At 39.4% G+C, this 134,687-nt stretch overlaps 1 protein-coding gene and 1 non-coding gene across 2 annotated transcripts; both read left to right on the top strand.

Annotated features, from left to right (window-relative positions):
- Positions 1 to 14,866: 14,866 nt before the first annotated feature.
- On the top strand, positions 14,867 to 124,843 carry HIBADH (3-hydroxyisobutyrate dehydrogenase). Its single transcript, XM_060632783.3, has 8 exons — positions 14,867 to 15,143; positions 27,214 to 27,374; positions 36,602 to 36,711; positions 39,419 to 39,540; positions 109,412 to 109,545; positions 111,839 to 111,915; positions 119,284 to 119,440; positions 123,878 to 124,843. The coding sequence occupies exons 1-8, from the start codon at positions 15,053 to 15,055 to the stop codon at positions 124,034 to 124,036; spliced, it is 1,011 nt and encodes a 336-aa protein (XP_060488766.1). The 5' UTR covers positions 14,867 to 15,052; the 3' UTR covers positions 124,037 to 124,843.
- On the top strand, positions 31,018 to 31,090 carry TRNAK-CUU (transfer RNA lysine (anticodon CUU)). Its single transcript has one exon. It is a non-coding gene; the product is annotated as a tRNA-Lys (tRNA).
- Positions 124,844 to 134,687: the final 9,844 nt, after the last annotated feature.

Genomic DNA, 134,687 nt, shown 5'->3' with positions numbered 1-134,687 from the left:
TATCCTCACATGTGTACTCACATCTTTTTCAAATATGTCAATTTAAGGATGTTCATTTCACCATTATTCACAGTGGCAAAAAATTAGAATTAGTTAAATGAATTGTGGTGCATCCATACAATAGAATATCATGCAGCCTTTAAAAAGAATGAGATAGGGGCACCTGGGTGGCTCAGTCGGTTGGGCGTCCAACTTTGGCTCAGGTCGTGATCTCACAGCTTGAGGGTTGGAGCCCTACTTTGGGCTCTGTGCTGACGGCTCAGAGCCTGGAGCCTGCTTCAGATTCTGTGTGTATGTCTCTCTCTGCCACTCCCCTGCTCACATTCTGTCTGTCTCTCTCTCAAAATAAATAAACATTTAAAAAAATTTTTAAAGAATGAGATAAATCTGTACATGTGATTTGAAATGATCTCCGTGAAATGTACCCAAAGTACAAAAAGCAAGATGTTAGAACAATGTGTATATTCAGCTTGTGTTTGAATAGAAACAAGAACATATACATATACATGTGTGAAATGAGTCCATGGTTGACTCTAGAGAGGTGGACGATACCTGAAATGAGATGGACATTCGCTTTGATTGTCCTTTCATGCTGCTTGAATTTTACCATATGCTTGTAAAAATTTTTGTAAAGCTTCAAAATACTTTTTTTTTTCAATATTTTTTTTTAATTTTTTTTATTTTTGGGACAGAGAGAGACAGAGCATGAACGGGGGAGGGGCAGAGAGAGAGGGAGAGGGAGACACAGAATCGGAAACAGGCTCCAGGCTCCGAGCCGTCAGCCCAGAGCCTGACGCGGGGCTCGAACTCATGGACCGTGAGATCGTGACCTGGCTGAAGTCGGACGCTTAACCGACTGCGCCACCCAGGCGCCCCTCAAAATACTTTTAAAGTGAGTGGCGCCACCTCTATTAAGAAGATGGCCTATTTTTTTAAATTCTTTTTTTCTTTTTATTAATTTTTTTAAACGTTTATTTGTTTTTGAGAGAGAGAGAGAGAGAGAGACAGAGTGTGAGCGGGGGGAGGGACAGAGAGAGGGGGAGACACAGAATCTGAAGGAGGCTCCAGGCTCTTGAGCTGTCAGCACAGAGCCCGACGCAGGGCTCAAAGTCATGAAACGAGAGATCGTGACCTGAGCCAAAGTCAGACGCTTAACCGACTGAGCCATCCAGGCGCCCCAAGAAGATGGCCTATTAAAAAAAAAAAGAAGATGGCCGAAATCTGAAATATTCTAGCACTTGGTTCATGGATCCTTGGTCATCGGTGTAGGGTAGGGGGAAATCGACTTGGACCTGGATTTAAAATGCCTTACAAGTATGAGCTACAAGTATAAGGGCTCTGTAGGAAAGGAAACCATTTGGTGGTCTATGCTATTTCACCATATTTTGCAGGTACATGGTTCAGGTGCATCTTGCAGGTGCATGGTTGAGTGTTGAGTGCCAAGCATGAGCGGGAACAGGTGATGGATAAATTATCTTTATCAGCAGCCCCATCACGCCTGAGATAGGCCCACAGAAAAAAAGTTGGTTTATGATTAAATTGTATGACACTATCCCTAGCAGGCTTAGGGGACAGGAAAAGGAATAAGAGCTCCCTGGGAATCACTGACTTATCTTTTGGTCAAGAGTATCCTTTATTTGTCTGACTAATGAAAGAAGTTATGTTGCATATGGGACTATTAGATTCCCTAATGAGTCAAATTAGTTCTCTTGAAAGGGTCCCAGTGGCCCTCTCAGTTTGCATCCTGGCACAGCAGAAAGGCCTGGATCCAAGCTTTGTCTGCTGGGACATATAACTGGCTAGAGTTGTATGGGAGGACTTCCTTTCTCCCAGATCACACTGCTGTCAGAGTTTTTCCACAGCTTTGCCAAGCACGGACAGATGTAGGAACAGTTGGCTATATGTTATGGGAATACTGTCCACGGAAGTCAGCCTCTGTGATACTCAGAACGGTTGCTTAGATATGTGTCAAACACTGTAGAGACTTTAGACTCTGCCTGGTACCAAAGAAGTTGGAACAGTGGAAAGGGCGAGGTCCCCAAAACTGGCATGATCCTGGCTTTCTAAGACAATACTCACCTCAGTGACCAGCCTCAGGCTTTCTTCCCTGATGTGTCTTTGCCATGGTGTGGGGCATCTGGAGAGCATTTGTCAGACTTGACTCTGTAGTTTTAAGCAGTTGATTCAGCTGTGCACCAGGAGGGGTACCGTGGGCACACAGCGGCATTTGGGACCAATCGCCTCTGATCAAAACCATCAGTGGGCTTTAATTCAATCAGGTTCCTGCTTGCTTTCCCATCTTTGGTTTTCTTTCTCATTCACTGTCTGGCTGCAGAACCTTTGGACTTGACAATATATCTGGGGGCTGCAGATTCAGACTCTTGGCTCTCCCTCAAGGACTTTGCCTTAAACGTGTTCTACCAGATCTCCTTTATTTGTGCTTCCTTAGGTATTCAAAAAAGAGTTAATTCCGCAGACCAAATGCTATCCTTTGAAAAGTATCCTTACAAGGTTAGTCCTTGGTGAGTGCCTGAGATCTTGGATTTGGGAAGGGTTCCCACCATCCTAACTAATAAGAATGGCTCACTGAACCTAAAGTGCTTGTACTGATGATGTGGTTAATGCTGAACACCTGCTTTCCTTCTGGAGTCTAGAATTTTGTCCTAGGTAGTGGATGCCTATGTGACCAGCCTCCAGTAAAAACTTTGGGGACTGAATCTCTAATGAGCTTCCCTGGTAGACAACATTTTACATATGTAATCAGAACTCATTGTTGGGGAATTAAGTGTATCCCGTGTGACTCTGTTGGGGGATGATTCTTAGAAACTTGCATGTGGTTTCCCCTGGATTTTGCCCATGTACCTTTTACCTTCACTGCTTTTGCTTTGTATCTTTTTGCTGTAATGGATGTCTTAAGAAATACCATTTTTTGAAGTTTATTTATTTGAGAGAGATAGAGACAGCATGAGTGGGGGAGGGCCAAAGAGAGAGGGAAAGAGATAATCGTAAGCAAGCTCTGAGCTGCCAGCGCAAAGCCTGATGAGGGGCTCAAAGTCACAGAACTGCAAGATAATGACTTGAGCCGAAACCAAGAATTGGACGTTTAACTGACGGGTTTAATTTGTTAATGGGAAGGTGACCTGATTTTTTTGAGACAGAAAATGAGCATGGACTTTAAAATCAGATTGCTTGGTTTTGAGTCCAGTGTGACCTTAGACAAATTAATGACCTCTTTATGCTCTGATCATCTCATCTTAAAATGTAAATAATAATTATAATTACTTCCTAGGGTTGTTGAAAGGAAAACCTGAATTAATCCATGTAAAGAACTTACAGTGCCTGGCATATGGTACACATTCAAAAAATTACAGATGTTATTATTACTGTTATAAGATATAATTACTGTTTTCTTAGAAAGTGAATTCACGGGATGTTCTACATACTTCAGGGCTATCATGATATGCCCTGATAACTAGTAAAGGAGATAAAATAAAAAAATCCAGGAGTTTAGCTATAAAACAAACAAACCTGAAGGATAGCTTGAAGGCTCACAAAACTGCGGTGTAACCAGTTTGAAGTTATTATCACATCTTAAGAATGTGTCAGTCAATGGGGCGCTTGGGGGGCTCGGTCGGTTACCGACGATCTCATGGTCTGTGACTTTAAGCCCTGCATCGGGCTCTGTGACGACAGCTCAGGGCCTGGAGCCTGGAGCCTGCTTCAGATTCTGTGTCTCCCTCTCTCTCTGCCCCTTCCCCACTTGCATACTGTCTCTCTTTCTCTAAAAAAAAAAAGAAAGAAAGAAAGAAAGAAAGAAAGAAAGAAAGAAAGAAAGAAAGAAAGAAAGAAAAGGAAAGGAAAAAAAACGTAAAAAATTAAAAGAAAAAAAGAATGTGTCAGTTGTTCATCTGTGGGAGGATATAGGGTTAGGGTCAGGAAAAGGAAGCCTTACCTTCTGCCTTTGACCTATTTTTGCTCCCAGCTGCAACGTCATTTCAGATGTGAAGATAAAGATAAGAGATTTGGGGGTTTTATTTTACTCCTGTCACTCCAGTTTCCAAGGTAAAGGGATCATCGCTATACATTTACCTCACCTGTTTCCTCTTGTTTTGATTTTAGGCTCATGAAGCCATCTTCTAGATTCCCGTCAGGTCTCCCTCGGGGGGGAGAACGAGTTTACCACATGAACTTTACAATTTTCTGGCAAGTCACTGAAACAACTTCTGATGAATTAGCTTTCCGTGTAGCTTGGTTGTAAGGGGAAGGAATGTGCTGATTATGCCTGCATGGGTGTTGCTGTTTTAATTTACCTAGTAAATTAATCAATTTGCATTCTGGTGTCAGCTTTGGTCTCTTGTGGTTTTTAGCCAACTTGTCCCAGGGTGTCAGGGCCTGGAACTCCTAGGAAGTGAGAAAGTGACATTTCTAAGGCGTGGAAGCAGCTGCTCTTTTCCATGATGATACCACACGTGCACTGTTCCGTTTTCAGAGTCATGCCTTATTTACAGATGTTTCCAAGGAACATATAAAGAAGGACAATGGCTTTATTAATCAAGGGACAACTTCCTGCTGCAAAAAAAGATTTCAGGGTATAGGGACTTAAATGTATAGTCTAGGTAAGGGGTTCAGGGCTATCCATGTAATCCTGGTCCATAAGAACAGAGGCCCAGTTTCCATTAGAGACGCAGGTTTTTTTCCATCACTCCCTGAGTATTATCTTCAACCACATGGTTCAAACTCAATACATGGGGGAATTAGAAAGAAAATGTCCAGGGCAAGGAGGTCCAACTTAATGAAAGATTTAGAAGTGGCACACAGCACTTCAGCTCATAGCCTGTTACCCCAAATTTAGTCACATAGCCATATTTAGTTGCAAACGAGACTGGGAAGTTCTGTTCATCGTCATGCTCTGTGACCAAGAATATATAAAACACCTTGATTTCTTTGAATAATTTGTCTGAACCTGTAAATGATCCCCATGAAGTGTGTCCTAACCTTAACAAATGTACATTCTCAGGCACACTAGGGATATGTGCTTAGTTTTTAAAAATTAGCTCCAATGGGGCACCTGGGTGGCTCAGTTGGTTGAGCATCTGACTCTTGGTTTCGGCTCAGGTCATGATCTCACGGCTTCGTGGGTTCGAGCCCCGTGTCGGGCTCTGTGCTGGCAGCAGAGTCTGCTTGGGATTCTTTCCCTCTCCCTCTGCCCCTTTCCCACTCTCACTGTCTTTATCTCCCTCAAAATAAAAGAATAAATTAAAAAAAAAAATTAGCTCCAAGTTGTTCCTTTTATAGAACTCTTTTAAATTATAAAATATGCCCACAAGAATGTATGATATATACATGTTTAATAATGACATTATTATTATTATTATTATTTTTAATAATAATAGTTAACATTTATTATTCAAATTAACTTTTAAAAATCGTACAAACTGAAAATTATCCATATGTCCTCCTCTCTCCCAATTCCCATAGAAAACCAATCATAATATTTTTCTGAATATTCCAGTAGATACCATCTTTTTTGAGTGGACATGGTTAGAACATTTAATATTTACACATAACATTTGTGCCTGGCTGTATTTGAATATTATTATTATTTTTAATGTTTATTTATTTTTTTTGAGAGAGAGATACAGAGTGTGCGTGGGGGAGGGGCAGAGAGAGAGAGGGAGACAGAGAATCTGAAGTAGGCTTCAGGCTCTTGAGCTGTCAGCACAGAGCCCAATGCGGGGCTTGAATTCACAAGCTGTGAGATCATGACCTGAGCCGAAGTCAGATGCTTAACTGACTGAGCCACCCAGGTGCCCCAATGACATTATTATTTAAAGAAGAATAAAACGATTGCACGTATCTATCACAAGCTTAAGAAACCGAACTTCACTGAGGCACCTGGGTGGTTCAGTCGACGAAGCGTCCAGCTTTGGCTCAGGTCATGATCTCGCGGTTGCTGCGTTCAAGTCCAAGTCAGGCTATGTGTTGACAGTGGACAGCTCCTGACTTGTTCTTTCTCTCTCTCTCAAAATAAATAAATAAACTTAAAAAAAAGAGACAGAATTTTGCTAATAGCTTTGTAGGTTCCCATGTGCCTCTTCCCAATCATCCTGCCTCCCCTTCCTCCTGTTCAGAGGTAACCTCTACACCAAAATTGGTGTTAATCAGTCTCTTACTTTAACATTGTTTTACTACATGTGTATATATTCATACAAAGAAATACTTTTTGTTCTGCCTGTTCTGAGCTCTATTTTTTCTATTGGGGTGCCTGGGTGCCTCAGTCGGTTAAGTGTTGGACTCTTGATCTCAGCTCAGGTCTTGATCTCAGGGTCATGAGTTCAAGCCCTGCATTGGGATTCACACTGGGCATGAAGCCTACCTAGAAAAAAAAAAAAAGGTATTTTTTCTTTTGCGACTCACTCAACATTGTTTTTGAGGGTCATGCATGTTAGAACAGTGATTTGCATTCATTCTCACTGCTAAAATGACATTCCTTTTTATGCATATACCACTATGTATTTCCCTGTTCTGTTGGATATTTGGATTGTTTCCAGTTTTTTGCCACTGGAACAATAATATTATGATTTTTCCTGCACAGGACTCCTGATGAACATATAGATACATTTCACTAAACTGAATATTTAAGAGAGGAATTACTGAGTTTAGGCAACTTTACTGGGTAATGCCAAAGAATTTTCCAATGTTGTTGACCTAATTTACACTCCTTCTACCCGTGGTAAGAAAGTTCCAGTTCCTCCACCTCTTCATTGTGATTTTAATATACATCTCATGATTATTAATAAGATGCCTGTTTTTATCTTTTACTTCTTTTTCTATTGGTTGTTTATGTGTTTCATGTTGATTTGTAGGATTTAAAAAATTTATTGTGGTGGGGTACCTGGCTTGGCTCAGTTGGTGTCGCATGTGACTCTTGATCTTGGGTCTGTGAGTTTGAGCCCCACATTGGGTGTGGAGATTACTTAAAAAATAAAAACTTTTAAAAATATATTTATATTTTGGATACTGATCCCTTGATCGTTTTATGTGTTGCAAACATCTTTTCCCAGTGGCTTGTTTCTTTATTTTTTGCTATATTTTGATGAGCAGATGTTCTTAATTATAATGCTATTGAATGTATTAATACATTTTTTATTGTTTGTGTTTTTGTGACTTGTTAAAAAAATTCCTCGTGTGGTGCTTGGGTGGTTCAGTTGGTTGAACATCGGACTTTGGCTAGGTCATGATCTCGTGGTTCATGAGCTTGAGCCCTGCGTCAGGCTTGCTGCTGTCAGTGCAGAGCCTGTTTTGGATCCTCTGCCCCCACCCCCCACCCCGCCGCCCCTTCCCTGTTCGTGCTCTCCCTCTCTTTAAAAAATAAGTAAACATTCGAAAAAAGAGAAAAAAATTTTTCCTTATTCCAAAGATACTCTTCCATATTTTCTTCAAATAGCTTTAAAGTTTTTCTTTCCATACATAACTCTTTTATTCATCTGGAATTGATTTTTGTGGCTGGTGAGGTTGGGAAGGTAAAGAAAATCAGAGAGAAGAAAAAAACATCCTTAATCCTACTTTTTTCCTATGCATATATGTATATACTTAATATAATACAAAATTGCAAAACATTGCAAGAACAGTTTTGAATCTTGATTTTTTTTCACTTAACATTATATAAGGGGAATTTTCCTGTACTACTAAACATTTTTAGGAAACAATATTTTAAATGTTTTCATAGGGGTGCCTCGGTGTTTCAGTCAGTTAAATGTCCAGGTCGTGATCTCGCGGTTTGTGGGTTTGAGCCTCATGTCAGGCTCTGTGCTGACAGTGGGGAGCCTGCTTGGAATTCTCTGTCACCCTCTCTCTCTGCCCCTCCCCTGCTTGCACTCTCTCAAAAATAAATAAGCATTTAAAGAAATAAATACATAAATACATAAGTAAATGTTTTCATAAACGTGTATGTATCTATAAGTTAGCAATCGATTTGTCTGTGAGTGACCCAAACCACAAAATAACAATGAGTTAACAAGACAGAAGTTAAATTCTCTTGGTTTCTACTATGCTTATGTCCCAATGGCCAGAACTTAGTTATATTGCCAAACGTACCTGCAACAGACGCTGGGAAATTCAGTTTTTATGCTAGTTAGCCACGTCTCCAGCTAGAAATTCTATTATCCTGCAGGAAAGGAAGAACAGATATTAGGGGAGAGGGCTCTACAGTCTATAGGTAACAGAATATGTTTAGTCTAGTCCTTCCTTTTGGTATACTTTTATTGTCCCTCCTTTTATAAATAACACTTCTATGAACATATCCTTCTATGATTATTTCTTTCTGGTAGATTTCTAGCGTTACAACCTATGGATCAGAAAGCATGCTTTTTTTAAGTGCTTCTTAAAAAAAATTGGAACAAGAGATAAATATAGTCTCAATATATGCTTGACCAAAAGTTATACTTTTGATCTGAATGGGCACCCAGAATGTTACCTATGTCAAGATTCATTTCCCTAAGGTATGAGTACTTAAGGCAGAAAGTCATTGAGTAGACTGGGGCTTCTGCTCAACCCATGGTCATTTTCGTATCATCGGGTAATAGAAAACAGGACCCATAAGCGAACAAGAATTGGCAACTAGTTTGTCCCTCTGATTAGAACTGTAATCAATTCTTTTTTTATATAAAATTTTTTTAAATTTAATGTTTATTGATTTTGAGAGAGAGAGAGAGACAGACAGACAGACAGAGTGTGAGCAGGGGAGGGACAGAAAGGGAGGGAGACACAGAATCGGAAGCAGGCTCCAGGCTCTGAGCTGTCAGCACAGAGCCCGACGCGGGGCTCGAACCCACCAACCGTGAGATCGTGACCCGAGCTGAAGCTGGACACTCAACCGACTGAGCCACCCAGGCACCCCTTGATCTATATTTTTAAAAGTTATTAGGGCACCTGGATGGCTCAGTCAGTTAAGTGTCTGACGTTGGCTTAGGTCATGATACTGTAGTCTGTGAGTTCGAGCCCCGCTCGTGCTCTGTCTCTCTCTCTCTCAAAAATAAATAAACATTAAAAAAAAAAGTTATGATACTCACTATACTGTGTTTGTAGGATTTTTCTGGAAAGAAAATCCACAGCTTTATTAACTGAGGCTTTCTACATGCTTTCTTTTGACTACAGGTCTCACATAGAAACTAAACGAGAAAGAATTTTTTTTTTTTAATTGAAGAGGAAGAATCCTGGGGATTATTCAGTGATAACCCCCAAACTATTATCTACCGGCATCCCCTCCTTCAACTCAGTCTCCTTACTTCTTCCTCTTAGCATTTAAACATGCTCAGATGTCTTTCCCCTTTCAAATGAAAACACATAAATAAAAGCCTCTGTTTGAATTTACTTCCCTCTCATTTCTTCCTTCCTTCACGGGCCAAGTTTCTTGAAAAAGTGGACAGTAATCACTGCCTTGATTTCTCCATTTTGCCATGTGTCATTCTCTTCTTGACATACTATGATCTGGCTCCATGGTTTCACTATATCTGCTCTCCCTTACTAAAGCCAACACTAACTCTTGGTTGCAAAAGCCTACAAAGACTTATCTTTGCACTTATCTTACCACTTATTTGATAGTAACTGCCCCCTGTGAAATACTCCCCCCTTGAACTTTTTTCCTGCCTTGGACTTTTCTCTGATGCTGCTCCCTGTTTTTCTCCTCCTCTGGCCCCTCCCTCTGTTTTCACAAACTCTAATTCTTCCTTAGGGTGTTCTCTGGAGTTTTATCATCAACCGGGTTCCTTTATTGTTTTTTTTTTTAATATTAAAAAAAAATTTTTTTTAAGTTAACTCTACCCATAACATGGGGCTCGAATTCATGACCCAGAGATCAAGAGTTGCTTGCTCTAATGACTGAGCCAGGCAGACGCCCCAACCATGTTCCTTTAAAACTCTCATAATGAAAATATAAAAAATAAAATGTTCATAATGATGCCATCTATACTCATGACCTACATTACCATCTATTAGCCCGTAATTTCCTTTTTTTTTAATATATGAAATTTATTGTCAAATTGGTTTCCATATAACACCCAGTGCTCATCCCAAAAGGTGCCCTCCTCAATACCCATCACCCACCTTCCCTGCCCTCCCACCCCCCATCAACCCTCAGTTTGTTCTCAGTTTTTAACAGTCTCTTATGCTTTGGCTCTCTCCCACTCTAACCTCTTTTTTTTTTTTTTTCCTTCCCCTCCCCCATGGGTTTCTGTTAAGTTTCTCAGGATCCACATAAGAGTGAAACCATATGGTATCTGTCTTTCTCTGTATGGCTTATTTCACTTAGCATCACACTCTCCAGTTCCATCCACGTTGCTACAAAGGGCCATATTTCGTTCTTTCTCATTGCCATGTAGTACTCCATTGTATATATAAACCACCATTTCTTTATCCATTCATCAGCTGATGGACATTTAGGCTCTTTCCATAATTTGGCCATTGTTGAGAGTGCTGCTATAAACATTGGGGTACAAGTGCCCGTATGCCCCTATGCATCCCTTGGGTAAATTCCTAGCAGTGCTATTGCTGGGTCATAGGGTAGGTCTATTTTTAATTTTTTGAGGAACCTCCACACTGTTTTCCTGAGTGGCTGCACCAATTTGCATTCCCACCAACAGTGCAAGAGGGTTCCCGTTTCTCCACATCCTCTCCAGCATCTATAGTCTCCTGATTTGTTCATTTTTAGCCCGTAATTTCCAAATATGTATTTCTAACTTGGATTCTTCAACTGGCCAATTGCCCCTGGACATATCTATCTCAAACTCAACATGACCCAGTTCCCTACATGGGGCAATGACACTTTCATTTATTCAGTCACCCAAGCCAAAAACCTAGGGCTCTACCTAGAATATTTTTCTTTCAAGCGTGCTTCAACTTCCGGAAGTAATTGGCAATAACGGTTTGCCTCCCAGGTATATTTCATACTTGTCTTTTTTTCCTCTATGCCCACTGTCACTGCCAGCATGATTAGTTCCTAAGCATCTTTTATGGCTTTCATTTTACTATGGCTATGGCTCTCAGTATTCACTGTGCAGCAGAATCATTTGAAGAAATTAAAAACAAATTCAAATGCTCTATGACTTACTCCAGAAAATACTTGTGGACAAGAACTGAGCTTTGGTATTCTGAAGACAGTTTAACATGCATTTGGGATTGCAAACCACTGATTTATACTCTTTACAGATGTAGAAATCATCTGAACGGGAAATATCAGAGTGATTGAAGGCTACCAAAATTATGTCATGGGCCTCTCTGGTAATTATATCTTTAAACAGAAACCAAACAAACAAAGCAGAGCCAAAAATCTCTATTATGATTTTTGTTATAACTGGTATATGGCATAATGACATCTTTCTTTTTTTAATTCAGTTTGAGGTATTCCTAGTTCTTGGTATGATGAATGAATTTCAGCTGAAATATGGATATTTGGTATTATTATACTTTGGATCTTATTTAAACCACCTGTTTTAGCTGGCTTCCCCTGACACTTCCCTGGCAAAGGAATAGAGGGTGCATGGTCTTTGTCAATGCCAGGGAAGGGCAGAAGTGTAGGTTCCCTCTTCTGCCCATGTAGACATTGAGGGAGTAGGGGTGGGGGTCCTCCTTATTGGTGGGCTAGGCTCCCACTAGGAGCTACAACTCCCCACTAGGCTTCCACTGATACTTCCTTAGCTGGGAGGGGTAAGAGGGCCTCATTACTGCTCCCTATGTGGCCTCCACTGGTGTTATAGCGGGGATGCTTGGCCTCCTTACAGGAGACAGTGGCGAAAGTCCTGACTCTTGACTCTCAGTTAGGTTTCTCCTCTGACTGCATCTCAACAGGGAGGAGGAGGGGTGTCTCATTACTGTCAGGTAGGGGTGGAAATCCAGGTTCCCCATGTAGTCTCCAATGGCACTGTGAGCAACGGGATGGGGACACGTGTGTGGAGGGGTACTTGTTATAATTCAGCAGTGGGGACAGAAGTCCTGGCTCTCGACTTGGCCATCTCCGACACCACACCAGTGGGATTGAGGTACAGGGGTACTGGGGTATTAGGATGTTGGGGTGTTTCATTATAGCCTATAGAGTGTGCAAGTCTAGGCTCCTTGCTTGGCCTTTGTAGGAATGGGGGGGGGGGGTCATAGGTTTTGACTGTTGGTGTTTATCTACAGCAGAGTACTTATTTTCTAATGTCTTGGTAGGCTGTCCTTTTCTCATCCTCTGCCTAAAGGGGGTAGCCTTTTACTGGGGCAGTTCCGTCTGCGTCTCTTGGCATTTTTGGGTTTCTAGGTTTTTGTTCGTTCGTTTGTTTGTTTTTTAAGTAGACTCCACACAAAGCGTAGAGCCTAATACAGGGCTTGAACTTACAACCCTGAGACCAGCACCTGAGCTGAGATCAAGAGTTGGGACGCTTCACCAACTGAGCCACCCAGGTGCCCCAGGGTTCTAGTTTTTGGCTTCTCTAGTACACAATATGGGAGTATAAGGCTAAACAAACACCCAGGAACTTACCTCTGTGTTCCTCTTTGGGTCCTGAGGTCCCTAGCTGGTATGCTGTTTTTCCTCTACTTTTCAGAGTTTCTTAAATTTGTTTTATATATAATATCCAGAGTTTTTAGTTGTACTTTTCCGGAGGGATAGAGAAAAGTAGACTTACTCCATCTTCCCAGAAGCAGAAGCGAAGAGCCTGTAATGTATTGAAACACAACTTCAAACAAAACTACTTGGCAGAGATCTAGGGAGAAGTTGCAATGCCCTTCAAACAAAGATATCAGGCAGGCAATCAAATAAAGCCAGCCAAAGGCAGTAACAGCCTTTGCAAACACAGTAATATCTGCAAGCACCTCCAGATAGTAATTACTTAAAAATCATAACGCTTATCATAAACATCTATGAAAATCTTAGAGCCTTAATTTGTGAATCAGTATCGGGCTTCTGGGAGGAGATATTGCACTACATGATGTAGGGATATGGAGAAACTGTGACTTATCTCCTGGTTCCGGTTAAGGAAAAAAGAGTCAAATATTTTTAATGCACTCATTCCGTTTTCAAAGCCATCACATTAGTGTTTTCTTTTTTTTAAAGAAAGCACAAATTAAAAAGACCTCATGCCCAGCTTTAGTTCTGCCTGCTCTTTTTTTCTGAGCCCCTTCCCCCTTTCTCCCTTTTGAGTCCTAGTAAAATGTTGTTCATAGGAGGCAACCTTGTGTAAAGAAATACTCATTTTCAAGAAAAGATCCCTATAAACAACCTAGAGAAACAAAAACAGTAGCTCACAATAAAAATGACAAAAACAATCTGCTTGGATATAAAATCTCAAGGGGACTGGGATATAAACTTTAGGAGCTAGAGATGAATTGATAGGTTGTCCTGTGTTGCAAATAGCTCTGCTATGTAGGCTGACATAGTTGAAAGGCAGAACACATTTCAGCAGTTAATTATAGAAATCCGTAGGGCTATGTTTATTGGTTGCAGGAGGTTTATCCCAGCTAAAACCTAAATAAACTGCAAAGAGAGGATCTGGTAGGACATGCTCCAGAAACCAATAAATAGATTTGGGTGAGAACCCAAATCTAGGAGACTGTCCCAGTAGCTGGAATGATTTTTCCCCCTTGCTTCCTCCCTTCTTCCTTTTGGTTGGTGTAGGGTAGAGGGTTGGGGTGGAGAGACAGCCAAAGAAGGGAAATTGTTTTCATACCAGTTACAAATCTGAACCTTGCACTCTGTGCCAGGTTCTGGAAACATTGCTAGCATGCCCAGAAACATGACTGAATCTGCTTGGAAATTATTCAGTTCCTTTCCTTTCTGTAGGCACTTCCAACTCTTTGCTTTGACGTGAAGCAAAAATGAAGGTCAAAGTCAAATCTGTTGATTCTGCTACTTAGATTAAAAGGTTGGGTGAGCACAATCTAGGCAAATGATTAAGTAGAAAGAATTTAGGGAGGGGGTGGACACCCTGGGATTTCTATTCTCCTAGCCACTCCTCACTGTTTTTCTTCCTGTACTAACCTGTCCAGCAAAGGTTGCGAGTCTTCCTTTGCATGTCTCACAACCCTTCGCTGGGGTCAGTGGAGATGGAAAGCCCTGCAATTATTGCCAAAGGGTCCCAAGATTCAAATATGTACACCAAACAGGGGCAGAAGAGTGAAGAAATATCTTTGACCCAAACACATTTAGACAACTTTCTGGATTTTCATTTATCCTTAGATTTTGCTTATGAAACGCAGAATTTTCAAACATTAGAGAAATACATATCAGAGAGTACAAGTTGCTAGTAATCCTACCCTTCAAAGAGAACAAGGTTCCCAACTTGTTTTCCTACTCTTTTTCAAATTTGTGGAGAAACTGTTGTGTTAAATAAAATCAAATTAATTTAAAAGTTACTACATTTATGGTAGATTTCTGTTGTTCCTCAACGAACAGATGCTCAAAATACAAATACTAACATCAGGAGATCCGCAAATTACTGAAGTTAAACATGGGTCCCTATACTTTAAGAAAAGCTAGGAATTTCTGCTCTTGCCTAAAAATTGCAGCAGCTGCGAACTAAAATTTCGTCTCCGTCTCAGTGGAAGCAACACACGCCGTTACACCCTCCGAGGGGCGGTTCTGCGAGGTCAAGAGCTCGTTGGAGGCTGCAGCGAGCAGCAGCCACCGCCTCTCACACACCCGCTGCGTTTTGATAAACAAGGAGACTCGCGCCCGCTGTCTGTAGAGGAAGGAGGAGCTAGGGGGCGGGGCCAGGCCCTTGATGTGGGTGGGGCTCGAAAAGCCTTCCTATTGGTGGTTAGCGAAGTGAGGGGACCTGAGAATCTGATTGGTCTGGCCCCCTGTTCATAAGCGGATTGACGACCCCTGGCTCGCCGGGCCGCGCCTCTCGGCGTCGCGCTCCTCCCCTCGCGGGTGGGTGTCGACCCCGAACTGCAGAGCGCGTGCGCGCGCGGCCCCACGCCGCGGCGGATCCCGCCCGCTCCGCCGCGCACACTCGCAATCAGTGGGCGAGCCGGGAGCTGCGGAGGTCACCGCGGGGAGGCGGGGGGGCCGGGCAGCATGGCAGCCTCCTTACGGCTCCGTGGAGCCGCCTCCGGCCTCCGGTTTTGGAGCCGCCGGCAGCGTCCGGCAGTGGCCAACCTTGCAGTGGGTAAGGACCTCGCGCCTTCTCCCCCAGTCCCTCCTCTGGCTGCCCGCTTCTCGCTCCCTGACGGCAGAAGAGGTGTTTTCACGGGAGGCGCTGCGGTTGGATCCGGGCTTAAAACCCCCAATTTTGGCAGGTCCCAAGGCCTGGCCTCTTCTGCGGCTACCTCTCGCACAGCTAGTGCTTCGTCCCCACTCCCCCCGCCCGGGATCCAGATGAATGGCGTTCAGCGTCTTTTTTTCGAGACTTAAGGGGTGGGAAGAGGTGGGGGTAAGGGAGGAGAATTTGGCTCCGGGGCGTGCTTTTTGGAGTTAGGAATCCGAGGACAATTGGAGGGCCCAACCCCAAGGGCGACCGGCCATCTACCCCTGCGACTCCTGGGCTTACAGCTCCCGTTGACCTTTCAACTCCCCCCCAGGGTGCACCCTGGCAGGCGAACCTTTGGCATCGGGGCTTGATTTTTGTTTAACCACCTTAATCGCGTAGGATGGTCTTACACAAGTGGTTGTGTTTACAAACCAGGTGACAAGTCCAGTAAAGTTTTAAGTCACTTTTGATTAGCAAGGCGGGCCGCCCCTGCCGCCCTTTCTTTGCACTGCTGTCAAATTATTAACCAAGACACTTTCAGCGTCCTCAAAATTGTGGCCTGAAGCTATTCTGTTCCTTCCCCCGCATACCATTTTAAGTTATGACAGCTAATCATCGGCTTAGGAAGAGGCAGGTTTTAGATCCTCAGAGATCTAATCTTTTGTCAGTTTTCTGGTGAAGAGCTGGAATGAATTAGGGCATCGCAGCAGGATTTAGAAAGTAGTTCTTGATTCTTCTTCATTCTTCCTCATTCCTGCATTTCTACTACACAGTTCTACTAATTGAAAAATTGGTTGATTTGTGGGGATACTGCCATTGTAATAGTGGCAGTAATAGTTCTTTCAATTCCTGCTTTCGGTAAGAGTTTGAGAGTTTTAACAATGCATTGTTGAGCAGTTTCATACCCAGGATTTTTTTTTTTTAAAGCCTTGGTATTAATTTTTTCTGATCACTTAAAACTGTAGCAGGCTGGGAACTTAGTTCTTAATAGCTCCCCTTCCTCCCGCTGGGTAAAACCCAAGAACAGTGAATTTCCTATCTGGCTTGAGACAGGCAGGCTCCATGTGATTCAAGAGAACAGATGTCTGATACAGAATCACCGTAACAAGATACAAACTCACAGAATCTGCTAAACTTGAGTGGAACCACTGTTTGAGCTAACATGTATGTATTGAGCTACAAAAAATATGCCTCCCACTTTGGAGATACTTAAAAAGTATATGTATTAGTCACTTCTCCACAGTACTAAATGTAGCACCAGTTTTCACATGAATGTGTTATTCTTTCAGTTTTGATTAGCCAGGGAAGACATATGTGCTGTTTAGTGGTTTTACAAGGTGTTCTAATGATATTTTAATGAACCTTTGATGTACCCTTTAGAGTTATGAAAGTTCTTTCAAAAGCGCCGGAGGCCTAAAACTGTCATACTTGCCTCTAAACTAGATGGGTCTACTTCACAATGCTGGCTAGGCATATAATCTTGTTCTTTAGGTTCTTTGACCCAAAGGTGTATGAATATAGATTTATGATAAATTTTAAATATTTCATTTTTTCGTGATGACTTAAAACTTCAACAATTGTTTTTACTCAGTGGAATTGTTTCAAATGTTTCTGTTAACTTTCCTAAATTTACTTTTATGTTAATTTTTTTTTGAAATTGAAGTCTTAAATTCTTTTTTTAAAGTTTTACGTGCAAATTTAGAGTCTAGGGACATAAAGAAAAAGAACATGTTCAAATAGTAACATTATTTAGTGTTCTGAATTATGTGGGATATTTGTTTCCATATTATGTTTAGGATGGTTATATCATGGATGATACCATTGGAAAGATCCATACAATTTATTTACTAAAAAAAAGAAAAAAAAAAAAGACCTAAATGTTCCTGATTAATAGCATATCTTAATTTTAAAATGTTTAAAGCATCAAAAAGGAAAAATAAAAGAAATATTAGGCCGTACATATATTACTATTTTATCACCATTTATTAAAAAGTTTTGTTTTGGGGGGCACCTGGGTGGCTTAGTTAAGCGTCTGACTTGTGCTCAGGTCATGATCTCGCGGTTTGTTAGTTCGAGCCCCACGTTGGGCTCTGTGCTGACGGCTCAGAGCCTGGAGGCTGCTTCGGATTCTGTGTCTCCCTCTCTCTGCCCCTCCCCTGCTCAAGATCTGTCTCTCTCTGTCTCTCAATAATAAATAAACGTTAAAAAAAAAATTTAAAAAACCCCTCCCAATTATAGGCCCTTTGTATTTATTGTGACTCATCAGCATGTACATGGAAAAATAATTTCTATCAGGTCATCTTAAAATGACCACCTAACCAAAGGTGGAATGGGAAAATTAACCAGCATCATGTGCAGAAATGGGAATAAGTTTTTAAAATTACTGGCTCTTTTTTGTATGTATGAAATCTGTTTTCGGTTTTCAATTTCAAAATATTCTCTATTTTCAAAGGAACACATACTATAAATGAAATATGTGGCATTTTTCCCTTAAACCTCTAGGGTTGTACACGACACTCTGAAAAGCTCCGTGTTGTCCTTGGACCGAAAGTTGACCTTAGGCTGGTGAGATTACTTAGGGAGGATATGTATTTCTAAAATGTCTTGACTGAAATGATAAAGGTCTTTGTAGAGTAAGTCACCACCCTTAGTTTGGTAATGGTATTAAAGCAAATAATATAGTTCTGACATAATGTCATGTGATAAAGTAGGATACAAAGTCGTGTATACCATATAATCTCACAATATAATGAGGAATTGCACTTAAAAGACTGGAAGGGCTGCGCAAAATGCTAATAGTGGTTATTTTTGTGTAGTCAGGTAAGCTCTTCCCCTTACCATGATACTTTTCATATTTTCCAGTTTTCTTCAATTTTTGCATTTTGAAATTTAGAGTAGCCTGGTTTTTGGTAGTACTGAATGTTACCAAGACATGGATAGCTTTGCCCCTGTCTCACTGGAGAAAAAGAACATAACCTATAAATTTATATCTGTGGATTTAGAAACTAATGTTGCCAAATTTTGTAGCTGGTTTCTTTATCATTCAACCAGTGTCACCTGTGTATTGTGTTGACTGATTTTCTGCCAGCCCGATTATAGCTTTGGTCTAATTCTGCTGTTTCTACACGTTGATGTGTGTGGCTTATTTAAAGGAAGATATATTATTTAAGTTTGAAAGCTTTTAGGGTAATAATTCTATTATACTTATTTGAATTTCTACCTTTTTGGGAGCATATTCTTTTTTTAACAAAAATGTTTATTTCTTTTGAGAGAGAGAGAGAGAGCACACACACATACACACACACACACGTGTGAGCGGGCATGGATCAGAAAGTGAGGGAGAGAGAGAATCCCAAACAGGCTCTGTGCTGTCAGCGTAGAGCCCGATATAAGGCTTGATCCCATGAACCGTGAGATCATGACCTGAGTTGAAATTAAGAATCAGGTGCTTAACCAACTGAGCTAGCCAAGCACCCCGGAAGCATATATAAATATTGTCTGAGCACTCCTGATGCTTCATCTTAACTAAGAGCTTCTTTCTTTAGATAGAGAGCATCCCCTAAAATACTCTCTATCCCTTTTTCTAACACTCTGGCCCTCCTTACCTGCTAGGCAAAATGGGAATTTGGCCTAGGACTTGTACCCCAGTGCTGCTGCTTGACTACTGGATAGTGAAAGTAACAAATACTTACTGACTCTCATGTGCCAGTCACCATTTGACGCTTTACATGTATTATCTCAAGCAGTCCTTAAGTATCTTCAGGTAACCTGAACTAGTTACTCTTGTTGATAAAACTTAACGGTTAGAGAAGTTAAGTAACTTGTCAGTTCAAGGGCATACATCTAAGAAGTGACCTTGCCTAGATAGGAACCTAGGTCTTCTAAATTCAGAGTTCTTAAATAGGATCAGTAAATACTCTCTTCTCTTTTGACATTAAATCATATAATTATACTCTCCTTTTCTGTCTTTGCTCCAAGCAAAGGTGAAATGAAGAGAACAACTGAGGCCACAGCTGGGCCTCGACTTGAACAACTTACATCAACACTCTACTTCAGCTCATCCAAAATATCTAGTATATCTAGTATATCTAGTATCTGTCTAGTATAGCTAGACATTGCTATACTGTCAATATTTCAAAAGTTGAACTAGTCTTCTGGTTAATATCTGCGCCCCCCCCCCCCCATTCTGTTAACCAACATGCTGTATATCATCATCCTTACACTTGGTCCTGTGACCCCCTTTTCTTCCCCCAAATACATAGACACTTTTCTGCTCCCTCGTTTCGTTAAGTTCCTCTCTAGGTTTGTCTCTATCCAGCTGACACTTCAGACTTATTTATAATCAGGGATTTCAGCAATGCCTTTAACAGCATTCTGGGTATTATTTTTTCTCCACCTCCTGCTCTTATTCTGGGTAACTTCTGTTGTCTGTGACCTGTGTTCTTCTTGGCTGCCACTTAAGTAGTGTTACTGATAGTCACAGAAATTTGCTGACTAGATACAATCCTTTTGCTAATTTCCAGTTCATTCTCTCTTCCATATTCAGATTACTCACAGCATTTCCAAATATTTTATTCAGGGCTGTCAGTCTGTGGAACCAGTCAGATGTAGAGAGATGGCATCACAATGATTGGTTTAGTTATTTTTTTTTTTAAGCTTATTTATTTATTTTGAGAGAGAGAGAACCCAAAGCAGGCTCCACACCGCCAGTGTGAGCCTGATGCAGGGCTTGAACTCACACACCACAAGATCATGACCTGAGTTGAAGCTGGGATTCTTACCTGATTGAGCCACCTAGATATCCCATGATTGGCTTCGGTTATTTGGAACTTGACCCTGGGTCTGGGAGGAAAGGATGTTAGAGAGTCAACCTGCAATGTTTAATGGTTGCTGCAACACATTATCTTTCCTGGATCTACTTTATCACCATCTTTATGTTGTAATTGCTTCAGAACTGACTTTTATCCCCATATGCCCATTTGATGAAACCTCTCTCTAGTCATTCACTAATATAACATTATTAAGCACTCATTATATGCCAATTCATCTATTTTACTTTATTATAAAAGTAGTTACAAAAGTTATATGCACATGGTAAAAACTCAAAAGATTGTAAAAAATAGTCTTTTCTCTAACTCTGACCCATCATTCTACCTCTCTAGATGTAACTGTCTCTTACATATTCTTACAGAAATTTAGTAAAAGTTAATGCATATGTATTCTTTTCTCTCCTTGTACATGGTATGTTATTATGTATAATGCTCTTTATCTTTTTTTTGGCTAAATGACCTATCCTGGAGAATTTTTCATTATACTTTTAGATAACACATTCTTTTGAACATCTGTATAATCTGTCATTGTATCGATTTTCTGTGGATTAGCAAGCGTCCTCTTAATGTATATTTGGTTTTTATGAATTAAGTGTCCTGTTAATGTGTTTTTAGTTTACAGTTTTTCTGCTGTTACAAATAATACTATGATAAAATACATTTTTGTGTTCAGAGTTTATATGTAGTATGAGTCAGCAAATTATGGCGTATAGCTGGGCCCCTGTTTTTGTAAATAAAATTGTATTGGAATACAAGCACAATCATTTGTTTATAGCTTGTCTCTGGCTGCTTTAAAACTAGAGTGGATGAGTTGAATAGCTGTGACATAGGCCTCTTGGCCCAGAAAGCTGAATTTTTACCTGATCCTTTAAGAAAAACTGTGCTGAGCCCTCAGTATAGCATAAATTCCTAGACATGGAATTACTGCGTCGGAGTATGTGCATTTTGTTTTTTTTCTTTTTAAAAAAATTTTTTTAATGTTTATTTATTTTTGAGAGAGAGAGAGAGACAGAGCATGAGCAGGGGAAGGGCAGAGAGAGAGGGAGACACAGAATCTGAAGCAGACTCCAGGCTCTGAGCTGTCAGCACAGAGCCCGACAGAGTACATGCATTTTAAATTTAAATTTCATAATAAAATTCAGTTGTAGATCATTTTTTTCAAATTGCCATCCAGCAAGCTAACCTCATATGTAATTCTGCAGTGTGTGTGCATGTTTTCTTCAGTCCTTCCTTGCTAGTAGTCTTACCAGAGAAATTTGTTCATCTGATAAGTGAAAAACAGTATTACATTGCTTTGTTTTATACGCTTCCAATTATGACAGAATTGAGTGTACTTTTAAAATTTTGTCATCTACATATTTTCTGTTGTTATTTTGTGATTTTTGTCTACTTCAAAAATGGATTATTCATAATTTTCTTCTAGATTTTAAAGAGCTGCTTGCATATAAACTAAAGTAATGCTATTTCTATTTTGTGTTGCAAGTGTTTTTCCTAGTTATTTCTATTTTGTCATGTTTGTGGTATTTTTTCCATGTAGATATGCTAAGTTTTTTTCCCCTTTGTTTTATTATGAAAAGTTTCAAGTAAAAGTATTCAAAGAATAATACCATGTATATCTATGTACTCTTTGGTTAGAGTCAACAATTGCTACCATTTTGCCATATTTGCTTTATTTTTTTCCAAATATATTCATATCCTGCCTGTATCATTTAAAAGTAAAATGCAGATATCATGACACTTCAACCTAAATAACGCAGGGTGAATCTCTGTAGAATAAGGACGGTCTTCTCCATAACGAAACTATCACTGAAGATAATTAGCATTTCCATGACATGCTTTTATATCCAGTTCGTATTTAAAATTCCATAATTTTCTTAAGAAGAATACTTTTATAGCTTTTCTTTTCTTTTTTTTCCAAATCATGATCCGTTCAAACTTCACCCATTGCATTTGGTTGATGTATCATTTTAATATCTTTTATTTGAGAATTGTCTTGTTTGTTCTGTAAACATGTTGATTTTTTAAAAACAGCTTTATTGCAGGGCACTTGGGTGGCTCAGTCAGTTAAGTGTCTGCCTCTTGATATTGGCACTGGTCATGATCTCATGGTCGTGGGATCAAGCTGTGGCAGGCTCTGTGCTGAGCATGGAGTGTGCTTTGGATTCTGTCCTCCCTCTCTTTCTGCCCCTCTCCTTCTCATGCTTTCTCTCTCAGTCTCAAAATAAATAAAAACAAACTTAAAAAAACAGCTTTATTGTAATATAGTTGACTTATAATAAACTGTACATATTTAAAGTCCACAATTTGATGAGTTTTGACATATGTATTTACCTGTGAAATCATCACCTCAATCAAGATAGTGAACATAGTCGACACTCTTCCAAATTTCCTCCTGTCCCTTTACATACGCAAATACTTGTAGTTACGTATTTTCACTGGATATAGATTCCTACCTTGACAGTTGTTTCAGTACTTTAAAGATGATGCTGTACTGTGTTCTCACTTGCTTTGTTTCTGACAAGAAATCTGCCTTACCTTTGTTCCTCTGTATATAATATCTTTTCCTCCGGCTGCTTTTGAACATTTAGATTATGATGTATCTTGGTATAGTTGTGTTTAAGTTTCTTCTGTTGGGGTTCATTGAACCTGTTGAATTTTGTGGTGAAGATTTATAGTTTTCATAAAATTTGGACATTTAAAAATTTAAAAAAAATTTTTAAATATTTATTTTTGAGTGAGAGGAATAGAGTGCGAGTCGGGGAGGGGCAGACAGAGAGGGAGACACAGAATCTGAAGCAGGCTCCAGGCTCTGAGCTGTCAGCACAGAGCCCGTTGTGGAGCTTGAAATCCTGAACCGTGAGATCATGACCTGAGCTGAAGTTGGACGCTTAATTGACTGAGCCACCCAGGCGCCCCAATCATTTTCATCTTACACATGGTCATTTTCATCTTGCAAAATTCAATTTTGGGTCTTTTTGTATCTTCCTATCTCTACTTTTAGAATATATGAACTACAGTTCTTACAACTTTTAATATTCTTGTCCTCTAATTTTAATATCTTTGTCAGTTCAGGGTTGGTTTCTTTTTGACTTCTAAATGTTGACATTCATTTATATATATATATATATATATATATATATATATATATATATATATATGTATGTACACACACATACACACACACATACATACATATACACACGTATATATACACATCCCAGGCAGGCTCCACACTGTGAGCTCAGAGCCCTGACATGGGGCTCGATCTCATGACCATGAGATCATGACCTGAGCTGAAACCAAGAGTCACACGCTTAACCAACTGAGCCATGCAGGCTCCCCTGTTCTTCAGTCTCTTTAACTCTACTCTCATTTGGCAGTTTTATCAACTGCCATGATTTCAGTTCTCACCTTAAAGCAGATTGTTACCAAATATGTCTCTTTCTCATTCTATCTCTGAGATGATTATAATTAGTTATAATATTTCTAAGTCTGTGGGACATCTTTCAGCTCATTGACAGTTCACAGTTACTTTAATTAAAATGGAGATGGTCCTTTTTCGATTTCTCCACTTAGGTTATTGATAGCATTATTTTCTTGCTGTCACCTTTGATCTTTTCCTTATTTTAGTCCATAATCCAATCTACTGCTGTGTCCTTTTACTTCTTTGAAACATCTTGAAATATTTCTCATTTCTGTCTTTTCTATGGCCACCATCTTTTATTAACTCTGACCTTATTTATGAACTCAATGTTTGCCCCCCCCCCCCCCCCCCCCTTATATGTTGAAATCCTAATCCCCCATGTGATGGTATTAGGATTTGGGACCTTTGGGAAGTAATTCGGTTCTAAGGGTGGAGACCTAACGAATGGGATTAGTATCCTTAGAGGCAATAGAGCTCATCCTCTCACTCTATGCTCTGTACCATTTGAGGATATAAGAAGATGGCCATATACAAGCCAGGAAGTGGGCTCTCTCCAGACACTGGATCTGTTGCCACATTGATCTTGGATGTTCTGGCTTCCAGAACTGTGAGAAGTAAATGTTAGTTGTTTAAGCCATTCAGTCTATGGTATATTTGTTATAGCAGCTCAAACGGACAAAGACAGACCTATAGTAGTATTACTATTATATTTATGGTAGTCTTTGTATTAGTCCCAATAGTTTATTTTTGCTATTGTTACCCTTGAGGAGACATATCTAGAAAAATGTTGCTAAGGCCGACAGTGTCAAAGAGATTGCTGCCTGTGGCACTGCTTCTTGCTTACAAAATATAGTCAGATTGTTTAGCATGCTTCCCAGCCTTCCACATGACGGTTGCATTGTTTGTTTCAATCTTAATTTTTGTTGTTTTGTTTCTTTGTGCATCCTCTAGGAAGAATGGAGGGCAGTGTCATACAGTGGTTAAAAGTGAAGAACTTAGAGTGAGACTTGACTGGATTTGAGTCTTGGCATTGCAGTTTAGTAAGGTCTTGGGCATTTTATTTAAATTCACTAGGTGTCACGGCTTTCAACTGAAAGGCATAATGATAAGATATGATGACAGTGCTATTTATAAAGTGCTTAGTATCTGGAAAGGAATCAAATTGCCAAGAATATTCATGTTTACTGTTACTAATTTTTTTTCTTGGCTTTCCTATTTCCTTGCATATACTCATGTTCCTTTTTTATATGGAGTTCCCTTCCTTCCTACTCTCCTTTCCATTTGAAATCCTAAAATACTCAGGTCAACTGCTGTCTTTAAGTGCCAACCAGATGAATTCTCCATTATGTCAGCACTGTTTTTTATACTTCATCCTTGACTTTCTTGTATTAGTGTTCATGTACGTAGTTTATTTCCTTTTGGATTTTAAGCTTGTTGAAAGCAAGGACTGTATGTCATTGTGTCTCCTGTGGCATCTGGCATGGTTCATCGGAGAGTTGCTTCATATTTGTTGAGTGTGTGAATGAATTGTGGTTCTGCCATACTTATTGTTTGACCTAGAGTGAGGTGCCTGTTAAATGGACTGTCTACAAATCACAGTCTTCCTAATTTCTAATGTTTTTAGTTAAATTACACCTTTCTAAGCTTAATACCATTGTCTGGCACAATAGTTATTAGCATTATTAGTTATCAGTGTTAGAGTTCTCATACAAAGTATACTTCTCATCTATTTAATATCAAAATAAAATTTCAATTAGGTGTCATTTCTCTGTCATTGAACCCCTGGTGAACCAGAAAGTCAGACACAGGACCCCTATTATACCCACAGTGTTAAACTTAGCACTGCTAAGGTGATGTTGCACAAGAATAATGCCCATATTTAATGGAAATGTTAGAGTCAATCATCAAGTGTAGGAATTAAATAAGCTTCTAACCCAAGAAGACCTCTATTTCTTTTTCTTTTCTTTTTGTTAAAGATTTTATTTTTAAAATAAGTAATCTCTACAATGTGGGGCTTGAACTCACAAGATCCAGATCCAGAGTCACACTCTCCACCAGCTGACCCAGCTAGGTGCCCTGGAAGACCTCTATTTCTTAAGCTTTAGGGCTTCAAATAATTTGCTTTCAGTCAGGCTAATTGCATTTAGATTAAATTGAAGGAAGAGCAGGGATTCATCAGTTGAGAGGACCTGGAACTGAAAGGGTGACAGTGATTAGTTGGTACGCTACACAGTTTTATCATGGGAGTCTTTGGGAGACAGCAGAAATAAAGCTGGGAATGACCAGGGAAAGGGCGAGTGGAGTTATTTCTTCTCTCAGTAGTCTGGGAGTTTTTTGAGGGCAAGGACTGTATGTGTCTCGCTTCTATCTTTGAACTCTATCATAGTATTTCATGCGGTAAATATTTGTTGAGTGGAGTCCTAAATCTAGAAATGAAGAAAGAGTGTCTAAGGTTATTTTCATGGCAATGCAAAGTCCCTTTGCTCTCTCTTTGAAAAGGCATTACTTTGAATTGTGTGCCCCAGTATGGTTTCAAAAGGCCTTTTGTGAAAAAAAAATCAACTGAAACAAAACTTGCATACAGCTCTTTAAAAACAATTTTTTTTTCCTATAAATGGAAATGCCACTCCTCTGAAAGTGCATGGAGTTGTTAACCCCAGCCACTGAAACTGTTACCCTTGCCATTTAAGGCCCATGGAAGCATCCCTGTCTTCTTTCCTGGAACCCAATTCATAAACTGGTGACTTAGTTGAAATACATTCTCCTGGGTTTAACATTTTACTAAGATTCTTAAAATACCATTGGAGGGGGTGGTTTCCATCAATGTGGGTGTAGGAAGGTAAAAAACTTTTCCATTCTTGGACCTTGTCCAAGATAGATGTTTTATTGAATATCTTCAGTGTTTCATACACATTTAAAGGAGATAATATAGATATGGGGAATCTAGAATACTTCATGTAATAGTTAAAGTACTTAACATTTTAGAAATGGTAACCTTTTAAAATTTATTGTTAAAAATGATAAAGGGATGTTATAGAGGTAGAAAGCAGGAGAGAGTGCTTGAAACTATGTAGTTGTTTCCTGCAGAACTAAATAAGAAGTGTGTCCGTACATGGTTGATATCTTTATTTTTTAAAGTTTATTTATTTATTTTGAGAGAGAGAGGAAGCAGGGGAGGGGCAGAGAGAGAAGGAGAGAGAGAGAGAATCCCAAGCAAGCTCCACATTATCAGTGCAGAGCCCCTTGTGGGGCTCAAACTCTCAAACCATGAGATCACGACCTGAACGGAGATCAAGAGTCAGATACTTAACTGACTGAGCCACCCAGGCGGCCCCCATGGTTGATGTCTTTAAATGTGATTAGATCATTAGTTTAAAACTAGCATTTAACAAAAAAAATTTTTTTAATAGAAAACATATAGGGGCGGTTGGCTCAGTCGGTTAAGCATCTGACTTCGGCTCAGGTGATGATCTCACAGTTCGTGAGTTCAAGCCCTGTGTCAGGCTCTGTGCTAACAGCTCAGAGCCTGGAGCCTGCTTTGGTTCTATGTCTCTCCCTCTGCCCATCTCCAGCTCTCACTCTGCCCCCCTCTCTCTCTTTCAAAAATAAATAAACCTTAAAAAAATAAAAAAACATTAAAACAAAATAAAAACAACAATTGACTTTCTGATATGGAATGAATGTTTACAATAAAAAAATGTCACTGCCTCTGTTGAAAGTAATTTATTGAAATCAGTGTGTTCTAGGTCAATGGCATCTAAGACTCCAGTTGGATTCATTGGACTGGGCAACATGGGGAATCCAATGGCAAAAAATCTCATGAAACATGGCTATCCACTCATTATTTATGATGTGTTCCCTGATGCATGCAAAGAGTTTCAAGATGCAGGTGAACAGGTAAGGCCTTTTCTTTATATTTGTTCTAGATTTTAATGTTTAAAAATAGGGGTGCCTGGATAGCTTGGTTGGGCGTCCACCTTTGGCTCAGGTCATGGTCTCATGGTTCGTGGGTTTGAGCCCCACGTCAGGCTCTGTGCTGACAGCTCAGAGCCTGGAGCCTGCTTGGGATTCTGTGTCTCCCGCTCTCTCTGCCCCTCCCCCACTTGTACTCTGTCTCTCTCAAAAATAAATAAACATTAAAAAAATAAATAAAAATTAAAAATAAATGTATGTTTCAATAAGTGACAACTTAGGAGTATACCCAATGGAATTGTAAACCTATTTCACTGTTGATTTTATACGTATTATGTATTTGTTGTTATATATATATATATATATATATATATATATATGTATATGTATATGTATATTGTTGTTAACTTTGATCCAACATCGAAGTGTGCAACAAAGATTGAGGGGGGTCTATTCTTGGGCAGGTGACTTGGAGTGGTTCCCAGGTTAGGTCAAAGGGGCTTGCTTTGGCTATGTGTTAGTTTTCTTTCAGTAGCATTATGGACTGTGCTGTGAAACCAGATAGTTTGGTGGAAATAGCTTCCTATGTTATTGAGGGCACAATTTGTCTTAGGACAAGAATAGGCTTAGGTGTTATCATCAATAGCCACATTATGGAAAAAGCCCAAATGTCCATCAACTGATGAATGGATAAAGAAGATGTGGTGTATATACATATACATACACAATGGAAATACTTGTCATTGATTTAAAAGAATGAGATCTTGTCATTTACGACAACGTGGATGGAACTGGATGGTATTAGGCAAAGCTAAATGAGTCAGAGAAAGATATCATATGATTTCACTTATATGTGGAATTTGAGAAACTTAACAGATGACCATACAGGAAGGGAAGGAAAAATGAGAGAAAAACAGAGGGGGAGGCAAAACATGAGACACTCATAAATACAGAGAACAAACTGAGGGTTGATGGGGGTGGGGCTTGGGGGGGAGGGGGAAATGGGGGATGGGCATTGAGGAGGGCACTTGGGATGAACACTGGTGTTGTATGCAAGTGACGAATCATGGGAATCTACTCCTGAAGCCAGGATAATACTGTATGTTAGGTAACTTGAGACTAAACTTAAACAAAATAAATAACTTCGCAATAAAGAAAAAATAGGCTTAGGGATAGGAAACCTAGTTTGAATCCCAGCTTAGATACTTCCCTGCTGTCTTAGTGGGGGCAAGTTAGTTCACCTCCGCTGATTTCCTCATCTGTAAAATGGGAATGTGGACAACTTATGTCATTAGAGTATGAGGCTTAAAGGAGAGAATATATGTGAATGTACTTCATAAATATTTTATGGCAGGACTTTATGAATAAATATGTTATTGGCCATAAGCCAGGAGACAACCTAGAAACACTGTGTGCCCTAATGGATTACAGAGCTGAGTTAGGACAGACCTCTAGTGTTTTGTTTTTAGGCTATCGTTTCAAGAATATTTGGACTAGAATATATCCTGTTAGATGATAGCATCCACTGGTCAGGTCTTATTTGGATTTGTTAAAGTTTATCAATAACTCACGTGACGGGAGATCATGTATTAGTAACATGAATTTGGAGTTTTGTTTTTTGAGATATGAAGGAAATTCTTGTACAAGTTGTAGAGTGGTAACTAAGGGCTGAGTGTAATCCCAGAATTGGGAGAATACTAAAAATTTCCTGAGAGATACAGAAAACAGTGAGAGGAAAAATAAAATTAAACAGCTCACTTCTGGATGATAGACTTGATGGAAATGCTAAGAAATGTAATGCTTATGCACAGAGCAATTTTAGGTTTCCAGAGATTTCTACCTTAGGGCAGCACATGCAGGTCGAATACCTACTCTAGCCGTGCACATAGTGCTGTGGAGAATGAAACAGGTTGAGTTGGATGTGGCAGGGTATTAGGTGCGTCTCAGGTGGCAAGACTAAATAATATGACAAGGGAGTTTCTTTAAAATTGTGTTTGGACTTTAATAAAGTACTGAAGCAGGTTTTGATGAGGAACGAATAATTAACTGTTAAGAGTCCTTTCATTTCACACAGGAACTATAAAAATATTGTAGATAATCTTTGCTTACCTCCAAACAGAAATGGCATAGACTGAAATGAAAGTCACAGAGACAGGATCTCTCAGATCCCTAAATAGAAACGAGAAGATTCTAGGACAGAGACTAGTCATTGGATTTTCCTTTCCCCCACCCTCTTCCTTGAGATATATAAGTGGGTGTGAGGAAGGAAAGAAGATGGATTCTGGGCAGCTACTCCTCCCAGATTAGTGAAGAGTGAAGACTTGCCTCAGCCTCTTGTCTGTAGCTCCCATCCCTGCCCCCGGCACACGGTGGGAAAAGTTCTGTGGATGGTTCACACTGAGGAAACAGCCCGAAAGAGAGAATGCTCTGTTCCCGCATCTTCTCTCCCTCACATCTCAGGTTCCCCTAAGACCTTGGCTCTGTGAGGTCCTCTGAGTGTTGATTGTAAGAGCAGTGGACGGTAGGAGAATGTGAAACTTCGGTGAATGAAAGGAGAAAGATAAAGGCTAAGAAAGCTTTGGGCCTGAGAGGAAAATACCATGCCATAATAAAATGAAGACATTTGTTGGTAAGTGATTTGTGCCGCCAGCCTAAACAACATTTTGAATGGTGGCAGTGTCCTTTGAACAAGTGTGATTTCCTAAGAGCACTACTTTGAAAGGTAATGTTAATATCAACGAATAAGTTCTGGTATATTGAAGTGTCAGTGTTATTATTTCATAGCTATATTTAAATTTGTAAAATGTTGGGCAAAAGAAAAAACGGGTTTCATTCTGCTGCTAAAAAAGCAAAGGCCAGATTTGGAACGGGATGGAAAAATGTAGGTGAAAATCTTGAAACTTCTTGCCGCCATGCACAACAGTGTAACGGAAGGTTTAATGGTTCAACGGTTCAGAGCCTATTTGTGTTGACGCTTCCATTTTGAGAACACGTGTCCCCTGCCTTTCTCCCAATATTGCTGTGTCAGGTGAAGCTGATAAAATGGCAGCCAAAGAAAACAAGTCCTCCCCACGCCCCCCCCCCTCCGTCCCACCCCCCACAAAGATTGCACAGACTGGCTAATTGGTTTCTAATGTTGACTGTGCTTTCAGTGGGAAATTTGCAGGGAGAGAAAGTCCCAAAATAGAGATATCTGGATCAAAAAGCAACCAGCTGGTTCTAACGATCTTTGGACATTTCCTCGAAGAAGTGCTTTTTCTTTTTTAAAAAGCAAAAAGTGGGGATTTGGCATTTGATGTAACCTAGAGTTGGGCGAGTGGTCCGAGGCACAGTCGAATTTGGGCACAGGTGTAATCAGATTCCTTTCTGTCTGCCTCTTGTCTCTGCTTTGCTCAGCGGCTCACCCCTCTCCTCAAGGTGCAAGATGGACACCTGCTGTATCAGCTGAAGAAATGCTTTAGAATGTTCTGATCCTGCTTCAAGCCTTAGCTAGTGGTAGAAGGGTTATGAAGGAACCCTAGATGGGTTATGAAGGAAATAAAGACTTGACATGATAAAAATCTTTGACATGTTTGATGGTATTTAATCAATGTATTTGTGCCTTTAAATGTTAACCTATTCTAGGGGTGCCTGGCTGGCTCAGTCGGTAGAGCATGAGACTCTTGATCTTGGGGTCATGAGTTCAAGCCCCACGTTGGGCACAGAGTTCATTAAAATAAAAAAAGTTTGGGGCGCCTGGGTGGCTCAGTCGGTAGAGCGTCCGACTTTGGCTCAGGTCATGATCTCACGGTTCATGAGTTTGAGCCCCACGTCGGGCTCTGTGCTGTCAGTTCAGAGCCTGGAGCCTGCTTCGGATTCTGTGTCTCCCTCTCTCTCTGCCCCTTCCCCGCTCACGCTCTGTCTCTCTCTCTCTCTCAAAAATGAATAAACATTAAAAAAAAAATTATAAAATAAAAAAAGGTTGACCTATTTTGAAAGGGCATTTATAATTGGTTAAATATGTTATTTGTGGTCATTTCCATAAAAATGTGGGTATTCCTCTTTCAATATCCTTTTATCATATCCCTATTTCTGTTGGAAACTCAGGTTTAACCTACAATGATGCATCATTTCAGCTTTTAGAGTCTTTTATGAGAATGTAACCCATGGTAGTTATCAAGCTTTTGTATGTTAGAAATCATGAATTGATAAATTGTGAATTCAGTGATATAAAAATATAAACCCTGGAGGGTTTAAGCTTTGCCTGGGCTTAAATCTCGGCTCTACTATATGCTGGCTGTGTGACTTTGGACAGATTATTTATTTAACCTCTCTCTGCTTAAATTTCCTCATATTATAAAATGGGGATAATAACACTACCTTTTTAGTCCTGGAGAACCTAACACATAGAAAGTGCTGTCTTTGCTGTCGTTATGGTGGTTGTTATATCTCTACCATTTTGGTGTCATCACTGAGTCCAGAGTGCTTTGGAAGAGAGCTAGAGACATATTTTTAAATGAAAGAATGATGGAAAAAATTCAAACCGAACTAGGAGATAAAGTGAGTTGACAGCATCCCAGGTTAAGGATATATTCTGGTCTGTTCCTTCCATCCCACTTTTATTTTGCAAAAGATACTGATTTCTCTTTTTAAGCAGTAGCATCAAGGGCATACGACTTGTGCTTCATTTTCATTTTTGTTGTCTAGGAATTTCCTTGGAGATGCTGCTGATCTATGCCAAAAGGCTTGGGACTTATATCATTTCTGTGTGCGTTTTCTGCTGGATGAACGAGGCTTAATTAGATGGTCTCTTCTTTTGTTTTCTCTTTAAAAACTTGGACACTTCATCTTGTTATTCCTGGGTTGTAAGGCCGAGCATGTTTGGTTAAGTAATTCTCTTGGGATGTAAGCTGGCATCCACTCGGTTCTTGTTAAATGAGAACTTTAAAAGCCTCTTGCTGAGTGGGCTCCATCATGGTTGACCAAATGTTTCAAGATGTAGGCACAAACTGTTTTTGTCAGTTTTTCAAATGTAGTGTAATTTTGAAGTAACAGTATGCTTTTCTATTTGGAAAGATTAAAAAACGCGGAGTGAATGGTTGTCTGCTTCCGATGGTTATGTGAAAAGGAGGTGCTGTTCCTTTAGATTACTCTGGGCCTACATGCTTTCATCCTCCCTCCTTCCCCCAACCCAGCAAAGCAGATTTTGTCTTTAATTCATCCCTTCTTCTATGCATTACATACCATTACATGCCATTGATGGGTCCTGGCGTACAGATGAATCTAAATCCAGAGAAATAGGCGACAAAAATTCTTTTTTAAAAAACATTTTTAAAAATTTAATTAATTGATTTATTTTTTAAATTTACACCCAAATTAGTTAGCATATAGTGCAACAATGATTTCAGGAGTAGATTCCTTAATGCCCCTTACCCATTTAACCCATCCCCTCTCCCACAACCCCTCCAGTAACCCTCTGTTTGTTCTCCATATTTAAGAGTCTCTTCTGTTTTGTCCCCCTCCGTGTTTTTATATTATTTTTGTTTGCCTTCCCTTATGTTCATCTGTTTTGTCTCTTAAAGTCCTCATGTGAGTGAAGTCATATGACATTTGTCTTTCTCTGACTAATTTCACTTAGCATAATACCTTCCGGTTCCATCCATGTAGTTGCAAATGGCAAATTTCATTCTTTTTGATTGCCAAGCAATACTCCATTGAATATATATATACCATGTTATCTTTATCCATTCATCCATCAGTGGATATTTGGGCTCTTTCCATACTTTGGCTATTGTCGAAAGTGCTGCTATAAGCACTGGGGTGCATGTGTCCCTTCGAAACAGCACCCCTGTATCCCTTGGATAAATACCTAGTAGTGTAATTGCTGGGTTGTAGGGTATTTCCATACTGTTTTCCAGAGTGGCTGCACCAGCTTGCATTCCCAGGCGACAAAAATTCTTAAAGACTAAAGATATTGTGATACACATGGGAACAACTCTCCTATACTTAAAATTGAGATAATGGAAAAATAGAGACATCCTAATTCATAATAATTTAAGAGTGAGGCAGTTGGAATTAGCAAGAGATCTGTCTACATGGTTATGGCAGGGCAGAGCCATGGTCCAGAGTCAGACAGGGAGGTGTAGAAACATCTTGCTAATAATGCTGGACCTTTGTACTGACCACTGTAGATGCAGCCTATCCAACCTCTCCCACAGAGGCTATACCTTCCAAGAACCTAAGGTTACTAAATGTGAAAATTTCTTTGCCTAAGTTTCCTTTCTACTCTGGGATAGAAACCCTTAAAGAGAACCCAAATCACTATTCTTGTAGATTCAGAAACTGAAGCCAGAGAGGTTAAGTTATCTGCACAAAGTCACACATTGGCTTAGTGGCTGAGCTGCAACTAAACCTGGGTCTCTTGGGGTGCCTGGGTGGCTCAGTCGGTTAAGCATCCAACATCGGCTCAGGTCATGGTCTCACGGGTGGTGGGTTCAAGCCCCTTGTCAGGCTCTGTGCTGACAGCTCAGGGCCTAGAGTCTGCCTTGGATTCTGTGTCTCCCTTTTTCTCTGCCTCTCTGTCGCCCTCTCTCTCTCTCTCTCTCTCTCTCTCAAATAAATAATAAACATTAAAAAAAATTTAAACTTGGGTCTCTAGCTTCCCAAATTAGTGTTCCTTTCAGTGATCCATGCTGTCTTTGCGTATCCATTCAATTAGTAAATGTAATTGAAGGGACTCTAATTAGTTTGGCTCCTAAAGACTTCTGTGGTTAGTGTCAGACTGGCAACAAGGTTTGTCGTCCCCCCTGCCCGCCCCCCAGCTTTTGAGTCATGGCCAAATTTTGTCAATTATTTCAGAGGCTTGAAGACATCACGTGGAAGTCAAGATGATTTGAATAGCTGGACACACGTGTCTGTCTATCTGTCTGATAAACACGCCTTCTGTAGTGCAAATTAGAGACTGTTATAATGTACCAAATGTAGATAGTCATTAGATACGGAGCAGTTGTGGCCAGTGCAGTGGTGACATTCCAGCTATCAGTATCATTGTGTGTTTTTTCCGGACCTGTGAGCTTTGACACCACTTTCCTATATAATTGAGGGGTTAGCAGTACTCTGGCAACCCAGGCATCCCAAGAAGCAGATGCTAGGGATGCAGGGGGCTGATTGGGCACCCCATGCACTTGGCAGTTGCATGAATAGGCACTGCCAGTTCATGGGTATGAGAAGCTTGGAGGTGTGAAGTACATTTAGATCTGTGAACTAATTGTTGGTGTCCCTGAGGGCACCTCTCAAGGAGTTGTCTAGGTGAAATCGACTTTCCTTCAATGGAAGAGACTCACCGAATTCCTAAGGGAGAGTCTGAAATTGACTCTTAGACCTCAGGGCTTACCGCAGTCCCTGAAAGATCAAGAGAGTTGGAGCTGATCATGGAAGGAAAGGCCACTGAAAGGTATGCCATCGTCTTGCACTGTTTGTATTACTTCATTTAAGGAGGGATGAACAGAGGAGGCTGTCTGTGGAACCCGTCTTTTTGATGCAGTCCAGGAGTAGAGAAATAGGACTCCTATAGCTTTTCCTTTTTTTATACTCATCTTCCTGAGCTGTTTTTCTTGAGTACACTTGAACCGTTTGCCAGCAAAGAGTCTCCTTCTTTTGAATCTCAGCATTTGGGCGTAGGAAAGGTTTTTACGTAACTGGAGTATTTCTTCGTAATTGCGTGGAAAAAAATTTTTCTTTCAGAACTTTTAGGGCAAATCCTGATGAGGTATCAAAATGTACATGTTGAATGTGCTGCACTGTAGACTCTAAAATGCCATATTGCCTTTAGAATGAAACACTGGAAGAGAGAGAATATCTGTTTTTTTGTCTTGGGGTGTGAGATATTTTATGTTATCATTTGATATTAATATACAGAATGCTAGGATACTTGACCGCCTGCAATTTTAAAATAGGACTTAGGAAATTATGTTAAAACTGCATCTAGAATTTGATTTAGGAGCTAATAGTCTTCTAGGGAAAATTGGATTGTGGTCACTTCTATCTCACAATATTGAAATCACACACTGCCTTCCCATTCTTTCCCTCTCATCAACTGCACATCAAAGATGAAAAGAAAGCATTAGGTATAATTCTGCCATACGCAAAACAGAGGCATTCCCATTTCCAGGATGCTTACGTTTCCTTCACGTTTCCTAGCAGAAAATATGTCCATTTTTAATACATATGTACACCATTCTACAGAGAAATCTGCAGTTATCCCCCTGGTAGCCGTTTGTCTTTTTTTAAAGAGAGAAAAACCTTTAGAGGAGCTTTTGTCACAATTGGGGTGGTGGATTCTTCCTGTTAAAGGAGAGTTTGACTCAAGAAGTGAACTCCCAGTCTCTTCTGACCTCTTCGGTTGCCAGCTGGCTGGCGAGGCGTATCAGGGTGCACATGGGAGAGAGCGCAAGGGTTTGGGGGAACGTGGGTGAGGGCGTGTACATCTGTGCGTGCATGCACACGTACAGAGGATGGGCGGTTACCTTCCTTTACGGTATGTTTGTAGTCATCATAAGGCAGAAATGAGGGCGGGAGTGAGAGAGCGGACCTTGATGCCCGTTTGTATGTCTTGTGTCTGTAGTTTCCACATGTGTCCTGGTAGCTTGGACGCTCAGCCTTTATGATGTTACTTACAGCTGGTACAGTTAAGTGCTCGTGTCCTTGTCCTGACCTTTTCTTTTCTGTACAGGCTTCATTTTTTTCCCCCCCCTTGAAAATGGAGACTAGAGAATGGTGGTAAACGGGACTTGAAATTTTACTGGGGGATTTTGCTGCCTATGAAATCACCGGTGAAGCCTATACTTTAGCTACCATCCCCGTTGCACTAGGATGTTTTTCGTAGTCAAAGCATCTACCAAAAAGTATGCTGTTTGAGAATCCAAGTTGGAGGAATCCATGAGAAGTACGTCTGTTCCCAGGACTGTTGGGTTTTGCCCTTTCCCCCTCAACTCACTTCACACTTTTTAAAATAAACAGTAGATTTGATTCCATAGAAACTGCATCTATATGTGTGTAACGAATAGCTTCTCTATTTTAGGCAGTAAGCTTTTTTTTTTTTTTGTCATTTGGAAATAAATTAGTTTTATTCACTGTCACTGTTGTCAGCATGCATAAAAAGTGAATCCTACTTGGGCTCTTGAAACTGCCTCCGTTTTAAGTTAAATAATGTGCCTTTGTAATTTTTTTTAAAGGTAGTGTCTTGCCCAGCAGATGTAGCTGAAAAAGCTGACAGAATTATTACGATGTTGCCCACCAGTATCAATGCAATAGAAGCTTATTCGGGAGCAAATGGAATTCTCAAGTATGTATCTCTCAACTGTGGAAATTTTCTTGTTATCGTAGTTCATGAATTTCATATTTGTTAACACTTTAGGAAATTACAATGATGTCTGTTAAAACTTTCTATACTGTTTTCTTGTTTCTGAAAAGTGAATGGTGTGGTTTCTCTCTCATTGTAAAGGGTTTCTTTTTTCACTGAAAGCAAGAATGTGACTTTTGGGAATAATTTTTTTTTTGCTTCTGTTTCTTTCCTTAACTCTTGGATTAAACATATGCTTTCATTGCTAACATGTTTAAGAGACTTTTAAAGCTTGCATTTTAAACTGTACAAATGTTACAAGCATAATTTTCTTATGGTTTATAGAAATTCAGGAAAAGGTTTCTATGAAAAATAAAACCAAACATTGGAAAGAACACTATTATTTAACATTTTATTATATTATAAAAAGTTATTGTATGTCCTCTGGGTTAGTACATCTGTAGTAAGAACTTTGAGAAGTTGGAATTAAAGGTTAGCAGTAGCTCTTTAAATAAAATATAATTTGGGTCAGAGTTTTCTAGCCAGTGCTTAGCTTCTCTGGCTTTGAGAACCTTTTGGTTAATTTCTGCCTATTGCCAAATCCTTGTGGTTGTGTTAGAATGACAGTGGTTGAATTTCCTATTTAATTTGCTGGTCTCTATGGTTCCTGTTTCTAACTTGTTTTGATGTTGAATTTCAGCAAGGAGAGAACAAACTGGTAGGTCCTGTAGACATACATAGGGCTAAAAGAAAGTGTTTAATTTCATGAAACTGTAATATGTGAAATTTGAGGTTATTGGAAATTGAATTGTAACTTGCAAGCAAAAGACACTTGGCTATTAGACAGAAAACTGATAAGATAAATGTTTAGATTTCAGGGAAGGTTGAAAGATGCTCATTTTGGACAGAGCCTTGAGGCCCATGGTGTGTGTGGTCCTGAGGTGACTTAGTGGTCTCATTATCTAGTCTGTTCCAGTTATGGCCCTGCTTAATTGCCTGCTTATTTGCCTCTTCAGGAAAAGTTACTAAACTTTTGTGTGGTGACCGTTTATTAATATTCTTTGCTAAGGAATATGGTGGCCAGCTAGCAGAGCAGTTTTGTCTGGGGAATGCTTTCATATATTGCAGCTTTACATTGGACTATAATTTGCTTTTTATGGGTGGTTCTTTATTTTCCTCTGGGTCAGGGTCATTTCCCCACACTCAGTGCATATGTAATTTTTGAGACACTTTCCCATTTGCTTCAAGATTTAAGACCCTTGGGGCACCTGGGTGGCTCAGTCAGTTGAGCATCCGACTCTTGATTTCAGCTCAAGTCATGATCTCAGGGTCCTGGAATCAAGCCTTGCATCAGGCTCTGTGCTGAGTGTGAAACCTACTTGGGGCTCTCACTCTCTCTTCCTCTGTCCCTCTGCCCTGCTTGCATTCTCTCTCTCTCTCTCTCTCTGTCAAATTAAAGAAAATATATTTAAGATCTAAGGAATGTTAATATCACATAATTGAAATTAATTATTGGTAAACATAATTCTTATGTTTTAGGTTATATCAAGTGAAGCTCCACATACTTATAGTGACCTGTAATAGAGCATGCTATTTCTTTTCTATGGAATATACCATTGCATTTGGACCAGATCAATTCATATGTTTAAAATGGTTGTTCATCACATTTTGTATGCTATTTTTTCTATAAAAAGATTTTTCTTTCTTTTAATAGTTTTTTAGCAATGATTTTCTATTTTCTTCTTGAGTATTTATATTTATTCATTTCTAATTTTCTAATCATAATTATGATTATGTGTCATCTGGATTAGTTGATCTGTAGTAAGGACTTTGGGAAGCTTGAATTAAAGGTAAGCCATAGCTCTTTAAATAAATTACAATTAAAAAAAATTTACAATTTAGGTCAGTTTCCTAGCCAGTGAAGATAGACATAGATTATAAGGGAACCATGTAGATAGATACAATCTGTACTTACAGTACAAACAAAATTGTCTTATTATAAGAATGCCATTTAGTATTGATGTAAAATATGATAGAGGAAAAGACTGTTTCCCCGCTTTGCCAATGTATATATATAAATTTACCATAAAAAGCAAAAAAACTGTATTTGTGAGATTTCTAGGTTCATTCCTATATTTTCCTTTCTGCCTCTTTGATGTTTTATTTTATCTTTTAAAAGCTGTAATTATTAACGAATATGCCACCCTCGAGCAAATGGCTGAATTTCAATGTTGTGTTTAGTCTACCTAGTGGAAAGGACATGGATATGTGAAATTGGCAACATGGCTTATTAAAGACAAATAAAATACTTTTTAAAGAGCCCAGCTATTTTACAAACAAAAATTTAAATCTTACCAAATAGACCTTTTAAAGTTAACAGGTGTTTTAAATTGCTTACCTATATTATTATGGTATTGTGTATTTCACCTAAAACCAGAATTTATAACATGTAGTTTATTAGATTATTTGGGTTTGTTTGAAAGAGTTTGGGTTTACTTTGAACTTTAATTGATCTGAAAATGAATTTGAGATTTTTAACCAGTTCTAATAATGTTTTTAATATTAAACCAAAGACCTCCTTGATATCTGGCAACTTTTAGTAGATTCTAATTCTGTAGGTAGTTGCATGAAATGTTTATGCAGAATTGCAAGCTATATTTTTAAAACTATAAACCTATAATTAAACTATTACTTTTATCTATTTACTTAGAAAAGTGAAGAAGGGCTCACTATTAATAGACTCCAGTACTATTGATCCTGCAGTTTCAAAAGAATTGGCCAAAGAAGTTGAGAAAATGGGAGCAGTTTTCATGGATGCCCCTGTTTCTGGTGGTAAGTGGCAGCTAAAATCTATGCACACCTATTTCTGTTTGTCAGAAGAAGCAATTACAATTTTCTGGTACCCAAGACATATCCACATATTTTTAGACCTGTTATAGGAGTCTCCATTTCCTCACTGAAAACAAAAACAAAACAAAATCACTTTTGTTATTCCGTATGCTCAAAAAACATTGCTTGTTCTAAGTTCAGACAAAAGGATGTCACAACCTTGAAGAGTTGTGAATTTTTGGTCCAAACTGCTATGGGTTGGGCTAGAGCTGTTCCTAGAAAATATAACTTTTCAGAACAGATTCAAGAAGTAACTAGCTTGAATCTTCTTTTAACTGTTAAAGAAGTTGAGGAAATGGTAAAAAAGAAAAAATCATTTTGCAAGGGGAACTTTAGGCCCAGATGATTTTTTACAGGTGAATGTTACCAGAATTTCAAGGGGCAGATCATCTCCGTTTTTCTATGAACTTTTCCAGACAATAGAAAAAGAGGAAACACTGCTCAACTCATTCTGGAGACCCGTGTAACTCTGATACTTCAACCAGAAAGAGAGAGAAATGAGAGAGAAAAATTTTAGGTCTATATCAGTCATGAATACAGAAGTAAACATTTTTAAAAAGTATATTAGCAAACTAAATCCAACCATGCATAAAAGAGATTAAACACTACAACCAGGTTTGTTTTATCTCATATGTACACAAATGACTTAATGTTAGAAAATCTATAAATATATTTCACCACATTAACATACTTAAAAATCATATGATCATCTCAGAGGACAAGGATTCTCAGTAGTAAGATTCTAAAAGCATATTATTATATCAAATATTAATAGTGGGGATCTGGGTATTTTGGAATGGTAGGATTATAGGTGTTATGATTTTCCATAATTTCCAAATTTTCCAAAATTACTGTGTAATCAGATACCATACACATACATGCATGCACACACACATACATATGTGTGCATAAATATACACGTATATATGTAATTAGTTGAAGACTTGTTTCTAGCTTGAGACTTTCTAGAAAGGCTGGACTGAAGAAACCAGTCATTTGCTTAAGACCAAGACTAGATTTTTTTTTATTATTATTTTCTGTAAAATTCTAACGTAATCTGAGGAGGAAAATAAAGATTGCTAAATGGAAAGTTGTCCTTTATAAAATCATCATCTCCTTACAGTGTTAAAAAATAGCTAACAGCTAGTGTGGTATGTTGTTACAGTAATGACCTTTAATGACTCACATCTCTGAATCCACTCCGTGTATCCATTCACTCATTGACTCTGAGTTGAGCTATCTGACTTGCTTTGGCCAGTGGTATGTTAGCAAATGTTACACAAGGATAGACTTGAAAAGCACTTGGCCCTGTCTTGCTCATGGGGACTTCTCTGCTGTCACATAGAGAAGCCTGGATTAGCCTCCTAGAGACAGGCACTAACCACCAAGCGTACGAGTGAGGCCATCTTGACCAGCCAGCCAGAGTCACCTTCCCAGATGACTGCAGCTGTATTACTGAGCTCAGGCAAATGAACTGCCCAGCTACAGTTGTCCAAATTGCTCATCTACAGAATTGTGAGCAAATAAACCCACTAAGTTTGGAGTGTTATGTAGCAGTAAATAACTGATGGAGCCAATATAGTTGATATTTCCATTCTTATGTAGAAGTGTTTGTTGCCTAATGGATCGATCAGTGTGCCACCTGTGCTTACATAGTCTTAAGTGTCATAAACCCTTTCTGAAGGAGAATGATAGTACCACAGTTAAAATAAAGGCCAACTTTAATGCTAAAGCTAAGACGCTAAAATGAAGTTTATTATTAAGCCAGTCCAGAAAAGAGTTTTGTTTGCTGCAAACTGGTCCGACTTGTATCTCTGTATTCCTGAGTACAAAGGAGAATGTTTGCCTAAATGCTACTGAAGTAGCCACCCTGGTGGGCTGATATGAGATACCTATATTTCATAAGATCTGGAAAAGTAAGTTGGTAAAACTTCAGTAAATCTTACGGTGTTTTCATGGACTTGCTGGAGTTCAATATTAAATAGTATGTATAGCTTTTAAGTGTCTTTTGTGCTCTTAGAATTTTGATTAGTAGAAGGGACTTCAGTAATAACTTAATTTGACTTTGTTATTTTACAGATGGGAAATTGAGATCGCAATGAGGTTAAGTGGTTTGCCCAGAGTTCTCTAGCTTGATAGTCAATCTAGACTAGAATCTTCTCTCCCAGCTCAATCTGAGGATCTTCCCACACACTGTTAGACCTTTTCTTCCTTTAGTCCCACCCTGTGGTGGCCTTCTCTTTTTCAAAGCAGTGGCCTACTGTTAACACCATTTCTAACAATTTTACCTAGTGGCTGGTCCTCTCTCTTCTGTCTTGCTAACTAACTAGCACTGCCGTGTAGTTAAACCTTTGGTGGGGAGGTGAAGGGAGAATTGCCTTCTTTTCTGACTCACAGAGATTGGCTTCTAACCTGGAAGAGGCCTAACAATTCTGTTCCTGTCGTTTGAGAAGCAGTGGTTGAGAGGACATTATTCTCAAATCTGGGGACCTCTGCAGAGATCAGAACAGTCCTATTGTATTCACCCCATCCCGAAATGTTTATTAACTGGCTTCTCAGGAGTCTTTTGTTCTGCTGATGAGTTGGGATAGAACCAGGGTTTTTTGGGTCTTTCATGTCTTTCATGTGGATCCAATGTTTTGTTTAATCAAATAAATGTCCAGAAAAAGAGAAAGTAGAGTAATATTTTGACACATCCCTAACATGTTTGAATGTGACTAGGCTAGGATCTGTTCAGAGGTTTAAGGAGATGGAGTTGACAGGATTATAACCGAAGGCAGTGAAGCTATTTTCCATGCCCTTCTTCTGTGTCCCCATAGTATAGTATCTTTGCCGCTCCAAGGACCATGGTGTGATTCTTGTTTGTGCCTGTTTCTTCCACTGCTAGACTCTGAAGAGGGCAGATGTCTTTCTCCACTTTCTATCTCCAGTGTATATCTCCTGGCGAGCATGTAATAAAATAAAGTATGATGGATTGCATTAAAGATCTTCTGGTTTCTAGTTTTTTAATTTCAAGATTAATGTCAAATATTTTGAGCTTTCCTGCAGTTGTTTCCTCACTCCCAGGCTGTACTCCAGCTTATTTATCTCCAGATCATTGACCTCTCTCTGAAGTTCAAGTATCTGCCTTGCATTGTAACATCAGTAAGATATTAAGTAATTACTGTGTTCAAAATGTTATATTGTAATACTAGATGCCATTGGGAAGTGTGATTATGATCACAGGGCTGAGGGTAGGATAAAAGAAGTAGAATAGTAATTCAGAACAACTTAAAGAGGAAGTTCTTGCATTAGAAGTTTAGGATTTAGGAAAATATACTAATAAAAATGATGTATAAATAGTTACACAGTGCAAAATAATGTAGCACAGCAGTCTTCTCAGTACTTAGCAACCAGAAAGGGAACTCTTCACTAACAGTTTGATCATAGCAACATGTCGGGCATTGTAAAGAAATACTGTCTTTGTCCTTTCTGGGGTGGCTATTAATACTTTGACTTTTACCTGTATGGATATATAGAGAAAGAATAATACCAGATTCGATTTAGACAGTTGATTCTGGGGCAACAGAAGAAGTTTTAGTTCTGGAAATGGAAAGTTTATGTTAAAGGTTAACTACAAACCTTATAGGTGATTGATTCTCAGTTTCATCCACGGGAACGAACTAGTGGAATTTGGAATTAGATTTTACAGTTCGTTAGTGACTATTCTTTAAGCAAAGAAAAAAGGAAATCTGTTAGTTCATACAATTCTCTTATCACCTTTAGTTTCAGTTTTTGTTATACTGTTAACAAATCCAAAGTTCACTTGATATTAGGCTCAGTTGGTTAAGCGTCTAACTTCAGCTCAGGTCATGATCTCGTGGTTCACAAGTTCGAGCCCCACATCGGGCTCTGTGCTGTCGGCTTGGAGCCTGGAGCCTTCTTCAGATTCTGTATCTCCCTCTCTCTCTGCCCCTCCCCTGCTCGCACTCTGTCTCTCTCTCTCCCTCAAAATAAATAAAAATTAAAAAAAAAGTTCACTTGATATTAGGGGTAGCCTAGAACTTTTAGGGAAAGAAAGGAACTCTAAAAATGAAGGTTTAAAAAAACTGAAGGTCTTGTGTTTTTTTTTCAGTGAAATGTACTTAAAATTATTATACAATTCCTGAAAGATTATATACTGTTTTCTGATTATACACTCTTTTTGTTATGCTGACAGTACCTTGATTGCAAGGGACATGCTTCACTCTTCATTTCATGCAACAAACATTTATTGAGTACTTTTATGTGGTGGGTATGGTCTAGGTGCTGGAGTTAGTGCTTTGAAAATATGAAAAGTCTTTTGTCACATGGAGCTTATGAGTTAGTAGGACTAGAGAGAGTAAACGAACAAAAATAATTTTAATGATAAGTCCTATGAAGAAAAAAAAAAGGCAGAGTAAACAGTTAATGACACAGACTTAAGGGGAAGGTCTTTTTACATAGAGTGGACAGGATGCCTTCGCTGGGGAAGTGGCAGTTAGGCAGAGACGTGAAGGCACAAGTCTGGGGGAAGGGTATTTCAGCGGAGGAAGCTGCTCGAAGGGCTCTGAGGTATGAACAAGCTTGGTAGGTTTGTGGAACATTTATCTTTGTATCACCAGGACTTGGCAGGTAATTGTATTCAGCGTTCATTGAACTGACTCACCTATAAATTGACTCCCCGTATGTCTAACGCCATGCCTTCGTTTATCTGTGGTTATCAAAGTAAAGCTAACTAGGCTGTTACGGAAGTTAGCCCATGACACTGGCCTCAGATATGATGCCTTAATCTATTTCTCTATCTTGTGTAAATCACATCTGTATGAAAGTTGTAATCCTTTAATAGTCAAATGTTGTTTCGTCACACCATTTTGGATACATGCTCTTTTTGTTTGTTTTTGGAGAGGGTCTGCTACTGTAAGGTGAGTTCCAATTTGATCAGCTCTCGTGTATAATGAATGCTAGACATAAAGCAAATTAAAAACTATTGTTTGTGACTAATGACCAAATACTGTTCAGTGTGTTCCAAGGGCGTAATTAACAGCACTTAACTGTGCTTGAATAATTGAAGAAGAAACTCACTGATTGCCTAATCTGTCTGTAGAGTTGCCCAGAGACCTTGAGTTGAAGTGACTCTGAGGTGGCACTTGTGCTTAGCCCAAGGCTGTCTGAGCCGGCAAGCCTCATTGATTTGCTACACCGGATTGCTCCAGTTAGGGATTAATGTCAAAATTAAATAATTGAACTGGTGTGTATGTGTTTCCCTACCGGGAACCCAAATTTTATACTCTATTTGGCTGGGTTAAGTTTTAGTAATTTGTTTGAGGTGTTCTTAGAACACGGAGTAGTGAGCACAAAACCTATTAAGGGATTTCTGTTAGAGTCCTGGACTTGCTTGCTCAATTCCTCAATGAAAGTCTCACACACACACACCATTCTTGTTTTTAAAACAGTGAACTGGGCATCTACTGTTTTTCCACCAGATCTGTATCTAATTTAGGGTAAAGGGACCACAAAAACAAAACTTATTTCTATTTTGGCACCTAACACCATCATAGTTAAGGATTTGTTGGCATTTCATTAAAACATTTTCTTAGAGAGGTTTATAACTTGGCAGATTTACTTGCCTTTGGGCTGCAGCATTGCTATTTCTGTCCAAAAGTAAATGCTTTCACCAAATTTCATACAACTGAATTTGCGTGGGTATATGATGTGTGGAGAGGGAAGGGCTATCCCAAGAGGTCTTTTTTTCAAGTTGTCACAAGCTGTTCGATTAAACAGTAGTATTGTGTGCGGCATTTACTCTTACATTTTAGTCTTACCTCAGGAAGATTTTATTTTCTTAATGTTTGGAAATAGGTTGATTTAACATGGTTGAGATAATTCATTTTCATGAGTCCTTCCCTTTAAAGAATGGTACTACTATGATTTTTAGTTCTTTTTACATGACTGGCTTCTGTTATAAAATGTGAAAGCATTTTGTGGCGGGGGTGCCTGGCTGGCCCAGTTGATAGAGCATTTGACTCTTGATGGCCCCACGTCGGGCGTAGAAATTACTTAAAAAAAAAAAAAAGAATTTAGTGGCACCTGGGTGGCTCTGTCAGTTAAGCATCTGACTTCAGCTCAAGCCATGAGCTTGCAGTTCATGGGTTCCAGCTCTGCCCTGGGCTCTATGTACAGAGGGCCTTCTTCAGATCCTGTCTCCCTTTCTCTGCCCCTCCCCCGCTTACTCTCTCACCCTCTCTCTTTTTCTGTCTCTCTCAAAAATAAATAAAAATTAAAAAAAAGTTTAAAAAGTGTTTTATGGCATTGACTTTTGTAGGAGAGACTTGAATTACTTGGTCTTGAAAAATATTAGCTAAAATAAGCCTTTCCTTGGCCTGTTTTCGTGGTATTTAAAGCTTTAGTAACTCAAATAATTAAAAATTTTCCTTAACTTTGTTTGATGGACAGATGCATTTCCTTGAAAGTGACCTAAAATTCATCAATGCCAGCACACTAGAAATGGGTTAATTATGTCAGCCGTTTACATTTACCCACAATTTTACTTATTGCCTTATATTCATTAAGTATCCTTTTTGCCTCTGGAGGATACCTTTTTTTTTTTTTTTTTTGCCTAGGATTTTCTCCAGTTTGCACAAGTAGTTCAGAAATGTTTGGTAAATAAATTCCAAGGATTTCTTTGAAATTAGTCCCTAAGAAGAGGTGCCCATAAAAACCTCTTTTTACATTCTCTGGCAGGCTTAAGACTCCCTACAACATGTCACGGACAGGAGTCCCTATATAAGGTGTTAATGAGTTCTTAACACGTTTAGAGAAGACTGCTGACTCCCTGCCCAAGGTAGCATAGTTGAGGCAGCTTTAATAATCTGTCTCCTAAGAAAATAGTAGAAGAATGGCTTAGAGAAGGCCAGGTGATCAGTTCACTCAGTGCTCGTGTTACTGTTATCATTTATTGTGAGTAATAATTACTATTGCTAATAACAACCTAGTTTATTTCTCAGAATTTACGCTCTTGCAGTTTGCAGTTCCCCATCTCCAAATCTGCAGGCCAGGTTTTAATTGCCGCGCATTTAATTGCATTGACATTTCCAGTCAGGTAACCATTACCAGGGTCGATCCTGCCAGGCTCTGTCCTGTGGTGGAGGGACACTGTGTTCTCTTCACATGGTTATGTTGGAAAGTGCATGGATAAGGCAGGGGTCCTGTCTGAAGTAATCCTAGGGTATTTTTAATGTCCTTTAATTGCCATTCAGGATGTAAGTCAGACCAGACACAACTGGGTCTGGTCACAGTTCAGAACTGCCGTGTGGTGTTTATATAAAGGTAAAGTATATTTAGCAAATAAATCCCCTGAAGCTATTCCTTATATAATTTATTTTTTATTAACATCTGTTGATTGCTAAGCAGTGTGAAATTAGTTCCAGTATACGTTGTGTATTATGTCTTTATTTTGTTTGACTTGTGATCCCTGGATAGCACTGGCGGTAAAGCGGGAGGAGGAAACGGAATTACGAATTTGACAAGGGCCTTGTCATTGCCATCAGACCATTATCAGACTTATTTGTGGTTTTCTAGACGTCTGATTTTCTTTTCTTTTTTAGATGTCTGATTTTCTTAAAGATAGCTTGATAATGTTAGCAAATGAAAAGTATAGTAAGTTGAATTTAAATCCTTCCCTCTCTATATTTGCTGTATGGTTCCATTTTGTTTTACATTGCTTTGGGTGTTTCAGTTGTGAGAATTTTAAATTTAGAGGCCCATTTCATAGTAAGGACCCTTCCATTAGGGCCAGTGAAGGGATGGCAGCAGATTTACCTTCTCGTCTTCCTTCCTAGTGATTTAAACTTGACCTGAAGGTAGAAGGTTTTTGTTGTTGTTTCGTATATAGGTCAGATTACTTGTATCACTGTGAGAGATGTGGACTTTTTTAGAGGAGTATTAAGAGTTTTAAGATTTGTCCCTGACATCTTTTTTATTGAGTTATTGACTGTTAGTTATGGTCATCAGAATGTTTATCCCTCGTGGTCTCTGGGACGGCATTGTTCTTAGGGAGGTCTTTAAAAACGAAACATAATATGAGGCTGGGCATACAAAGAGTTTTATCATTAATTACATTTCATTTCCCTTAATTCTTACGTGTTAGGGTAATACTTGTTCTCAAGTGACCAACATTTTTAATGTACTGTGTACGTATATTAAACGAGTAGAAAAACAGTCTTGGCAGACACTGAAATGGTTAATTGGCTTTTCCAGCCAAGATAGGTTTGTAAAACTTTCTGAAAATTAAGAAATGGGAGGGAAAGAATTTTTCTCTTCATTAATGCCATATTTTTATTAACCCTTTACCTATAAAGTGTAGTTTTAGGCCATAAACATCTTCTTGCAGCACTTTTTCATTAGACAAGCAGCTAGAGGAAGAAGAATAGTTGATTTACTGTGATTGTCAGATATCTGCAAACATTACAGTAGTTAAAAGAGTTATTTTGACATGACATCCTAAGTAGGGATGAGATTTTTTTCTAAAAGCGAATGATAATTTTGAGAAAGGAATCCAAGCAACAGCGTAATAATGACTTTGAGATGTGTTATCTTTAGTAGCAAACCTTTAAAAACAGCATTAAGAAATATTTGATGATTTCTCATGATCTTTAATTGGGCTGTATTTTTATATTCTTATTAGTACTTGTATAAAATCAACAGCTTTTCGTGATAAGCCATTTACATGTTAAATTTTGCATACGGCTCTATTAGAAATAGATGGAACAACACTGGATATTTTAAAATTAATAGGAATAGCCTAAATTTGATTCAGAAAAGTTACTTTATATGACATTCAAGGGCGAGTGGACAAGGGCAAGAGAGAGGAGAGAGAGGCAGGCAAGGCAGGAGCACGTGGGGACGAGAGCGCAATTACATTGTCCTTTTCCATTTTAGCTGGTAGTTTGGAGTAAAATTGTAAAGTTAAACTTTTTGGAATTGTTACTACCCCGAGTGGGAATATAAACTATATTGAACAAAATTTATTTAGCCTGTTAAACAGTCCACCTAAAACTATAGTTAATTAGTTTACGTTATTACATCACTTCTAGTAGAGGCTCAAACTGGTACAGAGTAAGAGGAGCTCCATCAGGTGAGCTGACTGCTACCCATATGGGGCTTTAAGATAATGATGAGTTTAAATTTCCTCTTAGAGCTAAGTGAGAATAAAACTGGAGGCAATAAATACTCTTGGCCAAAGCCATTAAATGAAAAAGCTGGGAATTCTCCAGCTCTTGACTTAAATTGTTTGTTTATCAGCTGGCGCCTAGTCTGGAGTCGAGAGCTGGAGATTTCTATCTGTGACAGAACTTTGAAACTCTTGCAGGACACTTTCATTTCAACTTAAGGTAACTTGAGTTTATAGCTTTGGCTTTAAAGATTACTAATGATTTACTCATTTCCTTACCATTTAACCAGAGTGGACTTTTTCCCAGGAAGGGATCTGTGTTTATTTAGGGCCTTTGTCTGCGGAGGGATTAAAAGGCAGCCCACCAGCATTGTGAACTTGATGGTAATAAAAGGTCACCAAAACACACCATAAAAACATTCTTACCATGGAATTAATTATACAGTGTAATTTTACAAAGCAGCTCGGTTACTCCATCCTTGCCGTCCCCCTACCCCCGTTGTTAAACATTTCATCTTTTAAAAATTGAAGTTTTGGTATAATTTAGGCTTTTGAAGCAATATTTTGCTGCTGTTATGGTATTTAAACATTGAAGCAATTGTCACCTGCGTTTAATTCCTTAACAATTTTAAGGTTTTTTAAATAAAAACGATCGTTGTTGTTAAACTGTGGAATGAATAACTTGTTTGGGAGAGGGTAGAGTACTCTAAGGGATGGTTGGAGTTTCAACAGCTCAGTTTCTAAAAACCTGACTAGTTAAGAGTTTTTTTTGTGCCACCAGGTGGCATTGCATCCAAACCTGCTTGTGATAAAGGGAGGTTTTCAAAATAAATTCCTTTTTGTTCAAGAGAGGTCGTAATCGTTTTGCTAGATTTTGCCTTTGAAGTTGGCTTAAAAATACATCTGATACCAAGGTTGATTAAATGTCTCCAAAGACCTGAAGAGATTTCTCAATGCTGCAAATGTTTGCTTTTAGGTGGTGAATATTGAAAGTAAAATGTTGATACATGAGCAGAGGATTGCTAGTTTTTTTTTTTTTTTTAGGTAAAGCGAACATTTAACAGTTGGTTATTTTTGTTTTGCTTTTCTAAACACCCGAGAGAGGATCCTGCCTATAAAAACCCTCACAAATGTTGCAGAGACTCCCCAATTCGGCAAATCACCCCTTCCCCCAACGCACACACACTCAAACCCACCCCAGCCCTTATAAAAAAAAAAAAAAAAAAAAAAAGTGTCAGCAGGTTTCCCTGTATGGGAATTTTTAAAAAGAGGGAAAGACCTCTGAAAGGTGCAAGTGGGTCCTTCTCACAAGCCTAACTATGAGATTCATTAGGCAGTCCATGCTCATGTGTTAAAAGCTGCTTTTGGGAAAGTAAATTCTTGCAGTTTCCTGTACTGGTTTTGAGGGAGTCTTTATAGTCTTTCGAAAACAGCTCATTTTAAGAAAGTGATAATGTAAAAGCAAGAAAAAAAACCCCTCATTATAAATTTTATAAAAGTATAATTTTTAAATTAAAATATACGTTGTTCTTTTTTTATGAACCTGCATATATTAATAAACTGTACAGAAACAAGTTATTTAATACAACCTATCTAGGTGCTATGATATGTTGAATAAATAAAGTTCAGTGTGCACTCTGTTGATTTTTACCCTTTTAAAAAGTGTATTCACCATGCAGAGATGTTTAATGCTTAGCTTTGATCATTTATCAAAAAGCTTTATGAAATTTTACTCATTTTATATTCCTGCCTCTTCTGTCGAGGCTTCTTAGAAGTGTGCACAACCTGTTTAAGAAATGTATATGTTTTCAAAGTAAATGTTTGACCTCCCACCTTGATGTTCCTGCTTTTAAACACACACACCCATACCCCCCCTTCTCTATATTTTGAATAACTTGATTGAAATGTGTGTTGTACTAAAACTAAATATATACAAATTTCAGTATTACAAAAAGAGAATTGTGTTTTAACAATTATAAAAATTTAAAAGTGGCACATTTGAAAATAGTCTAGACAAAGGTACTCAAGACATTTGACCCTGAATATTTTACTTTTAAACTTGATACAACAGTCTGTTTCTTAGCTTTGTTGTATGCTGATATTCCTACTTATTTAACATCAAAAAGCTGTAGTGGTTTCTCTTTATAGATTGTGCCTGTGTTCTGGAATTGCCTCCTGCTGCCCATGAATTGCTTCTTGGCTTGTTTTGTTAGAATTTCTCACCAGGGTTTTTGTGAGCTATGTAGCCAACATTAAAAAAAAAAAAAAAAAAAAAAAAAAAAAAGAATTTGATACAGTAGACTGGATTAGTAAAAATTATACTTACTATTCATAATGGTAACTGAGTAAACCTCTTGGATCAGCATATCAGTTTTATGTAATGAAAGCCCATGCAAATCTCATGTAATAATATGCATATATAAAATTGCCTACAATGTCTCTGTTTTTCTAGTTATTTCTGTAATATTAAATGACTTTTTTTGCAGAAATTCCAGAAACCTACTTTTTCATTAAAAAATAATAGGAAAAAAATCCTTACTCGTTTCAGGGTGTGTGTAATTTGGTAATGGAGCATTTAGATTTTGGCTTCTTTCATTTCAGTTGGAAATAGTATTGGTGTAAGTGAGTGTTGCCATGGGAACCTCCACATAGATATAAAAGGCAAGACTGTCTAAGTGGAGGAGGAGGGGCGATGTACTAAAATACCACCGGCCTAAATGATCTATTTTATATGTATGTTGGGGGGTGTAGGGGGAGCTAGTTTGAGAAGAGAAGAAAAAGTGGTGCAGAAAGTAAATGTTAAAAGTTAAAATCATGTACTCATACTTATGGAATCGCACAGTTGGAAGTGTTGTAAATTTGAAATGTGATTCTTAATGATTTGTGTCATTTGCGTGTGCCGGGAGTCTTTGCATACCTTATTTTTAAACTGTTGACTAAATGTGTTTAACTTACGTGATTTTAGATAAAATATTTAATAAAGTGAAATTTGGTTGGAAGGTTAGGATTTGGGTCTCTGAGATGGTTTTAATTGTAACTTTATTAAAGATAATTATCATACTTTATTCTTTTTCAGATATCTGAACAATTTCTTAAATCTACAATTTTTGGAGACTTTTGGCTTTCAAAGGAAAGCTGGCTTTAGAATATTTTTAATACTAGATTTCAACATTTAAATACTTTTAAATATTACTCAAGGAAACAATGACTTACTGTATTTGCATGTATAATGTATGGTTTTCTGGAAAAAAAAAAAAAAAGCATGGAACCAGCAAAAGCAAGCATCAAATCCTGTCCTATCCTTTTAGCAGCGCATGTGTTGCTATTAATCAAGATGGTTAGAGAACGGCCAATTTAACTGCATATAAAATAACATTTTTGGTTTTTGTATATTTAGGTTACAAAGAACAGTGAAATTGTGCCCAACATGAGTTAGCGTGGTAAAAATGCACCATCATCATTGTACTTTTAACACTATAGATTCTGGTTGTCAGATGCACGTGTAAAAAAAGAAAAGACATTAACCTGGGGAAAACTGTTTAAACTTACCTTTTTAGTCAGTCCAGAGAAAAAGTGAAGCTGCCAAGGTAATAAAACATCCAGAAGTTTTTAAAATAAAAAGGGTAATTTAAATTAAAAAAGGGAGGCGGGAGCCGGAGAAGAAAGAGGCTAAAAAAGACAGCACTCCGCTCCCCAGGCCAGGCAGCATCTGATGTAAATTAACCCCAGTGGAAGTGTATTGTTTCCAACTCCGCAAACAATGCCGGGCATCTCTTCCAGAGGCGTGGGTGTTGGCGTGGACAAGAGGGTGTTGAGAAGTTGAGAGTAAGAGGTGGCGAGTTTAGTCATCAGGGGATTCTGTGGCATAGAAAACAACAGGGTTGAGCGCAAAGAATGAAAAAGTATGTTTGCATATAAAGTTAACCAAGTTTAACCTTCAAGAGGTATGAACTAATTCATAACTGTGAGAGAATGCTTAGTTGTCAATAATCTTTTAAAGAGACTGAGACCTTAATCTGCAAAGTGTTCAGCAACCAAGATACCCACTCCGAGGTGTGCTTTGGCGTAGGGTATCTGCTTAGTTTTAGACTTCTTAAAACAAAACAAAACAAAACAAAACAAAACAAGAAAAATACATTTCTTGGAAAAATAGATAATAAAAGTGATAAAAAGTCAAGCTTATCAACAAAATAAGAGAATGAAAGTAACAGCAAAAACATCTGTGTTGTTTTTCAGTTTTTGTCTCCTGCCCCCCCAGCCCCGCTCCCATCCTCCAGCTTCCTTGAGAAAAAAATATGACCGTTTTAGAGTGGAAAGCATAAAATTGTACATGGCCTTATCAATAAATGGATTCAAAATAGCATTACTTTAATTTAACACCTTAAAAAAGTTTCATAATATAGAATTTTCTAGGAGACAGCAACTGATATTTATTATTAAGTACCTTTGGTGTTTCAGGCTATGATGCTGGGTAGTTTATGTATTTTAAACCATTTAATCCTTATAGCAGCCTCATGAAATGCAGATTACCCTTATTTTTTAGTGAGGAAGTTGAGGCTTTTTTAGGAAGGGACCACATGACAACATGTACTTACTGTAAGAATTAGCCTGATGTAGCAAAAAGAAGGCATTTTAGGTAGAAGATTTTAGAATATTGTGATAGGACTAATAACTTCAAGTGTGGCACTTGTTTAGGTAGCTAGGCTTTGATTTGTTTATTTAAAAATGGAATCAGTAGAAATGCTTTTTCATGCTCCATTGATAGCACCATTGAGTGGCATACTCCGCCTCAAATCAAAATATAGAAGGAATTAGTAGTCGACTAAAAAAGTCCATGCAAGTAATTGAAAGCAGTTTTGTTTTTGGTCTCATATGCTTGAATCTAGTCAACCACAGGAATAAGAGACAAGAAAATGTGGAACCGGAAGTAAAAGCCATTAAGTTTTAAACCTAAAATAACTTCCTTGGAAGGTCTTTTAGAAGTTGGGTGTTAAAAAGAGCCAAAGGGTATCTTATACAGGACAGTTTCACATATGCTTTCTCTTTTAACTTGTGTTTTAAATTTGTTATTTTCCAAAATAAATTATTTAGTCACAACTTTTTAAATACCAGAAATTGGCCTTTGTAAAATATCCATTTTCAGTGTGCATGTAGCCTTTTTTGGTATATTTATAGTATTCAACATTAAGACTTAAGACTGATAGTGTATAAAGCTTATTGTGCAATAATAATAATAATGAAGTATACTGTTTAGTCTTATTTGACATTACACCTACCATTTGGTGTTTTACTGAATTATAATGTGTTGGGAATTGATGATTTTTATCTTCTCAATATTTTTTACCTTTCTCAATATGCACAGTTCTTTAGTCATATTACTAAAGAAATCCCTCTCAACAGCTTTTAACAAAAAACCTTTAACAATAGTGCAGGTGTGTGTGTGTGTGTGTGTGTGTGTGTGTGTGTGTGTGTGTGTGTGTTGTGTGTGTTTTAACAGTTTTATCCTGAAGGTAACTCTGAAAGATACTTTCTGCACCTAGTTCAGATTATGTTAAAAACAGTGAACAAACAAACCCATACTCATCATAGTCTAACTATACGACACAGGTTTCACTGAAGGCTGTAAGGAGATCTGAGGTTTATGACATTTTGCTTTGCCACTTTTTCTCTGAATTTTAAAAAGAAATCAAGTTTGCCGAAGTTTGAAATGCTAGTGCATATTTGGAGAATAAACGGAACCCTGAGAATTTTAGGTGTTTAAATGGTCTGATACGTCTGGTTTCATCCTTACAGATTTCTGGCTCCAAACATGATTGGCGGTAGTTAGGAAAGACGAATGAAGAGGAGGAGCCCTTTCCCTCATAGTGGCATGTTCAACAGGGAAAAACAAACCACTACTCTTGTTATATAGCTTACATACAGCTTACAGCAGTGAAGAAGAGCCTCATACCAATTCTCAGGGGTTTTTTTTTGGTAGTCCTGTGTGAAGCTTCTTTTATTTCACTTTGCTCTCTTTCTTCTTCTTTTTTTTTAATTTGTTTTTAATGTTTTTATTTATTTTTGAAGGAGAGAGAGAGACAGAGCATGAGCAGGGGAGGAGCAGAGAAAGAGGGAGACACAGAATTCGAAGCAGGCTCCAGGCTCTGCGCTGTCAGTGACCTGAGCCAAAGCCGGACGCTCAACCTACTGAGCCACCCAGGCGCCCCTTGCTGTCTTTATTCTTATTTCCCACTTGTTATATCCAAATTGTTTCTAGAAATGCTTACTAGATAGATTGTTGTGAAAGGAAAGGGTAGAAAAGGCAGAGCAGAGAATAGTGGCAAGAAATTTCTGGCAAGAAAAAAAGCGCTATTCTGACTCTGGCCCTTACTGGGGTAAAGTTCCAAGAGAGTAAGGATTATTACTGGTCAGCAAATCATCCAACTGGATAGTGATGAAAACTGGAGTTTAGCCAAATGTATTTTTGTGTGGTTTTCCTTTTTTCCTGCTTTTGGTTGTGGGTCATCTGATTATGACAGGATGAAGTTCAAATTTAGTTTTGCTTAACCTCAGTGATGTTATTTTTCTAACCAAAGTGGCCAATGATAATGAGATTCTTCATCAGAAAAAAAAAAAAAGAGCAATTCTTGCTCTTTATCTGTATATCAGTTTTATTTTTATTTATTTTTTTTATTAAAAAAAATTTTTTTTTAACATTTATTTATTTTTGAGATAGAGCATGAACAGGGGAGGGGCAGAGAGAGAGGGAGACACAGAATCCGAAACAGGCTCCAGGCTCTGAGCTGTCAGCACAGAGCCGGATGCGGGGCTCGAACCCACGGACCGTGAGATCATGACCTGAGCCGAAGTCGGACGCCCAACCGGCCAAGCCACCCAGGCGCCCCTCTGTATATCAGTTTTAAATGGTGATGTGGTTTTTGAAGATTGAGGTTGTGATTTTTAAAAGGGTGAACTGTGATATTTCAGGAAGTATGCTAATGTGAGCATACAGCAGTGCTCTTGTGTTCTTCCGATGTTAATGGGGAAACTATAGTAATGAGGGTGAAGAAAAGTAAGGACCCCAAAAGAAAAATACCCATTTTGTTTTTGTTGTTTAAGGGAGAGAACTAGAGAATTTATAAGTACTCTCAATTATATGTGGATGTAAAGTTTAAAAAAATGGGGAAAGAAAGCGCTTTAGAATGCTAATTTTGATGTCCATGCTGAACATCCTTATGAAGTCTATTTACAAAACAGTTGAACCCCAAAATCAACTCGAAATAAATTCCCAAGTAAGGAGTTGCTGGTTTTTATTTTACTTTGCAGTATGTGTCCTGTGGATATGAGGCTCACAACTGGGGAATGAGTTTTGGGAGAAGGTGCTGTGGAAATGAGCTGTTTGTGGTTTCACGCTCTAACCATTTAGTATTTCCCACTTATTTTCCATTGAGAATCATAGACGTGCATCTGTGTGGGTGTGAATCTTCACCTGGCACTTCTCCTCTACCCTGCCAGACAAAATGTTAGCATATAAGAAATAGGAGGTTATTTTTCTGGTATTTTCCTTCACATCCCATAGTAACTTAAGTTGAATTTTTTTCCAATCGATAACAAAAATGAAGGTTGATAGACTTACCTTTTACTTATGTCTGATTTTAAATGTTCTTGAATTTTTTATATGATACCACAGTATGCACAATTACAAAGAGAGGACCAACAGATATCTACTTACAATTTTTCAGGCAAATCTTTTGTTTTTCATGCAAACATTTTTTTTGAAGGGAGAAAAAAACCTTTCTGAATCCACTCCCCAGTTTTTGAGTCATTGATACTTAATTTTTATTTGCATTATTTTACTTTTCCCTGCTGCATTTTAGTCGTAATTTTAAAAACTAAAAAAAAGTAAATGTAAAGGATTCAAAATGAAGTTTAGGATGAAAAATTTATCTAATTGCTTCTGTGTTTTGTTTGTTTGTTTGTTTGTTTATTTGTTTTCTGTGTTTCCTACTGAAATTCCTTCCTTTCAACCCTTCTTTAAATTGGACTCAAGGAAGGCATTTAGTAAACTTTTTTTCCTGGACCCCAAACCACAGCTTTGATGGACTCTTAAGGTCATCTACTCAGATGTGAACTCATGTCTTTGATATTGTGTTTGCTTTATGATGGGCTCCTTAATCTTTCCCAGTGATGATTTAAAATGAATGAATGGGATCATTCTCATATTCTGTTAAGGTGTTCTGTATCTGATCTTGGTTTGACGGGGGTGATTGTGTTGTTGTATGTCTAGTTTGAGTTGTACTTACTTTTTCTTGATTGTGTTTCTGAGTGGGCATACTCTTTGCTTTACTTTTCAGTGTTCACTCAATACATAATTATTGAAATGAAATGGCGATAAAGCCTGTGTGGGAAAGAAGTCCTCGTTTCCTGTCTTTGTTGGCACTGTGGGTTCTTAATCTCCTAAGAGTCTTGGGATGTAGATCTGTACATCACAACTAGGGGTGGGTAGTTTTTATGGCAAGGAAGAGGGAAAAAGATAGTATTGAAGCAATTCCTGTCTAGGTCTGCAAAGTGCAGATTGCATTTCTCTTTCAGTGGTGTTAGGTTTATGGCCCTTTTTTTGGAAAGTGCCTTAAGTGTTTGGAGACCTTTATCTTTCTCTGTTTTGTTGTAGCAGATGGAGTTGTCCTCTGGTGGTTTTGCTAGGTATGATAAATGTTGTACTAAAACTGCTTGGTGGAAGTTTGATCTGGAAAGATTACTGTTTTTTTGTTTTGTTTTGTTTTGTTTCAGTTTCCTGAAGAAAATGGAGTCATAGTACTCAGACTGTTGGAGGGCAACAAGCCCATCAACAGATCAGCAATAATAACATGTACTTTTCATTGATGCTTGTGATTTTTTCCTCTTCTTTTAAAAAGGTTTAGGAGTAAAAATGAGAAATGATCAGTTTTGTCTGCAATAATATAAATGGCAGAAATTATCAAGCCTTTTCCCTCAGAGCATACAGGGAAAGATGTCTACATGATGAAGAATTGTTCCTAGTTTGCAAAATAAGAATGGAAGCAAAGAGGTTATGCAATTATCTTGTGTTTCCAGAAAGATTATTCAAGGGATATGGTGTCCTTAGTTTTATTGCTAAAGAGACTTCTTTGTGCATATTTCTAATATTCTAAGAGGCGTGTCTCTCTTTGGCCATACTTTTTTTTAGTTTAATTCTGATTAATTTGACTAGTATAACTTTTATGATATCTACTTCTAATAGCTTTTATGCACATCTGTGGTTTATCCACACTGGAGTTGAGAGGTATTAGCCACCACTTAGATATTGTATTGAAACAAATGCTTGCTCCAATCCTTTTGACAAATAAACTTGTCTCTAAGAATAGGAAATCCTAACCTAACTACCTGGCTTTTGAAGACTTTTTTTTTTTTCCTTTCTTTTTTTTTTTTTTTTTAATTTTTTTTTTTTTAACGTTGATTTATTTTTGAGACAGAGAGAGACAGAGCATGAACGGGGGAGGGGCAGAGAGAGAGGGAGACACAGAATCGGAAACAGGCTCCAGGCTCTGAGCCGTCAGCCCAGAGCCCGACGCGGGGCTCGAACTCACGGACTGCGAGATCGTGACCTGAGCTGAAGTCGGACGCTTAACCGACTGAGCCACCCAGGCGCCCCTCCTTTCTTGAGGGATTCTCATTCTAGATCAACTGGATGCAATCTGGGTATAAAGTTGTAACCTGAACTGAATCTGTGGGGTGATGTGTAGATAATTATCATCCTCGATTTCAGTTATTTGCATTAATGAAGTGTTAACTTAGGGAATTAAAAGCTGACTCGTTTTTGTATCTGAAACTTCCTTTTCTAACTCCTTTATCTTTCATGTTCTAGCTTTGCTTTTATAGCAGCAACGTAGTGAAGGATAGTAGGAGTGTCCACAGTCTTGAGCCCCTTCTTTTCACTAGTGTTGAGGAAAAGTGGTGAACCATATTTGGAATACTAGGTAGTCTCAGTGGTGTCTGAAGCGCACTCAGGTCTTTGTGGTTACAACACCTGAGGTAGAGGATGCAAATGAATCTGGTTTATTCTGGCAGCGCTTCCCACAGTGGAGGGTTAGTAGCATGTGTACCTGTTGGAAGATTATTGGCTTGCAGTATCAAGTTTTTCCTTTTACTGAGGTCGCTAGGAAATCAAAGGTAGATTTTGGCACCCAGTAATAATCATCATCTTCCCAGCCTTCCCTCCTACTGTATGGTTTCCATTCTCACTCGTAGCTTTCACTTATCGTGTATTTATTTAGTCCTTACTGTCTGCCAGACACTGGGATACATGGTGAGTGTGAAGGACCCGCTTTCCTTCCGCTTAGTGCTTACAGTCCACGTGTTTGGGTCATAAACTATCTCAGCATCCTTTTTGGAGGAAAGGATATGCATTAATATGGATTAATATTAATTAATATGGGTTCCCAGGGCCATCAGCTTTTCTTGTCACACTTCTCTCTATTTAAAAAAATCTTCCTCTGTATACTTGTATTCCTCCTGCTTTTGTTTTCATGTTGTTTGCTTGTTTTTCCCTTCAGAATTTTTTCATGAAATGAATACTCTTATCTCCCATCTCTTCCTAAAACTTTTCTATATTCTAGTTGAATACCTCATCTTTGTATTTTAAAAATATTTCATTATTTGATTCTGCGTATGCACACTTTTAAAAGACAAAAATGGGATTCTTTTTTTGCAACTTGTTTTTCATTTAATGTAGCTTAATGCGTCATAATATATAAAGCATTTATTTTATGCTTTTTAATTATTCTGAAACATTCTATTAAGTGGACAGACTTCTGCTATTGTGAAAAGGCTACCCTGAATATTCTTGAACATACATCTTTTCATGTACAGTATATGTATGAATTTATCAGTAAGAGAAATTCTAAGAAATGGAATTACTGGGTTAAAAGCTTGTGTATCTTAAGTTTTGGTTGATGTTGCCAATTTTTTCACCAAAGTTTAATCTATTAACAGCATAGGAAGCTATTTATTAATGTTCTTGTCAACACTGTCTTTACATTTCTCTTCCAGTCTGATAGTGAAAAAATGGTACAGCGTGGTTTTGATTTTCTTTCTTTCCTTTTTTTAAATTCCAAATTATGAGTTTGAGCTTTTTAAGAATGTTTCCTGACCATTTGTTGTTTTTTTTTTCAGCGATTGTGTCTTCTTATCCTTTGAATATGTTTTTATTGGATTTATTCATTCAGCAGATATTTGTTGAGTACTTAGGTGTGCTGGGCACTGTGCTAGGCATTGATTGCTTCCAGTTGATGTGTATGAATGTCAAATGCTCATTCATTTATTCAACAAGTATTTGTCAACTTATCTACCATGTACTATTAGTCTAAGCCTGGGAAAACACCAAAGAGAAGTAACCCCCCAACACTCACATACACATTCCTGCTCTTAGGGAGTTTATATTTTAATGAAAATATGTGTAGGGAAATATATACGTTACAAATCTATTCAGCCAGTTCTTTTTTCTGTATTCATTTTGTTTATAGTACTTTTTGAAATACAGAAGTCTTGAATTTTTTAAAAAAATTTTTTTTAACATTTATTTATTTTTGAGACAGAGAGAGACAGAGCATGAATGGGGGGAGGGTCAGAGAGAGAGGGAGACACAGAATCGGAAGCAGGCTCCAGGCTCCGAGCTGTCAGCACAGAGCCCGACGCGGGGTTCGAACTCGTGAACCACAAGATCATGACCTGAGCCGAAGTCAGACGCTTAACCGACTGAGCCACCCAGGCACCCCAGAAGTCTTGAATTTTTATGTCATTGAATTTGTCAGTCTTTTTAGGGCTTCTGACTTTTTTTTTTTTAAGAGCTTTTCTTTTATATTGTTTTGCTTGTTTATGGAGTTACCATGTCGCTGTTTTTAATTTTATTTTTACTTTTTAAAATTTATATCCAAATTAGTTAGCATATAGTGAAACAATGATTCCAGGAGTAGATTCCTTAATGCCCCTTACCCATTTAGCCCATCCCCCTCCTAAAACCCCTCCCATAACCCTTAGTTCTCCATATTTATGAGTCTCTTCTGTTTTGTCCCCCTCCCTGTTTTTATATTATTTTTGTTTCCCTTCCCTTATGTTCATCTGTTTTGTCTCTTATGGTCCTCATATGAATTAAGTCATATGATTTTTGTCTTTCTCTGACTAATTTCACTTAGCATAATACCCTCCAGTTCCATCCATGTAGTTGCAAATGGCAAGATTTCATTCTTTTTGATTGCCGAGTAATACTCCATTGTGTGTATGTATGTATGTATATATATTTTCTTTATCCATTCATCCATCGATGGACATTTGGGCTCTTTCCATACTTTGGCTATTGTTGATAGTGCTGCTATAAACATGGGGGTGCATGGGTCCCTTCGAAACAGCACACCTGTGTCCTGTGGGTAAATGCCTAGTAGTGCAATTGCTGGGTTGTAGGGTAGTTCTATTTTTAGTTTTTTGAGGAACCTCCATACTGTTTTCCAGAGTGGCTACACCAGCTTGCATTCCCACCAACAATGCAAAAGAGATCCTCTTTCTCCGCATCCTCGCCAACATCTGTCGTTGCCTGAGTTGTTCATGTTAGCCATTCTGACAGGTGTAAGGTGGTATCTCATTGTGGTTTTGGTTTGTATTTCCCTGATGATGAGTGATGTGGAGCATTTTTTCATGTGTCGGTTGGCACATGATGGGTTGTCTTCCTTGGAGAAGTGTCTATTCATGTCTTTTGCCCATTTCTTCACTGGATTATTTGTTTTTTGGGTGTTGAGTTGGTGTTATCGATTTTGGATACTAACCCTTTATCTTATATATCATTTGCAAATATCTTCTCCCATTCTGTCGGTTGCCTTTTAGTTTTGCTGATTGTTTCCTTCGCTGTGCAGAAGCTTTTTATTTTTTTTTAATGTTTTATTTATTTTTGAGACAGAGAGAGAGACAGAGCATGAGCAGGGGAGGGGCAGAGAGAGAGGGAGGCACAGAATCGGAAGCAGGCTTCAGGCTCTGAGCTGTCAGCACAGAGCCCGACGCGGGGCTCGAACTCACGAACTGTGAGATCATGACCTGAGCCAAAGTCGGATGCTCAACCAACTGAGCCACCCAGGCGCCCCAGAAGCTTTTTATTTTGATGAGGTCCCAGTAGTTCATTTTTGCTTTTGTTTCCCTTGCCTCTGGAGATGTGTTGAGTAAGAAGTTGCTGCGGCCAAGATCAAAGAGGTTTTGCCTGCTTTCTCCTCGAGGATTTTGGTGGCTTCCTGTCTTATGTTCAGGTCTTTCATACATTTTGAGTTTATTTTTGTGTATGGTGTAAGAAAGGGGTCCAGGTTCATTCTTCTGCATGTCGCTGTCCAGTTTTCCCAGCACCACTTGCTGAAGAGACTGTCTTTATTCCATTGGATATTCTTTCCTGCTTTGTCAAAGATGAGTTGGCCATACGTTTGTGGGTCCATTTCTGGGTTCTCTATTCTGTTCCATTGATCTGAGTGTCTGGTCTTGTGCCAGTACCATACTGTCTTGATGATTACAGCTTTGTAGTATAGCTTGAAGTCTGGGATTGTGATGCCTCCTGCTTTGGTTTTCTTTTTCAAGATTGCTTTGGCTATTTGGGGTCTTTTCTGGTTCCATACAAATTTTAGGATTATTTGTTCTAGCTCTGTGAAGAATGCTGGTGTTACTTTGATAGGGATTGCATTGAATATGTAGATTGCTTTGGGTAGTATCGACATTTTAACAATATTTGTTCTTCCTGTCCAAGAGCATGGAATCTTTTTCCATTTTTTTTGTGTCTTCTTCAGTTTCTTTCGTTAGCTTTCTATAGTTTTCAGCGTAAGGGCTTCTCACTTTTATGACTTGTTTCGAAAGGCCTTATCCTCTCCAAGATTGTAAAATTAAAAAAAGATTTACACATTTTTCTTTTGCTTTATGTTTTTATTTTTAAAAATTTAAATTTTTGATTCATTTGGGATTTATTATGGTGGAAGGAATGGGGTGAAGATCTAGCTTACTTTTTCTTTTTTCTATTTTTTAAAAATATTTATTTATTTTGGGAGAAAGAGTTAGAGCTAGTGGGGGAAGGCCAGAGAGAGAGAGAGAGAGAGGATCCCAAGAAGGCTTAGCACTTGTCAGTGCAGAGCCCGATGTGGAGCTTGATCCCACAAACCGCAAGGTCATGACCTGAGCCGAAGCCAAGAGCTGGCAGCTTAACCAACTGAGCCACCTAAGCACCCTCAGATTATTTTTTCTTTTTTAAATCAATGTATTGAGGGGCGCCTGGGTGGCTTAGTCGGTTAAGCGGCCGGCTTCGGCTCAGGTCATGATCTCGCGGTCCGTGAGTTCGAGCCCCGCATCCGGCTCTGTGCTGACAGCTCAGAGCCTGGAGCCTGTTTCAGATTCTGTGTCTCCCTCTCTCTGACCCTCCCCCGTTCATGCTCTGTCTCTCTCTGTCTCAAAAATAAATAAACGTTTAAAAAAAATTTTTTTAAATAAAAAAAAATAAATCAATGTATTGAAAAACCCATCTTTCACCATTAATTTTAGAAACTCCATTAATTTCATATACTCAACTCCCACATATATTTGGGCCTATTCTGAGGTCTCTCTACTCATATTTATATCTCCTTGTTGATTCTTTCATAAGTAGGACATTTTTTACTTTGTGTCGCTTTCTTTTCCTGTTTACCCTACCTGGGAGGGTAGCCTTTTATTGGTCGTTTCTCCTTTTCAGAATTCTCCGACTATTTTTGCTTGTGTATTCTAAATAGACATGAGAGTCATTTTATCATGGTCCTCCCAAAACATTCTATTAATATCTTGATTGGGATTGCATTGAGTTTATGGACTAACTTATGGAAAATTGATATATCTACACAAGCAAGTCTAAGAGTAACATTTATTCATTACTGGTATCTTTTATGTCTCTTCCTAGGATTTTAAAGTTTTTTTCATGTGTATCCTAAACATTTCTTGTGCAGTTTATTCCAAAGTGTTTTTATCTTTATTATTGTTGTTGGTATACACGGAGCCCTCTCTTTTCCCTTTTTTAAAAAATATTTCCAACTGTTGTTTGCAAATATGAGAAGTATTGATTTCTACATATTAATTTGAACTCAAATTCCTTTTTGAATTCTCTTACGTTTTAGTAGTTGTTCAGTTGGTTCTCTTGGATTTTCCAGTTCTAAAAATGATAATTTTGCTTGTTTTCTAAATTTTAGATCTCTTATTTCTCACATAACTAATTACATTGGTTGATACTTCCAGAACAATGTTGAATAATAGTAGTGATAATAATGTTTGTCATGTTCCCGATATTAATAAGAATGCTTTTATAGCTTTGATCATAAACACAATGGTAGCATTTGGTTTGAGGGAGATTTAAAAAAATATGTTAAGGAAGTATGCCATGATTTTTACTTCATGTGTGTTTTCATTATTCATTTCCTCAACAGATATTTACTATGTTTCTAGTATGGGTAGACACTACCTTGGCACTAGAAAGTGAACAATCAGCACAGGCACGGTCCCTGCCCTAGTGGAATTTATAATCTAGTTGAGGGGAGACAGATACTGATTTTATCATGAAAAACTGTACAGTATTTTTGTTACTGTGGTACAGTGGGGATACATTGGGCTAAAGAGTATATAGATAGGGAGATTCTCTTGGGGGTCAGGAAGGTCTTGTTGGACAAAGTAACCATTGATTTGTGGCCTTCAAGAGGGAATGAATTAGGCACAGGAGAATATTCCAAACAGAGGGTGGCACATTTGCAGGGAAGCGTGGTGTCGTTGCTGCTCAAGAGTTGGGCTGGCCTTGAGTCTTGCTACTCATATTGTTCTTTACACTAACAACACTGGGAAACCTTGAACATGTTAAGCAGGGAGGCAACATAATCAGATTTGGATTTTCTAAAAGAGAGTAAAAGCTGGGAGACAAACTGGGAGTCTGTGACGATAGGCCAGGCACAGGAGGATGGTAGCTTGAGCTAGTCATGGCTTCGGGAAAAGTGGTAATATGATTGTGTGTTCGGTTGTTTTCCTCCAAGTACTTTAGATTTAGGCATTACAAGGTCAGCCTATGAAATTCACTACACTAAGAGTAACTCCTAGCTTGGACGGAGCCAGGTAGAGGTGCAGCTTTTGGGATAAAAAATAGACAAGTTGGTGCCAATAGTTTGCTTTATTGTTTTTACTCCTATCCTCCATTTCTTCCCATCTTTTCTCTTTTTGTTTCCTGACTAAAAATCCACTCCCTTTTCATCATATTTATGTTCTTTATTCTTCCATGTCCCTTCATCCAGCAAGCATTTATTGAGCAGTTCCTGTGTATGTCCTATACTCTGCTGGGTGCTGGGAAAGATATGAATGGGCTCTCAAGGTCATCATAATGTATTAGACGAGGCAGATGCATATTCATAAAGCAACACATTGTATTAAATGTAACATACACAACATTCAAAATGAAGTTATTGATCTAGTTAGGGACATCTCATGATTGACTTTTTGGAATAGATGAGGTCTAAATTACATTTTAAAAGATAAATAGAAATTTGCTAAGGGGAGAAAAGGAGGCCTGTTTTCAGGCCGCAGGAATACAGCACGTGCAAGGACACAGAAGCATGCAGTAACATGTTTTTGCTTAACTGTGGCAGTTTGATTCTTCTGAATTTTGACATTTCTGGTTGTAAGGGGAGGGGGAAGTGGCAAGAATGAGATGGGCCAGATTGGCGAGACACGGGAAGTTTCTTCTAGAATCACTGTATTCACAAAAGCATTTACATAGATTGGGGGGAGCGGGTAGAAAAGGATCGTATGAGAAATTAAGGGAGTAATATATTTAGTATTTGGAAGCCCCTAACTGCATGTTAAAAAGGTAATGTCTCTCTTCCTAGGCTAACAAGCAAATTGTTAGACTGTTTCAAGAAGGCAGATTTAGTTGTACTTTTGTAGAAAAATGCCCTCTTTGTAAATGCCTTCCATTGTGTCTTATGCAAATACTTGCAGGTAATAAAAGTAAATGATGAAAGCACCTGTGTTGCTCACGGAGGCAGCCAGAACTTGCCGGCAGCTCAGTGACATAGAAATGAGTTGACAGGGCCCAGGTCCTCCCCAAACTTATGGAGAGACCTGAGATTCAAGAAGTGTTTAAATGATAATTGTGATTTGTACTCAGTAGAATTTATATAGTGTCTCTGATTAGAAAAGCTGAAAGCTAAGCTTAAAATTGAAAATAGAAGACTTCAGTGAGACCATTTGGTACCAAAATACGATGGTGTTATCATTTTAGTCCCCTGAAAAGAAAAACTGATTCGGCTCTCTTGCAGTAATAGCATTTTCCCTGAGCTATTTTCTCCTTCCGTTAACCCATTTCTCTGTTCCTTGAGGGAGATTATTCAAGGACAGAAACCACTAGGCTGCCTCACCGAAAGGCTGGAAATATAATTTCACTTGGCCATTCCTGGTAGTGTGTTTTAACTGTGGTAAGAAAGTGCTGTTCTAATTCCAGGTGCTAATATTACAACCAGCCTTTGAAGAAAGTGATCGCTCTGGTGTACAGAATTGCGTGAGATCCTTACCTAGGACTCTGAAGGAATTCACAGATAACCTTCAGAACTAAACAGCTGAGGTGTGGGTGTGGAGCTCTAAAGGGATCAGGTGGGTGGTGGCTAAGTGATAGCAGGTGTTCCTTTTCAAATCTGTGAAGTACTGTGCTTGTTTTGGGCTGACTTTGTTCTGTGGGGAACCTGTGCGTTTGTGCTTTATGCTTCTGAAAGAATCAAGAGGAAACCATCCAGATGATTTAGAATCTGGCAAACGGTATTTGGTGCTTTGTAAAGTGGACACATTTACATAGGAAGGAAGTTCTGATTAACTAATGGGGCAGCAAAGTAATTACAGAATGAAAGCAAATTGGGTATGGTCAGAAGAGCACTTTATAGTAGGAATCTGAAGACAGATTTGAGTTCATTGTTCCCACTACCTGTTGTGTGGCTTAGGGTAAATTATTTAACTTCTCTGAGCCTTGACTTTTCTAGGTGTAGCTAAAAATGGTTAGAATATTAATACCGAGTCTATCTGTGTTGATTATTTTGAGGCTTAAATGAAGTAACCTATAAGATGAAAACTCTTACCGATCTGTAAAAAGACGACCATTGAATCTCCCGAGTGAGCACATTCCTTACTGTAACGCCATTTTTAAGGCCTTTCCTTTTTGTGAAAATCAAATAATGGGATTTCTAGCTTTCCTTTTCTATTTCTCACCAAAACCCCACCTTCAGGGTTGACTTTACCAGAATGGTCTGGTAATCAGAATATAATCGGAGTGGAAAAATATACATTACTTAGGAATGTTGAAACCCAAATCAGCACTCTGATTCGCAAAACAGGACTTTTAGAGCTTTGACATGAGGCAGTTCGGTGTGATGCGAAAGGATCATGGGATTTGGAGTCAGGACTCAAGTTTACGTTGCTGACTACATGTATAGAAGTGGGCAAGTTCACTCATTTCCAGAAATGAACCATAGAATCCCTGCCATCGAGAAAGCCGCTGTCATAACTGTCCTCAGTTTAATTTGTATTCAGAGGCATATTTCCCAAGACTACATTTATAATCTGGTGATGGTCTTACACCAACTGGTTGATTTCTAGTTTTCTCTTAGTTTCTGTCATAAAATGGAGGCAGAGGAGTTCAAGTTAGTTTCCCTGCTGCAAACTGTCCATATGACCTTGAGCAAGTTACTTAACATTTCAGTTCCTCAGATTCTTCATCTGTAAAATGGACATTATAAATAAGACCTACTTCATAGGATTGCCTTTAGAGAAAGGTATCTATCTGATCCATAGTATGGTTTCAATAGTGTTAATTACTCTTATTATTTAGATCACTGTTGGAATTATGAAGGAGGAAAAAAATGAATTTCTCAGTTGACAAGAATTTGAGAATCTAGCAGAGTAGTTTAAGGATGAGTCCTAGTTACTGATTTTCTACTTTATATAAAAAGATTTGGGAGAAAGGTTTTTTTATTCACTGTAGGGGAGAAAAAAAAATTTTTTTTTCCTTCCGCTCTCCTGGGGCTGGGGCCCTGTAAAGGAGACTGACAAAGGACAGATTAACAAGAGAAAAGCGTACAAGTTTATTTAATATGAGTTTTATATAATAGGGAGACTTCATAAGGAAGACAACCCCCCCTCCCCTTGCATGGTTAAAGCTGTTTTTAGACCACGTTTGGCAAAAAGTGGGAAGTGGAAAAACATGATAGGACAAACGATATCACGTGAGAGTAGTAAACTGGGGGAAACTTCACAAGGCCTGTTCATTGGGATTCCTCTCAGAGTCCCTCTGTCTTTGGAGATAAGGATGTTCCATTTCTCTAGGTATAGGGAGGGTACCTCTCACATGAGGGTCTTATAACCTACCTCAGGGGAGAAGGGGAAGGCCAGAGAGTTCTCCCTGCATCTGCGGGTTCTCCGATTTCATCATATGTCAAGGTGCCATATTTTGGGAGAGTGTGTTTTGAGCTCTATCACCACCATAAAAATTAAACAATTAAAATAAATCTTCAGTTTCTCCTAATTAAAATATAAGCATCTTAGTGATTTCTAAATGTAACAGAAGTATACTTCACTTACCCTTTTTTTGTTAATTTGAATTTAGAAGTAGAAGTATATAGAAATATGCCATGCTGATGAAAATATTTCATTAGCTAAAAACACGTTTTCAATATTACCTCATTTCCTAATATTGTCATTCCCACGTTAAAAAAAATGTCTTACTGTGAGATAGCTATTTTTTCTTACAAATATGAATGGTTCCTGATTTGTATACATAGTATATTTATACTTTTACATACTTGAGTGGAATAATTTACTTTCTATTTCAATTTTAACTTGTGTAAATTATAGTTAAACCTTCATCTCCCCAAAATTAAAAGATACTTGGTTTTTAAAATCATTACAAGTGAAGCATTTGAGAAGCAGTTTTTAAAAAAATTTGATTTTAGGGGTATAAGGGTAAGCATATAGTCACTACACTTTTTCTTATTTGATCAAGATCAGGGTAAAAAAGTAAAAGTAATTAGAGAATATAACACCTTATGCTTTTAGAGTGTTGATCCCTTGGATGTAATTGAGGAAATGTTAGTAATTTCTAGAAGCAAAATGAAAGAAATATGAACTAGTACATTATCAGGTAACAAGATGATTTTGTGATATGTTTGAATATACTATATATTTTACCATAGGTATCTAAAATACTATATATAGATACAAAGATACTGTATGCACTGATATTAAAAATATCATGTATATATATTGACTTAACAAAATTCTTTGCCTTGTATTTATCTGGGACCTCCTTTCCTTATTTCTTTCCAGGTTTAGTTAGAAAATGAAGGAAACCAAAAAACCAGTAATCCTCCTTCCCTTGTCTTACAGACTTTAAACCTGAAATATGTTCAAATTTGGCTTTTGCCTGGCCAGCTGTCTTCATTTTTTCACTTTTGCAGTCAACAATGAATTGTTATTTTCACAGTAAAGATTCTAAACATTCCTGTGCTAGAAACATTCCTTGGGGACTGGGGTCCAAATATCATTCTGCCACTCTGTAATACCTGTTTTAGCTAAATTTGTGTTGGTATTTGTATCATTGCATGATTCATAAGCAAACATTTACTTAGACTCTTTTCCTCCTAAGCTGCATTTAGAAATAGTTAAATGCCTTTGAATACTCCTATCCAAACAATCTCCAAATTATTCGTTGGTTAACATGAATTATTGAAAGAGAAAGAAACCCAATTGTAGGGTGGAGGTGAAGAGGGTACGTGGAAAAAAGGGCGGAAAAATGCCTGGAGGGAGTGCATGTGGGGGGTGCATGGCTGGGGAGGGCGGAAGGGAGTGGGGAACGTAGGCAAGGCAGTGCGCCACCAACATGAACTTTACCTGAAATTTCTTGTCACTTCTTTCCTTTTTATTTAAAAGTGGGTATTAGTAAAAGTACTACTACAGCACTTTTCTCCTAATGATTCTTTTTTTTTTTTTTTTTTTTTTTTGGTCCAGTATAACTTGTAATACCAGATTTTCCTTTCAGTCATTAAGATTTAAATTTCCTCTTTCTGCTAGTAAAACCATCTCTGTCAAGCGTGGGGAGGCTGCAGCTTTAACACCACCTCATGTCTGATTAGAAGGTTTTCCTTTGCAATTAATTTTCCTCTGCGCTCTTTGTGGAGAACAGTAGCCCACTGCAGAGAGGTTAGAATGCTGTGGACTTTGGCTGTTCAGCTTAATGATACAAGGGAATAGCAAAGCAAGGATAAATGAGGTACTTTTTGGTGAGCAAAAAATGTGAACTGACTGTCAGTGTGAGATTGGTTCTAGGAGCAGTTAGCCGGCGGTAATAGGGCACACTTGAGTAATTGAATTTGCATAACAAGGCTTGCTGAAGCGATCTGACAGGCATAGAGATTTGTCTAGCTAGAGAGCTCCAGATGGACGTGACCACGCAGCAGCTGGGTGGCACGTTCGTCAGCATGGACAGCACCGCCCAGACTGGCAGCTGGACCCTGGCGACTGCAGGGCTGTGGCAGGCCAGCTGGTGGCTTCTGACAGCCAGTGGCCCTGTTAGAGAGCCTTTTCATAATGGCCTGTCAGGGTACTGGACCTGCGGGGACCGGCAGGAGAATGTCACGAGTCACCAGCGAGGGTTGTTAAGCTGGAGAAACCTGCCCCGGGGAAGTAGGGGTGGTCACCCACCGTGACATCCACAAAGCTAACACCTCCCAGAGTGATCCCGCTCCTTTTGAGAGCCGGTGGGCCTGTTTTTACACGTTTGCTCTAGACTGCAGTCATTCTGGATCATGTTGGATTCTTAAACCTCGAAACCAAGTTGGCCACCTTCCCGAGAGCCCATGTTATCCGTCAGTTGAGATGGAAAAGAAGATTGCTTTTCTTTTTTTTTTTTTTTAATTTTTTTTTTTTTTAACATTTATTTATTTTTGAGACAGAGAGAGACAGAGCGTGAACAGGGGAGGGGCAGAGAGAGAGGGAGACACAGAATCGGAAGCAGGCTCCAGGCTCTGAGCCATCAGCCCAGAGCCTGACGCGGGGCTCGAACTCACGGACCGCGAGATCGTGACCTGAGCCGAAGTCGGACGCTCAACCGACTGAGCCACCCAGGCGCCCCAGAAGATTGCTTTTCATGTTTTCCCCGGGTCCTTGCATATTTGCAACAAGGGCATGTTTGTTTTTTGGGAAACATGGGTCATCACTTAATAACTTATCTCAGATTTATTGCTCACAGGAAAAAACCCGACTTGTTTAAAGAATAAACTGCAAAGAAAATAAGTGAACTGGTATGAAGTCAATGTGTCCAGGTTACCCTCTCTCCTGTGGCCAGGTGGACTGAGTTTATGTGGAGGAATTCTGTAACCACCCCGTCTTCCCAGATTGGAATAAACACGGAGGGAGGCCAGCTTTGTGATTGCTATTAAAAAGTTTACATCTGTATTCTTAAAATGAGAATTTTGCCATCTGATAACATTCCTACTCTAAAAAATCATGTAACTGGACAACTGTTTTTAAGGGCAGGAAAACACTACTTAGAAGCATTTTCCAATGAAGCGAGAAACTTGCTGTTACAAGCTCCAAGCTCACTTTTAGTACAACCAGATTCTGGTGAAACACAATAGTGCACACTGGAGCAACTTGGACTTCGTGGCAGCAAGAACAGTCCAGAAGAGTTACCGTTTTTAACTTTCAAATTGGCAAAGGTGCAGAAGTCTGTTTTTAGCAAAGGTAGGGGAAATATATAGCTGCATAGACTGCTATTGGGGATATAAATTACTTCAGCCAATTCAGAGAACAGTTCGGCTGTGTGCATCAAAACTTAAAAACATATATACTATATAAAAAAAAATAATAACTCCTCTAATAATTCTGCTTCTAAGACTTCATCCCCCAAGTTAAGAATGTGTATCAAGGGGCGCCTGGGTGGCTCAGTCGGTTAAGCGGCCGACTTCGGCTCAGGTCATGATCTCGCGGTCCGTGAGTTCGAGCCCCGCGTCGGGCTCTGTGCTGACAGCTCAGAGCCTGGAGCCTGTTTCGGATTCTGTGTCTCCCTCTCGTTGACCCTCCCCTGTTCATGCTCTGTCTCTCTCTGTCTCAAAAATAAATAAAAACGTTAAAAAAAAAAAAATTTAAAAAAAAAAAAATAAAAAAAAAAAAAAAGAATGTGTATCAAGAGGTAGCTCTGTGAATGTCCTTTTAGCATTGTTGAGAACACTGGTTCTCCATGTGTTCTCTGGTTCTCATGTGTTCTCGTGGACCTCCAGGGGGGCCGTGAGGTCAACATACTAACATTACGCACAGGACAAATGGGATGCTGGGTAAAACTACAGGCCCTTAGCACGAATCAAGACAGTGTCAGCGTACTCTTCGCCGTCACACACATGTAGTTTCACTTAAGAATGTCCTTGATGAAGCCGTAAAATGTACTAATTTTATTAAATCTGGGCCTTTGACTTTGGCATACACGTGTTTTTTTACTTGTCTCATGAGAAATGGAAAGTAAAGTATGCACCAAACACTTCTGCTGCAGTAGGTACTGTGGTTGTCTTGAGAAAGTACTTTGTGATCGACTTGCCAGTGGAAGCATCGCTTTTTTGTGGAACTCCGTTTTTATTTGAAAAGAATAACTGACAAGGCATTTTATACAAAAAGAACAAAGTGAGCCTCTTACTTCGAGGAAAGCAGCCGAGAGTATTGGTTGCCAATGATAAAATTGGACGTTTTAAGCAAAAATCAGAATTTTTGACAACTTGCATCTGATGCTTCAAGCCTGATGGCTTCCTAATGGTAAAGACTTAGGATGAGATTTGTTGTGCTGTTAAAGAATGTGAATTCCTAATATTACAAATTAGGAGTCTGGAAGATCTGTGTAACCCACTGAACCACTATTTGCCAAAAGACCATTGGACTATGTCACAGAATTATGCTTGAATAAAAGATGCACTCAAAGTGCAAAATAGATCTATTTAGATGTAACAGACTAAAAAAAAGTTCATTGATAACCATTTGAGATTGCCCACTGCACTTGTCTTTAATAAACAAACCACCACATGTCAAGCTTTGGTTTAATGTCAGAGCTATCCCAAATTATCTGAAAACATTATGGAAATACTTCTCCATTCATCTCCATATGAAGCCAGCTTTTACTTTATATACTTCAGCCAAAACAACATATATCTGCTGCTGCATTCAAGCTGCTATGAAAATCCAGCTGTTTTCTGTTAAGCCAGAATTAAAAAGATCTCCAAACTTGTAAGACAAAGATACTCTTCTCGGTAAATGTTCTTTTGCTTTGGAAATGCTTGTTATTTTTTCATAAAAGTATGTTAACATGTAGTGGTTTATTATTTTTGATTAAGAAATATTTTAAAATTTTCTATGTTTTCTAATACAGTAAATACTGACAGATATAATCCACATAAGCAAAACCTTTGGGGTCCTCAATAATATTTAAGACCCAAAAGTTTAAGAACCACTGATTTAAAGTTATGGCAACTTGGAAGAACCTGATGCCCAAGAGGAGGGAATTAATAATTAGGGATTCAATTACATGATGAGAACCAAAATGATAAACACTTGACATGAAAAACTTTTACAGTGTTTTGTTAGGAAGAGGGGGTTATAAAACAATATATGCAATATGATTCAATTTTTGTAAAAAATTATTATAGATACCGTATTTATTTTGAATGTATTCTACGACACTAAGGTATTAAGCAGTTTTCTCTGGGGAAGAAGGTAAAAAGGTTTTAAGACTGTTGTTGGAAGCTTAGGCTGTATCACAAGATACTGTTTTCCTCCTGGCTCTTGATGAAGACATCTAGTTCTTTACTAGGTTTGTGACATTGTCCAAATTGCTTAAACTGAAAATTCTCCCCTTATTTATTTGTTTGTTTGTTTATTGGAGAGAAAGGGAGCATGCACAAGCAGGGGAGGGACAAGCAGAGGCACAAGCAGAGGGAGAAAGAGAGAGAGAATCTTAAGCAGGCTCCGTGCTCAGCACAGAGCCCAACGTGGGGCTCGATCCCACGACCCTGGGATCATGACCTGAGTTGAAAGCAAGAATCAGATGGTTAACTAACGGAGCCACCCAAGCGCCCCTCCCCTTATTTTAAAAATTGAGACAACAATAGCTACCTGTCAGGCTTGTTAAAAGAATTGAGGTGTACTATGTCTGGGATGTAAAAGTCGATCAGTATACACACTTGGCTCTAACATCTGTCTCAGCTCTAAATTCTGTACGCCAGCAGTGTGTCTGTGACATTCAGTGGTCAGTAAAGCTCCTCTTGAAGTCATAATAAGGGTCCTTTGGAAACAAGAAAAGCATATATTACGTGAATATCACTTTATCTTGGTGAAAAAAAGGTTTATGGAATAACAGCTGTAAGACAGGAAGTAAGTAACATCTTATACCTGCCTTCTGGTCAAGATAGGCTAAGGGAAACTAATTTCATGAGCTGCAGTTACATGATAAGTCCTCAGCCAGGTACTTTTATAAAATAGCTGGGTGCTTTACTGACATCATGTCATTTAATTCTCACAATCCTGTGAGGTAAGTACTGTTTCTCCCCATTTTGCTAACGTAAAGACTAAGCAAAGAGGTTGGGGAACATGCCCTAGGCATTTGTGGAGGTGGAGCAAATTCAAACCCAAGCTTGGCTGACTGTAAGGTTTGTGCTTTTTACCCATGTAATAATACACTACCTATGATTAAAGAGAAATGAAAACCACCACACAGGCACAAGGAATGGCTGGCCCAGCTCCTCACTCTGGCAGACCAGCTGGATGGAGTCTGAGGTGGGGAAAAGCCTGGATTAAGGTTCATAAATTCTAAGATCTCTAGGACTTAAAGACTCGTTCCTCCATGCTCAATTAAAGTAAAATAACTTATATAAAACAGTGCCTGGTACATCAAAATCACTCAGTAAATGGAGGTGAATTATTATTAACTCTGTGACAAAGCCAGAAGTTTGGGTTCTTGTTCCTAAAATAAGGAAAAAAAAATCACCATCAGTCTATGATCCCTTACTTAAAACTCTTAGAGCCACGTGAATTTTTTGATTTCTTAGGAAAGATACTAACCTTCTATTTACCATATATCATGTAACATCCCTAACAGTAGGGTCCAGGACAGCCCCCTGTAATCAGACATATTAATGATTTCTACAGTGAAATAAATGAATGTTCTAACTAAGAATAAGTGGAGCCTGTAAATAGCTTCACAACAGGGGCACCTGGGTGGCTCTGTTGGTTGAGCGTCCGACTTGGGCTCAGGTCATGATCTCGCAGTCCGTGAGTTCGAGCCCCGCGTCGGGCTCTGTGCTGACAGCTCAGAGGCCTGGAGCCTGCTTCGGATTCTGTGTCTCCCTCTCTCTCTGCCCCTCCCCTGTTCATGCTCTGTCTCTCTCTGTAAAAAATAAAACATTAAAAAAATTAAAAAAAAAATAGCTTCACAAAAGTTCAGGTGAGGTTTTGCTGTAAAGTGAGTATAGAAAAAGCTTTTGCCTCTGGAGGTTTTTATATAACAGTTGTAGGGAAAGGGTTGTGGACTCATAAGGCATACGGTGACGTTTCAAGGAAAGTAAGGCACGGATTACCTGCCAGTCGAGGAACAGAGAGTCAAGTGATAGTTCTGTTCAAGAGAGACTCTAAATCCTAAATCATAGCGGTAAGTCTTCCTGGCCCCTAATCTCAATTACTAATTGTACCCAAAGGGAGGAGACAAGTACCTGTTCTTTCATCTTCTCTCAAATGAATATGCTTCACTTTAAATAAAGCTGGGGACAAAATCAGGTACCTTTTTTTTTTTCTTGTAAAGGATTATACCTTTATCAAAGAAACCAGACGAGGCCAAATTTGTTTGACTTGGCCTGTTTCTCCAGATTTCTACTAAGAATAGACTTTTCTTCCTTTGTGGCGAAAGTGGAAAAATGATACTGCGTGTCTTGGTCTTTACGTGCTGAGAGCCCCACGCATGCTAACTTGTCCTGAAGGAGGAAAGGCAAAATAGGACTGCAGGCTGTCCTCGGTCATTCCTGAAGAAAAGCAGCCACGCCACCTTTTGTAAAAGAAAAAGAACGGAGTGATTTTGAAAGGAGGGAATTTCAGAGGTTAGAAGGATAAGCAATATAGTTAACATCAGTGCCTGAGGGAGAAGAAGAAAACACCTCTTCTTTATCCCTGTCTTCCCCATTTCCTTTCCTATCCATTTTATGTCCCGTGATGCGATTATAAATACTTAGCTCTCGTGTTCCTCTTTCCCCTTGTTGAATTTGACCCCATCCCTGACCGAATCCAGCCATTCATTTGTCCTGTACCTGCCCTTGAGTAACTGAACATGGTGGAGTAAGTGGGTGACCGTGTTGGCCTGGTTTCCCTTGTAAATTAATGATCACTGATCTCAAGTGGGCCCTGAAGGCTCTGGACAGTTCTTCATGTCCTTGTTCATTCACGCCTTCTCTTCTCTCTTCAAACCGCTGGTACCCTTCGCCACTGTCAGTTGATGGTCTTCCTTCTTACTTTCACCGAGAAAATAGTCCTCAAAAAACGTCCACATGATCCTATCACCACAATACTAGCCTGCGTGTACTCGCTCTGCCTTCCTTCCCGTTCCTGCACGAACCAGGATTTATCTGGGGTTTATCTAGAGCTAACCTCTTTCACTCTGTTTTCTACCCCACTTGCCTTCTCCCCACTTAAATCAGAATGTCTAAAAGTTGTGTCTCAAATGCAGTTTGAATCAGTTAACCACTCTACTAGACTACAAGCTCTACAAAAGTAGAGATTGGTTCTGTTTTGTTCGCTGCCGTATTCCCGGTGCCTAGATCAGTACCTAAAAGATAGTAGGCAGACTTGGGTCGAATGGCTAGATGAGTGAATGGATAAATGAATCTTTCTGAAAAGAAAAGATACAAATTACAGTATGAACTCTGAAGAACACAAAACATGCCTAATAAATCACTTTTCCTGTATTTTGCCAAATTGGAAGCTAAAATCTCTTCACCAAAAATCTGGTTTAAAGAGTTTTCTACTGAATTCCTACAAATATGCCTCTCTGAGAGTTTTTCCTAGAATTTTTAAGGCACATAATTCTAGTTATCCGCATAGTTTCTGGTTACTGGGAACGAAGATGCAAGTTCTTCAGATGGATTTCATTGGTGGCAGTTTCACAAATGAGTGGATCTGTAGAAATCCCACTGTTCCTTTTACCCAGCACTGCTGCTCAGAATGGATGCAACTGCCTGCTCTATCCCTTTTTCTCATCTATTAAGGAGGCAAGGGATGATGATTCTTATATCGAGTTATGTCTATTGTGGTCTTAGTATAATCGATTGCATTTCATAAAATCAGGGGAAGAGTTTAGTTTTTTTTTATTATTAAAGTTTTATTTTTATTTATTTTGAGAGAGAGAGAGCAGAGTGCAAGTGGGGGAGGGACAGAGAGAAAGGGAGAGAGAATCCCAAGCACTGATAGCTTGAACTCACGAACTGTGAGATCATCACCTGAGCTGAAGTCAAATGCTTAACCTACTGAGGAAAAGTCACAGGAAAAGCAACCACATGTATTCTAATTTGGTTTTCTATCACTTGGCACCAAACCCTAATTTATAGAAATGTGGCTATTCAAACAGACTTCTGTGTGTTTTGAAAATGTACACATGCTGTGTAGTTTTAGTATGGAAGTGAGCATTATGGGTTTACATGAGCTGTAACTCAGTAGCTTGCCGTGTGTCATAGAAACAGTCTGTCAGCCTTCCAGTTTTTCTTACTAATGTGACTCAGATAGTAGTAGGATAAAAATACCTAGCTTCTTTTTTTGGTGGTTGAGTTTTTATTAGATGGAACTCAGCTAGGTCATTTCCGTACATAATGCCCTGGTAGATAACCCAAGAACAAATACCATTAGTGTGGTTACTCATTTACTTGGGCAGCTCTTGCCAGGGAAGACTCAGAGCTATTGGACAGAAAGCATATATATAAACCTGACTGTAAAAAGGGAGATACAGAATAGCTCAGCAATACAATAATGTAAGTTAACGAAGACTTATTCAATGTAGAGGACTTTGACTCAGATTTCTTAAGAAAGTATCTTTTGTAAGTCAAGCTGTATGTATTTATCTACATTGGTCTTGGGGTGAGAATTTTTCCTCCCTTACCTCCTGCCTTTATAAAAGACCGTGAAAGTAGAGTTCATGGAACATTTCTAAATAACCAATATATAGAGATTCCATTTATATGTGGATCAGTGCTCTGCTGTCTAATTAATTGTTCTGTTTCTAATTTCAATTTATAGGCTCTCCCCTCAACTCCTCAAACTTTTTCTTTTTGGCTGAAACATTCACCCACACCCAAATACTGTTAATAAGTCTCCAGAGAACAGGGACATTCTCCTTATGTAACTCCAAGACTACCATCGTAGCCAAGAAATTTGACAGTGATTCAGTGTCATCTAATAAAGAGTCCATATTCATATTTTCTCAATTATCCTCCAAATAAGTGAGCTTTTTTTCGTTTCTTTGATCCAGTGTCTAGTAAATGTTCATGCATTACATTTCGTGGTCATGTTTCTTCAATGTTCTTTAATCTAGAGCAATTCCCATATGCTCCCTTTTAAAAAAATCTTTGATGCTGACACTTTTGGAGTCAATTATCAATTATCTTATGGAATCTTCCTTATTCTGGATTTGCCAAGTAATTTCCTTAATATTGGTCTCAGGTTAAACTCTTTTGGTTACCGTAGCCTGACTTAAATAAAAATTTTAAAAGGCTGACATTCAGTTATAGAGAATCTTGACTTCTTCGGCCTGTTGTCAGATGCTTTTCTTATAGTCCGAACCTCTCAACCAGGTACAAAGAAGCAAGAGTCGATTTACTTTTTGTAGATGCTGAAAACCTAGCCTATTATAATGAGGAAAATTTGGTCCTGTTCTTAGTAAAAATCAGCTGTCCATTGTACAATCTAATGAGTTTTCCTGAAACATGATTAATAGAATGTGTGCTTTTCTCTTCTCTTGCCTTACAGGAATCTTAGAATGACAGCATTAAATAATCTCTTCTGAAATTCCAGGTTTTCAGGGTCACATACAGTCAGAAATGGCTCATTGTGTAAAACAGAAACAGGCTGAATTACGAGTGATACACTACAGTTGCACCGAGAAAAAGGAATCTTTCATACTAACATCCTTATACTAGTGCTCATGGAAGGAAGTATGGACATTCCAAAATTTTTTAGATCCTTCTGATCTTATCTCTGGTTTTTTCTGAAACTCGTGTTTAAGAAGTAAGTTTACCAGTGAGCTTGTAACCAAAATGATATCTTACTCTAACCTTAGTGAATGCTGTCTGTTTAAAAAGATAAAGTAAATATTTTAAATGGCGCAATGAACTTATAAAATCATGTATCTCCAAAAGAAAACATGTTTTCCTTAGTTATGACCAATGTGTGTATTTAAATGTATTGTCTTCAGTTCTACCTTTTCAGAACCTTACCACCTCTCTTAGCAAATTTTGCATACTGAAATCTCTAAAAATATTGTTTTTACTTAAAGATTTGGTTTTTATATTTTCATACTAAAGAACAGTGGATGTTAATAACATTTAGGAGTGAGTTTTCTTTTTTTTTTTTTCTTTTGAGGTCAGCAGTGTTTATATTAATCAGGTTGACATTTCTTACTGGTGGGTCATGAACTGTTGATAATAGCATTAAATGGTGATTCGGTTCTTACAGAAGGTATAACTCATTATCCAGCTACTATCTTAAATCATCACAGGAAACAACGGGCACTCCTCACCCATGTGTTCTGTACAAATAGTACATGAAGCAGTATATATTTCTTTTGTTTACATCTTAAACTTATTGGAGGCTTAATCACATTATCTAAGTAAGCTATGGCATTGCCACTACTTTAGAGAACCAGGATCATTACCATGACTTATTTGAGGGGGATGAAGGTGTATACATACAATTCTTTTCATAACATACCCAAAGTCTTCTTTTTCATATTGTAAGCCTTTCTGAAACCTTAACAATGAGTATACCTGGGTAGCAAGTAATAAAATCAGATATGTTTACAGCATTCTAAGTTGGGTTTAACTTAAAGTGCTAGTATAGGCATTTGAATAATTTAAAAAGATAATCACTCTAAGAGAGAGATGATGCTTGGAAAGTTTGCTTTGTGTTATAGAGGTAGATTCCTTGAGAAACGTCATTATTTTAAAAACTCTAGGGGCACCTGGGTGGTTCAGTCAGTTAAGCGTCTGCCTTTGGCTCAGGTCGTGATCTTACAGTTCATGGGTTCGAGCCTCACATTGGGCTCTGTGCTGACGGCTCAGAGCCTGGAGCCTGCTTCAGATTTTGTGTCTCCCTCTCTCTCTGCCCCTCCCCCACTCGTGCTCTGTCTCAAAAATAAATGAACATTAAAAAAAATTTTTTTAAAAACTCTAAGAAAAATTTAAGAAATGAGCTAGGTTTTTTTTTTTTTAATTATTAGGCAATTTCCTTTCAAGATAAACTTGAGTAGTATGGTATGTGGTGATCTAGAATTACCAGTATCTTTGAATTTTAAATGAAAACGTGTTTTCAGCATGTCCCATGTGAGTACAGGCAGTAAGTAGATAGTAGCATGACTGCCCTGGTAATTTTGATTTAGTTTCTAATTAGATAATATATAATGAATGAAGTCAGTGTCCAAAGATTAATAAAATACCCCGAACATCCAGGTTGGGGTCCTACACATAGGGGCTCAGTCATGATTTGTTAACGAATGTGTTTCCGGAAGCAAGAGAGCTTTTTTAGCACTTCATTTTTGTGACACAGGATGTTATTTTAAAGAGAGAAGATTGAGTGAATGCATTATTTCCTTTTATAGAGGAAAGGGATATTAACATCTTCAAAGTAACAGCCTTATTTAGGGTAAACAGGTTCTTGGAATGTATGCTGAACTGATTCTTTAAGAGAAACAATATAGCATTAGAAAATTATGGGCCACTAGAGGTCACTGTTTAGTAATCAACTTTTAATGAACCAGAACAGTCGGGAAAGCCAATAAATTACACTGTGGATTTTTCTAATTATGAATTCATATTTAATCATTCAATGACAAGTTAACTGTGGCAGTGGTTCTATGTATTTTGCATATGTGGTTATGCTAATATACTATTACATTTCTCGGAGGCTGGTCCTCCATCATTAGAGTAGTACATTGCCTAAGGCTTTGTTATCTAGTCCTAATGACTAATTATGAGACGTAATTAACTTTGTTACCACCTCCACCCCTTTCATGGGCCAAAAGTTCTTTTAAAAATAAAGTCTCACTATAAATGAAATTTACGTTTTCACGATCACAGGTGTAACGGTTCTGGTCCATTCCTCCCTCTTTCCCTCATCTAAAGTCTTCATATTGATTCTTGGTTTCTCTTGCTCTTTGCTGTGTTTCACCCGATTTCTTTCCTCCCTCCTTTGGGTTCTTTTTCCACTTTAATGTGAATCAGCTGCCTTGTTTTCTCAGAGACTGAATGTTTCTTTTCAAGTTTCCCAGCCTTGATTCAGTGAGTAGTAGAATGTGACTCTTACTGCACACCTTAAAGGAATCCCAGGGCAGGCAGCTTGGGCCGAGCGAGCCAGCAAGGGAAGATTGGATGCTTGCAATCAAGTGCGCTGCCCTCGTTCTCGCTGCTGCTGCTGCTGCTGCTGCTGCTGCCGCTGCCGCCGCCGCGAGCAGATGGCTCTCCTCAGCCTGTGCCGCCTGGAATTCATTCAGGAAAAGGCAGATTTCCCTACTCATGTGATAAAAATTTGTTTTCTTCCTTAAAGGTTAGGCTGGTTGCCCAAGAGGAGGCCTCTGAAACCTAGGGAGAAACTGAACACGTGCACATGTGTTTCCTTTTCTTGCGGACACAATTATGCATTCTGTTGAGAAAGCAGGCACATCAGCACATTGCTGCTCGGGTTTCCTCCGCTTCTTGCTCCCTTTACCACGCCTGCTGCTAGGCCTGTGCTGTGTGCTTATGTCACTCTCTGCATCAGACACAGAGCTGATGCATTGTTTCCCCAGGCCTGCCCAGTCTCCTCAGCCTGCCAGCCAAGGCCCTCCACAGTCTGGATCCGACTTAGTTTTCTGTTGTTATTTTTTACCGCTTTTCTCCACATGCCTTAACTTCTAGCGAAACTAGACCATTCACGATTTCTGAAATGCATCTCTCATTCACTCAAGTCTCGGGTTCTTCTTTATGCTTTTCTTCTATTAGGATTTTAATCTCTTCCTCATTTTTTATCTGCCAAACTCAGCCCAAACAGATGGCACTTCCTGTGATTTCCTCTTTAGGCAGAGGTGATCCTTCCTATGAATCACCATTACGTGTAGGCACTTACCACCCCACTCGGATGGTAATATGTGCACCTGTATTCTCTCTTCAGCTACATTGTATATCCATTAACTCCAGGGATTCTTGGCAACTAAATTAAAAATACTACAATTCCCAACCAAAAAACCCATTTGTCAGGGTGTCTAGCTTTTATAAGGTTTGTAAGTTGTGAGATATCCTTCGCTGGAAATTTTTTTTCACAAAACACAGGCCTTTGTCCATTAAATTTTTTTTTTTTTTTTTTTTTAACATTTATTTATTTTTGAGACAGAGAGAGACAGAGCATGAATGGGGGAGGGGCAGAGAGAGAGGGAGACACAGAATCGGAAGCAGGCTCCAGGCTCTGAGCCATCAGCCCAGAGCCCGACGCGGGGCTCGAACTCACGGACTCACAGACCGTGAGATGGTGACCTGAGCTGAAGTCGGACGCTCAACCAACTGAGCCACCCAGGAGCCTCCAGGCCTTTGTCCATTAAAGTGAGTTCTTTCTGAACTTGTGTAAACTAATAATCAACTTGCCTTTCTTGATTACCCACTTTATAATATCACTGGGACTACAATAGTTCTTTATTAAATCTCCTGGGAGAAAAATATGTTTTATACTTTGAAATGATGCTCCTTACATTGCATAATTCTGTTTTGAAGAAATTGAGAGTTTAATTAACAGTAACCTTTTGCTTATAAATGCTACAAATTTCTTGTGTTTCCATAAAAACAAAAAAATGTGGAGAACACATGGATTTTGAACTTGAACCATTTTTTCCAGCTGTTTTTCAATTATTATTTCCACATATTATAATTTCCATTTGTCCATAATGTGGTATGTAAATTCCATATTATTAGAGAAGTATCTGTCGTGGCAGAGTAATAAGTAAAGAGTGCCCCGTGCCTAAACCTGTGTGTGCACTTTATTATAATAGAAACTAACTTGCAATGGTTGTGTTTGTTTATAAATCAAACACAGAGAGAGTTACCTGTTTGAATTCAGAATGTACTTTTCCTTGGCAACATTTTCTAATATATTTAGGTCCCTGTTTTCAACCTCAAATATATTCAACTCCGAATATCCCAAAATGATGATGCTATTAACATTATGTTGCTGCAGGTAATCATTTCAGAGCTCCAACTTGGGATGCCAGCTAGGTTGCTAGCCCTTCCTACCCTTTGAGAAAACCTGCATACCCTCTTTTTTCTCCTTCTATGCTGTAAAATTTCCTGTGGGGACTCACCTACTCTTTGAAAATTTCAACCGTCTCATCCCTGTATAGTTTTCCTCATACTATAGTCCCATCATAGACTGTTCTACTTTCTAGACCTGCATTTTTTTAATTAAAAAAAAAATGTTTATTTATTTTGAGAGAGAGAGAAAGAGAGAGAGAGAGAGAGAGCCAGGGAGGGGCAGAGAGAGAGGGAGAGAGAAGCCAAAGCAGGCTCCATGCTGTCCACGCTCAGCCTGACACAGGGCTCGATCTCATGAACTGCGAGATCACAACCTGAGCTTGAAATCAAGACAGTTGGATGCTTAACCGACTGAGCCACCCAGGTGCCCCCTAGACCTGCATTTTATCTCTTGGACCCCTTAAGTTAAACTCATTCTCTAACCAATCCCATCTTTTCTATAAAACTAGTTCTTCCTTTTTGATTCTCTTATTATAACGTACTACAGTTTCAAATGTTCTGATCTTTTTGGTTTGAACTCTGAAATCAGCACTATTCAAGAGAAATGTAATGTAAGCCACATGGGTAAATTAAAATTTTCCAGTAGCAACACTAAAAAGTAGTAAGAAACACAGCTGAACATAATTTTATTTATTTGTTTGTTTGTTTGTTTGTTTATTTATTTATTTATTTATTTATTTAAAGATTTTATGTTTAAGTAGTCTCTGTACCTCATGTGGGGCCTGAACTCACAACCTCGAGATCGAGAGTCACATGCTCTACCCTCTGAGCCAGCCAGGTACCCTGAACATCACTTTAGTAATATATTTCATTTAACCCAATGTATCTAACTTATTATAATTTCCTTATGTAATCAATATAAAAATTATTGAGATGTTTTCGATCCTTTTTGTCCATAATAAGTCTTTGAAATCTGGTGTGTATTGTATATCTAAGGCACATCTTATTTTGAACTAACTGTATTTCAAGTTCTCAACAGTCACATGTGGCTAGTAGCTACTGTACTGGACACTATATAGCCTTAGAGTCTGTTCCATAGACTTCTTATCAGCCAGGGGTGCGTTGTGGGGTCTTCGTTGTCTGCCAGAGTTCTTTCAGTGCTGGCATGGAAATTTACGAATTTACAGGCTTGTCATCCTTCCCTTCTTCTATGCTCCTTCTATTCCTGTTGTGAGGATTTTTTATATACTGTGTTATATATTTCTTACATACTAAGTCATAGTCCTTGATCTCAGGAGCTCATACTCTGGTAAGTGAGGTGGACATGGAAAAAGATGCTGCATTACAATGCAGATTGATAATTGCCATAGGAGAGGCATAGATGAGTTCCACAATAAACTGACGCTATAGTTTGGGTTATTTGCATTTATCGCATCTGACTTCTAGGCCAGTTGCTTACCTGAAGGACTGAGAGGTGAACCTCATGCATTGTGGAGTTGGGTGAGGATGTTCCAAGAAAAAGAGGTAGTTTTCAAGGCTTAGAATTAGAAAAGCACATGGCGTATTTGAAGAAGATCAAGTTAGAGTCAGTATATCTGGAGTTTTAATTGTTCCGAATTCAGCTCTTACTGTTTTTTTTTAATTAAAAAAATTGCTTTCAAATGTTTGTTTATTTTTGAGAGAGAGAGCATGAGCAGGGGAGGGGCAGAGAAAGAGAGGGACAGAGGATCCGAAGTGCGCTCTATGCTGACAGCAGTGAGCCTGATGAGGGTCTCAGACTCACAAACCGTGAGATCATGACCTGAGCTGAAGTCGGACACTCAACTAACTAAGCCATCCAGGTGCCCCAAGTTGCTTAATATTTTCTAAACAGGTCTCATACTTTTATGCCTTTTTGATTCACTTTGCCTGGAATTTCTCTTTCTGCCCCAAGCCACTCCTTGTCACCTTGTCATGATCTTAATCATCTTTCATGGCCCATATTTATCTGGTCTTTTCAGTAAAGTTTTGCCTACTCATTTTTACTAGTTTCAACCCACAAATGACTGTGATGTTTTCCTCCTTTGAGTTTTGAACACTTTTTATGGAATTAATTTTCTTAGTATTAAAGTTAATTTTATAGTGCCGTAACTCTTGTTTGGATCACAAAACTTAATTTGAATGGGAATCCTGTCTTAATTATTTTTGTACACCCAAAGAACCAAGAATGGGTCCCTTCTATGTAGAAGATACTCAGTAAATATGTTGATTTGTGTATGGTAGATATTTTTTATGAGATGTTTAAAACAAAAATGAATAAGTAAAGCACAAAATTAAAGTGATCTAGAGATTCCCAGTCCCTAATGTTCCTTTTAGATTACTTTCACAGAAAGTATTCATAAACTTGATTGACTGCTATATCTAGTGGGATGAAATTTCTTGATTTTACTTGTAAAAGTAGATGCCATAAAAGCAACATTCTGTTGTAAATTTTTAGTGTAATACAGGTACTAATGGTAAAGATGAAACCTGTTTTATTATCAGAAAGAGTTAAAGATATCCTGGCATAAAAATAAGGTGGAAATCAATCTTTCTTTTGACATTTAAAGACCCATTTTGTTTCTTTACGTAACCATCTACTGCTTCTGGCAGTATGGTGGTTTAGATATGTTAAAATACCTTCCTATCATAAAACACCCAGGTGCTGGATAAAGTATAAAAAGCATACTCTTAAGTGGATTTTGGATTCCTCAAAAAATAAGGGAAATCCTCAATGACCAAATAATTGAATAGTAACCTGAAATCAGGGTGATAAACCCAGAAGCTCTGGCTGCTCTGGGGGCAGTGTCGATTCCAGGAACCAGGGGCTTGGGTATTAATGTTCATGGGCGAAGAATCATGGGTTTAATGGAAAACTGGGCCTTGTGCTCAGACGAAGCGAGTAGGCTGATCCCTGCATCCTATTCTCTCCCTCCACAAAGCCAAAATCCCCAGAGGCTGTTCCCTCAGGGAAAAGGGTGGCCTGTAGATAATCTGCCTGCTGGTAAAGGGGACTAATTGGTAAATCTGTCTATGCTGGTTTTAGGTTATAGGAAATAAAATACATTAGTCTCCCCTGAATCTTTGTAACAGTAGGTCGGATCTCGTGGGTATAGAGTTAAGATTTAAACAGTGCATCTAATTGGGAGAACACGCAAACAATAAATTTAAGGGCTTTTGAGTTGGTAGGCCCTGTCACCCATAGAAAGAATAAAAACCCTTTCTGGAGAAAATCATCCTCAATCCAGGACTCTCAGAATTCACAAATATTAAGCTCAGTAAATATGAGCTCACCAAGAAGGGGGGGGGGGGGCGGGGAGAAAGGAAAAAAATGAAAAAAAACAAAAACAAAAAACCAAGACACAGAAGAAGATAAGTCACTAGAACAAGTGTCAACAGGAACAAATTTAATCCCTGAGAACCACAGATACTGAAATTCTACAAACAATACAAAAAAACATTTGAAGAAATAAAAGATGGAATCAAAAATAAATGAACAAAGAAGAAAAGAATATCAGAAAAGACTAATCAAATTTGGAAAACAAAAACATTGAAATTAAATATCAATAGATAAGTTTAATGGTACATGGGAACTAAAGAGAAAATTAGTGAATAGGAAGAAAGCTCTAAAGAAATAACCCAAATTTAATACAGAAAGATTTGGAGATGGAAAATATGAATGAAAGTTAAGAAACAGGTATACATGGCTAGAAAGAAAAAGTCAAACATGCATCTGAGTAGACTTCCAGATGGAATGATGGGGAGAAATGGTCAACATGGTAATGTCTGAGAAGTTTCCAGAATTGACATAAATCCACAGAAACAGGAAGCACAAGATATAACAAATAGGAGTGTTTTTTTTTTTTTTAAAGAAATCTTACTAACTACATCGTTGTAAAAGTATAAAATACCAATAATGAAGGCAAAAAGATTTAAAACAGCTAGAAAGAAAAGACAGGTCACCTACAAAAGAACAAGAGTCTGATACCAGACTTTCTCCCAGCATTATTGAGGTATAATTTGTGTATAATAAAATTCACCTATTTTAAGTTTTAGAGATTGATAAGCTTAGACAATTACACATAGTCATGCAATCATCATCACAGTGAAATATAGAATATTTCTATCATCCCAGAAAGTTCCCTCATGCCTCTACACCCAGTATGGGCCTTGAACTTACATCCCTAAGATTAAGAGTTGCCTGTTCCACTGACTGAGCCAACCTCGTGCCCCTTCCCTCATTCCACTGATTGAGCCAGTCTGGTGCCCCCTCCCTCATGCCCCTATGTAGTCACTCCTCCCAGCTTTAGGAAATCATTTAAAGCCTTTCTTTCACTAAGTTTTTGTCTATTCCAGAATATGTAACAATATAAAGTAAGAGGGATTCATACAATATGTAGGGTTATGTGTGAATGGCAGCCTTTTTTTTTTTAATGTTTATTTATTTTTTTTTAAGAGAAAGAGAGCAGGGGAGGAGCAGAGAGAGAGGGAGACAGAATCCTAAGCTGGCTTTGCAGTGCCTGACACGGGGCTTGAACTCACAAACTGCAAGATGATGACCTGAGCCGAAATCAACAGTTGGACATTTAACTGACTGAGCCACCCAGGTGACCCTAAATAGCAGACTTCTTAAGAGCAACAAGGGAAGCCAGAAGACTGGAATAGTATTGTCAAAGTACTGACAGATAACTTGTCAACTTAGAATTTGCATCCAGCAAAACTATTCTTCAAGAATGTGGGGTAGGTTACAGTTCTGGTTAAGATGGAGTTAAAAACCAAACAAACAAAATAAAAAACACTGCCCTTTCTCTCCTACTGAAAGTGTTTGAAAACCTTGGACACAATGCATGAAGCAGCTATTTGAGACCTCCGAAAAGTAGGTGGTAGCAGGTGGATTGGAGAAGGTACAAAAGCTCTGCTAACAAACTCCCTGAAACCCTTCCCCTAACCTTTGTGTCTCCCAGCCTGGATTCAAAGGCAGTTGTGAGTTCTGGAACCGTGCATGGGTACAAGCAAACAAAGTTCTAAGAGAAAGGATCTTTCCAGTGTAAGAAGCAGTAAGAGGGGCCCTATGGAAATTCACTGTTTTCACTCCCAGCATTGCCACACTGACAAGCCTTACTTGCAAAGCTGCGGTTTTACAAGTGTGGCAGGCATGCGCTTAATATTCTGAGCAGGGGAATCCTTCTCTCTGACTAAAAGAACTGTGGTTCAAAGAGTGGGGAGGAATCCCAATTGCTTTTTACTTTTTTTATTCTTCTTTTCCTTGGCCCCAGGTACATACGTGGTTTCAGGAATTGTAGGACTTTAGAGTCAGAGGGCCATAAAGGGAGGATTGGAAGTGGATGTACTGGAGTGTTAGTAGCGGGGAGTTCATAGGAGGGAACTCAAGAAAGGGATCCCATATGTTGTATCAACTGTTGGGATCTCCCAGGGCTGGGCAGCATGGATTTCATTCTAAACAGCATACCAAGGGAGGTAAGAACTTAACTGTGGGTTAGACAGCCTTCTGAGTATCAGACCGGCCCCTGACTGATGCACATGTAGAACATATTCAAATAGTACTGCCAAGACTTTGAAAACTGAACTGACATTGGGACCACAGCCCACAAAAGGCATGTTGCAATTTGTTTGACCCTAATCTGGTCAATTGCCTGGTGAAACGAACAGACAAAACCCCAAACACAATATTCTTCATAGAATTTGAACAAGACCCAGAGTCTCATAACACATACTATTCCAAACGTCTATGATGAAAAATTACTTGACATAGGAAGAACAAGGAAAGTCTGATAAATTCTCAAGTGAAAAGACAATCAAGATGCCAATCCTGAGATTACCAGGCAGTGACTTTAAAACAGCTATTATAAATGTGTTCTAAGAAGCAAAGAAATAGAAGCAATAAAAAAGAACCAAATAGAAATTTTATAACTGAGAAATACAGTTAACTAGAAATTTGAAAAAAAAAAACCACTGGTTGTGTTTAAAAGCAGAGTGAATATGACAAAGGAAAGAGTCAGTGAATTTGGAGGCAGAAATGACGTGAATAGAAATTATCCATTCTGAACAATACAGAGGAGAAAAACTTAAAAAAAAAATTAGCAGAGCTTCAGGATCCTATGGGATAATATCAAAAAGTCTAATATTTGTGCCATTGAAGTTCTAAAAGGTTATGAGAGTGTGGTGCAGAACAAATATTTGAAGAAAAAAATGACTGAAAGCTCACCAAATTTGACAAAAGACAAACTTAGAAATCCAACAAACTCAGTGAGCCTGAAAAAGGATAAACTCAAAGAAACCCGTGCCCAGATATATCATAATCAAACTGCTGAAAACCAGAGAAAAAGAAAAAAAAACTCTTGAAAGCAGTCAGAGAAAAGTGATGCATTACAGGGGAACGATGATTGGAATGACTTCAGAGAAACCATGAAGCCCAGAAGGCAGCGGAACAACACTTTATAGTGTTGAAATCAAAATTCTATATATGGCGAAATATCCTTCAAGATTGAAGGTAAAATAGGGATGTTTTCAGCTAAAGGAAAACTACAAGAATTTATCTCCTGAAGACCTGCTCTAAAAACATTAGGTACTGCATCTAATAGGATAACCTCAAAACGTATAAAGCAAAAAAGTGTAGAACCACAAGGAGAAATTGACAAATGTGGGACACTGTCATGGTGGGACAGTTCGGTATATCTCTCTTGAGCAATTGATGATCAAACAACAACAACAAAATAAGGAGATAGCTTTGAATAACACGAAGAAGTTGGTCAGGAGGACGTATATAGAACCTCTTACCCAGCCATCGAAGAAGAAATATATTTCTCAAGAGTTGGAAAAATTAGGGGCACCTGGCTGGCTCAGAAGAGCATGTGACTCTTGATCTTGGGGTTATGAGTTCAAGCTGCATATTGGGTGTAGAAATTACTAAAAAAAAAAAAGTCTTGGAAAAATTATTAAAAATTAACCACACAGTATACCACAAAGCAAGTCTTCAATACCAATCTATATTTTATAGACTGCATTCTCTAACCACAATACAATTTAGATACCAATAGCAAAAATAAATAAAACCTTCGATATATTTGAAATTAAAAATCACATTTCTAAAGAATTCATGTTGTTTACTCAAAGAAGTTAAATAAGAAAAAATACTTAGAACTTAATAAAATATATATATTAAATGGGGATACACCTCACACAGGACTTTTAGGAAAAAGTAAATCCAAGTTTTGAATGGAAGTTGAAAGTATATTACAAGGAAGCAAGTGGAGTATGACAGAAAACTTCTAAAAATTAAAATTTCCTAAATAAAAATAAAATACATGTTGAAGGATAATATCAAACAATATCAGCAACACAACTCAAATAACCCAATTAAAAAATGGGCAAAGGGGTGCCTGGGTGTCTCAGTCGGTTAAGCGTCTGACTTCAACTCAGATCATGATCTTGAGGTTTGTGAGTTTGAGCCCTGCATTAGGCTCTGTGCTGACAGCCCAGAGACTGGAGCCTGCTTTGTATTCTGTGTCTCCTCTCTCTGCTCCCTCCCGTGCTCATGCTCTGCCTCTCTCTGTCTCTCAATAATAAATAAACGTTAAAAAAATTTTTTTTAAATAAGCAAAGGAAATAAAAAAGAATGAGATCTTGCCATTTGCAACTACATGGATGGAACTAGAGGGTATTATGCTAAGCGAAATTAGTCAGAAAGACAAATATCATATGGCTTCATTCATATGAGGACTTTAAGATACAAAACAGATGAACATAAGGGAAGGGGAGCAAAAATAATATAAAAACAGGGAGGGGGACAAGACATAAGAGACTCTTAAGTATGGAGAACAAACAGGGTTACTGGAGGGGTTGTGGGAGGAGGGATGGGCTAAATGGGTAAGGGACATTAAGGAATCTACTCCTGAAATCATTGTTGCATTATATGCTAACTTGGATGTGAATTAAAAAAATAAAATAAATAAAAAAAATAAAATAATGGGCAAAGGACTTGAGTAGACACTTCTCCCAAGGAGTATACAAATAGCCAATAAAACAATGAAAAGATGATCAACATCACTCATCATATAGAAATGCATATCAAAACCACAATGAGATACCACTTTGCTCTCATTAGAATCTAGGCTATTATGGGGCACCTGGGTGGCTCAGTCAGTTAAGTGTCCAACTTAGGCTCAGGTCATGATCTTACGGCTCTTGGGTTTGAGCCCCATGTCGGGCTCTGGGCTGATAGAGCCTGGAGCCTGCTTCAAATTCTGTGTTTCCCTCTCTCTCTGCCCCTCCCCCGATCACACTCTTTCTCTCTCCTTCAGAAAGAAATAAACATTAAAAAAAAAAGAATCTAGGCTATTATGAAAAGACAAACAACAGAAAACAACAAGTATTGGTGAGGATGTGGAGAAACTGGAATGCTTGTGCACTGCTCGTGGGAAGTAAAATGGTGCACCCATGTGGAAAATGGTGTGGTGGTTCATCAAAAAAACATAGAAGTACCATATGATCTAGCAGTTTTACTTCTGGGTATATACCCAAAATAATTGAAAGAAGGGATTTGAAAAGATATTTGTATACCAGTGTTAATAGCAACAAGTTTCATAGCAGCCAGAAAGTAGAAACAACTCAAATGTTCATTGATGGATGAATGGGTAAACAAAATCTGTATACATGCAATCAAAAGTTATTCAGACTTAAGATGGAGTGAAATTCTGATACATGCTATAACATGGATGAACCTTGAGGATGTTATGCTAAGTGAAATAAGCCAGACATAAAAGGATAAAATATTGTATGATTTCTCCCTACCACCACCCACTCCCTTGGCAATCGTCAGTCTGTCCTCTGTATTTATAGGTCTCATTGTGCTTTTTGTTTATTCATTTGTTTTTTAGTTCCCACATATGAATGAAATCATATGGTATTAGTCTTTCTGTGTCTGATGTATTTCACTTAGCATAATACTTTTTTGGTCCATCCCTGTTGTCCCAAGTTGTAAGATCTGGACTTTTTTTATGGCTTCATAATATTCCATATTGTGTGTGGGTGTGTGTGTGTGTATGTAAATACACACACACACACACACACACACACACACACACACACACACACACATATCTCCTTTATCCATTTGTCTATCAGTGGACACTTAGCTGCTTCCCTGTCTTGGCTATGGTAAATAATGCTGCAGTAAACGTAGAGGTGTCTATACCTTTTCAGATGTGTGTGTTCATTTTCTTTGGTTAAATACACAGTAGTGGAATTGTTGGATCATATTGGTATTTCTTTTTTTAAACTTTTTGATGAATCTCCATACGTTTTCCACAGTGGCTACACCAATTTACATTCCTACCAACAGTGCATGAGGGTTCCTTTTTCTCCACATCCTCACCCATACTTATTTCTTATCTTTTTTATTTTAGCCGTTCAACCAAGTGTAAGGTGATAACTCATTGTGGTTCTGATTTGCTTTTGCCTGGTGATTAGTGATGTTGAGCATCTTTTTATGTGTCTGTTGGCTGTCTGTATTTTGTCTTTGGAAAATGTCTTTTCAGGTCCTCTGCCAATTTTTAAATTGGGGTATTTGGTTTTTTGGTGTTGAGTTGTAGAAGTTCTTTATATAGAATTTTGTAAGTCATACTGTACAGATTTCTCTGATTTTCTGCACCCTCTGTTTTCATTAACAAATCAGGAAAAAATTTTTTTAACAAAATGCTATTCATCGTTTTCTACACTATTAGACTTCCTCTACTTCTCTTTTTGCTGGAAATTTCTTACTATCAATTTATTATATGGCTATTATGCAGTGAACTCAGGGTCTAGGGGAAGCAAACAGGTAAACAACTATGATAGTGATGTGATCAGTAACAGGGATACAGATAAAATGTGTATGGAGGATGCACAGAATGTGGGATGGAGGTTGGAAATGACATTTGAGCCGAATTTTTGAAGAATAAGTGGATTTTTGCTAGCTAAGCAGAGCCTGAGATGGGTGCTGGAGTAGGGAGTAAATGTGGATAAGCATACCAGAAAGACACAGCATGAGTGTAGGAAAGCAAGAAAGATGAAGTTCATCTTTTGCATGTGGGGAAAAGAAGGGGTCATCTTGTTTGGCTAGAGTGCCAGGTGTTGGGTGTCAGGGGCTGAGAAATTAATCTAGAAAGGCGAGCTGAGATCAAGCTTGGAAGAACCTTGCATACCATGCTGAAAAACTTCTAATCTTGGGGTAAGATGGAGATCTTGAAAGATTTCAAGGAGACAGATAAGATGAATGGTTTTCATGGCCTTGGTGAGAATTGGGTTCAAGGGAGAGTGTGCAGAGAGAGGAGAACCAACCAAGGTATTGCAATCTTTTAGGTGAAGGACGAGCAGAGCCACAACCAGAGCCAATAGCTGGATATGGAAAGAAAAGAAAAATTGGAGAAAAATATGTTCTGTTAAGATAGTAAATTCATGTTTTGATGCACCTTTTCTGTTCTAAGTGCATGAAAATCATAGAATATAGCAATCGAATACATAAGAAAATAAATAGGACACAGTTGTGCTCCAAGGTAAGACACCTGTCTCCATGGACCAAAACCAGAGTGGAAATATAGTACATTGAGTGATACTAAAGCCATCAGCTAGCTAAGCTGTGGGTCCAGTAGTGGCTGGGAGTTCTGTTCCGGGGTAAAAAGTACTCCATGTGAGTAATGGGGGCTGGTCCCAGGCACACAGCTGGCAGACTGTGAAGCTCAAATCCCCAGCTGACCATGGCCCAGGGCTACGGTTTTTAGTAAGCTTTGAACCTAGGACATGGAAAGACATTACAGTGGTTAAGACCAAGCCCTGAACCAAGCCATCTGTTGGCTCCATGTCTGGATCTGTGGCTTCCCTAAAATCCCTTAAGAGCGGGCACCGAACCCCCAGCCACTGTAAGAACCGATCCTAAACTGGGGCCCGGGAAGCCAGAATAGACAACTGTAAAATCATATACAGGGAGAAGTGAGCACAGATGGCTAGGGTAGGGGGGTAGGGAGTAAACAAAATTTCTCCATTTACAATGAGCTTGCATCCTGAAATTCTACACACATAAAAGATAGTTAAAAAATAACCCTACCTGAGGAATTATTAAATGATATACTTTAGTGAGGAGAAAGATTCAATCTAAGGAGAAAGGCAAAGAATATCAGAAATAATCATGAGCACAAAATGATTTTTAAAATAAAATTAAAAACTTTAAGTACTGACTATTTAAAAAACCTGTTTTGTGTGTTTAAAAAAAAGATAAAACTAAAACTCTGGACAATAAGATTTACAGCGTAGGGGGGAGTCGCGTGGTATCCTGTGGCTTAACGCATGTTAAGGTTCACATCATGTTTGAGAGGAGAATGGAATCCTGAAAAACCTTAGATGTTATTGGAGGAATTTATAGTTAGTGATATATGTTTAAAGTTTTTAAGTATTATCATTTAGAAGAATAGAAAAGTGATCGATAGATTCCAAAGCCCACAGGAAAATGAAAAGGAACTTAGAAAACTTTTATCAGTTCAGCAGAAGGTAAGGGAGGAGGAAAAATAAATTCAAGGGAAAATGAAAGTAAATACCAAAAATGTGCTAGAAATATGTCTAATCATAATAAATGTAAGCAAATTCACCTTTTTAGGAAAATTTTTAAATGTTTATTCATTTTTTGATAGAGACAGAGCAGGGGAGGGGCAGAGAGAAAAGGAGACACAGAATCTGAAGCAGGCTCCAGGCTCTTAGCTGTCTGCACAGAACCCAATGGGGGGCTCAAACCCATGAACCGTGAGATCATGACCTAAGCCGAAGTCAGACATCTTGTGGCAGTCATATTCTGGGGAACTGACCTTGAGAAATGCCTCCACGGGATTTGTAGTGTCTGTGGATAATAGTAATTACTATCTTAACTGAGATAGGAAATGCAGGAGGAAGAACCAGTTTGGGGTCTGCGTGAGGAGAGAATGGGAAGATAGAAGTTGTTGGAACATGTGGAGTTCATTAGATCAGTGTATTTTGGGGGCGCCTGGGTGGCGCAGTCGGTTAAGCATCCGACTTCAGCCAGGTCACGATCTCGCGGTCCGTGGGTTCGCGCCCCGCGTCGGGCTCTGGGCTGATGGCTCGGAGCCTGGAGCCTGTTTCCGATTCTGTGTCTCCCTCTCTCTGTGCCCCTCCCCCGTTCATGCTCTGTCTCTCTCTGTCCCAAAAATAAAATAAAAAAAAAAAAAAAAAATCAGTGTATTTTGTTTGTTTTGTCTTGGTTTGGGAGATTTTTGAGCCTAGAGACTGTTACAGTGCTGCCTTGTAGTGCCTGGCCTGGTGCTGTGGCTGTAGTAGGAGTTCAGGAAGGTGGAATGGATATATGAATTAGCTGAGATAAATGTATTGATTTACCAATGAGTGGAATTGGAGATGAGATTTATTTTCTAGGTGACGGCACTGAGGCTCCAAGCCACTGATTTGCACAAAATAATACTGTTCGTGTCAGAACCGGAGCTTGAACTGAGGTCTACTGTGTTCACCTGTGCAGGCCATGCCTCTCTGAAGAGACCTGAATTGAGGGTGAAATTCAGCTTGACCTCCATATGTCAGACTTGGTCTTCTTACCTCCTCGAGGCTACTTGCCTGCTTAAGGTAGAGCCTTTTTCTGATTTGCGTATATGCAAGGGGCTGCCTTTTTGTGGTTGGTCTACCTTGAATTGTGACATTCTACAGTTCAGACAAAGGCACCACCATTTCTCATGCCTGTAAGGGAAAGAGGAAATTAAATAACCGTAGCCTCTTGGCCTAAATTTGGCTTCGTAATTAGGCAGACCAGCAGCCCTCACTTTGTTCCCAAGTATTATCTTGGGATTATTGCCTTCTCTTATATCTTTGAGCCGTTTCACTTCACTTTACATCCTCTCATTTTACACTCCCACCTTTCACCCCAACCGGTGCCAGGACCCTAGGCGGTGTCTCATTTTTATGAATGTTGGCATGTGTGTATGTGGCACATATAACATGTTGGGGTTTTTTTGCTACTACCATGTTTGTGGCTTAAGTTTAAATACCATTTGTTATGGGTTTATCATCATTTGCTTCTTTTGTTAGCCTAAGCTTTTGGTTTAACCAATTCTTGATTGTAGGTCTTGTGCTTTGTTTAGTCTCATGTTTTTTTTCAACTTAACTCCTAGATGATCTGTCAGCAGAATTTGTGCATCCTTCCTGTCTTTGGGGAAGCAATCTGGCCTAGTGCAGTGAGCATACTATTGGAAATTGGAGGATCTTAATTTTACCTGTTTGCCTAAACTGGATATATTTGCTTATTGTCTATGAACTGTTATTTTTTAAACGGAGGTTATAAGACTAGTATGGCTTTCCTCAGTTTTCTCTAGATAACTACATTAAGGGTTCATAAAAATCATTATAATTAGGGGTGCCTGGGTGGCTCAGTTGGCTAAGTGTCCACCTTAGGCTCAGGTCATGATCTCATGGTTTGTGAGTTCGAGCCCCACGTCGGGCTCTGTGCTGACAGCACGGAGCTTATTTGGGATTCTCTCCTTTTCTCTCTGCCCCTGCCCCAACTTGCACGCATGTGTGCACATTCTCTCTCTCTCAAAGTAAATAAATAAACAGTAAAAAAAGTTACCATCTTAACCATTTTTAGTATACAGTTCAGTTCAGTAGTATTAAGTACATTCACATTTTTTGTGCAACAATTAAAGACCATCTATCTCCGGAGCTCTTTTTATCTTGCAAAACTGAAATTATGTACTCATTAGATAGCAACTCCATATTTCTCTTTCCCCCCAGCCCCTGACAATCACTATTTTACTTTCTAATTTTAATTTTTAAATTTTTTTTCTATTTCATCTTAGAGAAAGAGGGGGGAGAGAGAGAGAATTCTAAGCAGGCTTCATGTTCCACATGGAGTCCAGTGCAAGACTTGATCTCATGACCTTGGGATCATGATCTGAGGTGAAATCAAGAGTCAGATGCTCTACTGACTGAGCCACCCAGGAGCCCCAACTTCCTGTCTTTATGTGAATTTGACCATCTGGGTACCTCATATAAATGGAATCGTGCAGTATTTGTCCTTTTTTGACTGGCTTATGTCACTTAGCATGATGTCCTCAAGGTTCATCCACGTTTAGCATGTGTGAGAATGTCTTTCCTTTTTAAGGCTGAATAATACCCCATTCTATGTATACACCACACTTTGTTTACCCATTCATCCTTTGATGGACATTTGGATTGTCTCTACCTTTTGGCTGTTGTGAATATTGTGGCTATGAAAATTGGTATATAAATATCTCTTCAAGACCCTGCTTTTAGTTCTTCGGGATATATATATCCAGAAATGGAATTGCTAGACCATATGATGATTCTATTTTTATTTTTTTGAGGAGCTACCATACTGTTTTCCATAGAAGCTGCATCATTTTATATTCCCAGCAGCAGTGCTCAAGCATTCTAATTTCTCACATTCTCGCCAATACTTGTTATATGATTGGTTTTGCTTTAGAGTAGTCATCGTAATGGGTATGAAGTTTTCTTTGGTATTCTTACACAATAAATTCTGATTCATATATATTGAGCCTGAGTCTAGACTTGGAATGGCAGGTTGACTGTTGTCTTTGTACTTGACACACTGAACAAGTTACAACCATTGGCTGTTCATGTAGACAGGAGATAGGATGTATTAAAGGGTAAGGAGGGAAGGCCGTCATCTATGATAGGGTGATGCACATGGCTTATTTTTTATTTAAAAAACAAGGGGCAAGAAATATTCCTTTTTGCTATGATTCGTTCTCATGAAACCAGATGAAGAGTTCTCCCTGCTTATACTGTCAACATTCAGTAGTTGCCTTTATCACATATTTGGTCTCACAACACTTTGTAAGAGTTTTATTATGCAGGTTTTAGTACTTGAAGTCGACCACAAATATAATGAGTCTTTATTACTTCCTATAGGAGTGTTTTCCTACTCAATAAGGAAATAGGTCCAAACCCTGTGTAAACAGCAACATGTCCTTGATCCTTATGCAAATCTAGTTACTTTTCCTTAATGTTATGTTGTGCAGCATCAGAAATGGTTGCACAAAGATATGTAATAGCTGAGGGCTTAGAAAAAATGAGAGCGGACTAAGTCCAGCTTACATTTAGAAGTGCCACTTCTTCAACGATGCCCACTCCACAATTCAAGAGTCCAGATTCTCACAGGGACTCCCGCGTGGTTCCCAGAGATAATAATTCCTTGTTAGTTGAGTGGAGCTTTTTAGCTTCTCTTTAGTTTCTTGCTATCTGCAGTTTACTCCAGTTTGCCGTGAGGTTATCATCTTGCCTTTTCTTACTCCTTCTTATTCTCTACCCTCCTTCTCTATCGGCCATCACTTCTTTTTACCTACCCCCAAAGTTGCAACAGTATAGAGTCTATGCGGACAGTCAGCCCTCTGTAAATAGAGGGCAGCTGATCTTGGCGCTTGTTTTTCCTCTCAAGCAGGCTGGAGGGAGACAACCCCAGAGTAGTGGTGTGGGATATGGCAGCCGTTGAATTACGCAGAATTTGGTTGTTGGCCTTGTTTTACTTTGTGACTGTTAATGCTGAATGCAAGGAGTGGATAGAAAATAGCAGATTCCTGTCAGAGAAAAATGTTGCAAATTACGCAACTCCTAAAGAAGGTAAAATAGAAGGACATGAAAGTTACGAGCTTATCTAACGAACAGACTTTTTTACTTGGCTTTTAGAAATGATTTTGAAAGCTGAAAGATACATTGTCTACAAAATGGAGTTTTTTAAATCACATTCTCCAAAGGCATTAAGTTAACTTTCTCCTTGGACACCAGGCATCAAGCTTTCGGAAGCCCAGAGTTTCATTGCGCTCCAACACCGTGCACCGTCTTCATCTGGGGTGAACGTCGGGGAGCTGGTTTTTACAGCGATTTTCAAAATGAAAGCAAACCATTTTGTTCTGTTTACCCCACCCTTTAAAAACCCCACTGTTTCTGTCTGATGGCTTCCGTACCGCACTCACTGGTCCTTCTCAAGCCAGCCCAACTCCATGCGGAACGTTCTGTTGCTCTTTCAGCATAAGCAGGTCTATTGTGATATTTATCTGAATTCAAACAAGGCTAATTAAAAGAGCTGCTGACAGTTGTTGTGATCTGACTTTGACTGCAGCTTGATGGTCATTATGGGTAAATAATGAACCAGGCCTGCAAATGTAGCAGCTGCCAACTTGGGATAGAAGAACGGCTATTGCTTCCAATTTAAGGATCTATCGACCGCTTCCCTTCTCCCTGCAGATCTTCTGCAGAAAACTAATGTTTTCTGCTGCTGTGTATTGTGGTTTCAGCTGTTTCAGATATAGCCTATAATTTCCCTCTTTAATATTTAACTTAGGACATTATTAGCTTTCAGAGTTAACAACTTTTCTATTTTGAAGAAGTTCAGCTTTGTCCTTACGCATGCTGTCACTAGCTAACCAGCTGTGGTTTATTTATACGTGTTTCATTTATATTATGCAGGAAACAGCTAGTCTTAGAAGAACAAGGTATAGCTTTATGAAGATGTTTCAAAATCCTGTGTAGATGTTTTGTTTTTGTTTTTTGTCTTTAGGAGCTAGATGCACGTCCCTTGCTTTATTTTCTTAAAGATAGACACCTGCTGCCACACCTCAGTTTTGCGTTTTGTTCACCTCACCAGTGACTTTTGAAATACTTTGGTGCAAAGCTCCATCAATACGGAGAAACCTCAGTGACTTTCATTACCATGCGATATTGAATGTATCGTCACTCCATCATGAGCTTTCCCGTGTCCTGTTAGCAAGTAGGGACAGGTGCATTAAAAGTAAGAGAAAAGGCACCTTGTATTCATAGATTAATACACTTTACTGCAGATTTCCCACACTTGTAAAATATAGCTTCTGGATTTCAAAGTCACATTCTAGAATTTGACACCAGGCCAGTACTTAATGACACATCTGTAGCATTTGTTCACCTGCCACGGAAAAGGCTATCTGCATTATGTAAAGCACGAGGACACGGTGGCGCTTTGTGCATAATGCAGCAGAGCTTCGAGATCTTGCTGGGAGGAAATGATCCCAAACATGCCCCTGAAAGACAAGTCTTACTTTGAAAAATAATGATGAAAAATTGCTTATTTCTCCCATGTATTTGTGTCTGTGTTTATTTCAGGAAAACCTAACTAAACTTTGTTTATCTGACTCTAGAATAGTGTTGAGAGTGTTTTTGCTTTTCTGTTTCCAGCATGGATGATGCCAGAAATAGTGTTAACAAGGGGTTATGTTATGCTGGCTTATGTTAAACCAGATCACCCCCTAACATGTGCAGAGCCATTCATCTGTGTCACCAAAACCCAAGAGAACATCTGACATGGACTCTGAAACAGAAACAGTGATCACTTACAAATCAAACATGGCACGCTCTAAACTGATTGTGCACGGCAATCTTTTCTAGAAAGGACAACTAATTGAACATGATAAAGTGTAAAGTTAATTAACACCCTTAAATTTGTTGATTACTTTCACGGGATTATATTGTTCGTTGAGTAGCAGCTTTCTGTCCCAGCTGTCGCCTTTTTCAGCGAATGTCGCTGGTAAACAATAGAGACACCATAACAAGTCGTAAATGGTCCCTGTGACAGCAGCCCCTTGTGAGGCTGCATCTGTAGAAAATGATTAGAACAATTGCATTTTAAAGACGGCTCACATTGCAGCCCAAGTCCCATTGGTCCTCTTCTTGATCTCTTTTGATGGCAGACTGTTTAAAACATTTAAGTTCTTTTGAGTAAATTAAGTGATTTACTACGTTTTGCTATATATCAATGAGAGCGCCTTGGTGGCAGGATTTTTGCAGTATCATAAACAAATATAATTTGAATGTACTTTTTTAGATTTCTTCCCTCTCTAGATTTGACGGCCTCTTTCTGGTAGTTCTAGAATTGAAAATGATCTTCTTATTTGTGACTTGTAAATGGTTATTCTAAGTTATCAGCACTTGAGTAATGGACTTTCTATCATAATCCTTGGTTCAGCTTCTCAGTAAGGCTAAATTCCAAATTTCACTTCTTTGCTGTTTAGGCCAAAGACCTCGCGGTATTCAAGCTGAGTAGATTTACTTGTTGTTATATTTAAAATTTTTATAGCATTTGTGTGATAACCGTGTAAAATACCTTTCCAAAGTATTCTTCCATTTGAGCTTCAAGGTAAGTATGGCAGGTGGTTTTATCAGCAATTTCAGATGGAGGAACCAAGATTGAGAGGTGTTCTAACTTCTCCAAGTGGGGCAGCCTTCAATTGTGACCTCGCTCCAGGTCTCTTAACTCAGAATACATGCTCTTCAGTTTTTTTGTGCCTTCCTAATAATGTGTGTATACATGTGCACTTATTATGCTTCTGCACGTTTGTGCAGCAGTAAGTGAACGTACCATTGCCACATGTAGAGAACAGTTCTCCAAAGTTGAGCTTTTTTGATAAGCTAGAGAACATTGTCTTACTTAGTCTTAATTAGTATTCTTGGTTATTTTAGTAGCCATTGATTTCTTCTCTGCCTACCTCCTAAACAGACAATGAACATTTATCACACATGTGATATATGCTGGGTGCTAAGATTCAAACAGCGCTTGCCCATAAGAATCCTTACAAGACATACCAGAAAAATCACTGATGAGAGTAGTATACATGCTTTATTACAAACATCACTAGAAATGTTATTAAAAAATAGAGAAAGGGGATTATGGTCATGCATTGCTCCTTAGAGTGCACATGAGTTGAGTCTTGAAAGATAAACAGGAGTTAGCCAGGCAAAGGGAGGCAAGGGAATCTCATACAAGGGAGTCACCTAGGAAAGATGTGGATGCATAAAAGGAAAAAAATCATTGCACATTCCAGCTACTGTAAATAGTTCAGTACACATAGCATGATGGTTTTTGTTGCAGGGAGTAGATAGGAAACCAGAGAAGAGTCCAGTTAGAGTCCATTGACAAGAAAAGTAAAACTTCAAAAAATCAGAAACCATTTAAGGACAAAAAAGAGAAAGTTCATTGCTTCCCAGGACTCAGGACAGATACAGTAAGTTATGTAATTCTTCTTTTTGGTGAACACGAACATGCGAATATTTCAGAAAGAAGAACTTTTAGCAGAAAACAACAGTGAGGCGCTATGTAGAAATGCTGAGTGATAGTGAATAATGTCTTCAGCTGCTGGTTATGTTCATGTTGATGCATAATTTGAAACTTAAGCCTGTTTTGGTTCTCATAACAAAACTGCCAGACATTGGGACACAGATAAACGTAAATATTAGACTGAGGTGGTTGTTGTTAATGAGCTCTGTTGCAGGTGGGCTAAGATTAGAAAGAGATAAAAAACAAGAATTGAATTACTTTGAAAAAATTACTACTGCTTTTGTTGTGAAAATGTGACGAACATCATCTATTGTTTCACTTACTGTCTCCTGATTGAAGTTCCAAATGTGAATTTTTTAAAACACGTAACTCGATGAGGCTCCTTTATTCCTCTCCCAAATAGTGTTTGCCAAGACCTCGAAGATACTCAGACCCATATTTGAAATTTATTGTGAAATCTTATGGTTTCATTTTTGTATTTGTTCTTAATTCTGATCCTCAGTTTTCTGATTGTTTTCTTCTAATAAGCAAACTCACATTGGTTGTGAAGAGAGATAGGCTTTTATGTGTGTGTATTTAATTAGATAGTAGGCAGAACTCAGTGTCCGTGTATAAAACATACAAAATTATTTGCTCAGCTCATGTTTTAAACTGCTCTGTTTGATTTGCAAACAGATTCAGAATACCTATATTCTTATCAAAGCTTTCAAAGCCTACCCACAGTTGATGGCAAGACCGTTACTCTTTGAGAACAATTTGTTTCTTTTTCTACCCTTTCTCTTTCTGAGAACTCATTATTCTTTCAATGACGGAGGTCAAAAAATGGAAGAAAAGAGGGAATCAGGATTTGGTGGCGATTGTCCTTGTCCATGACACTTGGTATATGATGCTACCTTTTGGCATTTATTTCTGAGTATATGTCTCTTTTCCCGAATTATGGTTTAGACCTCTTGAGGGCAAAGACGGTGTTTCATACCTACTGTGACCTTATATTCTGGACTTTCTGGAATAGTTGTATTTCAAATATTCTCCTAAGCCCATGGGTTGGAGGAAATTGTTAAAGGCACCGAACAGTTAATTGCTGATGATACTTTTCTTCTTTGCACCTCCACGTGCCTATGTGTAGACCTCTCCTGTAGTATGCATCTGTCTTTTACTATTTATAATTGTCTGTTTGCCTTCTCTCTTCTCCCATCTCCATATACACGTACACACTCACCTCCACCACCACAAACACTAGGTTTCAAACTCCTTGAGGACAAGGATTGTTTCCTCTTATTCCCCAGGGTTTCCTCTTGTTCCCCACAGACAAATGGATCTCCAGCGGTCAGATTTTTTTTATGTCAACCATAAGTAGGAGTGGAAGGAAAGAAAGAAGATAGTTTAGATAATGGAGACTTCCTGTGATGCCTTTGAGAGAGAGAAAAAGAGAGGCTGACTTTGAGACTTTGATTAGATTTAAAGTGTTTCTCCGCTCTAAGGTTGATCGAAATTAAAGCAGTTCCCAAGAGAAGTGGTAGACGCCTGTGCCTTTAAAAACAGGGTGGTCCGGGCACCTATTTTGAATGGTTTGGGCCTTTGCCTTTTCATCTGTACAGATGAGTTCAGTCTTTCTGATTCTGGAGTCATGGGAAAAAAGCACTAGGGGCATCATCACAGGAAGGAGGCATCATCACAGGAAAGTGTCAGATAAAAGCATTAAAGACAACCACAAATATGTAGGCTTATTAGATTTAATGTGGTTACACGAGAAAACTCATTTTCTAATTCGGAACCATTCATATATCGTAGAAAATGACACGTGCCTTGGTTTTATGCATTAACATGATAAATGTGGTGGGAGGGTAGATATTTTGTGAACTTGGCAAGTTCAAATGATGGAATTTCAAAAGCTTAAAAGCAATTCAGTGATAATTTATCTCATCATCTCCCTTTCTAGATGAAACAACTTAGGAGCATTTAATGACTTGCTAGAATGGCAGCTGCTTGGTCTGTAGTCGTTAGCCTCTTCTGTGTCTCTGGGAGAACAGTTACCACCCAGTACTGCGCTCAGTTGTTTCCTTGCTCTCCCCTCTGTCATTGCCTCCTCCTGTCTGTCTTTTTGAACAAATGCTGTGTTTGGTGATGGACCAGACACCGTGCATATGGGGTGAATAAGCCAGTAGAGCTACTGCCCTCATGGAGCCAATGTTCATGTGGGGAATATGGACCCAAACCAGATAAATAGAAGAGTTAAAATAAATAGGTGGTAATAAATAGTGTGAATGAAATTAAAGCAGAAAAGGGGATCGAGAATGGTGGGGTGCCTTTTTTGATTGTCAGATTAAGTGGTCAGGTAAGGCCTCTCTGAAGAGGTAAATTTTGAGAAAAAAATCTGGATGCGGTGAAGGAAACAAGTGACGAATATCTAGGGGAAGAGCATTTTAGGCAAAGTGCAAGTCTTTGAGATGGGAATGTATTTGACTTGCTTCAGGAACAGTAGGAGTTCAGGATGGTGGGAAAGCACTGAGCGATGTAGACAATGGTATGAGATGAGATGGGAGAGGTGGCCAAGGGCTGCATCATAGAGGGCCTTGTAGGGCTTTGTAGGACTTTGAATTTTATACCGAGAGTGATGGGAAGCATTAGGAGGCTTGAGAGTAGGAAAGAAACGTGAACTAGACTTATGTTTTAAAAGGTTCCCTTGGGGGCACCTGGGTGGCTCAGTTGGTTAAGCATCCAGCTCTGGATTTCGGCTCGGGTCATGATCTCACAGTTCGTGAGATCGATCCTTGCATCAGACTGTGTGCTGACAGCACGGGGCCTGCTTGGGATTCTCTCTCTCCCTCTCTGTCTCTCTGCCCCTTCCCCACTTGCATGCGCACGCACTGTTTCTCTCTCTCAAAATAAATAAACATTAAAAAAAAAATGTTTCCCTCTGGCTGCTTTATGGAGGGTAGACTATGGAGGCAAGAGCCGAAGGGAGAGCAAGTGGGAGGCTGTTGCAGTAACCCAGTGAGACATGATGATGGCTCAGTCTAGGGTGGCAGTGATGGGTGAGGAGACAAGTGGCTGGATCACAAGGGTGTAAATTCTTAGGAGCAAGGTCACATACACTCATGTGTATGCATACACTCGTGTAATTCTAGGACTTATCACAGGACCTGATTCTTTTTTTTTTTTTTAACGTTTATTTATTTTTGAGACAGAGAGAGACAGAACGTGAATGGGGGGAGGGTCAGAGAGAGAGGGAGACACAGAATCGGAAGCAGGCTCCAGGCTCCGAGCTGTCAGCACAGAGCCCGACGCGGGGCTCGAACTCGTGAACCACAAGGTCATGACCTGAGCTGAAGTCGGACACTTAACCGACTGAGCCACCCAGGCGCCCCAGGACCTGATTCTTAATAGGTTCTCAGTTTTGTTGAACGAGTGAAACAAATGTGGCATTCTTGTCACCTTCCCATATACCCTGCTGCCGCTGAAAGGTTTTACTAGAGGTCTGCGCTGTAATTTTAACATCACTGTCCATGGACCACTTTAGTACTTCCTAACCTGGGCCGGCCTCCTTCCAGTGTTCATAGGTGTCGTCCAAACCCACTCGTGTTTAGCCAGAGAGGCTAAAATTCTCCTAGAGAAGACAGCGACTAAGACGACCAGATAGGAAAGGACTTGAGGTATCATGTAGGTAAAGATAAAACTCCCACTCCACAAACCCACGGCATAAAGTAGTGAGGCCTGACATCTAAGTAGCATGTCATATTTTACAGCATATATGTGTTCATATATTCACAGCCACTCTGTAAAGAAGTTATTAATGCTTTTCCCACGTTATATGCTGAGAATCACACAGCCAGTGAATGGTACATCCCCTAAACCACATATTCCATCTCCAGATTTTTACTCTTTCTATGAACTTACGAATTACTCTTTCTATGAATTTGTATGAATTTCTTATGAATTTATTTATCAAACAGCCATCTATTGAATGTATCATGCACTGTGGTAGATAATGGGAATGCTGACAGAAACAAGACCTCAGTGCTGATCTTGTGGGAGCTTGTAGTGTAATGGAGGCATCAGGTAAGAAAATCAAACATTGTAATAAGGTGTTATAAATGCTGTAATAGAATTAAGCACAGGATATGTTTTGATTTTGTATACATAATTAGTAAAATGTAGGGTTAAAATAAATCCCTCTCCCGGTATTCTAGAAACTGCCTGAGTTCTATGTTTTCCTATTCGGGGAAGTGGATTTGAATTAAAATGGCATGACACTGTAATAAATTTATTGTTTATTATTGATAGACCTCAAACGCTGTACAGTGTCTTCTGAAATCTGTAGGATGTCTTACATCCTTTAGAGTTCCACCTTCCTAGATATTATTTCCTAAGCTTAAAATGGTTACGTTTATTTTAGGATTAGTTAGGTCTTAATTTTTTGCCTTCACGATGGGACTAGGCTTCATAGTGTCACACGCTTAACGGAATATGTAAGGAAAGACAGGGTTTGGTCCCAAGGAATCCCAAAGCTTTAGAATTGCCCAGGTTAGACCCTTACATTGGCATGTAGGTTATGCAAAAGTCCTAGTAATTATGCCACCACAATGAGATGAGAGTAGAAATACCACAGACATCTGAGTTAGAAGATGAATTATTCTTTTTTGTGTGTGATCTTCTCGTGCTTAAGTAACTTATTTCTTCTTTTTGAAATATGTGTTTGAACAAGTGAGAAAGTACACCTGTCAAAAGATTAACCAGCTGAGAACCATTGTCAGCATTAATTTTCCTTTAATAAATGACTCTCTGAAGCTATTTAGCAATCCGTAATCTAGATACAAAGCTATTGACCTATGATGGATAGTGCTGGATTTGTTTGTAAGCTTTGACTTAAATCGTCTACTTAATTTTCCTAGGTCAGATCAACAGGATTAGGAATCAAGATGGTTATGTGGTTTGAATAAAAATGGCTATAGAAATTGAGCAAAATAATTGTAAAAGAGTAATGATCTACCATCTTGGTGAAGTAAATTAGAAACTAACAAAGTGACAATCACTTAAACTTCAACATTATCAGAATGTTCAAAGGACACAGACTGGCTAATTAAAAGCATTTGTTATAATTGGGTTTTTGTACATAATCATTTCCGAAGTGTGTCTGAAAATACTGTGAAATAATGTAATTTAACCTTATGTGTGAGTATCCTCGGCTTTCCTAACATGTGGGCACTTCCTCTTCCACAGTTATTTGGCTAACATAATGCTGACCCTCTTTTGCTTTTGATAACTAGTTAAAATAGCATAAACTGTAATAGAAAGGCTGCTTGATTTGGCAATAGCAAAATATTCACAATTTCAATGAAAGAGGAGTCTCTTCACGGGGTTTTTATATATAAAAACGGTGTATTTCATTGACTAAACTAAAAAGTAGGCCATTATTTGTAGTTATCGATTCTAATGGCCAGATTTGATAAATAGACAATGATGGTTTCTTTATTCCTAGCCATACTGTAAAATCAAGTGTAAAGGCAAAAACTGTACTAGCTTTCTTCCACACACTTTCCTGGTTTTGACCAACAAAACCCAACTTGAAAATTATGAATTAAAATTTTTTTAATACTAAAAGCAGCAATAATACTCTTGGTTTTCTTTTATAGCTGATAAAATGTTAGATGAATGAAGCTTCCCCTCCTTTTTTTAGGGACAAGTCTAGGGCATGTTTTGTGTGCTAACCAATCATTTCAATCAATGACCATGCATCAGACCTTTCTAAAGAGCTAGGAAGGAGTAGCCCAGCCACAGCTCGTTTCTTCTCCCTGCTCATATCACTAGGAATGAATTGCCCAAACGGTGTATAGGAGGAGGGAAAAGAAAAATCAAATACTGGGAAGTGCACATCAGATTTACCGGTCTAAATAAGCAAGTGTTTTCTTTAACTTAAAAAAAGACTCTTACCATCTGAAATGCCTACTTGTTTGTGGGAGAAAGAGCCAGGTCTTCCTCTTTGTAGATCTCATCGGTAGATAGCATGTGGGGAGCAAGCAAATGGACTAAAGACACCCAAATCCCCAGAATAGCAGATCCCTCTGGCTCTTCTCGTGCTGGTCAGGGCACAAGGGCCTTTTTCATATACTTTCTATTGCTTGAATAGGTTTCTTAGAATAAAAGATGCATGAGAAGGACAGATTCCATATGTTTTCACTCCTGTGTGGATCCTGAGAAACTTAACAGAAAACCATGGGTGAGGGGAAGAAAAAAAAATGGTTAGAGAGGGAGGGAGCCAAAACATAAGAGACTCCTAAAAACTGAGAACAAACTGAGAGTTTATGGGGGGGTGGGAGGGTGGGGGGGTGGGTGATGGGTATTGAGGAAGGCACCTGTTGGGATGAGCACTGGGTGTTGTATGGAAACCAATTTGACAATAAATTTCATAATAAAAAAAAAAGAAAAAGAAAAATAATTTTCTTGTAAAAAAAAGAATAAAAGATGCATGTGAATAATAAAATGCACATTTCAAATTACCATATGTCTCGTGCTATGATTATGCCAGATATTTGAGATGAATTGAGAATAAGAGTTTGAATCTGTGTGTTCTTTTGGGTTATTATTAAACTCCACAATACTTGATTTTTAAAATATTCCAGGAGAGGGGCTAGCTCGGCCAGTAGAACATGCAACTCATGACCTCAGGGTCATGAGTCAAAGCCCCACATTCGCTGTAGAGCTTACTTAAAAAAAAAATATGTATATGTATATGGTATATATACATACACACACACACACACACACACATGCACACACGCACACACACATTCCAGGAGAGATTTAGGGTATCTTATATACGCCTGACATAAATACAGTTTGGAGGCAAGGTGTTTTCATTTGTTTTGGGGCTTTTCTCTAATTTTACTATCTACCTAAACACTTGAAGAAATGTCTCCTTTTGTTCTGTCCCTTTACCCCCAAACTATTCAGGTGTGGGAGCTGCTCGGTCTAGCAACCTCACATTTATGGTGGGAGGAGTCGAAGATGAATTTGCTGCTGCCCAGGAGTTGCTGGGGTGCATGGGCTCCAATGTGGTGTATTGTGGAGCTGTTGGGACCGGGCAGGTAACATTTTCACATTAATGACCCTGACTTGATGATATAAAATTGGCTAAGGTTCATTTGTCTTTCCTGACCATGCTATTATTCCAACCCCACTCTGTTCAGTCTGTGGATTCTTTGTTTGCTCAGATTTTCTTAAATTAATTTGGAATAAATTAGTTTTCCATCATTCCTGCTGGAATTAAGCAGACATCAGCCAATTAACTTATTAAAAAAGATACTGAAAATTTCATCATTCACATTCAAATTTCATCATCCTACTGACCACAGAAATCATCCTTAAAAGTGCTTCCAGGGGCGCCTGGGTGGCTCAGTCGGTTAAGCGGCCGACTTCGGCTCAGGTCATGATCTCGCGGTCCGTGAGTTCGAGCCCCGCGTCGGGCTCTGTGCTGACAGCTCAGAGCCTGGAGCCTGTTTCAGATTCTGTGTCTCCCTCTCTCTGACCCTCCCCCGTTCATGCTCTGTCTCTCTCTGTCTCAAAAATAAATAAACGTTAAAAAAAAAAAAATTAAAAAAAAAGTGCTTCTATAGGAAGTGCTCATGGTGTCTTCAGTTGCTGTTTTCCTCCATCTAATTATGTACTGCAGCTCTGTTTGTAATATAGTCAGGAAGAAGTAATCTGTGCACTTTTATCTTTTTCTTGAAAAGCGAATAATTTTCTGGGCACCTGGGTGGCTCAGTTGGTTAAGTGTCTGACTTTGGCTCAGGTTATGATCTCACGGTCTGTGGGTTCCAGCCCTGTGTCGGGCTCTGTGCTGACAGCTCAGAGCCTGGAGCCTGCTTCGGATTCTGTGTCTCCCTCTCTCTCTGCCCCTCCCCTGCTCCTGCTCTGTCTCTCTCTGTCTCTCAAAACTGAATAAATGTTAATTTTTTTTTTTTAAAGAAAAGCAAATATTTTCATTTAGAAATATATCAACTCTTTAATCAGATAGAGGTGAATGGCAACCCTGAACTCAGAAATCAAACTAGTTATCCCCCTACCACCACCACCACACACACTCTCCCTCCATCTCCCCTCCTCTTAATGCTTGGTCCTGGCCGCTGGCACCCTCTTTATCTTATTCGAGACTTTAGTATTGTCTCAGATATACCTATTGTCTCCATTCTCTTATCCAGTCTCCAGTTCTACTGATTTTTGCTTCACTGTCTCTCCTTGTTGGCAGTGTTGTCCATTCCTCACATTACCTGATCCAGTCTTCTCCCGTTGTCTCCTACCTTGCGTGCTGCTAGAAAGCCTGGATGTCAGGTTTGCCGCTCTGCCAACACTGTAACCAAAACCAACTCCATCAAGATATTTGCATCATCATACACTTCCCAACTCTGAAACTTGGAAGAGATGCCTGTTTCCGGCTGTGTCAAATTTGAACTCTCCACCCTAGCTTTCATAGCTCCTACCCCAGTCTTAACTACCACATTTCTTACCATTCCTTAAAACATAGGCGCATGAGTCAGTTTTCTTACTGTTCTCCCATGCTCTGATATATTTAATCCCTCTTACCTATTTACCTTTTCCTATGCTCTCCTTTCTCCCTCTTGCCTATTTAAATTCCTGCCTGGCCTTCCAAGAGGTGGTTTCAGGTTCTACTTCCTCTCCTCAGTGATCTTGTTTCTCTGAATTCTCACTGTCTCTGTCTTAGGGCCGTACAGTTTTCCACTTAATTGTTTTTGTTTATTTGTTGCGTTTATCTTCAGCGTGTTACTCCATTGCCCCAGTTAGAATGTAAGCACCATTCTATGAAGAGTAGGCGTGTTAGAGATGTTATGTACAACATGATGACCGGAGCTAACACTGCCATATGATGTATATGAAAGCTGTTAAGAGAGCAAATCCTAAGAATTCTCATCACAAGGAAAAAACGTATATATTTTGGTATCTATATGGAATGATGGATTTTAACTAAACGTACAATAATTATTGCATGATATGGGTAAGTCAGATCATTGTGCTGTACGGCCCAAAGTTATACAGTGCTGTAGGTCAAATATACCTCGGTGAAACTGGGGGGAAAAAGCAGTCATGCCACACAGGTCAATATTCCCTGTAGACTGTGCCCACAGGAGGAGCTCAGGCACCACTGTAGGTTTCTTACCCAGTGGAAGAGACTCCCCAGTCTGCTCCCAGATAGCCTGGCAGACTCAGGAGGAGGCATGCAGCACCATGTTCCTTTCCCCATTTGAGAGAATCAGTAGTTACACACTCTTCTAGAAAGAAGCCTGTGGGGTGGGTGAAGAACAACTTCCCGTGAGTTACAGCTTGAAAATAAAGATATTTAATATGTACTCCATTTATTTTCAGGCTGCAAAGATCTGCAACAACATGCTGTTAGCCATTAGTATGATTGGGACTGCTGAAGCTATGAATCTTGGAATCAGGTTTGTCGAATATATATTTTCATGTACTAACAATTTTTATGAGCTTTTCTATTTGATTTTTTGATGTTGAAAAAAAAAAAAAGGGTCCGTGAGAGATGAACGAGTTGATCTGGGAACATTTTGAAAGTACTTCATTATTGAACTTTAATAGACTTTGCTTATTTGACGACCACTGGGCCCTGGAGAGCATGAATATTCTTTGCCATAGCCATAAAATGTGTTGTGCTGTATATTCGAAGTTACATTATCCTTTTTATACGGGAGCTCCATTTCTTCTGTTGTATTGAAATGCAAGAAGCACTTTTACTGTAAAATTTAAACATACTTTGGCAGTGTAGGACAAATTTTTGTAAAACGCCGTTTGAATGTATGGCGAATTCAAGTGTTCTGCTACCACATGACTGGTTTTATGTATCTGTTCACTACAAGGGCTCTTGGTTGTTTAGTCTTGGGATAAACTGGATGGCATTCATAAAGCTGCAACTCATGTACATAACTCTTTCATTTTAACTGGCTTGTGGTTTTGTTACTTTACATTAAGGATATGTCTTTCCATTAAAATAAAATGCATCCATACTCTGCTGAAAGTGATGCAGAAGTTTTGTTTCTCCTATGATAAGGATCATCTTTTAGAATGCTTAAGGTTAATGTCTTAAGTTTAGCCTTTAATCTTTTGGGTTAGGAATGTTACATATGATTAATCACCTAATTAATTGTTTGAATGTTCGGTATTTCATGAATATAATAAATATACATTTCTTACTTTAGAAAATGCTCAATTAGCAAGATGCTTTATTCAGGTGTTTTCTTCACATTTCCCCAAACTGCTTACCAGGGATATCACAAATCAGAGTAGTGTTTCATCTCACAGCTTTTGATAAAAGCAATAAAAGAGCCAAAGTGCTTGAGATATTTTTTAAAACACAGTAATGGATTCACATTTCCTCTTAATTACCATATCAAGATGCTGTTGTTTATTGAATTGCCCTTGTCTCAGATGTTAAACTATCTTGACCTATTAAGTTGTCATGTTGTAATTGAGATAAAAGAGGAATTTGCTTTGCATCAGTGCTAATTGGTTTATCAATATCCTGTACCATTTACATTTTAAAATTGAATGTCTGTAAGATGCTAAGGCATATCTGTACAAAGCCTTAATAAAACTGGTAGTATACAGGGAGCTGTTCAGAGTGGTATGTCTGTACTGTAGCCAGTTTTAGGCTATGGGTCACTTAATCATAAATGAAAAACTTGTTACTAGTGACTCGTTTTCATGTCCATCCTCTAGACGAATTTCACGGAAGAGGAAGATGTAAATTTCTGGAGCCAAAATGGCATACAAAATTAATTGGTGTTGACAATAGGATGGGAGCATTAGTGTGCATATGCATCTTTAGAATTTTATCTTCATTCTTCTGGATATAAATGAATAATAATAAAAACAGAAAAGCAAAAGCCTAGATAATCTAGGCTATGTTCTACTGAAATTTCCCTCTTCATCTTTGCTAGTTTGTTTTATATTCTGCTTCTTACTCTGAGCGTCACTGGTTTGAGATATTCCTTAGGCCTAGCGATGTATCCTCTGGCCTTCCTCAGCTAATTTTCCTAGCAAACCTCCTACCAGATGATCATTTGCTATTCTAAAATGAACTTTTTGTGTGGTTAGTGCTGATAGAAGTCTAACTCCAAACACCAGCTAATAAAGAATAGTATGAAAGTCACTTGAATCAAGTGAATGGAATAAAATATATACAATGAAATACGTACATTGACTACTACAGAGAGTTTGTGATCAAACAGAAGATGAAAAGTGATAGAATTCCAAATAGAAATGTTAAGAGGAAAAGCAATAACTTCCCTTATGATTGGTCTTGATCCACTATGATAAAAATAATGTTTAGAAAGATGAAACTTTAAATGTTTAATTTTTCTGAAACTCTACATACGTATATTGCTATCACATATATAATATTTGCATATATCATATATGAAAAATGAACCCAGAGTAGGAACTCCCTAATTTTACTTAACTTGTAATCATTTATAACTTTCTGGTGCTTCAGATTATACTAATGAATTGCTTATTTTCATAACATTAGGATTTTATTAGTTTATCTCGACAAAGATTCTCAGTGGCTTGAAAGTCCTAAAAATGATTGCCTCTGCTATTGTCTTTTCTCCATGGTTTACAGACATGGTTTAAAGTGACAGGATTGTTCTCTAATAGAGTATAGAGAGCGACCACGATTTATTGAGCTTTGCAAGGTGAAAGAGAAAATTGGCATCAGCAAGCATAAATTCCCAAGTAGTAAATTCCCACAAAGTAGTACAGCATCAAAGTGGCTCAGCCACATTTATATTCTGTTCACTCTGAAGTGAATTTTTTTTAAAGCATTAATGTCAACATTTACAAATAGAGTCACCTGTTCCTATGAAGTGATCATTTCTGATTAATTTCATTCTCATAAGTCAGTGTTTTTTCTAGAACAGTGTTTCCCGTTTTTTAAAAAAATAGAAGAATAAAATCATACAGTTTAGAACTCTTATTGACCCTATGCTCTTTTACAGTAAAGATGGATATAAGGGAAATTTTAAATGCTACAAAAAAAAAGTAAAGCATAAAGAATATGGGTATACAACATATTTTTGAAATTCTTTTTTTATTAGACCTTTGTACCTTCTAATTGGGTTCTAATTAGGACTCAGAACATAGTTTTATTGGCACCGAAGGTGTCCTGCTTCCATTAGAGATGTTTTGCTCCCGTGTGTCACAAAGGAATGGTGCTGATAGTGGAAGCTTTGTTGTTTAGTTTTCATAAAATTTTGCTCCACTGGGAATTGTCTTGTCTTTTTCTTCAGTACTGGTGGTTATAACAGGTCATTTGCATCACCAGTCAGCACCTAGGCCCCTAGCAACGACCATCTTGTCTTCTTCCACCTTAAAAGAAACTCCGGACAGTTGAACTTTTCTGGCAGGCTGTTCAAGATGAGAACTTTCCCACAAGTGTCATTTTAGTTTCTTGGCTACTGCCCTTAGACGGTGGTGCGTGTTCATTTAGGTGATGACTTGAGTCCCCTTAGCTGTAAACCTAATACATATGCAATAGATGTAAACTTAATACATATGGAATAGATGATGTAAACCCTAATACATATGCGATAGATAACAAGTGGCAGAAGGTTTATAATAAGAATTTGACCACGTTTCTTTTTTTTTTTTTTTTTTTAAGTTTATTTATTTATTTCGAGAGAAAGCACACACATGTGTGTCAGGGAGAAGGACAGAGAGGAAAGAGAGAATTCCACGCAGGCTCCGTGCTGTCAGTCCAGAGCCCACCCAGTGCAGGGTTCGAACCCACAAACCACGAGATCGTGACCTGAGCCAAAATCGAGAGCCGGATGCTTACCCAGGCGCCCTGACCAAATTTCTTACTAGATTGGTAAAGCACTGTCATATTGGCTTATTGACTGTTAAGTTGCCCACCCACGTGATCCAGTGAGACTCAGCGTGGTGGGAGTTTGGTGTCGTAGCTCTGCCATAGACTTAAGTTTTTCTCGTCTATAACATGACAAAAATAATAGTATCTGTCCACAGAGTTTTTTGTGAAAACGAAATGAGTTAATCTGTGTAAATCTTTTAAAACAGTTCCCGGCACATTGTACAGGCTCAGCGTGGTAGTTATTGATGGTGGTGGTGGTTAGTACTTGAATTGAATTGTAACGTTAAAAGTGGTTTCTTTATAACACTTCTCACCACCTGGCGTGTGTATGTATGTGTTTGTTTATTGCCTGTCTCCCCAACTAGAATGCAAGCTCCCTGAAGGGGATTGGCTTTGTCTGCTCATTGCTGTGTCTTAAGAACATACCTAGCACATAGTAGGCACTCAGTGAAGACTTGTCAAATGGATAAAGGGGCGAGAAGGGGGAGGGAGGCAGTTCTCCTGCCTCAGGTAAAAGTTAACGTGTGTGTGTGTGTGTGTGTGTGTGTGTGTGTGTGTGTGTCTGTCTGTCTGTCTGTCTTAAGTGGCTCATTCCTGGATGGCAGGCACAGCCTTTTCTTAGATTTTTACTATGTCTCCTTGGCTCCAGGCACAGCACCTGCGCGTGGCAAATCTGTTAAACATTGATGAATAAGTGGACGGTCTGTTAAAACTGACATAGTCTTAGGGCACCTGGGTGGCTCAGTCAGTTAAGCATCCAGCTCTTGATCCCGGCTCACAAACAGGTTCATGAGTTCAAGCCCCGCATTGGGCTCTGCGCTGGCAGTGTGGGGCCTGCTTGGGATTCTTTTTCTCCCTCTTTCTGCTCCTCCCCTGCTCGTGTGCGCACTCTCTCAAAAATAAATAAACTTAAAAAAAACTGACGTAGTCTTAGGTATTTCATTTCCACATCCTGTGATACAAACATCTCAGTTTAGTGACATAATCTGCTTTGTTCTTACATACAAAAGACAGTATAGATACTTCTATAGAATATAAAGTGAAAAAACTTTTTTGGCCCTTAACAGCCTTGGTTACAGTGAAGGCAAACATTTGGATTCTGTTTAATTTTTTTCACGGTGTATGCATCATTTTTACTTCTCTCAAAAGTTCATTTAAAATTCTTGTGTTTTAAAGGTGAGTAGATTTGACACAGTGACGTTTATTTGAGTTGCATTATATATGCGGTCAGAGCAATGAATTCATTCTCTGTTTATATCAGAGAACATTCCAGCAATTGTAAAGCCACATGCATGCACGCGCACACTCTCGAACCACATCCAGTGGCAAGTTATTATGGGGACTGACAGACTGTCATCCTTTTGATGGCTTGAGCTGTATATCTCCTGAACAGCAATGGGGCTCTTATGCAGAAAGTATCATATGTTCCCAGCCAATTTACAGGGAAACAGCAATAACATTTTATCATGGTTGAGAGCCCAGTAGCTGCTTCCTATTAAACTTGCCCTTTCAGATACCTGTCTTGGATTAATTTGTTGATTTCAAATGGAAACTCAGTCTTCTCCAGTGAAGCATGACGTTCTAGGATAGACTCTCTGAATGACAATTACTGTGTATTCTAGCTGGTTTCAGACCATTACAAGCCTTAGGCACAGTGGAAGACAGAGGACTTCAGTAACTGATTTTAATATTATGTCTAATTTTAACTGTCAGTTATATATGTGCCAGTGAAAGAATCCTCAGAAAGATGAAATGCAAAACACTTCTAACTTGCTCTTTTTAATGATACACTTTGCCGTAGGGTGGGGAGTCGGGAGAGGAAAAGTGGTGAGGGAGTAGCCATCTCCTAAAGGGGAGTCAGCACAGCGGGGAAGCATCAGATTTGAAAAGTGAGCACGTAACAACTGCCACCTCGCTTTTTTGCGTGCCCCTCAGGATGCTTCTAAATAGTAATATGTTCACCAAACAGGGTTCCATAAATCAGTGCCAGTATTTTTCCTTGAACACTCAAGAAAAATGAAATGTAGGGTTTTACAAAGGATAATAAGCTTTGCCCGCCATTTTGGTGAGTACTGTACATAGAGCATGAACCGCTTTAGCAGTAAAGGCTGTTGTGAGGTTCTCTTGAGTATAACCAGGTAGGTTATAAAGAGAACAGTAACTCTGCTGCTTTAAATGTGATGAACCATTGTAAAAGAAAAATCTAAATTCAGAAGCCCTTGAATTATATTTCAAATGGAAGGGAAGAGCGTTATTTTGGGGTCCTAAAAATATTCCCTACTCATGGAGCACATTAGACATAGACATTCTTGAACCTTTGTGCTTAGGGAATATATTTGCAGTTATAGCAGATTAATTGTTAATGTGTGATTTTTACTTTTCATCGTATGCACATTGGCTTTCTCTTTCCCAAGTCATCTGCTCTAACAGCATACTGATAGCCTCTTTTTATTTAAAAGTGGAAAGAAAGCATCAGTAACAAACTACACCTGTAACAAGCTTGGAATTTTGTAAAGGAATGAATGAAACTGTTGGATTTCTTTTGGGCAGTCTACCATTGAACGGAATGTATGACAGCCGATTAGAGTGAATCTTCTCTGTCTGTTATAATCCTTAAGAAAACTCCCCATTGTAACATGGTCCACCACTTGATTTCACACATGTGGCATGCCATATATATTCCTCGCACCACACCTACGTCTTGAAAACCTGATTACGTAACAGTTGTATTATGTGCGATGTCCAGACATACACTGGCTGTCAGCCTTAGCCCCCTACTCCAGTACTGGAAAAATGTGTACTGGGTCATGATACTCACATTGGGAAATAAACAGACACAGAGGAAACAAGAGCTTAAGCAAGGCAAAATGCACAATTTGTTTCACACTGATACGTGTCTCTTTTCAGTTGTGTTTTTTTTTTTTTTTTCTTTTCTGGAAGAGATTGGTTCTAAGGAAAAGCAGAAAGCTTTTATGGCAATTATTTTATAATGTCTCTTTGTATGAAAGAAACCAGTCAGTTGCTGGGTAGAAAGTTTTATTTGAAACTTGATTCAGTGAAGCTTAGCCAAGCTGTGCTTCCCAAACTGCATTCAGATTCTCAGAATCAAAATAATATAGCATTTTGATTCTATTTTTTTTCTGGGTCCACACTGCACAGCCGTTGATGCCCTCAGCTCAGTGATAGAACAAATGATGTTTCCGCTTGGGCAAGCTTTGTTTTATCAGGATCAGTAACCTTATCAGCAGTTGACCCAGAACTATAATGCATGTCTCTGAATAGATAGCATATGTCACAGCTCTGTGCAGACTTGCTTCATAAGCAAGATCGTCTAATGAAGATTTAATAAATAAGGAAAAGTTTGCAGCAAGAAATGTCTTCTTTTATAATGATAACTTCTCTTAAGCTCCTTTTACTGCTCGTGGCTCATCTCTTGTATTCATTCTCATAAAAGCTAAAAGAATAAACATACATATAAATGCATCCACACGGACTTCCATGATGCATGGTTTATCTGTCAATATTTCTTTCTGAAATATACCATTTGTGAGTAAAGAATGTAGAATTTAGATTATCATATTGGTTTAAGGTTCTTATGTGACACATAAATGCAACGATATCCAAAAGACTAGAAAACCCATGTGTGTGATAAACCAACAACTACACAATTACGTGTTATTTCTTAAAAGTAGGATATAGCACAGGGGATTTTCTCCCAGTGCAGAATGTCCTGGCTCAGAAGTGTTTCATCACGAACTTTTAATACCCTATAATTTAAGACTGGGTTCTTTGCCCTCATCAATCTGCTTTGATTTTTGAAGACATACAATAAATGGAGAAGGAAGATAGAGCATCCTCATACGTAAATAAGTCACGCATGACTTGTACATTTTGACATTTAACACTGCTTTTCTTTGACCTTTGACAGGTTAGGGCTTGACCCAAAACTATTGGCTAAAATCCTAAACATGAGCTCAGGACGGTGTTGGTCAAGTGACACTTACAATCCTGTACCCGGGGTGATGGATGGAGTGCCGTCGGCTAATAACTATCAGGGTGGATTTGGAGCAACACTCATGGCCAAGGTAAATGCAGAGACTCCCTCCCCAAGACAGAGGGGAACAGATGTTTAATGGCCTAATCCCCCACTCCCCTTTAACAAAGCATATGTCTACCCTAGACGGCAAGATTACTAAAATTGCGATTCACTTACTCATTGGAAGTGAGTTAAAACTTAGCTTAGATAAAAATCCTTATTTTGTTCGTTTATATTCCTGCCCTTTCAGATGAGAAGAATAGGCTGGGAGTTTTATTTTGTGCTTGGGTTTGTTTGTACTGTGAGATGGGCGAGATTTTGTTCTTCACAGAAATTTTCGTTATTTTACCAAGTCCTTAGAATGGAAGCAGTAAGAATTTTCTGGATAATACATTGACATTGGGTACACCTATCACAGAAGAAGAGAATATCTTTCTCACGATACTAGGTTTCTAAATACGTCTTCCCGCTTTAAGAATATGTATGTACTTATGCGCAAAGTCATCTGAAAAGCAAATTGTTGGCCTCCTCCTATTTGTGATCTCAACTTTAGAAAATACTGTGAAGAGGAACAGACTTTGAGCTATTTCCCATCCCACTCTGCCCCCATAGTTGACTTTTTTCCTGATTACAAAAGTAATAAAAACATACACCTGGACACCATACTCAGTTTACTTTCCTTCATTCCCCATGGCGTTCTGTCCATTCTACTTCTTGACTGTGCCTTGAATTCATGCATTTCCCTTCTCTGCCACCACCAGTACATTGGCTGAGCCTCCCTTGGATCATACTAAATCAGTCCTTAACTGGTGTCCTATCCTTTCATAATCCCCTCCGGTTCATTTTCTACCCCGGGGGAGGGAGCGGGCTTCTGGACACGTAGAAACCGGAGTGTGCCATTTCCCCTACTAAGTCTCTTTCACCGTTTCCTGTTACTTGTAGTTTAAAGCCTATCTCTGCAAGTTGTCTCACGAAGCCCTCCATGATTTGGCCTTTGCTCGTCCCACCAGCTCGTTTCAGCCTTCCCAGCTCATCTTTTGCTTCCACCATAGTGAACTCATTTCTGCCCGTTGTTGTCTCTTTTTTTTTTTTTTTTTTTTTTAATTTTTATTTATTTATTTTTGAGACAGAGAGAGACAGAGCATGAGCAGGGGAGGGGCAGAGAGAGGGAGAGACACAGAATCTGAAGAGGGCTCCAGGCTCTGAGTTATCAGCACAGAGCCCGACGCGGGGCTCGAACTCACGGAGCGTGAGATCATGACCTGAGCTGAAGTCAGACGCTCAACCGACTGAGCCACCCAGGCGCCCCTCGTTGTCTCTTACTTGCAAACCTCCACGCACGCTATTCCCTCTGGCCTGCATCGTTTGTCCTTGCCCCCCCTCCATCCCAGCTTCGGGCACAGTACCTGGCATATTGCCAGCACACGTTAAATATTTATTGGATAAAGCAGTGTTTGAAACTACATTTCTTATTTTGCAGTTTGATTTCTCCTCCTGTTTCGTTTAAGAAAATATTTATTTTTATGCGAATCCATATCCTGTATTTAGGTTTGCATATAATTTAGGATTTTGTAATTGTGCTGTGTGGCTGTTACTAGAAACAGGAAGTAGCTCCTTAAGCGTACTGTTTTCATCGAAGCCGCAGGTGATTTATTAGGGCACACGGAAACATGAAAGAATCGCATTTATGCTCAGTTTCCATTCTGTGTCTGTGTGAAGTGGGTTGTGAGCTGTTAGCTTATTCGGTTCCACTAATACGGCTAATGGCTCAAACAGAGGAAGTGGCTAACAAGTAGAGTGTAATAAGAAGTAGGAGGCTTCTGATCAAAAGGATCAGATGAATTTGTCTTTTTGTAGTGCTGGCTTTGTCTGGGGACTCCGTCCTAGCTGTCCTTCACTCTGTGGTACACGTGTGCTTTAGCCATTTTCTGCAGTGGCCCTGCCCACTGTCAGAGTCCTTCCTTTGACATGATTTTCTTGGGACGCCTGGATGGCTCAGTCGGTTGAGCATCCAACTTCAGCTCAGGACATGATCTCACGGTTGGTGAGTTCAAGCCCCATGTCAGGCTCTGCACTGACAGTGGGATTGGGATTCTCTCTCTCACCTCTCTCTCCGCCCCTCCCCCGCTCGTGCTTTTTCTCTCTCTCTCACTCTCTCTCAAAATTAAATAAGTGAACTTCAAAAATAGATCAGATGATTTTCTTGATCATGAATGACAGTGTTTTCAACTAACAGTGTGAGACAGTGCAGGAGTCAAACATATGGGTGTTACCGGTGTCCTTCCCTCAATGAAATGCAGTTGTGATGTCCCTTACAAAGAGGAAGACTTCTTAATTTTGCTTGGAATGAGAGTACTTAGAAAGGAACTTAAACAAATCTTTCATCACCTCAGATTGCTGTTAACAAAAACACACCATAGCTAATTAGGTTTGTGTAGAGAAACTGATGGAGATTAAAGAACTCCCCATCGATGCCGCGTTGATTAAAGCAGTCTTAGCATTGTGATTCTGCTTGGACAGATCAAGGCTTAGCTGCTAAGAGAGGTTTTGTTCAATTGCCATTAAATTTTATTGTGCTAGGGGATGTCATTGAAGTAGAGGCTTGTGCATTTATTTCTAGGTCTTAACATCATAAAATTCTAATATGTTGTGTGTATATAATCAGAACATAGTCAATATGAAAACTAGATCATTCTTCTGAACTCTCCAACCTAGATGTCTACTTGTGATGGCTGCTACAGAACAGCATATGGAAAATCACGAAGATTCTTGGTACTCCCTCAGTATACCCATTTCCTCATAAAACATAACAGCTTGGTCCTCCGTTAACTCGTTGAACCTTATTGCCATTGTTGTGTTATTTTTTCCTGAATTACCCACTTAGCTCATGGATTCATAAATATTTTATTTGATGAATGATGTGGAAAATCTATTTATTTTAAATTATACATTATCAGCTTCAAGGGATGCCTTCTTTTTCTAACATTTCAAGATACAGAAGCCTCTCAGGTTTTCAGAGACTAAGCACCGTTCATTTTTTAGAATGTCCATCCTTTAAGGTAGTGGCCACCAAAGCAATTTCACTTTCTGATTTTTGGTTTGGACAGATTTTATTTGGGTGTGTACTTGCCCCTTTGAAAAACTCTAGACCTTTCTTCTCGATAGTACTGTGTTCTCTTTAGTATGTTATGTTAACTCTGAGTTCTTCTGTTCTAGTTTGTGTTCCAGTTAACTAGGTTAAAAGTTAAATGCAGTCTATGTAGATTTTCTCTCTGTCATTTGAAAATAAATGTATCTTGCAGATTTGCTGCAAAATGATGTCAACCAGAGAGGTTTGTCTGGGTATAAACAATAGTGTAGCTGTATGTTTGTTAACTGTGCAGGACACAATTCAGCTTGCTTTTTATTTTTAGGAAACTATAGAAGAATTTAAGGTTAAGCAGATTTTTCAGATCTATTGTCTACATGTGAAAATTATACAAATAAGCACAAAATAATGTTTGCAGTTATACCATCATACATATTTAAGAGGCTGGAGATTTAAAAGTTTTCTGAAGCTCTCAGGATGAAGCATTAGCTCGCCAAGATGTTAAAGGGTTGTCACGAGGGTGGACGTCCCGTTGCACTTACAATAAAACCCAAACTCCTTCCTAAACATACTAAAGCTTCTGTGTTTTACGTGTGCCCATGCCCGGCTCATTTCTCTCCCTAGCCCCCTTGCTTACTCTCATTCAACCTCACTGGCCTGCTTGCTGTTTCTCGAATATTCAAGCCATGTCCCAGCACCTTGCTGTTCCGTCTGCCTGCGTCTCTGTTCCCCCAGCTCTCCAAAGAACCCACTGCTCCCTGACATTCAGATCATAGGTCAAGTGTCTTCACCTCAGAGAAGCCTTCCCTAAACATTTCCTCTATCAGAACTCTCTTCCTTCCACTCCACCCTTGCTGTCCACCACTTCCCAGCCCCTTCCCCTGCTTTATTTTTCTTCATAGTCCTTGTCCCTGTCTGAAATTGTAGTATTTGTTGTCTGTCTTCCCCAAGTGTCACAAGAACAGTGCCTTGGTTTCATCATGCCTGTGTCACTAGCGCTTGGGACAGTGCTAAATACTTGTTGAATAAAGAGATTGCATGGATATTCGGTGATTCCATGATGGGGGGCTTGTCTTAGGCTTACAGGCTTCTGCAGATTTGAGAAAGCATTTCCCTGTGTGATCTCATTTATCTAGTAACCCTTGTCCGCAGTCTAAACAGGTCTGGGTGGAGGAGTGGGGAGGAGACTCAGAAATTAAGGTTTCTGTCCAGAGCAGTTTTGCCCAATGTGAAAGTACTTACAAAAATATTTATAACCCGCCACAGTGTTTGTAAGTATCTTATTTTTTTCAGACTTCGTTCCTCCTGCTTTGAAAGCAAAGCATTAGGAGCCACATTTGCAAAGTGAGCCCTCGCTACCAGTCTCAATGTGTTCCTTCCTGCCCCTGTTTGATTTAGGATCTGGGGCTGGCACAAGACTCCGCCACCAACACAAAGAGCCCGATCCTTCTGGGCAGCCTAGCCCATCAGATCTACAGAATGATGTGTGCAAAGGGTTACTCAAAGAAAGACTTCTCGTCCGTCTTCCAGTTTCTCCGAGAAGAGGAGACCTTCTGAGTTTGCCCTTTGGCCGTGGACACTGTTGGAAACCGACCTCCGTCTTGGAGCCTCCTTATAGCTCACTCCACAAGTAAATGGGCTTAATCAAAGGTCACCTGTCTGCTTTTGACTGTCTAGGTCCCAGTAAACCTTAGGATTTTTCACCCATTTTTAACTGCTTATTTTTTTTATCTATTTAGCAAACCTGTGTTCTCTCCATTTTTTTTTTTTTTTCCCTTTCCCTGTAAGCCACTGATGGTCTCTGCTAACTAGCTGATTGACCTTTTTCAAAAGTTTGACTCCTGAGCATCTTCAACTAAATCGTTGCATACTTCAATCAGGATAGTATTTATCCCACTTTACAAATAAAACCAAATATTGTCAACAGGATGAAACCTATCTTAAAGAAATTGGTGTGGGGAAAGGAGTTAGAAAAAGGGGAAGCATAGTGAATTATTACCTGTGTCCCTCGGGAAGTTTGTCCTGTTAACCAAGTGGTGGTATTCTTGCGTTGCTGAGGTTACTGATTTATTTTCCAGGGAGTCGGTAAAGCTAACTGAACTCCCTGCTGCATGTTTATAAGTTGGACTCTGTTACATTATCTTACTGTGTATCCTTCTTGTTACAACTCCCAATACTCAGCAAACTTGTTTTTTATATTTTTGCTTCCTTTTACATTCTTACTACATATTTTTTGACTTTAAAAGAATGACATCTTTAGAACTGTTTCAGAGCCAATGATGATATTTGCTTTAGATAATTATTACATTATTCTAAATATAACCATATTATTTTGAAATCAAATAAATTTCTATGCTGATAATACTTTCTTGGAGTTTTCGTGTCTCCACAGCCATTTGGCGAGCAATTAAATGATCTGACAAACTGGTATTCCAGACTGATGGGGGAACGGGTGGGAAGAAAAGGAAGGGAGGGGAGGTCAAAAGGAACCGAGTCTGAATTGGCCAGTGGCAAGCCAGCTTCCTGCTGTTCATCTGAATCCTTAACAGACATTCATTTGAAAGTTTTCGGTTGTGGGTTCCATCGGAATCCAGCCTGCGCAAAATGGAATATGCCGCAGTATAGACTTTCCCCACCACAGCCCCTAGAAGTCTTCTTGGTGATAGACCTAGGTGCCAAATCTGGCAGAACTACAACTACTTCCCTCAGTTTCCTGGTGATAAAACATCCCAGGCACTGTTAGAAGTGCTGGGGCTACGGTGACGAACAGAATAGACAAAGTCTTGCCCTTGTAGACTATAGATTCTGGTGTCTTGTGTGTGTGTGTGTGTGTGTGTGTGTGTGTGTGTGTGTGTGAGGGGATGTGACAGACAAAAAAATACATGTTTACTGCATATGTCAGATAATAATAAGGAAAAAAAGCAGGACAAGGGGGATGGATGGAAGGTGCCCAGGGTATTTTGTTATGGTGGTCAGGTTGGCATTTGAGCAGAGAGAAGGAAGTGAGGGAACACGCCACGCAGATACCTGAGAAAAGAACATTCCAGGAACAGGGAGCAGAAAGTACAAATGCTAGATATGAGGAAAAACAAGGAGGCCGTAAGTAAAGTCCCAAGATGAGGGGGGCCAGATCTTGTAGGGCCATGTTAGGACATTGGCTCTTATTCTAAGTGGGATTGGTTGTGTATCAGTTAGCCAGAGTGGAAGCTAACTGATGATACGTTGCCACCTCAACATTCAGCGGCTCAAAATAACAAATGTTTATTATTTTCCAAGATTCTCCAGGTCAGTTATATTATTCTTCTCCCCTGGGCTGGCTCCTCTGGAGCTGGAGGGTCTAGTTTGGCCTCACTCAGCTGGGACAGCTGGCACAGTTGGGGCTTCTCTCCACAGGGTCCAGGAGGCTAATCTGAGCTTCTTCACGTGGCGGTGGAAGGGCTCTCAGCGGCAACGCAGGACAAGACCAATGAGCAGACACTTGGCTGGGTTCTGCTTGCTTCGTGGCTGTACTGCCCCCTTGGCCGAAGCAAGTCACATAGCCCAGCCCAGAGCCCGTGTAGGAGGGGATGACATAAGAGGGTGGACACCAAGGCATTACGGTGGCCATTTTGCAAATATCCTGTCACGGACAGCCCATTAGGGATTTTGTTAAGAGGGTCGATGTGGTCTGACCTAGCCTTAAAAGGGATCACTGTGGCTGCTGTGTGGAGAATAGAATGTAGGGCGAGGCTGGAAGCAAGGAGACCAGTTAGGAGGGGATGGTAATAATCCAGATGAGAAGCAATGAGGGCTGGGACCAGGATGTTAATGAAGAATTTCTGTCTCCTCGGGCAAGAAATGGTCAGATTGGAACATAAAGACAGATGCACTAACTAATGGATTGGGTGAAAGAGAAAGGGAGGAGTCAGGGAAGAATCCAAGGTTGGTGGGGAAAGTGGAGGGCAGGCGTTACCATTTACTCTGGGGGAGATGTGGGAAGTTTAGGAGAAAAAAACTCCTAGGTGGCCTGGAAGCCACCCAGGGGGAGGAAAGGCAAAGGTCCAAGACCACACCCTGTGTTACTCTCACTTTCAGTGGTTGGGAAAAAGAGCCAGCAAATGAGATGAGGGGTAACAGTAAGGTGAGAAGACGGTGGGAGCCAAATGCAGATTGTGTCGGAAGGAAGAATGATTATTTGTATCAAAAGCTACTGAGAAGCTGAGTAGCAAATGTAAGAGCTGAGAGTTAGTGATTTGCCTTGGCAAAATAAGTGCCTCTGACGGGTGTTCTGGGGCACGTTGGAAATGACATTGGACACGAGGGAATGGGAAGCGTTGACTAGAGACAGCTCTCAAGACGTTTTGCTGTTAGGAGGAAAAAACATGGGATAGATACTGGCAGGGATGTGGGGTCAAGGGAAATTTTATTGATGTGTCGTTAAGATTGGAGATACGATGGGATCATGCTGATGGAAGTGGAATGGTCCAGTAAAGGAGAAGGAGGGGTGCATGGAAGAAAGGATGCTTGCCAAGGGCTATCGTTTATGTATGTATGTTTATTTTTGAGAGAGAGTGTGAGTGAGTGGGGGAGGGGCAGAGAGAGAGGAAGACGCAGAATCCGAAGCAGGCTCCAGGCTCCGGGCTGTCAGCACAGAGCCCGACGCGGGGCTCGAACTCCCCAACCGCGAGACCACGACTTGAGCCGAAGTCAGACACTCAACCGACTGAGGCACCCAGGCGCCCCTTTGTAGTTTTCAGCATAAAATAACATTAGTGCTGGAAAGGATCTTACCCACCTCTCAGCACGTTGTAGTCCCCCTCCTCTGACCATAAGTTTTCTCACCTATAAAGTTGTCATAAACAGGGGCCCCTGGGTGGCTGAGTTAAGCAACCGACCCTTGATTTTGACTCAGGTCATGATCTCATGGTTCATCAGTTGGAGCCCCGGGTTGGGCTCTATGCCGACAGCGCAGAGTTTGTTTGGGATTCTCATTCTCTCTCCCTGCCTCTCTCTTTCGCAAAGAAATGTAAAAATAAATCACATTGGCATAAACAACGTAGCTGAATAGTAAATGCTTACTCGGAAACTTGAAAGCAAAAAATCTGAGTCAGGGACAATCCCAAGTGTTGACGAGCACGTGGAGACGTTAAAACCCTCATACGAGACTGCCGGGACCATACAGTGGTGGAAAAGAGTGTGGCAGTTCCTGGAGAAAGTAAACACAAAGTTTCCGCAGGATCCAGCGGTTCCACTCGATCCTTGAGGATAGATACATACACACTCGAGAGGAACGAAGTTAATGCGCCCGCATGGAAACTTGTACACGAATATTCGTAGCGGCATTATTCATAAGAGCCAAAAAGTAGGAACGGTCCAAATGTCCCCTGACTGATGACTGCGCGAACAGAGTGGCACATCCATGCCGTGGAAGAGTGGCCATAAAAAGACATGGAGTACTGACCCAGGCCACAACTTGGGTGAACCTCGAAAGCATCGTGGCAGGTGAAAGAAGCAAGACCCGGGGGCCACAGGCCGTGTGATTCTGCGGGGAATGGCAGACCAGGCAGATCCCCAGACCCAAAGTAGATTAGTGGTTTCCAGGGACTAACGGGGGAGGGGGAAATAGGGAGTGACTGCTGTTCTGCGTGGAGTTGCTTTCTTAGGGTGATGAAAACGTTCTGGAATTAGATAGCCATGGTTGCATGACTTTGTGAATGTGTTAAAAACCACTGAATCGTATGCTTCTAAATGGTGAGGTTTATGGTGTGTGAATTGCATCTCTAGGCAAAAGAAAAACTAAGGAGAAAAAGTCACGAGTTACAGCCTCTCTTCCCTAGTGGTTCTCGACTGGGGCAAGGTTGCTCTGAGGGGACGTATGGCAATGTCTAGGCGTATGTGTGGTTGTCATGTGGGGGCTGTGGGGTGCTCCTGGCATTGAGCGGGCGGGCGTATGTCGGGGACACTGCTAAACAGTCCACAGTGCACGGGACAGCCCCCACAACATACGCCCCAAATGTCCATAATGCAGGGTTTGAGAAACTCTGCTCAGGTGTGTGTTCCACAGGCACCTCAAACTTGGTGTATTGGGACCTACGCTCCCCCATTCTCCCACCCAGCAGACCTGCTTCTCCTCCGGGTCCCTGTCCCATCCAGGTTCCCAGAAACCATCCCTGACTCCCCTGTCCCCTCCACCCGCTCTCCACGGTGAGGTCTATCTATACCTCTGGCGCCTACGTCGGGCCCTCATTGGTTCTTGTCTAGGATACTTGAGTATCTTTGCAATTGTTCCTTTTTTTGTTTGTTTAACAGCTTTCCTGAGGTATAATTTATATACAATGGAACTTGCTCATTTTAAATGTACAGTTCAATGACTTTCAGTAAGTTTACAGAGTTGGACAGTCATTGCCACAATCCAATTTTAGAACGTTTCTATCACCGCCCCGCCCACTCTTCTTGTGCCCATTTACTGTCATTGACTGTTCTCACCCTGCACCCTCCAGCCAGAGGCAACCACTAATCTTTCTGTCTCAATAGATTCCAGCTGTTCCTGGGCTCCTATTTTACTTCACCAGCATTATTGCCCTTGGCTTTCTTTATGGCATCCCGGGTGTCAAAGGTTGTGAACCACTCGCCATTTTTCAAGCATGACACGTTTCTCACACCCCAGTACCTTTGCACATGCCACTGCCTTCACCAGAAATGCCCTTCTCCACCCCTAATTGTGTCATATCTTCTGAAAGATATCTTCCATATCTTCCTCATCCACTTCAGGCTGAGTCACTTCCCCTCTGTTTGCATAGCTATTTGATGATATCGCTTGTATCATAGGACTTGCCCTGTTACACTGTCTTTGCCGGTTTGCCTGTCTTCCATACCAGTCCATGAGCTCTTTGAGGGCACAGAATGTGTCATATTCAGCTTTGAGTCCCCATGTTGAGTTCAACGCCTTGCATCGAGTAAAAGCAGAGTAAATGTGTGGCTGTGTGAATGACTGAGTCGTGGAAGCTATGGCATTGCATTCGTGAACTAACTGCGTAGACATTTTTCTTAAAGATTCTTCCTCAGCAGGAGCACCTGGGTGGCTCGGTTGGTTAAGCATCTGATTCTTTTTTTTTTTTTTTTTAATTTTTTTTAATGTTTATTTATTTTTGAGACAGAGAGAGACAGAGCATGAACAGGGGAGAGGCAGAGGGAGAGGGAGACACAGAATCAGAAGCAGGCTCCAGGCTCCGAGCCATCAGCCCAGAGCCCGACGTGGGGCTCAAACTCACGGACCGCGAGATCGTGACCTGAGCTGAAGTCGGACCCTTAACTGACTGAGCCACCCAGGTGCCCCAGCATCTGATTCTTGATTTCGGCTCAGGTCAAGATCTCATAGTTTGTGAGATGGAGCCCTGAATCAGGCTCTGCGCTGACAGCATGGAGCCTGCTTGGGATTCTCTCTCCCTCTCTCTCTCTCTGTGCCTCTTCCGCCTCTCTAAATAAATAAACTTAAAAAAAATTTTTTTTTTATAAGATTCTTCCTCTGCATGTCAGGTTTGTTTTACTTTGTGTTATCAGTGATGCAGTTTGTTACACATGGTTGCCCAAGATGTCTTTGCAGAATGTGAAACTTTGAAAAAGTTTTCTTAGTCCAAAGATTAGCTTACACTAGGGCGCTTGGGGTGGCTCAGTCAGTTAAGTGTCCGACTTCGGCTCAGGTCATGATCTCACGGTTTGTGAGTTCGAGTCCCGCGTCGGGCTCTATACTGACAGCTCGGAGCCCGGAGCCTGCTTCGGATTCTGTGTCTCCCTCTCTCTCTCTCTGTTCCTCCTCTGCTTATGCTCTGTCTCTGTCTCTCTCTCTCTCTCTCTCTCTCTCTCTCTCTCAAAAACAAATAAATATTAAAAAGAAAAGAAAAGATTAGCTTACACCGTTTGAAGAAACTTCTGAGGAAAAATATGCACGTTTGGTAGCAATATTTTGTCTTTTGGTTTATATACCTTTTTTTTTTTTTTGAGAGAGGGCACAAGTAAGTGAGGGTCAGGGGAGGTGAAGAGAGAGAGAATCCCATGAGGGGCAGAGAGAGAGAAGTGGGGCTCACCTGAAGCGGAGCTTGAGCTTACCCGATGCAGGACTTGAACTCAGGAACCGTGAGATCGTGACCTGAGCTGAAGTCAGATGCTTCACCAAGACTGAGCCACCCAGGGGCCCATCTTTGTCTATGTGCTTTAAACCCCGACTTGCTTGCACATAAAGCATGCACACCTTCCCCTTCAGGAAGCACAGCAGTTTCAAACGTCATCTTCGATAACATGCTACCTGGACCCTGAGGCGTGCAGTGAATTTCATAACCACACGGGTTTGGCTTATTCAAGGGATTCCGCGAACCGTTAGGTGTTTGGGAGAATCTTTTGCTATCCTGTTGACCCGATATCATGACGACGAAGCGTATGCCTAGCCACGGCTGAGTCCAGCTTTAAGTGAACTCCAAGTGGGCCGGGCCTGCTCCTCGGCCACTTTTCTCATTGCACGAATTTTGATCTTGACTTTTCTTGCAGGCAGTCAGGGATGCGTGCGATCTGTCCACGTCTTGGGGGAGGGGGAGCGGGCGGCGAGGGGGAGAGGCACGCCTGAGCAGGGCACGGGGCAGCGTTATCCATGCACATTAGTTATACCCAGGCTGCTGTCAGAAGCCTGCTGCTGCTCGGGAAAACAGCCCGTGTTCCTGCGGGCCTCAGCCTCAGCCTCAGTTAACCGCACCCTCGAGCATTCTTAAACGGCCGGCCGGTGGGGAGTTGCCTGCCCGAGTGGGGTTCTTAGCCGTCCTTCAGTTCAGTTGAAGAGGAAGCTTAAGGACATCGTAGGGATTTGTAATGTTCCTTGCAAGGTGTCAGGCCCATAAACCAGCGTGTCCATTGCACCCAACGCGTGCGTGGCATCGTCTCTCGTCGGTGGCCAAGGGATGGAAGATGTCACCTTTTGCTATTTAATGGTGGTCACCATGTAATGATTCAGGAACACCTAAAAGGGATGTAGGCTTCTTCGTTCAGGCTGGAATCAGCCTCTTTGAGAACATTAAAAGGAAAATACGATAAAGCAGACGCATTTTGCAACCAGCCGGCAGGGAGTGCTTCCGGGTGTCTTGGTTACCGGATCTGTCCTGGTTAGGAGACAGGAGACCCGCCCTAGGTCAACACTAACCTGCGCAATATTGTGGGTGGCTTCCTTTGTTTGAAAACGAGAGCAGCGCGCAGATCTCCAAAGTTTGTTTTAGGTCTAAAATTCTGATGCCTCTTAGTTAAGGGTTTAAGAAAATGGGAGGCATGTGCTTCTGACAGTTTTTGGATTCTCTCTGTTTAGGTATTATTTATGGGTCATATAGCCATCTCATCTATTAGGGTTTTTTTTTTTTTTTTTTTTTTTTTTTTATAGCCGGAATAGATTCAGAGATCAATACATTTTTATTAATGATGGTCCGTCATGCCTGGTAAAGAGACAGCAAGAGAGCTCATCTAGAATGAGCCACTTGAATAAACCTGACACACAAGCTTAGCTACGAGCTGCATTTTGGCAGGCCTCTCTGTGAAATAATGACATTGGCAGAGGGAAAGACGATGGAAACCTTCCTCACAGCCAGACTCATAAAATCAAAGGGCAGGTTTGGGGTGTATTTCCCAACCCTGGCTGTATATGCAAATCCCATGACTTTTTGAGTGTAGCATTTTATCTTCCAAAGGACAAAATTTGGCATTTGCCATAGTCATTAAAAATGATAAATGCCTAAAATGCTTCAGAGTTGGGATTGTTGCAGGTTAGAACAAATATTGCGTCAGTGTCTTCAGAGTCGAAAACTTCTCACTGATGTTGTCAAGCCAGAAAATTAAAAAAAAAAAAAAAAAAAACCCTTCGTGATTTTCCTTTCAGATCATATGAAATTGGGCATAATTGTTACCAGTACTGCTGATAAAAATGAATGGTCTGGGCCTTTTGGAAGTGAATTATTCTTCCTGCCACCATTAAGAGATAGCCTTGTGCCCGGAAAGAGTTAATCCACTTCCAGATGGAGCTTTTCAGCCCCTCTAAGCAGAGTTCAGATGATATCAAGTTCACTCTTCTTTTCCATTTGTTTTGGGCCTGTTGAACTTCGTTTTCATTCCATTTATGGATCAAAGTTGAAATATCTTACGGTAATTTTAGACTATGTGAGGCCCTTCCCGGAAATGTCACCTTAGAGTTCCAATCTCAGAGACCCTAAAGAGCAAATGTAGCTTTAATCCGTGTCTCTCTCCTCCTCTCAGTGACCTTAACCCTGACCCCAGGTCTGCTCTCTGTAAGTGCCAAACATGATTCATTCTCCTTGCTTGATTTAGTTTTGTCCCTTTAATGAGCCAAGATGGCCAGGGAGGCCTGATAGCTTATTTGTGCTAATGTAAGTATGCTCTTTCTAGTTAACTCCTAACTCATTTATTTGGCTCTTACTTTTGCCTAGAACTGACCCTTTGTCCCAGAGGTCCCAGGTCCGTGTTTTTAGACAAAGGAGATTCGAGCGGTGAACGTTAACAAACGCCATCAGGGGACAAGACACTGTCCTTGAGGGAAAGAGAAAGCACACTTAGAGAACAAGAGAGACTCTATATTCTGTGCCTCGACTGCCATATCACAGACACAGTCTACCTGTTCCCTGAGCACATATTTTATGAGCTACTGCTTACCGCTCCTCGCCTCCGGAGTTCTAAGACTCAGGATGTCTGCAAGTTGCAAATTTTTGTGCTTGTGTCTTTGCGGTCTGCATGTCTTATTTCTGCAGCCCCTCTAACACCATTTCTGATGACTGTTTGTGCAGAAATGCATTTCTGACTTCGCGTTTGATACATCATATCCTCTGATTTTTTTTTTCCCCCCAATGTTGCAGTGGTAGAACCGGGCCATCAAGGACACGCAGAAGGTGATAAGCAGGAAGAGACTTTTAAAAAGAGATTTACGATAGGGTTAGTTTCCCTATTGTCCAGCTTACCACTTTCAGCCCAACTCATTTTGGGTCGGTAGGGATCTGACCATGGGGTTCTGACAAATGTGTTTTTGTCATTGTGAATTTATGCTTGCCTCGGTGTCCAAAAAAAAAAAAAACTATTAAAAAGTGATATGACTTTGAGCAGTGGCTCGATCCTGATTATGGCCCTTCCTGGCCATCCCATTTAATTTCTGGCTGGCCCAACTAGGGACATTAAAAGCTGCCCCTTCCGAGGTTGGGTGTACCCTGCATTGCCCTGCACTCAAAGCAGTTCAGTCTGGCTCCTTCTATAGGTCGTTGACACCCTCAAGCTTGTATACACCTGTGTCACCACAAATCTTAACAGATGCAATTTTCTCAGCTGAATAGGAGAGTGGGAGTGAAGGACGGGGCTCTCATCTCGGTTCAGACCAGGAGGGGCGGGCACCTCTGTCCTCCCTCACACGGGGCCCCCCCCCCCCGGAGGCTGCAGGGCTCTGAGAGGGGGATTCAGTTAGGGGTTCCAGTCACATGCTGGAACTTTTGTTTTTGAAAACAACCTGCTTATTCTTTTCTGAAAACACCTCATCGTGCTTCTCCTGGAACAGTTGTCCACTGTACAGCTTTACATAGTCACTCTCTTCAGAAGAAATAAAACTTCAGGGGCGCCTGGGTGGCTCAGTCGGTTAAGCGCCCGACTTCAGCTCAGGTCATGATCTCACGGTCCGTGAGTTCGAGCCCCGCGTCGGGCTCTGTGCTGACAGCTCAGAGCCTGGAGCCTGCTTCTGATTCTGAGTCTCCCTCTCTCTCTGCCCCTCCCTTGCTCATGCTCTGTCTCTCTCTGTCTCAAAAATAAATAAAAACATTAAAAAAAATTAAAAAAAAAAAAGAAATAAAACTTCAAAGACAATTCTTCTCAAGGCAGTCAAAGAATTACCTAATCTCCGGCTCTTCAGAGTTGGGGCATCTTTTCTTGTGTTAGCCAGACGGCTTCCTCTTCTTAAAAAGAAAAAAATCATAAATGAATTCTGCATGGTCAGGTATTGTCATCTTTGCAGAGAATTTTCTTTGCCTAATGTCCTATCTGATGGGCCATTCTAGTATTATATGCTACATAATCTCCACAAATGTATACTGTGGACCATAAAACTGCCATACTGTTTTCAGGAACTAGTAATTCACAAAGTAAACCTGAGACAGTGCTGTTAATAAACACAAATTGCAAACAAGAAGGTAGTAAGTGGAAATAATGCACT

The sequence above is a fragment of the Panthera onca genome, chromosome A2 (genome assembly GCF_046562875.1).
Source record: "Panthera onca isolate mPanOnc1 chromosome A2, mPanOnc1 haplotype 2, whole genome shotgun sequence".
Lineage (NCBI taxonomy): Eukaryota > Metazoa > Chordata > Mammalia > Carnivora > Felidae > Panthera > Panthera onca.
The sequence above is the reverse complement of the archived record's forward strand: the minus strand, read 5'-3'. Positions and strand labels throughout refer to the sequence as shown.

What these genes read in the sequence shown, in the direction of transcription:
- HIBADH (XM_060632783.3), top strand. Translation starts at nt 15,053, where the DNA reads ATGGCAGCCTCCTTACGGCTCCGTGGAGCCGCCTCCGGCCTCCGGTTT. An exon ending in AGTGGCCAACCTTGCAGTGG is followed by an intron (nt 15,144 to 27,213) that starts GTAAGGACCTCG and finishes TATTGAAATCAG; the next exon opens with TGTGTTCTAGGTCAATGGCA. An exon ending in GAGCTGTTGGGACCGGGCAG is followed by an intron (nt 109,546 to 111,838) that starts GTAACATTTTCA and finishes ATTTATTTTCAG; the next exon opens with GCTGCAAAGATCTGCAACAA.